Below are 144179 nucleotides of genomic sequence, written 5' to 3'. Positions count from 1 at the left end.
GGAATGAGAGAGAGTTGATTTTAGGGATGAGAAAGGGTTGATTTGGGGTTATTTTTCAAACTTCAGTCGCTGTGGGCGGCGAAAGAGGGCTCCGGTGAGCGGTGGCCGGGGGTTGTTGGCCTCCCCCAACGAGGAGAGGAAGATAGAAGGTAAAGGAAAATATATTTTCCCCTTTTAGAGAGAGAATGTAATTGAAGCAAATGGATGGTTTAGCCATTTTTGGCTTTGGGTTTGGGTATTTATACCTAACTGGAAATGTCATCGTTTTGGGGTTGTAGAGTAGCGCCTAAATTATTTCTTTTTCCAGTCACTCTTAGTTTGTAATAGTTCATTTTAGTCACTAAATGAAGTTGGTTTTTCTTCTACTTCGAGCACTTTACTTTACCCTCCCTTGCATTTTGGTCCCCTGGTCTAGTTATTTGGGTTTTCATTTCTGGCCCTATATTTTGTGCACTTTTTATCTTGATCCTAAGTGTTAGCTTCTTTAAACTATACTGCATTTTTTACATTTTGCCTATATTCTTCCTAAACTTTCATTTTAGTCCTGAATGGTGTTATGGTCTTATTGTAGTTTTGATGCTCATAAAGATTGACTTTATATTTGCTCTCATGATTTTCATTGATCTTTGTGTTTGCCTTTAAAATTAATACATTGTCAACTTGGTCACCAGTTTGTGGTGTTTGTTTAAGTTTCCATTATTTCTATATCATCTTCTATATTTATATTTATTACCTTTAGGTCCCCTTCATAGTTTGCTTAGTATATGCACGAGTGTTGTCATATGCACTTTATATATATATATTATTGTTTTGATAAAAGCATGTACAATATGACGCTTTGCACAAGTTTTTATAAAGTATTATTTCATATATGTATACATAAAGTATTATTTTTTGTGGGAAATTTATAAAAATGCACCTAGAGTAACAAAGAATACGTTTCAAGAATTATCCATGCAAATTAATCTCTTTTTAGGTGGTTTCTTTATTTCATTTTATTTACCTTTTTATATATATACAAAATATGTGATTTAAGACAACAAAACATGTTAATGACCTATTGTATGGAGAATCCATAAAAACGTGCCTTAACTTACAAGGAGTGTGTTTTTTAGGATTGCTCGTACAAAATAATTCTCTTTTTGAATTTTTTTCTAATAGGATCATAACTTAAATGTATATTCAAATTTGTAAATTTCAATATTTAGATGGCGTATAATCGCTTAGGTACCGATTTTGGGCGTTGTGGGGTGCTAATCCTTCCCCACACGTAATCGACTCCCGAACCCTTTTCAAAACGGGTTTCTAGTTAAACGCATATCACTTTTTATCTTTTAATTTTTTTTCTTAAAATTATTTTAAAAGATATTTTTAGGTATTCGACCTACCTAACCCAAAGGTCGATGGCGATTCTGAATTGTTTCTTTGTTTTATTTTAGAACCCAATATTTTCTAAAAATAAAGTTGGATCGTTTCCCGTCATAGCCCCAAAAAAGCTTAAGGACCATTCCGACAGCTTAGTGACTCAGCTGGGGACATTAGAGAGTCAGGTCGTAATCGATTATACATCATATTTTTAGTTGAAAATGAAAAATTTGAATGATATTTATGTTTTGATCCTTATATTTTGTTTGCATCGCATCATGTCACACATCCTTTTTACTATTATTTATTTGTTGTACTAATGTGTGATTTTCATTGTTTTAGATTTCTAACTTTTTTTTTAATTTTGTTTGTTTTTTGGATCAAGGCAAAGGATTGTGAGTTCCCCCTCAAACACGCTATAACCATTTGAATATTTAGAGCCTTATAACTGTTCTCTGTCCTATTAGGTAGGGGTGAACGCTACACTTACTTGAGAAAAAATATTTTTCTCCACATGGGCTTTAGCAAATAACCTTTGGGGTACATATGCCTTGTGTTTACGAGCAAAAAATTGAGTTTCCTTGCATGGACATGGGGAAATGCATCATCTTGAATTGAACTTGATCTGTTTAAGCCTATAATGGGTGAGGATCGAGGGTCTGGCAGGCTCAATGGGGAACTAGCAAAGGAAAATTTGAAGGCTCTTTTAGTAGTACTGAAACTCTGCCTGTTTTGTACCAAAATTCTGTCTGTGGTTCTTCAAAAGTCACAAAGGGGAAACTCACTCTAACTTTTCCTCAGATTTATTTATTTATTTATTTATTTTTCAAAAAGCTTGAGAACTAGAAGAGTACGCGGTTAGGTTTTATATTTCCATACGAAGCCTACGAATCAGTTATCATGCGGTTAAAAGTTTTTATGAATAACAAAACATGTGGGTAGAAAACATGTTTTGGTAGGATTCATCATACCATGTATGGGTAGTCAACCTGTGAGGGTAGGTTGTATTTGATGCTTATATTACTTACTATCTTGTTATTTATCTTATGTGTACTAACCCATTTTTGTTATGTGTTTATTTTATTTTCTTGCATTTTCATCTTCATGTCATCCAAAGTGTTAATTCGCAAGTGATAGTCAGACAAGAAATTCTTAGTCATGTAGTCAAAATCAGGTGATCCAAAGGTGTTCTAATGATCAATGAAGAAAAACATCCGATGAATGAAGAAATTTGAAGCTGATTAAAGACTTCCTTTGAAAGTGCAAAGGCCAATATGTTTCCTCAAGAGATAGATGCAGTCATACCAAGGACGAGAAGACCCTTCACGAAGACATGAAGACCACTTCGTGTTGGAAGTAAAAATGGAGATCTCAAGATTCAACTATAAATAATTCAATGATATCAGGTGTCATCAAATTTGAAAAAGTAAACTGACAACTTTGGGGTGCAATATTAGATTCCATGAAGAATACGACTCAAGGAAATAAAGAAATGAAGAATCCCAATTTTATCTTGACTACTTGGTGTAATGAAACCTTGTTGTCTAAATGAAGGTTGTTCTATAGTGGTCACTTATGGAATTAACACCTTTTGCATTTGAATTTTGCATTTGCATTTGCATTTGCATTTGCACTGCTTTAATTTAAGCATTTTTACATACATTAATCATGAAAACGTGAGAGTAACTTGTGAAAATAACTGTGATAGAAGTTTTGAAAACAAATTACAGTTACCCGGGGGCATGTCTATAGAAAGATCAAAAGTGGTGAATGAGATATCAACACGTGTTAGTAAAATCGAGAGAATCCATGAACAACTCATAAGGACTCAACAAGAAATGATTGATGAAGCAAAGAAGTTCAAATTTAAATCCAGAGAATAGATGTCCAAGTTGACGAGCATGATGGTTACAGTGATATATGGGGAGAAATCGTTAGTGGACTCTATTATGCAAGAAAAGATTGAAGACTTTGAGTGAAATCTGAATGTTGGTTGTACAACCAATGTGATGACAGCAGATGATCAAGAACCTGTTGAGGAGTATGGTAATCCAAGTTAATCCCAACAATCGGGTATGATTCCAGAAAATTTGATAGAGATCATGCTGGGAAAAGCAAAAATTGAGGTTGAAACTTTTAACACAAAAGTTGAGTCTCACTCAAAGAAGAGAGCCATAGAGGAAGTTTAAACGCCAGTAAAGAAGGCTAAAAAGAACAATAAGAAAAATAAGAGGATACCTATCGTTTCGATTCTAGGGTCATATTCAGACTTGTTGCCATTTCTCTTCAAAAGTGGCCTTCTAGAACCTATTCCTCAAAGGCCTAATACTTATTTGCGTCGAGATTGGCAAGGTGCCAAAATTCATGCATACATTATTATGGAGATTTTAACCACTATACAAAAAGTTGTGTGATTATGAGATTAAAGGTTCAAAAACTCATCTCGAAAGGGTTGTTATGCTTTGAAGATGGAAAACCTAAGCTCATCGAAAGCTCAGAACTTATCATTAAGGGGAAATCTTCAAGCCAATGTCTCCCACAAGACGTTAGTCAAAAGCTCAACTTTTAAAACGAATATTTCAACGATCATTCACTAGGTCTTCAAGATGATCACAATGGTGGGAAAGAGAAAGTGAAGTCAAAGGAGCTTCTACTCAATTTTCTTTTATTTTCGTACATCAAATTATATCCCAAGTTGCTTGAAGCTCAACTGATTACTACACGTCTGGCTAAGCCTTTGTTACCCCCTTATCCGAGTTGGTATAATGAGAGAGTTTTTTTTGAATATCACACCAGAGCCCGAGGACACTCCATCGAGAATTGTGGTAACTTTTCAAGATCTTTTGGCTCATGGAGTTATAGAGATGGATGTTATCAATCAGTCTGTTTCAGTCAAACAGTTGGGATTTAGTCCTTAGAATGGAGTTGATGAGGTCAAAACAAATTAAGTGCATTCAGAAAGAGGTGTGAAGAAAGAAAAGAGTAAAATCAAGGAAAGCAAGGTATGTGAGGCAGAGTTAAAGAATTTAACTCTCGAGACTTCTCTAATGCTGAAAAATGATAAGGAAATGGGATATGACAAGAGGGAAATTAAAATAAAAGTAATCTGAGACTGCCTGAAAAGATGTCTTAGAAAAATAAGACCCTCAGGGTTTTTTAAGTGTCCATTTTTGACTTGTTATCCCCTTTAATCAAGAGTCAGTACCTCACGCCAAGGCCCTTGAGAATGAGGACTAGCCCATCTACTTATGGCTATGACCCAAATAGTGCTTGCGATTTTCATCTGGGGGCATTGGGTCATCCCACTAACAAGTGCATACCATTGATGGAAGAGATAGAAAAGCTCGTCAACAATGAAGTCCTAACACGAGAAATGATCTAGATATAGGAAGCAAATGAGGATAAAATACTGTAATCCAATTAGACACCCAATATTCTAGGAGTAATGGGGCATTCTAGATGAATAAGTGGAGGTCGTTATTCACCACAGTTGTAAATTTGTAATCTCGAAATTCCCTAAATATTCTAGGAGTAATGGGGCATTCTAGATGAATCAAATTTGTAATCTTGAAATTCCCTAAATATTAATTGGATTAAGGGTTCTTTAAATAATTAGAGTTATAAATCTGTGACAAAGTGACAAGACTGAACCCGTATAAAACAAGAGCCCTTGATCTTACTCTAGAAGATACATGAGAATACTATACCCTTCTTTTGTAGGGGCCAAGATAGCCTTCTCCTCGCATGAAGAGGCAATCGAAAGGCTTGGCATTCAGGTATATATAGGAGCATACGAAATGGGGCATATTGTATACGAGGTTGCAAAGATGATTGGGTTCTACTTCTATTGATGACGTTTGATGATGATTCTAATCTATTTAGATGGAATAGTCAAGTAGATGAATTTGGTATAGGTCAGTTGTTTGGGAATTAAACTCTAAATATGAGATTTCTTGACCTTTAACAACACCTAAACAATAACATGTTCCCCTCGATGAGCTTAAGAAATTGAATCGACATACCCATGAATGTAATTATAATATGTATACAATAAAGCTTGAGTTGTTCCTCTAAAGCAGTTGGTTAAATGCCCTGACTTTATGAATAAATTCAGCTAGCCCGATAAAGGCAATTATAATACACACACACACACACACACACACACAATAAAGCTGAATTCAGCTAGCCAAACAATGGCAAATTAAATCAAATTAACTAAATATGGGGTTTCAGTAAATAGACTATGGGAGTCGAAGAACACCTTTTATAGTCGGCCTCACAAATATAAGACATTTATGTTACCATAATTGATCACTTCTTAAGTGTCCATGGCATCATGAAGAGAATCCCTCAAGCTATTCGATAACATTGTTTAGTGATGCAAGAGTGAGACCATCCAAGGATGAAATTGTGGCACACAAATAGGGATGAGTCATGAAAGTGATCATGTTGAGATAACAAGGTTCAGACCAAAAAGACACTGAGAATGAACCTTACAACTTGTAGTGTCAGGGGCAGACCATGAATTTGAGCAGAGCATACCATGTAGAGCAAATCAATCGAGCATCAATTAACTGTAAGGTCCTCGAAAAACAACTTTGATAGTAGGGGTGTGCAAATTCGGGTACCCGAAAATCGGGTACCCGGAACATCCGTGTCAATGATTTATCGGCCCGTGTCCCGACCCAGATGTTTCGGGTACCCGAATACCCGGATTTTTTTCTTCAAATTATTAAATAAAAAAACACAAAAAAATACACGCAAAGAATTTAAATCATCAAATCTCTATCTCATACCATTATAACATAAACTTGATGTATTTTTTTGATGGCTCAACGCACCTAAGAATATTATAAATAATGGTTAGAAAAAGAATGTGCTAGTTGGCTACAATTTTAATCAAGAATGTATTTTTCTTCTAGTAGCTTTACATCTTCTTCCAGCTGAAGCAACTCCTAAAAATTTTAATCAAGAACGTAGCAGTATCAATAGCAATGGATAATGAACAATGCCAAAGTATGTGAAAACTCCATTAGATGGCTATTTTAACATCCCCTAAAATAATGCTCACTATTTAACTTCAATTCTTTACTGAGAAACAACAAGAGGAAATGCCACAAGTTAATATCATATACCTTACATGTACCCAAAAAGAGAACCAGTGTACCAGAATAAACCAGTGTAACAGAAAAGCAATGTACAGAAACTGAAGAATAACATAATCAAATGCCTTAACCGGGTACCCGGTACCCAGAAAAATCAATTTTTGTGACCCAGACCCGACCCGACCCGACCAGACCAGGTATTTTTTTTATAAAATTACCCGATTTTTTTTATCCAGGTCGGCGGGTCGGGTCAACTGAGTCGGGTAATTTTGCACACCCCTATCTGATAGCGTAATTAAGTCAGGGACAGAAAGGGGCATCAAGGTCATAATTTTGACTGCAACATGAATTCAAGAAATGAATCATCTATTCTGAGAGTTTAATACAAACGAGAGGCAAAGAAGACAGAAAAACATAAGTTGATAAAATGGCTCTTCAAAAATGCAAGCTTGAAATTATAAGTTGCTACATTGATATTTGAGTAAACCCCAGAGTCAAATGCATTACATTGATACATTTAATCGCGTTCGCATTTCATATAAACACAAGAGTTTTTTTACAGATCTTCCAATGAAAAGAAAATATTCATGATGGCAAAATCCCAGCAAATGAAAACTATAATTCAAACCTCAAATACAGGGAATCATATTTAGAGAGACAGAACCTGAAAAACATAGGGGCCCAATCCTTAGAAGAAGCATTACTTTGAAGTGGGGAATGTTACCGGACCATTAAGTTGTTTTGAAAAATGAGAAAGTGATTTCTAAAGTTTCTCATTTAATATATTTTTTAAAAAAATGAAAATTTTGAAAAGTAAGAAAGTGATTTCTAAAGTTTCTTACCTAGTAAACTATTTCCAAAATTTGTAAGTCCTTTGGGCCATTAGTAAGTCTTTCGAGCATGATGATTAAATTCTCGGGTCATCTGTCAGTCTTTCGAGCAAGATGTTAAGTCATTCGGGCCATCTATAAGACCTTCGGGCAGGATGTTTTCACATGATTTTTGAAAAATGAGAAAACGATTTTCAAAGTTTCTCATTTAATGTTTTTCAGAAAATAAAATTTTTGAAAAGTAAGAAAGCGATTTCCAAAGTTTCTTACCTAGTAAACTATTTCCAAAATTAATAAGTCCTTCGGGCCATCAATAACTCTTTCGAGCATGATGATTAAATCCTTCAGGTCATCTTTCAGTCTTTTGAGCAAGTTGTTAAGTCCTTCGAGCCATCTATAAGACCTTCGGGCATAATGTTTTCACATGATTTTTGAAAAATGAGAAAGCGATTTTCAAAGTTTGTAATTTAATGTTTCAGGAAAATGAAATTTTTGAAAAGTAAGAAAGCGATTTCCAAAGTTTTGTACCTAGTAAACTATTTTCAAAATTAGTAAGTCCTTCAGGCTATCAATAAGTCTTTCGAGCATGATGATTAAATCCTTCGGGTCATCTGTCTATCTTTCGAGCAAGATTTTAAGTTCTTCGGGCCATCTATAAGACCTTGAGGCAGGATGTTTTCACGTGATTTTTGAAAAATAAGAAAAGCAATTTTCAAAGTTTTCCATTTAATGTTTTTAGAAAATGAAATTTTTGAAAAGTAAGAAAGCGATTTCCAAAGTTTATTACCTAGTAAACTATTTCCAAAATTGGTAAGTCCTTCGAGCGATCAGTAAGTCTTTCGAGCATGATGATCAAATCATTCGGGTCATCTGTCAGTCTTTCGAGCAATATGATAAGTCCTTCGGGCCATCTATAAGACCTTCGGGCATGATGTTTTCACATTATTTCCGAAAAATGAGAAAGCGATTTCCAAAGTTTCTCATTTAATATTTTCAGAAGATGAAATCTTTGAAAAGTAAGAAAACGATTTCCAAAGTTTCTTACCCAATAAACTATTTCCAAAATTAACAAGTCCTTCGAGCCATCAGTAAGTCTTTCGAGCATGATGATTAAATCCTTCGGGTCATCTGTCAGTATTTCAAGTAAGATGATAAGTCCTTCGGGCCATCTGTAAGACCTTCGGGCAGGATGTTTTCACATGATTTTCAAAAAAATGAGAAAGCGATTTTCAAAGTTTCTCATTTAATATTTTCAGAAGATGAAATCTTTGAAAAGTAAGAAAACGATTTCCAAAGTTTCTTACCCAATAAACTATTTCAAAAATTAGTATGTCCTTCAGGCCATCAGTAAGTCTTTCGAGCATGATGATTCAATCATTTGGTTACAGACCCAAAACCTGGCCCAAACTATTACAACCCAACAGGCAGCCTAACTAATCTAGGGTTTTGTCATTTTCTCCTAGTCGCCTGGTCTCTTAGGTGTTGGATCAAAGGGCATCCAATGGTCCATATCAAAGGATGATTAGAGTTTCACCTTAATCAATAGCCGTCTTCACGCGCCTAGGCCGCCGCCACGCGCCCAATCCCTTTCGTCCGTCAGCCACACCACCCAGTCAAGAGCCTTGCTCGTGACTTCTCACATTCTCGAGGTCTGCCATTGCAGCCAAATTTGTTTCCAATCATCACGAAAAGTTTGAAAAGAGGGCCTTGAGGTAAATATTTTTACCCCATTCGTACGTACGTAACCTACAGCTTGTCGTCCGACATGACTAACTCTCCTCGGTCAGAGCACGAAAGCCGAAATAAGAAAAAATGAAAAGAAAAAAAAATCAACAAGTTCCTTTCCTATAACATACAACTCAAGAGGAAACACAAAAAGGAGATCTACATATATTCTAATAACAACACAACCAAGGAGGGGGAGAAAATACAAAAAAAAGGATAAGAAAGGGGATTTCGGTTTTGAGAAAATGAGAGGTGGAAAGAGCCATTTTTGGATGAGATAAACATAAAGAAGAAAAGAAAGATCCTTACCCTCGTTCACCGAAGTCTCGATTGTAATCGAAAAGACCAAACATCGTCGGGAGGTTATGTTTTGTTGAATGTACATCCCTATATCTAAAATGATCCGTTGGTTTTTAAGTGAAAATGGGTTTAGATTCGGTTTTAGGAAGGTTAAAGGGTTGATTTGGGGTTATTTTTCAAACTTCAGTCACCATAGGCGATGAAAAGGGCTCTAGTGAGCGGTGGTGGGGGCTGTTGGCCTCCCCCGGCGAGGAGAGGAAGAGAGTGGGCATAGGAAAATCTGTTTTCCATTTTATAGAGAGAATATAATTGAAGCAAATGGATGGTTCATCCATTTTTGGCTTTGGGTTTAGGCATTTATACCCAACTGGAAACGGTGTCATTTTGGGGCTGTAGAGTAGCGCCTGGATTATTTCATTTTTCAGTCACTCTTAGTTTGTAATAGTTTATTTTATTCACTAAATAAAGTTGGCTGTTCTTCTACTTCGAGCACTTTACTTTACTCTCCCTTGCATTTTGGTCCCCTGGTCTAGTTATTTGGGTTTTCGTTTCTGGCCCTATATTTCGTGCACTTTTTATCTTGATCCTAAGTGTTAGCTTCTTTAAACTATGATGCATTTTCTAAATTTTGGTTATAATTTTCCTAAGCTTTCATTTTATTCCTGAATGGTGTTATGGTCTTATTGTGGTTTTGGTGCTCATAAAGATTGACATTTATGTTTGCTCTCATGATTTTCATTGATCTTTCTATTTTTCCTTTAAAATTAATACATTGTCAACTTGGTCACCAGTTTGTGGTGCTTGTTTAAGTTTCCATTATTTATATATCATCTTCTATATTTATATTTATTACCTTTAGGTATCCTTTATAGTTCGCATAGTATATGCACGAGTGTTGTCATTTGGGGGCCATGGATTGACAGTGATACTAAAGAAGAAAAGGAACAGTGAAATGTAAATCTATGTATGTAAATGTAATATAAACACAAAAAAGGGAAGACATGGAGGGTTTGCAACAGCTGATTTGATTTCGGGTCTCTCTCCTCTTAACTGTGGAGATGTTGGGGGTCAAATGTTTGAGCTTATTTTTAGGTTAAATCTTACTATTTTTATATGTCGGTTCTGATTAATTTCTTGCGCACCACTAATGCACTCTTAGTTGATTATGGGCCAATTTGAAGGATAACTATACGATGGTCTTTTATATTTTTCGTCCATCCGATTTTAGTCACCGGTTTAGAATGTTATCAGTTCATTTGATTTTAGTCCATCGACAGTTAATTCCCATCAATCCATCGACAGGATGCAATCACTTATCGAGTGATCCATTGTTGCGGAATATGACTATCAGATAGAGAAAAATCGCAACTGATAATTTGAGAAAATAAAAAAGAAGATAAAGATGACACAAATTTTACGTGGAAAGCCCCTAAATAATATAGGGTTAAAACCACGGGCAAAGGTAAAAGAATTTCACTATGAGAAAATAGGAATTACAACTTCTCTCGATCTAACAAGAAGAAAACAATAACAATTCTCTCTTGATAAAAAGAAGAAAACAACTCTCAAGAAAACTCTCTAAATTCTCTAGTATTGGGAGAAAGCTAGAATGATTTGAGATGGTTTTAAAGCTAAATGGGTTAGGGTATTTATAGTTGAAGCTTAAGGACTTAATCTTGTAAATACCCTAAAGTATATGGACTAAATTTGGTAATTTTCCCTTGCCAATATGCTGCCAACTTGGACCAATTTAGCCACCGGACGCTTTTACTTTTCAATAATCTCCCACTTGAAGATTTGATTGGAACAATCATATCTTCACACCATTCTTTCTACCTTGAACCTCTTTGTTGTATTCCAATGCATTTTGCCTGGATTCACCATGTACCAACTAACCACTCTCACTGCTTGTGTAATGTCTGGTCTTGTGCATATCATAGCGAACATTAAACTTCCCACTGCCGATGCATACGACACTCGAGACATCTCCATCCTCTCTTCTTCACTGCTAGGACTCATACTGGAGGATAATTTGAAGTTAAAAGGAAGAGAGATAGAAATTGGCTTACAATCTTGCATGTTGAATCGTGACAAGATCTTCTTCAAGTAATTCTTTTGTGAAAGTCAAATCTTCCTATTACTTCTGTCTCGGTGAATTTGCATCCCTAGATTCTTGTTTGCTGATCCCAAGTCCTTCATTTCAAATTCCCTAACCAGTTGTGCCTTCAATTCTTCAATATGATCTTTGTTGGGTCCTATAACCAATATGTCATCCATATACAACAACACTATAACAAAATCGTTATCACTAAACCTCTTATACCAACACATCGGCGTCTGCTTTAGACCGTAGAGAGATTTGTTCAACCTGCAAACCAAGTTATTCTTTTCTTTTTCTTCAAAATCTTCAGGCTGGAGCATGTAAATTTCTTCTTCAAGATTTCCATGAAGAAAAGCTGTTTTAACATCTAGCTGCTCTAGATATAAGTTCAATGTAGCACACATTGCCAATACTACTCGAACTGTTGTTAGTCGAACCAGAGGAGAAAAGATTTCATTAAAATCAATACCTTCTTTTTGAGCATATCCTTTGACCACCAGTCTTGTAAGTTATCTCTCCACTTGATCGTTATCATTTTGCTGAATTTTGAAGACCCATTTGTTACCAATTGACTTCATTCTTTGTGGTAGTGTCACAAGGTCCCATGTATTATTTTTATGAAGGAGTTCAATTTCTTCTTCCATCGCCATCATCCAGAGTAAAGCATCTGAGCTGTTTATTGCCTCTGGAATGTTGATGGCTCACCGTCCTCTGTTAAAAGGCAATATGCAATATTTTCTTCTATAACATAATCTGAGTGCCAATTGGGACGTTTTTCACACGATTTGATTGACGAGTTGTTAGAGCTTCAGAACTCTCTGGTTCTTGTTCATCATGTGCTGGTTCTGCTTCAGAAGAATCTCCGTGTTCAACCTTCTTTTCCACATGTATCTGTGTAGTCTCTGACTTTTTAGTGCTATCTTCTTCTTTTCTTTGTAGTTTATTTTCTACAAATATAACATCCCTACTGATGATCACTTTGCGGGCAGTGGGATCTCACAAACGATACCCCTTTACTCCATCAATACATTTTTGGTGAGATGATCCCATATCTTTTAGCTGTATTCTCCTCCTCAATGCTTGACAATACTTCATCTACTAATGCTATATGAAAGTTTGCTATAACATTTCTGTTTATCTCGTTCCATTTGCTGTCATCTGTGAAATCTTCCGGCCTTTCACTGATAGCTGCTAGACAACCGACTTTCCTCAGGATGACCTTCATCTTCAATTTCCACAATGAGAAATTTCTCCCATTGAACTTTTCAATATCAAAATTCGTTGTCATAGCTTCTATTACGAATAGCTCCCACTATTTCACTATCGTGAATTGTTTTCTGAAACCTTCAAAGAATGGGTAATACATTCTTACTTTCTTATATTGGAGGATCCACCTTTTGATGACAACCACATACAATAAGTAGATATTACACACTCTAATATGGCTTGGATACCAATTATTGTGAAATACGGCTATCGGATAGAGCAAAATCGCAACTGATAATTTGAGAAAATAAAAACGAAGATAAAGAAAACACAAATTTTACGTGAAAAACCCCTAAATAATATAGGGTAAAAACCACGGGCAAAGGTAGAAGAATTTCACTATAAGAAAATAAGAATTACAACTTCTCTCGATCTAACAAGGAGAAAACAATAACAATTCTCTCTTGATAAAAAGGAGAAAACAACTCTCAAGAAAACTCTCTAAATTCTCTAGTATTAGGAGAAAGCTAGAATAATTTGGGAGGATTTTAAAGCTAAATGGGTTAGAGTATTTATAGTTGAAGCTTAAGGACTTAATCTTGTAAATACCTTAAGGTACATGGACTAAATTTGATAATTTCCCTTGCCAATATGCTGCCAACTTGGACCAATTTAGCTGCCGGCTGGTTTTACTTTTCAACATCCATTTCCGGCATATTCAAACCCAAAAAGCAGTTTCCCTCTGAATCAGTTGAGACACCCATTAACTTCACCAGATTTGCATGATTTACTTTCTGCAAAATCTTTGGTTCCTTTGTAATACCCTCCTTTGTTTTCTTTATGGCCAACAGTTTCCAATTAATGGTGGCCCTATACACCGATCCTTCGATTCTTCTATGTTCACTAAGGTTCATAGTTGCTCTCATGATCACATCAACGTCATACATGATTGGCTTTCCTAGGTAATCTGAAACTCCTGGAAGCAGCTTATTTTGCATGATCTTTGGGCGTCTTCGTCCCCGACGAGCAAATTCTTCGGCTCTAGGGAAGGATTCATTTTCTCCACAACAGTGAAGTCTCAAAAACAGTGGTCGAAGCCGTGTAGTATGTGTCACCAAGCTTCATATCATATCTGATGTTAGCAAAATAATGGAAGTCTGAATGGACAAATAATCTAAGAGATCAAAATCACTCTTTTTTAATCAAAATTGAATAGATCAAGAAATAAGGATCATCCGCCTCGTTTACTCTTATTTTAAACTCATTACAAGAAATTTCGATTGTTTCAAAAAAATTATTTATCATTAAAAATGCTAAATTTGTCATAATATATTTATTTTAACTAATTTTATTGTTACCATGTTTGTTAGAACAACCTTGTCATGTAATATATATTGTCACAAAATGTGTTTGTTACCATTTTATAATATTTATTGTAACAATGAAATTTTGTTACTATAATTAACTTATCGCAATAAAATAATTATCACAATTAATTAACTATTTAGTCACGAGAATTATATTTTGTCATAATTAACTTATATTTTAACATTAAATATAAAAAGTTTTTGTGACGAAAATACATGCGTTAACAAAAATTATTTGTCACATTTTCTATTCCGTCACTAAATGTAACTTACAGAGACAAAATATTTGTTAAAATAAAATATTTATTTTATCATAAAAATTAAATTTGGTCACAATTAACTTAAATTATGACATCAAACAAAAAACGTTTTCGTGACAAAAAATATGTTACAATAAAATTTAATTTATCATTACTTTTATTTCGTCACTAAATATTTTTTATAAATTTTTTGTGTGACTAAATAATTTTGTTACAATTTGTTATTGTGAAAGAATATTACTTGGTCACAATTTTTTATATTGAGAAATTAATATTTTTAAAAATTATTATTTTGATTAAATAAATTTGTCACAATTTTTATTTTAAAAAAATATTGTGACGAAATATATTTGACATAACTTTTTATTACAACTAAATTTATCGTGTAATTGTAACTAAATAAATTTGTTACAATTTATTATAGTGATAGTGAAAGAATGTTATTTGCCATAATTTTTTGTTTGAAAAATTAATATTTATTATAAATTAATATTATGACTAAACAAATTTTCCAAAAAATAATATAATTGTAATTTTGAGAAAATATTATGACGAAATAAATTTAACATAACTTTTTATTTTGATTAAATTTAATATGTTATTGTGACTGAAATAACCATTTTTATCCATATATACATTAAAAAAGAAAAGAAATCCAATACAAATTTGGGGCATTTAATGCTCAACAATGACTCATGAGCAGTCCTAACCAGGGATTTAAATAGCGTTTTCGGTCGCGTTTTCGGTCACGTCACGTTTATCGCGGTTGCAGACATAACGGATGTCATCGCGATCATTTTGGGTGCCGTGGTTGTGAATTATTTTAAATTTCGTACAACTTATCATAAAACATAATAATTATAATTATAATTATAAGAAGTCATTTTTAATGATTTTTAGAATATTTTCTATGCTAAAATGACATATATATAATATAGTTTAACCATATAGAAGACTTTAAAACTCTGGTAATATGATAAGATAATTAATTCATGATAACATTGTGAACACATTATTATTTAAATTATTGAAATTAAGACTAAATTAAACAAAAATTAAAGTTTACATTCTAAACTATAGATTAAATTATAAATTTTAAAAAATGGAAGGATAGTAAATTAATATATTCCTTAAAAATATATTTTATAACTTACTTAATAAAAATGAGTCCAGAATGTTTTGTTTTAAAACTAATGTAGCCTAAAATATTTTAATCCTAAACTTTATTCCCCCCACGTTCTCTCATTTCTTCCTACTCTCTTCTCTCAACACTCAAGTATCAAAACCAGGTAAAAAAACTACAAAACCATAACATGTTCTAGCCTAAATCCAAAGCGTAAATGCTTTTCTCTTTTTCTTCAACAATCTTAAGCTCTGACGAAGATTCCTTTTTACGGTTACAGTGAATTTCACTCCAGCGAGACCCACAAAACAAGTTCGTTCTTCCTTTTTTACTTTTACTTTTACTTTTCCATTTTCTTTTTCCTTTTAAATCTCCACATGCATATATAAAAAACGTGAATTTGAAAAGAAAAAAAACTTGGTGACGATGAACACAAAAAAAATCACCTTTCCTTAAGTTTTTTTCAGTAACGGTTAGAATAACGGTGATTGCGTCATGTTATCGGTGCAATCGTCCGTTTCCCGTTAAATTGCAGGCGCAATCGATCGCGATTGGTGTGAATCTGTGACCCACCATAAAAACCATGAATAGCAGTTTCGGACGATACCGCAACTGCAATATCGAGGCCTTTATAGCGTTTTCGGAACGCTATTTGATACCCTGACCCTAACAACCAAGAAGCACACCAAAAAACTTCCTCTCCCTGCCACGCATGCAACAGTGGTCCTTATCTGCCTTAACAACAGGTGCATCCAATGCTGGTGCCCATGCCCTTTGCTACTGGTGACCATGCTCTCACCGTACCCGTCAGTAAGTTTCTCACAAACAAACTAGAAAAGAGCATAACAAAGAGAAGCAAGTTAGAGGAAGAAAAGAAAACATACAATTTATATCATAGTACTCTATACTTGAGTTGTATACAAATCAACGAATCAAAACTCAAACATGAAATATAATATATGCAGAATATAAACACCCAATCTTGGAAACGAAAAATCAAAACAGAGCATGCAACATGAATATATAATGCCAACTCCATACAAAATATGCAAGCATATGACAATCTGTATATAATACAGAAAAATTCTTTCAATAAAACAGCACAATCAGAGTCTGAAAAAGGAGATGTTCTCGTCTCATACAAAAATCAATGTTAAATTCAAGTTGTGGCAACTCTGAAATGCCGATTTACGTATTGAATCATACACCAAATAATAATAACATGGTGAAATCATACACTTTCAAGTATTCAACAAGATGTGGCTTCTAAAACCCAACGACATAAACAACAAATTATCCATAAAATTAATTACTGAAAAAATAAATTAAAAAAGAGCCAAAGGCAATGATTCTTCCTAAATTTGCATGAGAAAAAAAGGGGGAAAGTAGGGCACACCGGGAGATGAGGAAGCGGAAGATGAATTATCTTGATTATTGCTCTTAGCCATAGCTTTAACGGTGAAAGAACGATGAGCAGATGAAGGAAGACATATCCTTGAAACCCTGATTTGAGAGACTCCAAATTTCAAAATCTTGCAAGCATTATCATCTCATACAATAAGAACAACAAATAACCACACAACCAGCATAAACTAAGAATGCCCAAGTAACAAATAACAGTAAAACCAGAGAAAAAGACTCCCCATTACTATGCATCAGAAGGCAGAATCCGCCTCAAGGGATTAACCTCCACTTGGACAAAATTGAATAATACCCTTCTCTTTTGCATCTGTAATCATACTATATGCAAGCAATGCTAAGATTAAAAACTCTAGTTTTGCAAAAGCTAATGATGATCAAATGTTATGTGGAGGGCCGGTCCAATGAGTTTTAATGCCCTTGGCGAGATAATAATTTTATTCCCCTATACTTATACCGTATAATAGACAAAACATATGAAGGAATTATATGATAGGACAAGTTTTGTTCTTTCTCCACAAAAGCCAATCATTTTACTGTGAATTCAACTTGAACTCAAGTCTAGAGATTAAAAACAAAAGCACTCCCCTCGTTTGTCCGACACAATAATACTTTTAAGCAGACCTATCATTTTCTGTGGTTAACATAAAAAACATTTGGAAAGCCATCAAGTAAACACTTTAATGGTAATTTTCTTTATGCAGTGTCACATCAATTAGTTTTTATGCTAAGGATCTTTGCTGGTAAATATATTGCTTTAGGGAAAATAACAGATTCTGGTCACCAAATTTTGAAAACCTTTAACAAAGACCCCTATTAGAACAAGGGTAAAAGTTTTAGAAACTTTTTCATATGCAATTCTTTTAAAGACACATGTGCTTTAAACAGATTGTGGAAGTTGCTTGAAATTAAAGCTTATGTACCTGAAAGAGTTGAGACCATCTTTAAAGCCTTTTGCTTGGCTTTGTCATCATGCAAATCCAACTTCAACACAACCTTCTGCAATAAAACACAAGAGATCTTTTTCAGAATCATCCATACTTTTTTTATAATTAATTTGTAAGGAATCATAATCGAATTTAAGAACAACTCATCAACAACGATCCCCTTCAAAAACATAAAGCTACACATAAATACAAAATCACAAGTATGTACAAAATAATCAAAACCCAGAACAGGAAAATAGATAATTTAGTCATAAACAGAAAGAAGATCCCAGAATAGAAACCATACCTTCATTTGTGCTTAGAACCTTCTTTAGCTTTTTGAGGGAATTTCAGAGAACGAAAAACACAAAACATAGATGATTTGAAAGAAAGTGTAAAAATAGAAAAAGGAAGAAGGATAAAAAGGGAAGGAAATGTGAAGAGAATATAAGAGATTCAAGGGAAGACGTAATGGGATTTTGAAAAAGATTGAAAATTTAGACAAATTACAAAGGGAGAAAGAGAGAGAGAGAGAACTAATAAGTCTAATATGGAGGGAAGTTAAAACAAGTGGGCACTAAAAAGATTGAAAATTTGGACATATTACAAAGGGGGGAAACAAATGGATGCCACCACTGCACTTTCGTCATATGTTAATTACAAATTAAGGCATTTTATTTAATGTCCCCTCAAACATGATGTCCTGGGTTAAGGCCCATCTGACACATGTATTGAGCCGACCCTGATTATGTGACAGCTTTTTATAATACCTGTCTAATTATGTGACAGCTTTTTATAATACCTGTCCTTGACACTGGAGCAGGCTTCCATTGACTCCAACTTATTTGACAAAAATCAATTGATTGTTCATAAACTAGACTTAATATTCACAAAATAAATGCCGAGAAAATAAAACGCAACGAAAAAGGAGGAGAAAAGATCACTTATAGCTTATTTGATAGGAGAAAAACAAAGATGAAAGAACAAATCAGAAAATCAATCCACTCTGTTCCACAACTCCACAAAACTCAGTGATCGAAACGAATCTATCCACCAACCCAGTAAGAATCAAGTTTGTTCTAAGGCTTTGAGTCCTAGATGCGACACACAAAGCAGATAAAGGCTAGGGTTTTTGTGTTCTCCTAAAAGATTTAGTATAATTAAAATACGGGTCCTTTTAGTTTCACATATTTTTATATATGGTCTTTTTTTTTCATTTATTCCAATTTGGTCACTGAATGTTTCTTTATTATTTCTGATCATGGCTCACTGTTTTGTTTTAGTACAATTTAGTCATCATTTTATGCTATTATGTTTTATTTTTGATTAACTATTACCTTTTTTTTATTTTATTACATTTTAATCTCTTGGTTCTTTTTAATAGCATTTAATTTTTTAGCAATTAAATTTTTAATATATATTGTTCAATTTTTCAGCAATTTAATTTTCATTATTACTATTTTTTATAGATTTTAAATTTATAATAATGATTTTTAATAAATAAACAAGCATGAACTTTTTGATAATATATTTTGTTATTATATTTTATTTGAAAATACCATTTAATTATATATATATATATATATAATCACAAAAAATTGAATTTTTTTGAACATTTTGTTTTTTATAATAATAATTATATTTTCTCATTATAAATAAATATATAAATGCAAACATAATTTTTTTTATAAAAAACTTGAATCTTTTATTAATTAAAAAAAATGAAATTTTTGTTGTGATAATTTTTCTATAAAAATATCTATTACATAATTTTTGTTGTGATAAGTTTTCTATAAAACATAATTTTTGTTGTCGCAAAACTCGTCACTATATAATATTTTTGCACCAAAAAATATGGAGAAATATTTTGATAGTATAAATTTTCATAATAATTAAAATATATAACTACAAAAATAATTGATTACAAAAAACTTAAATTTTATTATTTGATTTTGATAATTTTTTCTATAACAATAATTATAAATTATAAAAATTGTCAATATAACTTTTGAAACAAAAAAGTGGAGAAAAATAGTTATGAAAATTAATATATGCTATCACTATAATTAAAATTTATAACTACAAATATAATTTGTTACAAAAACGTGAATATCATTATTTTTTGTGACATTTTTTTAATAATCATTAACACTTATAGTTACAAAATTTGTCACTATATGACTTTTTTGCCAAAAAAAATATGGAGAGAATTCTTTGTGACAATATATTTTGTCACTATAATTAAAACATATAACGACAAACATTATTTTTTTACTAAAAACTTGAATCTCATTATTTGTTGTAACAATTTTTTTGTAACAATAATTATAGTTTATAGTTACAAAACATGTCACTATATGATTTTTTTACCAAAAATTGGAGATATTCATTTGTGACTATACATTTTGTCACTATAATTAAAATATATAATTACAAACAAAATTTGTCACAATAAATCTAAATCTCATTATTTGTTGTGATAAATTTTTTTGTCATAATTACTAAAACTTTTAGTTACAAAAGTTGTTACTATATGCCTTCAATTTGGCGTCAAAAATTGGAGGGAAACATTTGTGACAAAATTAGTAATAAAATTTATTTTGTCACCATATGTTACACATGTTTGTTAATTGTGATAAATTATTATGAAGATTTTAGCTTTTGTCATAATTGTATATCTTTTTTAATCTAATGCGACGATTATTTATTTTGTCACCAAAAAACTACTAATAGTGACAAAATTAATTTTGAGAAAATTAAATTTATCACATTAGTAGAAATTTCTTGTAGTGACTAGGAATAGCGAATTACTGCTTTGGAGGTTTCCTTTTGAATTCGCATCTTTTTTCCATTTTTTTTTGGGTTGTCCTCTTAGTTTTAAGGTTTCGTCTTAACTAATCCGGACCGACCCGCATTGCGTACTTGATTTTGATAAATGAGTCTCCCAACAAGAATTTTCTGTATACACAATAACTTGAACTTAAGACCTTGCTTAAACGATATCAAGTTACTTACCACTTGAACCAAGTATGTTTAAAGGTAAAAAAAAAAAAGTTTAATTCGTAAATATATATGGAATAAGTAATAAGAGGGTGATTATATGACAGATTATAGGTAAGTGTTTCATTCTCATTAAGATTTTTAAAATTTTAAAAGATAAATTTTCTTATTTTGTTAGAATTAATAAATAATTTTATACAAATTATAAATTATAATAGCAAACCCGAGCCGTTGGACGACCATCACCTCCCTAAAAGACAAAGTCGGTGTGATGAAGCACCGTCGAATTCCCCCACGCGTCCCTTAGCCAGGCGTCAAACAGATATGGATCGTCATAAAATCCCTGCTAATAATCCGCTTGTTTCATATCGTGATATGGTCATTGGCCCTCAAGATGAGTTACCTTCGGAAGATTTGATCTCTCTGGATGATGATGTTATTGAATTGCTAGAAGATGATGTTGAGATTAGGGAATCGAATGGGATTCCATTCACCAAATTCTCAGAATGTCCATAACCTAGTGCTTAAAAGCATCGACATCAAACTGGTTATCAAAATTCTTGGCTGACGAATTGGATATAACACCCTGCACAACTGAAATCTATCCATTTGGAAACCTGCCCAACACATTAAATTGATCGACATAGAAAATGATTATTTTCTTATCAAGTTCGCCGCAAGAAGCAACTACTTTCACATGCTCTCGGATTGTCTATGGGTGATCTGTGGGCATTATCTTACCATTGAACCCTGGTCGGATGACTTCAACCCTGCCCAATCTCATCCTAGTCGAATCGTGGGATGGGTGAGACTTCTAGGCCTCCCGATTACATGGTACAAGATGAGCATGATCTAAGCGATTGGCGAGAGAATTAGCTCTATACTCAAGATTGATTACCAAACTGACAATGGCCGTAGAGATCGATTTGCTCGTATGGATATCAAATTAAATTTGAAGAAACCCTTGATCTCGAAGCTAAAAATCAATGGTCGTGTCCAACTTGTGGAGTATGAGTCCCTACCAATCGTTTGCTTCAACTGTGATATATATGGCCACACGAGCAAACTTTGTCCCAAAACAACAAGCATTGATGTTGTCTGAGAAAAAACCATATATTGGTCTAAGGAGACACCGTCACACCCTGTCCCACAAAAACCATATGGCCCGTTGATGATAGTAGAGAAAAAACAACGGTGACACAGCCAAAAAGAGACAGCAAGCTCGGCCCCTATTCCTAGTCACTTTTGTTTGTCAGTATAAATGCTACTGAAAGAAAAGTTTGTTGGTCTTATTTACTATCCTTAGCATCCACCTCCTCTGATCCTTGGGTGATTATTTGTGACTTCAATGCTACTTTGAATTTTGAATATCTAAATGGGTGTACCCTTTCCTCCTCACTCGAAACAACTTCAAGGGATATGGTTTATGATTATAGTTTGCAAGACCTCAGATATCACGATCCAGCTTTCACTTGGTTTTGAGGTAATTCTTTTGTCTGGTTTGATCGTCACCTGGGTAATTCAGATTGGTTTGAATCTTTTCCTGCATCAGCTATTGAGCATCTTACTCCTATGAAGTCTGATCACCGATCCATCTTATTATCTCTTATTTCTGCCCCTACTTCGAGACAACGTCCACCCTTCCGTTATCTTATCGTCGAACCTTGCGTAATGACTGAGTGTTTTGTCCTTGCCTATTACCGAGTCAATCACAAAGTTCTCTAATGTGGCCACCATATGGAATATAGACATTTTTGGGTGCATCGGCAAGAACCAAAAAATCCTCATGGCCAGGTTGCGCGGCATGCAAAGATGCATGGGAACAACCGCATCATTAACCTTCTCACATTAGAAATAAAGCTCCTTCAGGAACTTGAAATTGTCCTCGAACAAGAGGAATAGTTATGGATCCAAAAATTGAGAGTTGATTGGATAAAATTTGGTGACAGACACAAAATACTACCATTCTAAAGCCTCCACCAATCGTCGAAAAAAATAGGTTCACAACCTCATACTTGAAAGGAATACTGGTGCTCGGACGATTCTATTTTGCACGATGAAGCAATCAACTATTTCTCCAATCTTTGCCACTCCCGTCCTACACATGGTTAGTACCCCATAAGGGGTTATTTCCTGCGTGTTGATGATCTTTCACTCCTATTTCTATCAAGAACACTGGGATATTGTTAAGTCTTCCATTTGCAAGATGGTTGAGTTGGCCTTTCTTCATAATCATATTGAATTTCTGTTCTTCGCACCATATTGGTGCTTATTTTGAAGATCAAGACCCCTGAAACTTTTGTTCACTTTTGCCCTATCAGTTTATGTATTGTCCTCTACAAACTGATAACAAAGATTATTGTGTGGGGATTGAGCACTATCTTACCTTCCCTTATTGGTCCTCAATAAACTAGCTTTCTAAGAGGCAGAAGCAAAATCGAGAATGTCATTCTCAACCAAGAAGTTGTCCACTCAATGCCTTGAAAAAAAGGCAAGATAGGTTGGAATGGATTTGCAAAAAGCCTTTGATCGTTTGAGATGGGACTTTATTGAAGACTCTTTATCCGATGCATTTATTCCGCAAGGTCATATTAATATCATAATGTTGGGTATTTCTTCGTCCAAGATTCAAGCTCAATAGAATGGATGCTTAAGTCCATCTTTCAAGCCTGTGAAAGTCATAAGTGATTAATTTAATTAATATTTTACTTTTAAATTACTTATTAATTATTGGTTTTTGTGGCTTAATTATTCGTTTTGATTCATTTTCGGTGAATGACGTCAGATTCTGGAAATTGCGCAAAAAGACAGAATTCTACAGTTTTTTTTATTTTCGGAATCAAAGCTGGCTGGAATTCGGATTTAAATTAAACTCAAGTTTAGGATAATATTTGAAACATTATATTTTATCTTTGTATTTTAGTTTAAATAGGTTTTAGTATTTTAATTAAGTTTTAGGATATTATTTTTATATTTTATCTTTGTTTTAGGTATTTTAGTTTAAATAGGTTTTAGTATTTTAATTAGGATTTAGAATATTATTTTAAATATTATTTTTAGGTATTTTAGTTTAAATAGTTATAAGTGTTTTAATTAGGATTTAAGATGTTTTAGCTTGTTTTTAGGAATTTGAAGCCTATAAATATCCTCTCAGGGTAAGCCTAAAAACATATATCTTTCATCTGAGAATAAAATCTTCTTTTTTCTATCTAGTTTTCTCTCTATTTTTCGCATACTTTTCAATTATGCTAAGTATGACTTTGGTCATGCTTAGCTAATTTTCTTTCAAGCCGAAGACTAAAGCGAAGACTCAATTCCAAACGTGAGAATTGTAAGGTACTTAAATCGCTTCGGATTTTCTCTTGTTTTTGAGCTTACTTTTCAATTCAAAACGATTTCGACATTGGTCCGGATATTGTTATGGTTAACGTTTGAAGAAGGATTTGCTTATTGAAGCATATTCAACTTCCCGAGAACACACTTAGCAAAATGGTTTGCTAAAAGGAAACTGAGATCGGAATCAGTTATTGTTGAAACAACATAATCCGAGTCGGCAGCGAAAGAATTGTCCTTGTAAGCCGACGTGAATCTTAAAGTAAAAATCTGTTTTGATGATCCGAGGAATTTGAGGCAAAGCTGAAGTCTGAGGCTGCTTTCACAATAAGTTTCTCTTTATCTCAATTTCTTTAATTTGTTTATTTAATTATTTTCTTTTATTTAATTCTTATCTTTTGTTTTAAAAATAACTTTTAAAAATCTCCTTTTTATATTTATTACTATTACTATTTAATATTTTATTATTTTTCTTTTTTTATAATTATTTATTTTATTATACCTTTTCTAATTTACCTAGAATTCTATTTTTTCCTAAAATTAAGAAACAATTTTATTAAATCATAGAAACCATAGTCTCTGTGGATCGACCCTGCTTCTCTATACTACATTTTCCTTTCTATTTAAGAAGTCGAAATTATTTTGATAGCAAAACGACGGTTATCAAATTGGCGACGTTGCCCGGGACTAACGACAAGTATGATTTATTTTTCTAGATTTTGATTTATGACCAGAATGAACCCAGGTGAATTAGCAGATCTAGATCCGGAGACAAACTCTGAAGAATACGCATACAACGAAGATCAAATCCCAATGGCAAAAGAAGAACAAACGATCCGAGAGCTAGCCACAGCTCCTGTCACTCAGACACCATTATGCATTAATTTTCCTAGTGGTGGGACTCTGTTTCAATTAAAGACGGGACTTATTCATCTTCTTCCCACTTTCCATGACTTTCCCACTGAAGATCCGCACAAACAGTTGTTGGAATTCAACATGGTTTGCACTAGCATGAAACCAGAGGGAGTTACTGAGGATCAAATTAAATTGAGAGCTTTCCCTTTCTCTTTACCCAATTCGGCTAAAGATTGGTTATTTTATTTACCTCCAAATTCAGTTAATTCATGGGCTGACATGAATCGAATTTTTCTTAACAGGTTCTTTCCAGCGGCTAAAGCAAGCGAATTACGAAGGAACATTCTTTCCATTCAACAAAAGACCGAAGAAAGTCTTTATGTCTATTGGGAACGATTTAAAAAACTTTACGCATGTTGTCCGCAACACGGATTAAGTGAGCAAACGTTACTTCAATACTTTTATGAAGGCCTTTTACCAATGGAGATGAAAATGTTGGATGCCGCCAATGGAGGAGCATTAGTCAACATGACCCCAACAACAGCAAGGGAATTGATTTCAACCATGACAGCCAGCTCTCAACAGTTTTTAAGTGAACCCAACCGACGGGTTCACGAGATAAGTACATTTTCCCTTGAAAATAAGTTAGATAAATTAACTGAAGTAGTTAATTCACTTGTTACAGGAAAATCTAGAGCAACAAGAGCATGTGGGATATGCACAAAGCTAGACCATTCAACGGATTGTTGTCCACTAATACAAGAGGGAGGCAATGTAGAAATCAATGCAGTAGAGAACTTTCCAAGTCCTCCATACAACAATACTTATAATCCAGGATGGTGAGACCACCCAAACTTTAGCTATGCGGTAAATCAAAGACCAACTTATCAACCAAGACCTCCTCTTCAACAGCAAACGCAAAAACCATCATTGGAGGAACTCATAGGAAAGTTAGCAATTTCACAAGAAAATTTCATTGCATCCCAGGAAAAATTCCAAATCCGAACCGAAACACATCTTCAAGAGTTATATAACCAAGTAAGCCGACTAGCTCAAACTATGGGAAAATTGAAATCACAAGGAAGACTACCTTCTCAAATGGAGTTAAATTCGAGAAAGAATATTAGTGCCATCACACTCTGAAGTGGAAAAGTTATCTCACCCGAAGTTCCAGTAGCAAAAGTCGCACATCAAAAAGAACAAGAGAACACGCCACCTTCACAAATACAAGGTACGTCTAACACCCATCCCATCATGATTGATAAAGCGTGATAAAAGAGCTGAAGAAAAGGAGATCTTAGAGTTGTTCCAAAAAGTTCAAGTCAACATACCTCTTCTTAAAGTAATTCAACAAGTACCAAGGTATGCTTGATTTTTAAAAGAACTTTGCACTACAAAGAGGAAATTAATGGGGCACGAAAAGGTAAATTTGGGAGAGCATGTCTCTGTAATTTTTCAACGAAAGCTCCCACCAAAAATGAAGGATCAAGGTATGTTTGCTATACCTAACAAAATAGGTGATTTTAAAATTAAACGTGCAATGTGTGACTTAGGAGCTTCAATTAATGTTATGCCATTTTCTATATATAAAATGATTACTAACGAGTCTTTGAAGGAAACAGGAATAACCATACAGTTGGTTGATCGATCTGTGATCTATCCAGTATGAGTAATAGAAAATGTCTTAGTAAGGTTGATGTATTATTTTTTCCTGCAGATTTCTATGTCATTGACATGGAAGATGACAGGTCGGATACTTATTCCGAGGTACTTTTAGGCCGACCCTTCCTAAGCACCGCACATACAAAGATCGATGTTAGAAGTGGTTTACTGACAATGGAATTTGATGGTGAGATTGTTGAATTTGATGTTTACAAAGCAATGAAATGCCCTGATCATGTTGAAAAAGTTAATTTTGTTGATATTATAGATCCCTTAATTGACGAATATATTGAATCTAATTTTTCTTATGATCTTTTTAAGGAACCTGAACTTTTCCACGAAGTGGAAGAAAATAAGTTTGAAAATATTAATTCAATCAATTTTGACTTATCTTTATCTTCCTCTAAAACTAAAATTTTACCTTCTGTTTTGCAGGCACATGAGGTAAAATTGAAGCAATTACCAGAACATTTGAAATATGTCTTTTTAGGCGAAAATGAAACTTTGTATGTGATCATCTCAAGTAAATTATCCGAAATAGAAGAGGAAGCTTTGATAGCACTGTTGCGCTCTCACAAAGAAGCCATAGGATGGACCATTGCCGACATTAAAGGATTAAGTCCCTCGACTTGAATGCACAAGATCAAAGTAGAAGAATGATCAAAGCCATTACGAGAAGGACAACACCGATTAAATCTACCGATGATGGAAGTAGTAAAGAAAGAAATTTAAAAACTCCTTTATGCTGACGTAATCTATCTGATATCGATAGTAATTGGGTAAGTTCGATTTATGTGGTTCCCAAGAAAACGGGAGTCACAGTGGTCGAAAATCAAGAAGGGGAGTTAGTGCCCACAAGAGTTCAAAATGGATGGCGACTTTGAATTGATTACAGGAAGTTGAACTCTCTTACTCGAAAATATAATTTTCCTCTTCCTTTTATAGATCAAATGATTGAAAGATTAGCTGGGAAAACTCATTATTGTTACCTTGATGGTTTTCAGGTTTTTTCAAAATCCCAGTGGTGCCAGAGGATCAAGAAAATGACTTTTACTTGTCCCTTCTGGTACATTTGCATATAGACGAATGCCCTTTGGTCTTTATAATGCACCGATCACCTTCCAAAGATGCATGTTAAGTATATTTTCCGACTATGTGGAGAAGGGCATCGAAGTCTTTATGGACGACTTCACGGTTTATGGTAATTCTTTTAATGAATGTCTTGATAATTTAACTAATGTGCTTAAAATATGCTTAGAATATAACCTTGTTTTAAACTATGAAAAATGTCATTTTATGTTGATAAAGGGTTAATTTTAGGTCATATTGTTTCCTCAAAAGGGATTGCGGTTGATAAAGCTAAAACAGATGTTATACGCTCACTTCCTTACCCCACAACTGTGAGGGAAATTTGTTTTTTTCTTTGCCATGCAGGATTTTACCGCAGGTTTATTAAGGACTTTTCGAAGATAGCACAACCTTTATGCAATCTACTGCAAAGGATCAAGACTTTGACTTTAATTCAAAATGCAAGGAGTCTTTCGATTCATTAAAGGAAAAGCTTATTTCAGTTCCAATTGTTCAGCCGCCAGATTGGAATCATCCCTTTGAACTTATGTGTGATGCATCGGATACTAGCGTTGAGATGTTTTTGGCCAAAAAATAGGGAAAGAGCCACATGTCATAGCCTATGCGTCCCAAACTTTGGACTCGACTCAAAAAAATTATTCGACTACGAAAAAAAGAACTTTTTGCTATAATTTTTGCTTTAGAAAAATTTAGATCCTATTTGCTTGGCACTAAAATTATTGTTTTTTCTGATCATGCAGCTATAAGGTATTTGATGAGCAAAATGGAGGCAAAACTGAGGCTTATTTGATGGATCATGCTTTTACAAGAGTTTAACTTGGAAATTAAAGACAAAAAGGGATGTAAAAAATCTGGTAGCAGATCACTTGAGTCAAATTCCCCTTTCTACATTCGAACCACCACTTAGAGAAGAATTTCCTGAAGAAAAACTGATGGTGGTGCAAAGCATAACCCCATGGTTTGCGGACATGGTTAATTCTTTAGCCACATGTAAGTTACTATTAGATTTGCCGAGAGCTGAAATCAATCAAATTAAGTGGGAATCTCGATACTATATTTGGGATGATCTTATTTATGGAAGCACTACTCGGATCAGGTAATTCGACGATGTATTGCAGAAAGCGAGGTAAATTCAATTTTACAATTTTGTTATTCTTACTCTTGCGGTGGTCATTTTGGGCCAAAACGTACAGCCCATAAAATTTTGAATGTGGTTTCTATTGGCCTAACATCTTTCAGGACTCTTATATGTTTTGTAAAACTTGTGAAAGATGTCAACGTACAGGTAATTTAAGCCGTAGGAATGAAATGTCGCTTAATTCTATACAAGTTTGTGAAATTTTTTATGTTTAGGGGAATCGATTATATGGGCCTTTTACTTCGTCATTTGGAAATACTTATATTATTTTATCTTTAGATTATGTTTCTAAGTGGGTGGAAGCTAAGGCCACTCAAAATAATGAAGCTAAAACTACAGTTAATTTTTTGAAAAATATTTTTCCAGGTTTGGCACGCCACGGGCTATAATAAGCGACAGTGGAACACATTTCATAAACCGACTGATCGAGTCGCTAATGAAGAAATTTGGAGTAACCCAAAGAATTGCTATCGCTTACCATCTACAAACAAATGGACAGGCATAAGTATCAAATCAGGAAATTAAAACATTTCTTGAGAAAATTGTTAAACTGGACTGAAAAGATTGGAGTTTAAAATTAACCGATGCACTTTGGGCATATCGAACTACTTATAAAGGTCCCATTGGGATGCCATTTACCAGTTGAGTTAGAACATCGTGCTTGAGGAAATTACACATTCAAACAAAATTACATGAAAATTACACATTCAAGAACTTGAGGAAATCCGAAGAAATGGCTATGATAATGCTCGGATATTTAAAGAAAAAACAAAAGAATTTCACGATAGTATAATTTCTTTTAAAACTTCTTCTGTCATATTTAAATAAAAAACAAAAGAATTAAACTTTTTGCAGGAAAGCTCAAATCAAAATGGCTCGGACCATTTACAGTAACTCAAGTATTTCCTCACGGTGGTGTTGAAGTTGAAGATAACTCAAGAGTTCGATTTAAAGTTAACAGTCAAAGACTAAAGCTGTATTATGAAAATGCTCCGGTTAGTCTAATTGAAGAAATCAATTTAGAGGAACCCACACTTTGAAAAATCAGGTCGTCAAGCTAACGACGTTAAACAAAAGCGCTTGACGGGAGGCAACCAATTTCGTTTTATTTTAATCTTAATTTTGCTTTATTTTTAGCCTAATTTATTTCATTCTATTTATTTTATTTTATTTTATCAGATGCTTAATTTAATTTTATTTTTCTCTGAACAGATTCGAATTCCGATCGAATATTTCTTACCGAGCTCATCTCAAAATGACCGTGGCTGCGGTCGCCACTAGATTTGGGAGTATTACTTTTCCCTCTCTTTGTTTTTAAATTCGACATACGTTTTGGGACAAACAGATTAAGTGAGTGGGAAGGATAAGCATGTGTTAAATTTTTCCTTGACTAGTTTAATTGTTTAAAATTGAGTTATTCTGATGTTGATATGTTGGGATTGTTGGTTGCTAGTCTTGAATTTCGCTTTATACTCTTGCTTCCTTTTGGATTATGACCATGTTTTTGATCGAATTTAATTTGCATGATTGGTGATTGATATAACTGGTGAATATTTTGTTGAGCATTGACATTTCATGCTTTTGTCTTGTCGATAGAGATTAACTTGACTCAATGAATATAAACTTTTCTTGTGAGATTTGAGCCTAACGAGCATACATTTTCTTTCTTGCTCTTTGTTTGACTTGTGTGTGTCAAACTAATTAGGATATTCTAGAACTTGCAATCACAATGCATATCGAGACTACATGTTGAACGTAATGTTTTAGTGTGATAGGAGAACCTAGGATAAACCCACTCTTCCCAAAAAGCCTACCTGTTTATATATCCACTAGTGAACCACATTTGAGCCAATTTCCCTTTCTTTGTTTTACACCTCATAATTAAACCTGAAGCCTTTCTTTTTATTTTTCCTCTCTTTTCACACCCTTGTCGAGAATCGAGATCTTGTATCATTGTTGTTCCATGAAAAAATTCAATGTTTAAAAAAATGAAAAAAAAGTTGTTCACTGTTTCGAAAAATAAAAAAAGAAGAAAAAAAGACCATTTGTAAAAAAAAAACAAAAAAAGGGCAGGAAAAATTGATCGCTTCAATTGTTTTCATATTCTTTTTCTTTGTTTTGTTCTTCATTGCGCTTCATGTTAATTCGTGGATTGTTCTTAATTATTTTGATTTCTTGTTTCGGTATTTTAAACATTTCCTTTCGGCCTTTCCCTACCCTAACCTAAGCCCTGTTACACCTTGTTTAAAGACCCATTGATTATTGCATTATGTTCATTTTTTGTAGTGGAGACTTGATTAAATTCCAAGTTTATGGTAATATTTTGGTTAGTTTCAGTTTGAGCGATTTCATTTACCCCAAACACTTTGAGTGATATGCGTTAATCTTTGTGAGGTATTGAGTAATGTTTCATTGAAGTTGGCAATTAATTGAGATATATTGCTTAATTTAAATTTTCTTGGTTATACCTTTGCTTGATTGTTACTTGAATTCGGCAAATATCATGGACTTAGTTCGATTAGAAGTTTGAGGAATAAATTGAAATTGAAGATAACAACTTTTGATTTAGATGTATTAATTGATGAATGCTTGAGGAAAAGCATTGAATAAGTGAGGGGGAATTTGATAAGTGATTAATTTAGTTAATATTTTTCTTTTAAATTACTCCTTAATCATTAGTTTATGTGCATGACGTCAGATTCTGAAATTGCACAAAAAAGACATAATTATGCAGTTTTTTTTATTTTCGGAATCAAAGCTGGCTGGAATTTGATTTGAATTAAACTCAAGTTTAGGATAATATTTTAAACATTATATTTTATTTTTTATTTTAGTTTAAATAGGTTTTAGTATTTTAATTAAGTTTTAGGATATTATTTTTATATTTTATCTTTGTTTTAGGTATTTTAGTTTAAATAGGTTGTAGTATTTTATTTAGGATTTAGAATATTATTTTAAATATTATTTTTAGGTATTTTAGTTTAAATAGTTTTAAGTGTTTTAATTATGATTTAAGATGCTTTAGCTTATTTTTAGGAATTTGAAGGCTATAAATACCCTCTCAGGATAGGTCTAGAAACATATCTCTCTCATCTGAGAATAAAATCTTTTTTTTCTATCTAGCTTTCTCTCTATTTTTTGCATACTTTTCAATTATGCTAAGTATGACTTTGGTCATGCTTAGCTAATTTTCTTTCATGCCTCATTCGTGAGAATTGTAAGGTACTTAATCGCTTCGGATTTTCTCTCTGTTTTCTGAGCTTATTTTTCAAATCAAAACGATTTCGACATTGATCCGAATATTGTTATGGTTAACGTTTGAAGAAGTATTTGCTTATTGAAACATATTCAACTTCCCAAGAACACACTTAGCAAAAGAATTGTCATTGTAAGCCGACGTGAATCTTGAAGTAAAAATCTGTTTCGATGATCCAAGGAATTTGAGGAAAAGTTGAAGTATTAGGATGCTTTCACAATAAGTTTCTCTTTATCTCAATCTCTTTAATTTGTTTATTTAATTCTTATCTTTTATTTTAAAAACAACTTTTAAAAATCCCTTTTTTATATTATATTTATTACTATTTATTATTTTATTATTTTTCCTTTTTATAATTATTTATTTTATTATACCTTTTCTAATTTACATGGAATTCTATTTTTTCCTAAAATTAAGAAATAATTTTATTAAATCACAAAAATCATAGTCCATGTGGATCGATCCTGCTTAAGTGAATATCAATAATGTTGCTCTATCGAATCAACACTCGATACTTCTGGTTTGTACTCTGGTCATATGGTTAATAAGCAAAAAATGATTGTTTTCTTCTCTCTGAATACTGCTTCAACCATCCGGAATGCTATATGCACTAAGCTTGGCTACAAAGAAGTCTATAATTTAGGAAAATGCCTTGGTGTCTCAATTTGCCACCCTAGAGTCACTAAGGAACTATATCGTTTCATCTTTGATAGAATCTAGTAGAAACTCGATGGGTGGTCGGCTCATACACTATATCTTACAGGACACCTCACCCTTACGAAATCAGTCTTGTTGAGTATTCCAACCTTTGTCATGAAAGCTTGTAAACTTTTAGCTTCTTTATATAACAAAATTGAGGGGATGATTCATCGCTTCATATGGGGTTCCAATGCTACTTATTCTCGTATTTCGCTTGTCAAATGGGATACTTTACGCCGATCGATTCTTCATGGGGGCTTAGGCATACAGGAAATGTGTGTTCACAATTTTGCTTTGTTGTTTAAGATTTGTAATTCCCTCATCCAATTCCCATCAACTTCATAGATTGCCATCATTCACGAAAAATATAAAATACCATTTCTCTGCCCCGACTCAATTTCTCGAACTTGTTTCTCCCCCCTTTGGCGTTCGATTGATAATATTTGGCCTTTATTTAACCGAAACATCATGTGGTCTGTGCTAAATGATCATCAACTTTTGGCACGATCTTTGGGTTCCTAGTCTTGATGTTTTATCTACCTACGTTTATCCTTCAACTATTGTTTGATGGTGATTTGAAAGTCTATGATATAGCTCAACAAGATGGAACTTGGTGTTATGTTTGGCTTGAAATATTAGCAAAGTTGAAAGTTGGCAAAATTGAAAGTTGACAAAGTTGAAAGTTAGCAAAATTGAAAGTTGGCAAAATTGAAAGTTGGCAAAGTTGAAAGTTAGCAAAATTGAAAGTTGGCAAAGTTGAAAGTTAGCAAAATTGAAAGTTGGCAAAGTTGAAAGTTAGCAAAATTGAAAGTTGGCAAAGTTGACATCTTTGGTTGGTGGCTAACTTGTACACATTGGAAAATTCTTTGGTAGGTGGCTAACTTATTTTTCATCTTTGGTCCCTAAAATATTAGGTTATTTATAAGTTTAGTCCTTAACACTCAACTATAAATAAGCTTAAGTATTTCATTAGAAATCATCCAAAAAAACAAGTTCTCTCTTCCTCTTGTTTTCTTCATTCTCTCACTTTGGGAATTCTAAAGAATTTCATTTGTTGTAATATTTGTTGATAGTGAAGTTATCATCCGGTGTGGTGCCCAAAGAGTGAACGATTTATTGTCGAACCTCGTAAATTTGGTGTGTTCTCTCCTTTATTGTTTTTATTCGGTTTTTCCATTATGTTTCAATATTCAATAGTTTGACGGGTTTATCTGCTGTGCAACCTTTGGTGGTTTTGATCTTGACATTTTAGGTCAATTTTGAAATTACGTTCGTGTGGGAAATAACCCGATTTCCCCAACAATTGGTATCAGAGCTTCGGTTGAGGTTATCCTGGTGGTTCCATTGCTGAAAAGATACAATTCATGATATTGAATATTGTTCGCTAGAATTAAAATGCCAAAATACGGATCAGTTGAGACATCAAGCTATTCATCTAGACCGGTGAGGAGGATGATGTCAAATTCAAATTTCTTGGTGGAGTTGTTCGATGAATCCAGTCATTTTGCATGTGGCAAGGCGAGGTGTTAGACGCTTTATTCCAACAAGGTCTAGACATCGCCATTGAGGAAGAAAAACCCGTAGATATGGAGGAGAAAAAATGGAGAACAATCAATCATTTGGCGTGCATCACAATTCGATCTTGTCTTTCCAGGGAGTAGAAGTATGGGTACAAGAACGAGACTTCTGCAAGTAAGATGTGGAAAGCATTGGAGGAAAAATTCCTAAAGAAAAGCTCTCAAATCGTCTCCACATGAAGAAAAGATTGTTCAGATTTGATTATCAAAGAGACACCAGTATGAATGAATACATCATTATGTTCACTGAGCTAGTGGCAAACTTATTGGGCATGAATGAAACCTTCAAACATGAAGATTTGGCCTTGATGTTGTTGTCATCTCTTTCAGATGAATTTGAGTACCTTGAGACAACGCTACTTCATGGTAAGGATAATGTTACCCTTAAAGATGTAATTGTTGCTTTGTATAGTTATGAAATCAAGAAGAAAACCAAGAAGGAGAGAAAGTTCGAAGCAACGGAGACCATGGTAGCAAGAGGTCACTCAAAAAGTCAAAAGCCAAAGTGGAGAGGGAGATCAAAGTCGAAATCTAGACAGGTAAAAGATGAATGTGCCTTTTGTCATGAGAAAGGCCATTGAAAGAAAGATTATCCGAAGCTGAAGAAGAAAGGAAAAGCTGCTCCAGATGCATGTGTTGCAGAGCATGATGCAAATGACTCTGACATATCATTGGTTAATTATCAACAACATTCCATTCAGATGATGAATATTAGGTTCGGGTTACACCTATCATATGTCCCCTAATCGGGAGTGGTTCTCCGATATAGTAGAACTAAATGCATGAGTTGTTTATATGGGCAATGATAATGCCTGTAAAGCTATTGGGATAGGTTTAATTCGATTGAAGAATCAAGATGATCAACCAGAGTTTTGACTGATGTCCGATACGTGCCCAATTTGAAGAAAATCTCATCTCGTTGGGAGCCTTGGAATCCAAAGGCTCATTAGTCACTATGAGAGATGGTGTTTTAAAAGTCACATCTGGCACACTTGTGACAATGAAGGACATAGGAAAAATAATTTGTATTACTACCAAGGTAGTACAATTATTGAGATATACTGGAGAGAAATCCTTGCAAATTCTAGCAATGAAAGGATTTGAAAGGTGAAAAGGCTTGCAAATTGAACTTTTGCGAGCATTGTGTTCTGGGAAAGAAAAAAGAGTGAAGTTTGGCACCACTATACATAATACAAAGGTATTGTTGATTATATTCACTCAGATGTATGGGGTCCTTCAAAGACATCATCTTTGGGAGGAAACCATTATTTTGTAACTTTTGTAGATGTCTTTTCCAGAAGAGTTTGGGTGTATCCGATGAAGTCTAAAGATGAAGTGCTTCGAATTTTCCTTAAATGGAAAAATATGATCGAAAACCAGACTGATAGAAAGATTAAACGTATTAGGATGAAAAATGGAGGGGAATATAAAAGTGGCCCATTCTTTGACGTTTGCAATGAGTATGATATTGTTCGACACTTCACTGTTAGAAATACGCCACAACATAATGGGGTGGCAGAGCATATGAATTGAACACTATTGGAGAAAGTTCGATTTATGTTGTCTAATACTGGGTTAGGCAAGTCATTTTGGGTTGAGGCTGTGACATATGCTGGCCATCTCATCAATCGTCTGCCGTCATCAGCGATAGGAGAAAAAACACCATTGGAGGTATGGTCTGGAAAAACTTCTACTAATTATGATTCCTTACATGTATTTGGATCCACTGCTTATTATCATGTGAAGGAATCCAAACTTGATGGTAGAGCAAAAAAGAATCTATTTATGGGAATCACCCATGGAGTGAAGGGATTTCACCTTTGGTGTTTAGATACCAAGAAGATAATTTGTTACAGATATGTTACTTTGATGAATCTGCCCTAGTAAAGAAGGTAACAAATGAAGCTGTACATACAAGTAGTACTCCGCAATAGGTGGAGCATACTCCAAAACAGTGGAGTTTCAGCAGACGATGATCCCAGAAGTTAATGTAGCTGATTCTTCAACTCCAATAGAAGAATCAGAAGATGAAGAGGTTCAAACCCAAGAACCATTGGAGACACCAGAACCACTTGTAGTTACAAGGCCAAGGAGAGAAATTCGTAGACCTGCTCGATTTGTTGATATAGTGGCCTATGCTCTTCCAGTTGTTGATGATGATATCCCTATCACTTACCAAGAAGAAATACAAAGCTTGGAAAGTGATAAGTGGAAAAGTGTCATAGATGAAGAAATGCAATCTCTCTAAAAGAACAATACTTGGAAACTGACACAATTACCAAAAGGTAAAATAACAATTGGATGCAAGTGGGTATTTGCAAAGAAAGATGGATCTCATAGCAAGAAAGATGTTCACTACAAGGCAAGGTTGGTAGCTAAAGGCTACGCTCAAAAGGAGGGAATCGACTACAATGAAGTATTTTTCCCTGTTGTGAAACATTCCTCCATTAGAATATTGTTGGCCTTGGTAGCACAGTTGAATTTGGAGCTAACTCAACTTGATGTAAAGACGACTTTCTTGCACGGTGATTTAGAAGAGGAGATCTATATAACTCATCCAGAAGGATAAAAAGATGATGGTTGTGAGAAATGGGTTTGTAAGCTGAACAAATCGCTATATGGATTGAAGCAATCTTCGAGGCAGTGGTACAAGCGATTTGATAGCTTTATGAGGAGGCAAAAGTACACTAGAAGCAAATATGATCATTGTGTGTATTTTCAAAAGCTCAAAAATGGATCTTTCATTTATCTTCTCTTGTATGTTGATGATACATTGATCACTTCGAAGAGTCAAAAGGAGATAGACAAATTAAAGGCTCAGTTGAATCAAGAGTTTGAGATGAAAGATCTAAGTGAGGCCAAGAAGATTCTTGGTATGGAGATAAGCAGAGATAGACAAAGATGAAAGCTTTGTTTAACACAGAAGTAGTATTTGAGTAAGGTATTACAATGTTTTAGCATTAATGAAAATACCAAACATGTAAGTATACCACTGGCTTCTCATTTGAAACTTAGTTCTCAATTATCTCCTAAAACTAACGAAGAACGAGAGTATATGGAAAAAGTTCCATATGCTAATGCAGTTGGGAGCTTGATGTATGCAATGGTGTGTACGCATCCTGACATTTCACAAGCAGTTGGAGTTGTGAGCAGGTACATGCATGATCCTGGAGGACATTAGCATGCTGTGAAATGGCTCCAACAAATCGTGGATGTTGGTTTAGTTTTTGAACAGGATGAAGCCCTTGGTCAGTGTGTGGTTGGATATGTTGATTCCGACTATGCTGGTGATTTGGATAAGCGTCGATCAACTACTGGGTATTTTTTACTTTTATTAAAGCCCCAGTAAGTTGGAAGTCTACTTTGCAATCTATGGTGCTTTGTCTACTACAGAGGCAAAATACATGGTTGTTTCAAAAGCTGTGAAGGAAGTAATTTGGCTTAACGGGTTGATGGAAGACTTGAAAGTTGTTCAAAGTCACATTAATCTCTATTGTGACAGTCAGAGCACTATTCACTTAGCGAAAAATCAAGTCTACCATTCAAGGACTAAGCATATCGACGTGAGATATCACTTTGTGCGGGAGATCTTTGAAGAATGAAAGATTCTATTTCAAAAAATTGTGACATCAAAAAATCCTGCAGATATGATGACCAATGTGGTAACAGTAATCAAGTTCAATCACTGTTTGATCTTGATTAACATCCTAAAAGTTTGAGCACATTCGGGTGTATGGCGCTTGTGAACGCAATTAGAGGCACTACATTAAAAGAGCTTCATGAAATTTGTGGAGTTGAAGAAATTGAGTAGGCTTGGTAATTTCAAGCCAAGTTGAGATTTGTTATGTTTGGCTTGAAATATTAGCAAAGTTGAAAGTTGGCAAAGTTGACATCTTTGGTTGGTGGCTAACTTGTACACATTGGAAAATTCTTTGGTAGGTGGCCTACTTATTTTTCATCTTTGGTCCCTAAAATATTAGGTTATTTATAAGTTTAGTCCTTAAAACTCAACTATAAATAAGCCCAAGTATTTCATTAGAAATCATCCAAAAAAAACAAGTTCTCTATTCCTCTTGTTTTCTTCATTCTCTCACTTTAGGAACTCTAAAGAATTCCATTTGTTGTAATATTTGTTGATAGTGAAGTTATCATCCGGTGTGGTGCCCGAGGAGTAGACGATATTCTCGTCGAACCTCGTAAATTTGGTGCGTTCTCTCCATTATTGTTTTTTATTCGGTTTTTCCATTGTGTTTCAATATTCAATAGTTTGACGGGTTTATCCGCCGTGCAACCTTTGATGGTTTTGATCTTGACATTTTAGGTCAATCTTGAAACTACGTTCGTATGGGAAATAACCTGGTTTACCCAACACTTGGAATTGTCATCAATTACAAATCATGTTAGATCTCGTGGCTCTTTCTTACATTCAAAGCATCCAACCTCCTACCAGTTGTTTGGGTACGAATCAAATATATTGGCGAGAAAATCCGAAATATTATTTTTCCATTAGAAGTGCTTACACCTCTCTTGACAAAATGAATTGAAGCGATAAGGACAAATAATATAGCTTAATTTGGAAACAGAACATGCTTGAATACATCTGTGGTTTTCTTTTGTTAGTATTCGAGATGAACTTCTCACGAACCAAGTCCGTTATGCTAGACATATAGGCTCTGACTCATCTTGCTCCTTGTGTAATCATGCGATAGAGCCTCTTCTTCATCTCGTTCGAGACTGTCCCTCTACTAGACAACTCTAGAGCATTTTAGTTGTAAGGTATGGATTGATTTCTTCTTCTATTTTTATCTCCCTCTTGAGGCTTGGCTCCTTATTAACTTGAAAAATCACAATCTTTGTACCGAAATTAATGGAGAGTGAAATGTTTTGTTCTCTTCCATAATATGACAATTGTGGAAAAGCAGAAACATCAAAGTGTTCCAACAAATCCACATTGATGCTAAGACATCCTTTCATATTGGCATCTCTTGGAGTAAAATCTGTCTTGGATCTACTCTAAAGCTTAATATCCCTACTAATCCAACATTTCTCCAAGTGCAGTGGTCTTTACTGGACGACAAATGGTTATGCTCTAACACAGATGACGCTTTCTTGCATTTGAATGGTAATGCTTTGGCTGGAGGACTTATACACAACCCCAATGGAGATTGTTTGTTTACTTTTTGCAGGTTCATTGGCCACACTTCAGTGCTAGAAGCTGAACTTTGGGCATCCTTGCAGGCCTCTGAATCGAATGGCAAAATGGGTTGCAACGGATTGTTGTGGATACCGATATTAGCGAGGCTCTTTGATTACTCTCTCCCTCGTCCATGGAAAGTCCTTTCGCGTTGGTGAGATTTATGGAATAACTCTACAACAAAGCTTGGTTCATCGACTTCAAGAAGATCTACCATGAAGTAAATGCATCGACGATTTCATCGCAAAGATGGACGTTCCCCTAAAGGTTCTCTTATTACATTTGATTCATTTCTGGATCCATTACTGAATATCCTTCATAGAGAGACTTGTGGTATGTCTTACTTTCGTGTGAGAAGCTAATGTAATGGCTTTAGCCTTCTTTTCTATTAAAAAAATTAATAAAGAATTTTGAAATTTACAAGGATTTTAATATTTCAAATCTCTTATTTCAAACTCATTTAAAAGAATTCATTGAACGACCTCAATAGTAAATGGAAGTGTTGTTCTCAAGAGCTTGTTCTCAAGGTGTGTGTAGACTGATATATCAGCTATTATGACAACTATAACTAAGGGTTGAATAATGCCAAAAAAATGTCTAGATGCGTATTGCATAAATTCCAACAATCAATACAATACACTACAAATGAATAGTTGTGATATAATAAATTTTTGAAAATTATGTTGTACTGATTTAGTGTAATTGATAGCAGATGAATCAAACCAGACAGTTGTTGTAAAATCATTTTTTAAAATAATCATGCATCAATTATATTGTAATTAATATAAATCATGTTATAATTAACCGCCAATAATTAATCATGGTTATGTTGGTATGACCACCTGGTTATTGATGTTCTCTTCTCACATTTCCAACTTCTTCACTACCGGATTCATCACAAGCAGTCTGGCCAGCCCTTTCTAGCGTCCTTTGTTCACGCTAGCCCTCATGTCTCCAAACGTAAGCCATTGTGGGCTTATCTTCGGCAGCTTGCCTCTTCTATCTCAGAGCCTTGGATCGTTTCTGGAGATTTTAATGTCACCCTCACTCCTGAAGATCGAATGGGTTGTGCTCGTTCCAGTAAACCCGACAAAGATTTCTCCTCTGCTATCTTTGACTCTTGCTTACAAGATTTAGGGTTCTCTGGTCCAAAATTTACGTGGTATCATGGTAATAGCTCTGCACGTCTTGATCGTAGCCTTTGCAACCTCTATTGGCTTGAGGCCTTTCTAGATACGGTTGTGAATCATCTTCTTCGAATGAAATCTGATCACAGGCCCTTACTTGTTAGCCTCGGCCACCATGGCCGACATTCTTCAACACGTCAATTTCATTACTTCTCCTGACGGTCTTCTCACAGTGACTTCAACCGTTTTGTTCAGGATAATTGGATCTATAATGGTTCTATATCTGATACAATTCAACATTTCAGCACTGCTACCTCTGCTTGGAATTCTTCAGTTTTTGGTTCCATCGGCAAGAAAAAAGATGATAATGGCTAGACTATGAGGTACCCAAAAATCTCGACATTAAACGCACCCCTTTCCTGGTCAATCTTGAACAACATCTCCTTTCTGAACTAGAGCAGATCCTCGACCAAGAGGAACTCATTTGGTTACAGAAATCTCGTTCTGATTGGATTCAATCAGGAGATAGAAACACTAAATTTTTTCAAGCTCGACTCGTCCCAATAAACGCAGGAACAAAATCTCTTCTTTAAAAATATCCAATGGAGACTGGTGTGATGATGATGCCACTTTACGTAATGAAGCCAATTCCTTCTTTATGGATTTGTTCTCTTCTAGTGAAAGTCCTAATGGCACTTTTCCTTTATCGGGCAGTTTTCCTATTATCCACAGTGATGAAATGAGTTCTCTGGACCGTACCCCTTTATCTGAAGAAAACAAAGAAGCCTTATTTTCCATGGCTCCCTTAAAGGCCCCCGTAGTCGATGGTCTCCATGCACACTTCTTTCAAAAACACTGGAGCGTTGTGGGTCCTTCTCTGTGCAATTTAGTGCAAAAATTTTTGTGGGTGAAGAGACTCCTCCTACTATAAATTGAACCATCCTTGTTCTTATTCCTGAAGGCAATTCGCCTAGCACTTTTGCAGACTTTAATCCTATCGGCCTTTGCTCAGTCTTATAAAAACTGATTACCAAGATAATTGTTTGAAGAATCCAATCTATTATGCCACAGTTAATTGTTACGGAATACGGTATCGGATAGAGTAAAATTGCAACTGATAATTTGAGAAAATAAAAATGAAGATAAAGAAGACAAATTTTACGTGGAAAACCTAAATAATAAAGGGTAAAAACTACGGGCAACGGTAGAAGAATTTCACTATAAGAAAATAAGAAGTACAACTTCTCTCGATCTAACAAGGAGAAATCAATGACAATTCTCTCTTGATAAAAAGGAGAAAACAACTCTCGAGAAACCTCTCTAAATTCTCTAGTATTGGGAGAAAGCTAGAATGATTTGGGATAGTTTTGAAGCTAAATGAGTTAGGGTATTTATAGTTGAAGATTAAGGACTAATCTTATAAATACTCTAAAGTACAAGGACTAAATGTACAATTTTACCATCCATTTTTTCAACAATTTAGGTGAATTGTTTTTTCAATTCAACTTTCGGTGCCACTAATTTTGGTTGCACCATTATTCAACAATCTTCCACTTGAAGATTTGATTGGAACAATCATATCTTCACACCATTCTTTCTACCTTGTATCATCATGTTGCTTACGTCTCTAACAGGCCACAAGAGGATCGACACCAAGTAAATTTATCAGCATTGATCGCCTTCGTCATGAAATATGCTATGTTGTCTTTGGTATGAATCTTCTGCATATCTACCGTCCCTTATTCCACCTTTTCACGAATGAATTGATATTGAACTCGTATGTGTTTTGTTCTTGAATGAAATGTTGGATTCCTTGCTAGATGCAAGGCGCTTTGACTGTCACAAAATAGAAAGACATACTCTTGATTGTGCCCAAGCTCCTCCAATAGCATCTTCAACTAGATTGCTTCTTTACTGGCTTGTGTAGCTGCTACATATTCTGCCTCTGTTGTGGATGTAGCCACAACTGACTGCAATTTTGAAACACAACTTACAACTCCACCAGCAACTTTGAACACATATCCTGTAGTAGATTTGCTTTTATCCAAATCCCCTGCATAGTTAGAATCGACATACCCATTGATAAGTAAGTTTGATCCTCCGTAACATAATGTAACATTTGAGGCCCGTTTGATGTATCTCAGGATCCACTTTATGTATTCCAATGCTCTTTGCCTGGATTCGCCATGTACCGACTAACCACTCCCACTCCTTGTGCAATGTCTAGTCTTGTGCATATCATAGCGAACATTAAACTTCCCACTGCTGATGCATACAGTGCTAAACATCCACATCCTCTCTTCTTTACTGCTAGGACTCATACTGGAGGATAATTTGAAGTTAATAGGAAGAGTGGTAGAAATTGACTTACAATCTTGCATGTTGAATATTGATAAGATCTTCTTCAAGTAATTCTTTTGTGAAAGCCAAATTTTCCTATTACTTTTGTTTCGGTGAATTTGCATCCCTAGAATCTTTTTTGCTGATACCAAGTCATTCATTTCAAATTCCTTAGCCAGTTGTGCCTTCAATTCTTCAATATGATCTTTGTTGGGTCCTGCAACCAACATGTCATCCACATACAACAGCAATATAACAAAATCGTTATCACTAAACCTCTTGAAATAAGCAAAAGGGTATGTTAAGTCTGTTGTATCCAAGGCACATAATGAAGGAATCAAATCTCTTATACTAACACCTCGGTGCCTGCTTTAGACCGTACATAGATTTGTTCAACCTGCAAACCAAGTTATTCTTTTATTTTTCTTCAAAACCTTCAGGTTGGAGCATGTAAATCTTTCTTCAAGATTTCCATGAAGAAAAGTTGTTTTAACATCTAGCTGCTCTAGATGTAAATTCAATGTAACACACATTACCAAACTACTCGAACTGTTGTTAGTTAACCATAGGAGAAAAGATTTCATTGAAATCAATACCTTCTTTTTGAGCATATCCTTTGACCACCAGTCTTGCACGATACCTTTCAACTTGATCGTCACCATTTCGCTTGATTTTGAAGACCCATTTGTTACCAATTGGCTTCCTTTCATATGGTAGTGGTACAAGGTCCCATGTATTATTTTTATGAAGGGCTTCGATTTCTTCTTGCATTTCCATTATCCAAAGTGAAGCATCTGAGTTGTTTATTGCCTCCTAGAATGTTGATGGCTCTTCGTCCTCTATTAAAAGGCAGTATGCAATATTCCTTCTATAATATAATCTGAGTGCCAATTGGGACGTCTTCTCACATGATCTGATTGATGAGTTGTTGAGTTTCAGAACTCTCTGGTTCATGTTCATCATGTGCTGGTTCTGCTTCAGAAGAATCTCCTTGTTCAAACTCATTTTCCACATGTATTTGTGTAGTCCCTGACTTTTCAGTGCTATCATCTCTTCTTTTCTTTGTAGTTTATCTTCTACAAATATAGCATCCCTACTGATGATCACTTTGCGGGCAGTGGGATCCCACAAGCGATACCCCCTTACTCCATCAGCATCCTGGATTTTGGATCCAACTTTGAAATTTCTAGGGAGTTGTACATCACGTACACAATACTTCCAAATACATGGAGTTTTGAATAATCAGCTGGTTTACCAGTCCACATCTCCATTGGTGTCTTCAGCTTTATTGTAGTTGATGGAGTTCGATTCACCAAAGAACAGTGATATTGACTGCTTCTTCCCGAAACGATTTTTCTAGGCATGCAACTCTCAATATTGCTCTTGTTCTTTCTAACAAGGTTCTGTTCATCCGCTCTGCCACTCCATTTTTTTAGGAGTGTTCGCCACTGTGAACTGTCTTTTGATGCATTCTTTCCTAGAAAAGTAATCAAATTCTTCACTTGTGTATTCTCTTCCATTATATATTCTGAAATGCTTGATCTTATTTCCAAATCAAGTTCCACATGTGCTTTGAAGTTTTTAAAAGTTGAAAAAACATCAGACTTCTTCTTAATAGGGTACACCAACATCTCCTAGAGTAGTCATCAATAAATGAGACAAAGTATTTTGCACGGCCTAGGGATGTAACTGGTGCTGGCCATAAGTCAGAATGAACCAATTCTAGAACATTTTGCCTATAGAATTTGACGTGTTGAATTTCAATCAGTGTTGCTTACTTGTTATGCAATGCTCACACAAAGTAAGTGATACCTTTGTTAAGCCTGGAAGTAGATTTTGTTCCATAAGGACTTTCATTCCTTGTTCTGACATGTGTCCAAGTTTCTGATGCCATAGCATTGTAGAATCTGAACTATATGAGGCAACAGAGGCTTCTTCTTCTAGCAACGTCTCTCCCTTCAGCATGTACAAGTTTTTTGATATTTTTTCTCCTTTCATCACCACAAGCGCTCCACTGAACACCTTCATGATTCCTTTCAGTGTTTTAATCTTACTTGCATTATTATCCAACAATCCGTAGGATAATAAATTTTTCTTCAGGCCTTTCACATGCTGCACATCTCGAATAACTTTAATTGTTCCATTATACATCTTCAATTTAATGGTTCCCACGTCAACAATCTCAAGGCATGATCATTGCAATTATACACAAATTCTCCTGAGACAGGTTCATAATGATGGAACCATTATCTTCTTGAGGTCATGTGAAATGTTGCTCTCGAATCAATGAGACATATATCTACAAATCTCTTTATGCCTTCCACGGTGGTTGGCGCTTCACAACATAGAGCATGTCCATCATCTGAAGTGTTTACGGTATTGCCTTATTGATTGGATTTTTTACTTAGACTCCAACAATCCTTCTTTAAGTGACCCTTCTTTCTACAGTTGTAGCACTTTAAATTCTTTTAGCTTCTCGACTTTGATATACCATGTTTGTGACTGCTGCTTTGGCCATGTTCTGTTGATCTCCCTCTCATCGTTGTCAACGCTTCTGCTTGTTGCAAATTTACTTGTCTTTCTTCCTTTTTCTTGCGCCGATTTTCTTCTTATAGAAAAGCAGTTGTAACGTCATCGAAGACTAGACTAGTGACATTACTATTTGTCAAGTTGATGATGATTTGATCATACGAATCAGGTAGACTTGTGACATTACTGTTTGTCAAGTTGATGATGATTTGATCATACGAATCAGGTAGACTTTGAAGTAGAAGTTCAACACGTTCTTGTTCTCCTATTGTATATCTTAAGGATGTAAGCTGAGAAAATAAAGTGTTCAACATTTTAAGTGCTCTTTTACTGAAGTAGATTCTGGAATCCAGAGAGTGTACAATTTCCTCTTAAGGAAAATTTTATTGTGTAACGATGTGGCCTCGTACAGTTTGGTGAGATGATCTCATATCTCCTTAGTTGTCTTCTTTTCCTTGATGTTTGACAATACTTCATCTGCTAATGCTAGATGAAAGTTTGCCATAGCATTCCCATCCATTTCGCTCTATTTGTTGTCATCTGTGAAATCTATCGACATTTCACTAATAGCTGCTAGACAACCGTCTTTCCTCATGATGGCCTTCATTTTCAATTTCCACAATGAGAAATTTCTCCCATTGAATTTTTCAATATCAAATTTCGTTACCATAGCTTCTATTACGGATAGCTCCCACTATTTCACTATCGTGAATAGTTCTCTAGAACCTTCAAAGAATGGGTAATACCTTCTTACTTCAAAGAATGGTCTTTACTGAAATTTTATTAAAGATACTTTACATGAAACGAAGTTTCCTTCTAGTTTGATCAATAGAATGACACTCTTGGTCAAACTTTCTCCCCATCCTGTGGCATAAGACAAGGCAATCCTCTTTCGTCTTATTTATTAGTGCTTACTATGGAAAGGCTTGGTCACATGATCCACAAGACCATTTTTGATGGCATTTGGGCTCCACTTTTTCTTGCTAGAAATAGTCTATAGTAAAGAAACCCCCTTTTAAGCTAAATTAATTCAAGGCATTCTAACGAATTTCGACCACTTCTCCTGTCATAAGGTTAATCCTCGAAAGTCTAAATCTATTTTTCTCCAAATACGGATCCCTACTCAGTCACATCCATTTGCTTAATTCTTTGATTTCAAAAAGTTTTAGATCTCGGATATTACCTTGGAATTCTGGTTATCCACAAGAAAGTTACTTGTGATTCTTTCCAATACATCCTATCTATGCTAGATATGAGAAATCCAATAATTGTAAGGCCTCGATTCTTTCTTTTGCAATGACGCCTTACCTTGATTAAATCTGTACTTGAAGCCATCCTCACTTACGCCTCATAATCAACCCTCTTTCTCATTTGAATCTGTGAAGATTTGAGAAAATTTTGGAAATTTTTATGGGGTTCGTCTAGTGTTCCTCTGGTCAATTAGAACACTATTGCTCTGTCTCGCTCTTGTGGAGGTCTAGGTTTGAGATTAATGTGCGCCCATAATACTGTTTTACTTTAGAAAATTTAGGGTAAAAACCACGAGCAACGGTAGAAGAATTTCACTATGAGAAAATATGAATAACAACTTCTCTCGGTCTAACATGGAGAAAACAATGATAATTTTCTCTTGATAAATAAGAGAAAACAACTCTCAAGAAAACTCTCTAAATTCTCTAGTATTGGGAGAAAGCTAGAATGATTTGGGATGGTTTTGAAGTCAAATGGGTTAGGGTATTTATAGTTGAAGCTTAAAGACTAATCTTGTAAATACCTTAACGTAAAAGGACTAAATGTGCAATTTTCCCATGTCACTTTTCAACCATTATTGGTGTCAAATATGAACCATTATTGTTTCCAACTTTCAACCACCTAAAGTTTGGCCAATAATTTCAACAAGTTGGCCACTTGATGGCCACTTACTTTTCAACAATAACTCAGCTTGACTGAATTTTGTAATACCGTGGGGTTTGGTGAAACCTCCCAACCAATTTCCTTGATCGTCTCGAAGAAGTCCACCAATGGAGCCAATGGAGGATGAGGTAGAGACAGCTCCATCAGAGTTGAGGGCAATCCAACCAGGTGGGGGTTTATGCCAAGTAATCGGGGAGGCAGTAGAAAAATAGTCTACTACAGGAGTAATGAGATTGTCATACAAACTTGCCCAGTTAATGCTCAAATGAAGGAAATCGTTTCTTGATGTACTCATACCTGAGAAGTTGAAAACATTCCTCCTCTTCCATAATTTCCAAGTTATGGAGCGAACAACTTGTTCCAAGGAATACTCGATCCTTGAAAGAGGTAAAGCGTACAAAGATTTGCTAGCAACCAGTTTTGAAGAGAAAGGTCAAAAAATTGTATAACATTGCTTCTGTTAATGATCTAGGTCCACAAGAGTTTTGTGTCTGAGTAGTCTCGAAGAATATGGAGGATTGTTTCCTCAGATGCTTCACAAACTTGGTAAGAAGCGTCGTCTGAAAAGTGGAGGAGACATCGGGCAATATTAGTAAGGAGCTTGCTTCTTAGGGATAGCTATAAGAAACATCTAACATGTTTGGGGACTAAAATTTTCCAAGGAATAAACCAATCATTGCTTTTGTGAATTCCATTCATTATATATGAAGAACTGATAATCACTCTTTGTAGAGAAAGAGTTGTTTAACGTGAGTGACCGAAAACATTTATCAAGACCAGCTGTAGGAGAAGGTGGAAAGATAGAGTGAAAATGTAATAGGGCGGAATGAATGAGGAGTTGTTGTAAAATATTCCAATTCCAATCTCTTGAAGGGTAAACCACGTCACTAACCAGGAGATTTGTATTCAAGGTAGCGTCACTGGATTTCCTATCGGGTTTAGGGATCCAACAGTCTTGCCAAAAATATATGCTCTCACCATTGCAAATGGACCAGAAAACACAAGTTCGAAAAGGCTCTCAAATGTTTGACAGAGCAGTCCATAGATTAGAACAGTTTGTCGGAGAAGGGAGATCCAAAAATCGTCTTGATTATTGATAAGAGCAAAGCAAATTTTCCAGAGTAAAGCAGTATTATGGGCGCACATTGATCTCAAACCTAGATCTCTACAAGAGCGAGGCAGAGCAATGGTATTCCAATTGACCAGAGGAACACTAGACGGACCCATAAAAATTTCCAAATTTTTCTCAAATCTTCACAGATTCAAATGGGAAAGAGGGTTGATTATGAGGCGTAAGTGGGGATGGTAGCAAGTATAGATTTAATCAAGGTAAGACGTCATTGCAAAAGAAAGAATCGAGGCATTCCAATTATTGAGTTTCTCATATCTAGCTTAGATAGGATGTATTGGAAAGAATCACAAGTAACTTTCTTGTGGATAACTGGAATTCCAAGGTAATATCCGAGATCTAAAACTTTTTGAAATCAAAGAATTAAGCAATGTATGTGAGTGAGTGAGTGAGTGGGGATCCGTATTTGGAGAAAAATAGATTTTCAGACTTTCGAGGATTAACCTTATGACCGGAGAAGTGGCCGAAATTCATTAGAATGCCTTGAATTATTTGAGCTTGAAAGGGGTTTCTTTACTATAGAGAACCAAATCATCTGCGAAAAAAGGTGTGAGAGAGCTGGACTATTCTATCAAGAAAAAGTGGAGCCCAAATGACATCAAAAATGGTATTGTAGATCATGTGACCAAGCCTTTCCATAGTAAACACTAATAAATAAGACGAAAAGAGGATCGCCTTGTCTTATGCCACAGGATGGGGAGAAAGTTTGACCAAGAGTGCCACTCTATTGGATTTGGATGGATGAGTTTGAGATGCATCTCATTATAAGAGTGATCAAACTAGAAGGAAACTTCGCTTCATGTAAAGTATCTTCAATAAACTTTCAGTAAACACAATCAAAAACTTTTTGAAGGTCTATTTTAATTGCCATCCAACCTGACAATCCTTTCTTTTTCTGCATAGTGTGAATAACCTCTTGGTTAATGATTATGTTTTTGGTAATGGATCTTTCGGATATGAAACTAGTCTGGTTGGAAGCAATTAATGTTGAAAAATAATGCCACCAAAATTGGTGGCACCGAAAGTTGAATTGAAAAAACAATTCCACCTAAATTGTTGAAATATTATATGGTAAAATTGCACATTTAATCCTTGTACTTTAGGGTATTTATAAGATTAGTCCTTAAGATTTAACTATAAATACCCTAACTCATTTAGCTTTAAAACCATCCCAAATAATTCTAGCTTTCTCCCAATACTAGAGAATTTAGAGAGTTTTCTTGAGAGTTGTTTTCTCCTTTTTATCAATAGAGAATTTTCATTGTTTTCTACTTGATAGATCGAGAGAAGTTGTAATTCTTATTTTCTCATAGTGAAATTCTTCTACCGTTGCCCGTGGTTTTTACCCTATATTATTTAGGGGTTTTCCACATAAAATTTGTATCTTCTTTATCTTCATCTTTATTTTCTCAAATTATCAGTTGCAATTTTGCTCTATCCGATAGCCGTATTCCATAACAATTGGTATCAGAGCCATATTAGAGTATGTAATATCTACTTATTGTCTTTATGTTGCCACCAAAAGGTGGATCCTTCAACATAAGAAAGTAAGAAGATATTACTCGTTCTTTGAAAGTTCCAGAGAACTATTCACGATAGTGAAATAGTGGGAGCTATCCGTAATAGAAGCTATGACAACGAATTTGTTATTGAAAAGTTCAATAGAGAAATTTCTCATTGTGGAAATTGAAGATGAATGGTCATCCTGAGGAAAGAAGGTTGTCTAGTAGTTATCAGTGAAAGGCCTGTAGATTTCACAGATGACAACAAATGATCGAAATGGACGGGAATGCTATGATAACTTTAATATAGCATTAGCAGATGAAGTATTGTCAAGCATCTAGGAGAAGAAGACAACTAAGGAGATATGTGATCATCTCACCAAACTCTACGAGACCATATCGTTGCACAATAAAATTTTCCTTAAGAGGAAATTATACACTCTCCAGATGCCAGAATCTACTTCAGTGACGGAGCACTTAAACACCTGAACACTTTATTTTCTCAGCTTACATCCTTAAAATGTACAATATGAGAACAAGAATGTGTTAAACCTCTACTTCAAAGTTTACATGATTCGTATGATCAACTCATCATCAACTTGATAAACAATAATGTCACCAGTCTAGTCTTCGATGACGTTGCAGCTGCTGTTCTACAAGAATAAAATGGCGCAAGAACAAGCAAGACAAACAAGTAAATTTGCAACAAATAGAAGCGTTGACAACGATGAGAAGAGATCAACAGAATGTGGCCAAAGTAGCAGTCACAAACATGGTAATCAAAGTCGAAAAGCAAGAAGAATTTAAAGTTCTACAATTATGGAAGATGGACGGTAGATATGCAGAAGATCCATACCAAAGACAACATAGCAAATTTCATGATGAAGGCAATCAACGCTGATAAATTTTCTTGGTGTCGATCCTCTTGTGGTCTGTCAGAGACGTAAGCAACATGATGGTACAAGGTAGAAAGAATGGTGTGAAGATATGATTGTTTCAATCAAATCTTCAAGTGGAAGATTGTTAAAAAGTAAGTGGCCATCAAGTGGCCAACTTATTGAAATTAATGGCCAAACTTTAGGTGGTTGAAAGTTGGCAACAATAATAGTTCATATTTGGCACCAATAATGGTTGATAAGTGACATGGGAAAATTAAACATTTAGTCCTTATACTTTAGGGTATTTAAAAGATTAGTTCTTAAGCTTCAACTATAAATATCATAACCCATTTAGCTTCAAAATCATCCCAAATCATTCTAGCTTTCTCCCAATACTAGAGAATTTAGATAGTTTTCTTGAGAGTTGTTTTCTCTTTTTTATCAAGAGAGAATTATCATTGTTTTCTCCTTGTTAGATCGAGAGAAGTTGTAATTCCTATTTTCTCATAGTGAAATTCTTCTACGTTGCCCGTGGTTTTTACCCTATATTATTTAGGGGTTTTCACGTAAAATTTGTGTCTTCTTTATCTTCATCTTTATTTTATCAAATTATCAGTAGTGATTTTGCTCTATCCTATAGTCGTATTCCGTAACAATTGGTATCAGAGCCAGATTAGAGTATGTAATTTCTACTTATTGTCTTTGTGGTTGCCACCAAAAGGTGGATACTCCAACATAAGAAAGTAAGAAGGATTTACCCATTCATTGAAGGTTCAGAGAACTATTCACGATAGTGAAATAGTGGGAGCTATCTGTAATAAAAGCTATGTCAACGAAATTTGATATTGAAAAGTTCAATGGGAGAAATTTCTCATTGTGGAAATTGAAGATGAAGGCCATCCTGAGGAAAGATGGTTGCCTAACAGCTATCAGTGAAAGGCCGGTAGATTTCACAGATGACAACAAATGGATCAAAATAGATGGGAATATTATGGCAAACTTTTATCTAGCATTAGCAGATGAAGTATTGTCAAGCATCGAGGAGAAGAATATACTAAGGAGATATGGGATCATCTCACCAAACTGTACGAGACTATATCGTTGCACAATAAATTTTCGTTAAGAGGAACTTGTACACTCTCCGGATGCCAGAATCTACTTCAGTGACGGAGCACTTAAACACGCTGAATATTTTATTTTTGTAGAAATCAGAGTAATTCTCTATATTTTCATATTATTTTCAATAGGACAGATTACATCTTTATATACAAATTATCTCTCTAGAGTAAGAAACACTTAAGAAAAGAAAGATACTAATCCTAGGATGTGATCCCTTAAAATAAAGGATTGTATAAATATATGTACAGAATCCCTTAACTAAAGGAATGATATCAAATCATAAAAAATCATATCTTATAATTCCTACACTCCCCTCAAGCTGGAGAATATACATTGTATAATCCCAGTTTGAATAGGAATTTATTGAAAACAGGTTTTGGCAAAGCCTTAGTAAGAACATCTGCAACTTGTTCTTCTGAAGGAATGTATGAAAGTGTGACAGTCGTTTTGTTAACTTGATCAGCTATAAAATGCCTATCAATCTCAACATACTTTGTCCGATCATGTTGAACTGGGTTCTTGGCAATTTGAATAACAGATTGATTATCACACAAGACTTCAAAGTGATCCACTTGATTAGTGCCAAGTTCTTTCAGTAGTTTAAGTAGCCAAATTTCCTTCATATTCCCAATGCTAGTGCTTTGAATTCAGCTTCAACGGTACTTCTTGAAACGACAGATTGTTTCTTACTTCTCCAAGTTGTAAGGTTACCCCAAACAAATGTGCAGTAGCCACTAGTGGATCTTCTTTCAGTAAGGTCTCCGGCCCAACTAGAGTCTATAAAAATTTTAACAGTTATGTCTTTTGTCGTCTTAAACATTAAGTTGTGTCCTGGAGTTTTCTTCAAGTACTTGAGAATTTTATTTGATGCTGCCATATGCTCTTTAGTAGGATTAGTCATGTGTTGACTTATCACATTTACGGAAAAGGCTATATCTGGACTTGTCAAGGATAAATAAATTAGTTTCCCAACTAATCTTTAAAATTTCTCTCTGTCTACTAAGGACCCATATTCTTTGCTAAATTTCAAGTTTTCATCTGTTAGTGTATCACTCAGCTTACAACCAAGAAAACCAATTTATTTGAGTAAATCAAGTGCATATTTTTTTGGTTGATTACAAGTCCTTCTTTTGACCTTGCCACCTTAATTCCTGGGAAATACCTTAGCTTTCCCAAGTCCTTGGTTTCAAATTCCTCATTTAACAACTTCTTCAAATTACAAATCTCTTCTTCATCATCTCCGATAAGAATTATGTTGTCCACATACACAATAAGGATAACTTTCTTATTTGTAGAAGTTACCTTAATGAAAAGAGTATGATCGCCGAGAGATTGCTTGTAGCCATTTTTCATAATGACTTTGGTGAACCTCTCAAACCAAGCTTTGGGTGATTGTTTTAATCCGTATAGAGACTTATTGAGCTTGCACACCTTGTTACTTCCTTCAACAGACTTTAAGCCAGGTGCAACTTCATATAGACTTCTTCTTCTAGCTTTCCATTAAGAAAAGCTTTTTTAAATCAAGTTGGTGTAATTTCCAATTGCAATTTACAAACTTAGGAGTACTCAAACAGTATTCAGCTTCGCCACAGGTGCAAAATTTTATGTGAAATCTATCACATATGTTTGCGTAAAGCCTTTGGCCACTAGTCTAGCTTTGTATCATTGAATACTACCATTGGAGTAATACTTTATAGCAAAAATCCATTTACAGCCAACAACCTTATTTCCTTGAGGAAGGTCTGTAACAGTCCAAGTAGCATTTTTCTCTAGTGCACAAATTTCCTCTTCAACAGCCCTTCTCCATTTTGAATCTTTTAGAGCTTCAACTATGCTTGTGGGAACCTGTTCTTTATCCAAGTTTGTTGTAAATGCTTGAAAAGATGGCATCAATGAATTATAACCAACAAATTTTTCAATATGATGTTGGTGCACTGTCTAACCCCTTTTCTAATAGTAATAGGGAAGTCATCTAGAGTAGGGGAAGTGGGCTTATGATTTCTTCTTCTATTTCGGTAGCTGGACCCAAATCCAATTCTCGGCAAGCATCAGATTGCAAAACAACCTCAAGAATATGTTTTCTTTTCGTTGTATAGACACGAAGTTATTTGATTGGTGATGTTTGTGGAAGATTTTGAATGGGAGTAGGTGTGTTTTCAGGAAGAGTGTTTAAAGTAGGCGTGGTGAAGTAGTGATAGGTACTATAGATAAATCAATGGGAGTAGTTAAAGATGACAAATCTATAGGTAAAGACAAAATTGGTGGCAATTCTGAAGGTTGAGAATAAAGAGTAGGATGAGATACTTGATGTGGCTAAAAATCTTTCCATGTCTCCCCCTGAATTTTAGCCTGAGTGAAATAGGGATCCTGCTCATAAAATGTTATATCCATAGTGGTAAAAAATCGTTTAGAAGGAGGATGATAGTATTTATAACATTTCTTAAGTGAAGAATACCCAACCAGTACACACTTTAATGATTTAGGATCTAACTTGGACTTATTAGGAGCAATGTTTTGGACAAAAACAGTTCAACCAAATAATTTAAGTGGAAGAATGGAAGAGATAGGTTTAAAATGGGGAAAGTATTACAAAAATATAGATTGAGGTGTTTGAAATTGTAAAACCTTATAGGCATTCGATTGATTAAATATGTGACAGTTAATAAGGCTTCCCCCACAAATATTTTAGAACATTAGTGGTAAATAGAAGAGAACGAGTAACTTCAAGGAGATGTCTATTTTTTTCTTTCGGCAATACCGTTTTATTGTGGGGTGTCAACACAAGAACTAATTTGAACTATGCCTTTCCCCTAAACAACGCACCCAAAGACTTAGCCAAAAATTCACTACCATTATCAGATTTAAAGAGCTAAATTTTAGACCCAAATTGAGTGAGAACCATGTTATAAAATTGGGTAAAAACACCAGCAGTTTCAGATTTATCTTTTAGCAAATAAGTCCAAGTTATCCTACTGTGATCATCAATGAAAGTGATAAACCCTTACAATTATCAGTATTCTTCACCAGAGAAGGGCCCCAAATATCACTGTGGATCAAAGCAAAAGGGTGAGAAGGCTTATATGTAGAAGAAATAAGTTGATTTAGTATGTTTGGCAAGAGAGAAAACTTTACAAGAAAAAGAATTTGGCCTTTTATGAATGAATAGAGCAGGAAAAACTTTTGCAAGATAGTGGAAACTAGGATGGCCTAAACGATAGTTCCATAACATAACATTATCAACTTTTTCTAAAGATGTGAAAGATTTCGAGATTTCGGTTTTAGTAGAGGCATGAAGAATATAGAGACCATTATGCAAGTTGGCTTTACCAATCATTTTCTTCGAGTTCAGTGCCTTCAAAGTACAATCAATATCATTAAAAATTGTAGAATAATGAAAGTCGGTGGAAAGTTTACTAATGGAAACGAGATTGCAAGCCATATTTGGTACGAAAAAGGACATTTTTAAGTACAATCTGGTCATTAAGAATAACAGTGCTATGTCCTTTTATTTTGCACAATGAACTATCAACCGTTTTGATAGCTTTATCAAAGTTTGGAAAAAATTACAAAACAAATCCTTATTACCAGTCATATGATCCATATCACCAGAATTGAGGATCCAATTAGGGGTTAACTAGGAGGAGAAAAAATGTAGCATGAGGATTACCTTCTGGTTCTTTCATGACCAGATTACCTTCTGATTGAGCAGCAAAACCAGAAAAATTTTCTGGATTCGAAGTGATCTCCGGAGTAGGAGAAGAAATTGTGGACATCGTCTAGGTTGGAAAGAAACCGTAACCTAATCTGATACCATGTAGAAATCAGAGTAATTCTCTATTTTCATATTATTTTCAATAGGACAGATTACATCTTTATATACAAATTATCTCTCTAAAGTAGGAAACACTTAAAAAAGGAAAGATACTAATCCTAGGATGCGATACCTTAAAATAAGGGATTGTATAAATATATGTACAAAATCCCTTAACTAAAGGAATGATATCAAATCATAACAAATCATATCTCTATAATTCCTACAATTTTCTCAGCTTTCATCCTTAAGATGTACAATAGGATAACAATAACGTGCTAAACTTCTACTTCAAAGTCTACCTGATTCGTATGATCAACTCATCATCAACTTGACAAACAATAATCACAGTCTAGTCTTCGATGACGTTGCAGCTGCTATTCTACAAGAAGAAAATCGGTGCAAGAACAAGGAAGACAAACAAGTAAATCTGCAACAAGCAGAAGCATTGACAACGATGAGAGGGAGATCAACAGAATGACCAAAGCAACAGTCACAAACATGGTAGATCAAATTCGAGAAGCAAGAAGAATTTAAAGTTCTACAACTGTGGAAGAAGGGACGGTAGATATGCAGAAGATCCATACCAAAAACAACATAGCAGATTTCACGACGAAGGTGATCAACGCTGATAAATTTACTTGGTACCAATCCTCTTATGGCCTGTCAGAGACGTAAGCAACATGATGGTACAAGGTAGAAAGAATGGTGTGAAGATATGATTGTTTTAATCAAATCTTCAAGTGGAGATTATTGAAAAGTAAGTGACCATCAAGTGGCCAACTTGTTGAAATTAATGGCTAATCTTTAGGTGGTTGAAAGTTGGCAACAATAATGGTTCATAGTTGGCACCAATAATGGTTGAAAAGTGACATGGAAAAATTGTACATTTAGTCCTTATAATTTAGGGTATTTACAAGATTAGTCCTTAAGCTTCAACTATAAATACCTAACCCATTTAGCTTCAAAATCATCCCAAATCATTCTAGCTTTCACTCAATACTAGAGAATTTAGAGAGTTTTCTTGAGAGTTGTTTTCTCCTTTTTATCAAGAGAATTATCATTCTTTTTATCAAGAGAAAATTATCATTGTTTTCTCCCTGTTAGATCGAGAGAAATTGTAATTCATATTTTCTCATAGTGAAATTCTTCTACTGTTGCCCGTGGTTTTACCCCATATTAATTAGAGGGTTTTCATGTAAAATTGGTGTCTTTTTTATCTTCATCTTTATTTTCAAATTATCAGTTGCGATTTTGCTCTATCTGATAGCCGTATTCTGCAACAGTTATGGGGTTTATTTGAGGGATTAAATCTTGCATGGTCCCAGGGTTTCAAAAACGTTCAATGCCAACTTGACAGTAGCGACGTTTATTACATGGTCACATCTACAAATGCTCATTCTAGTCATTCCTCTCTGGTTAGAGCCACTGCCTCCCTCCATGATAGCGCCTGGCTCATAAACTTAATTCTCATTCCTCGTGAAGACAACTATGCTGCAGATTTGCTATAAAATATTCTTTACCAAGGACCAGACCATTACTTTGTTAGCTCTGCCCCGTTCATCAATGAAGGTTTAGCTCCAGACTCAAATAGCCCTAGCAGGGCTGTTTTCTAAGTTGTAAAGCTTTAGCTTCTTTTTCTATTAAAAAAATTGATCCATATTCACATCATTTCTATAAATACAAAGGTTTTTAAATTTAGAATTTTCTTACAAATTTTTACTAAAAAGATAATATGCATGCAATACTTGTCATCGAGTCAGCCTAACACTGACGACAGTACGTATGTTCAAGGGCCTTGTCATTCCACATTTTTTTTAAAATGTATTGTCATTCCACATTGAACTAAGAAGAAAAGGAATATGTCTATATATTTATTTATTTTTTTGAATAGTTGGGTGACTACAATGTAGTATATGTTTAGAATTTTTTTAATCAACCGACAACGTACATACCCTACAAATATAGTTGCTCGAACCTAGACAAAACAACATTTTCTTTTACCATTAAGGCGATTTTATGGGTTTAAATATTATATAATATATTATATATATATATATATATTATTTATTAAATAATTAAAAATAAAAAAAACACTAATCAAGTGGACACTAAAAAATAAAAAACTCTAATCAAGTGGTGACACACGTCATGGTTATGTGTTGACATGTGTTACCTCCTGATTGAATAGTTAATTTATTAAATTATATTTAAATAGGATTAAATGTGTAATTATATCAATTTTATTGATTGTCACATTAACACTTTCGTTAAATGTTAACGGTGAACGACAAGTGACTTGATGGATATCATTTAAATAATTAAACAGCTTGATTAATAAAACTAAAAAATTATAACTCAAATTAAAAATAAATAATAATTAAGTGATTATATATGTAATTTACCCTTTACTTTAACAGTTGAAAGAATATCTTCCTTTTCTCTAGTAGCATCTGCTTCTTTCAATCATGTTCTTGTGGTAGACAGAATGCGAAAGCAAAGGAAAGCGAAGTCATAATATCAAAGAAAAAAAATTCCCAAACACCCAGAAATTTTAATCTCCTACTGTATCTAATTCTGACTTGGGGCTCTCAAAGAAAAGTGATTTTGGAAGATCTAAGAGCTTTGGGAGCCAATACGTTCTATCTCATTATCTGGACTATTGAACTACTACTCTTTCTTCTACCTTCAATAATAGCTTTTTTCTTGTTATTTCGTTTTCTTTTCTTTTACTCTGCCGTAATATTGCTTCTTTCATTGTTTCTTTTATCTTAGGCTAAGAAGACTTGGAATTTATCTCAATTGATGTGCTATAAGCCTGTTCCTTTGAAATTTGACCGTATTTTTCCTTATTTGACCGTTTCTCTCTTCAAACCAAAGGGAAGTTTGAATCTTTTGTCTTTTTTCCCTCAGTAATTCGAGTCAAATTCTTAGATCCTTAATTGATTCTTTGGGGTGTATCATTATTTCTCTGCCTCAAACAATAGGGTCTCTTTTATGTTCTTTGTTCCCAATTGTATAAAACAGATCTCTTTCTTTCCGAACCTCCATGCTTGCAGAGAAGAAGAACAGCCCCAAGGGATAACATTTATCGGGAAATTAGGTGAAATTTGCGTAAGGTAATTAGAAGCGTTGTCGTTTTGTCATTGTTATGTCCGGGGCTGCGAGGCAGGGCGTGGAGCATGTAGGCTTGCCTAAAATGGAGGCAAAACCCAAACCCGGATGTTGCAACCCGGTCAAAAAACCCGGACCTGTCTCAATGGATCATGTTCTTTTAGCATTACAGGAGACTAAGGAAGAAAGGGATTTAAGAATTCGAAGTTTGTTCAATTTTTTTGATGCAGCCAATGTGGGGTTCTTGGATTATGCTCAGATTGAAAATGGTCTTCAGCTTTGCAGATTCCGGCTGAGTATAAATATGCTAACGATCTGTTGAGAGTTTGCGATGCAAACAGAGATGGGCGTGTGGATTATCAAGAGTTTAGAGGTATATGATGATAAGGAGCTTGAACTCTATGGATTTTCCAAGCTATTGATGTGGAACATAATGGCTGCATTTTGCCTGAGGAGCTTTGGGATGCCCTTGTTAAGGCTGGTATGCTATGTTCTCTTTTTTTTTTTTTTTAGTTTATAATGATAGAGGGATTTTTGTTTTCTTTAGCTTTTTATCTTACGTTGACATGTTTTGACTGGTTTGGTGAGGTGGTTGTATGATTGGGGTTGATTTTGAAATCATAGTATTCGCATTTCGCACAACGCATGGTTATTTGCTTATAAATGAAGCTGTGATCTTTTTAATTTCCCTTCAACTAGTAGCATTTGCAACCATTGGTTTTGTGCATTATGTAATTCTGTATGTGTTTGCCTGAGAATTTGTTACCTTTGTATAATTTTTTTTAATGAATTACCAATTGTCTAACTTTTTTGGAGACTAATTGCAGTGATTAAAACTAATATAGAAAAGTGTTATGAACAACGATGGGACTGTAAAGCATTTTGGTGGCAGATTGCTTTAATTTTGTGGTATTCTGGTGCTTAAATCCTTGTTTTCGGGTGGTGGTTTTCAAACTCATGTTTGAGTGAGACAGTCTTTCGGATTGGATAATACATTTACCCGGCATGACATAGTTCGTTTAATACTTCAGTAAATGGCTTGGATCGTACATTTACCTGGTGTGATGTGGTTCCTTTAGTACTTGATGTCATGTACTCTCAAAAGTTACCTAAAATGGAAGTTTAATTGAATGTCACACGCATGCTGTCAGATGTCATTGTGTTTAACAACTTTCCCATTTCACATTTGAGTGGCCAATGGAAGTAAGAAAGGTAAACCTTGACCTTGGAGATCATTGTAGAGTAACAAGAGCTGTATTTTAATTGGTAATATAGACTTTTGGCTATGTTATGTACATTTTCTAGTTCAAGTTTCTAAAGCGATTTGGATTAGGCTATACTCAAGTGTTAGCCAGCTGCCTCTGCTGTTTGTTGTGCAAAGTGTTACTTTCAAATTGTCTCAAGGGAAGATTATGAGGTGGAATAAAGCTTCACATGCCATATTAGTTTTCTGTTGAATGGTTATATTTAATCTATCTTATTTCAGTTCTTAAATTGATAATACCTAGGTTGTATGAGCTTTAAAGCACGTTTGCCACAATCTAAGGAAAGTTTGCTGGCTTGATATTTCAGACATGTTGGTCGGTCTATTCATGTGTCAGTTTGGCTTAATAGTGGAGATGTTGTCTTCGTTGTCTATATAATGTGCCATTTAGTTTTGTTGGATGTTTGAGACAGTATCTTTGTGGTTTATATGTAGGCATCTATGGTGTTCTTTTGTAAGGAGAAAACATGTCACAGACATCGTACATTTACCTGGTGTGATGTGGTTCCTTTAGTACTTGATGTCTGTACTCTCAAAAGTTACCTAAAATGGAAGTTTAATTGAATGTCACACGCTGCTGTCAATGTCTTGTGGTTTAACAACTTTCCATTTCACATTTGAGTGGCCAATGGAAGTAAAGAAAGGTAAACCTTGACCTTGGAGATCATTGTAGAGTAACAAGAGCTGTATTTTAATTGGTAATATAGACTTTTGGCTATGTTATGTACATTTTCTAGTTCAAGTTTCTAAAGCGATTTGGATTAGGCTATACTCAAGTGTAGCCAGCTGCCTCTGCTGTTTTTGTGCAAAGTGTTACTTTCAAATTGTCTCAAGGGAAAGATTATGAGGTGGAATAAAGCTTCACATGCCATATTAGTTTTCTGTTGAATGGTTATATTAATCTTCTTATTTCAGTTCTTAAATTGATAATAGATACCTAGGTGTGTATGAGCTTTAAAGCACGTTTGCCACAATCTAAGGAAAGTTTGCTGGCTTGATATTTCAGACATGTGGTCGGTCCTATTCATGTGTCAGTTTCTTTGGCTTAATAGTGGAGATGTGTCTTCGTTGTCTATAATGTGCCATTTAGTTTTGTTGGATGTTTGAGACAGTATCTTTGTGGTTTATATGTAGGCATCTATGGTGTTCTTTTGTAAGGAGAAAACATGTCACAGACTTGGACTTGTGTCTGTTATTATGAATATAATGCTCGTTTTCTGAATCATTATTTGGGATTTTCAGAGTTTGGGAAACTGTAGGTTTGCTTCTATGATAATCGACTATGGTGTGCTTCGTGGGCTTTATTGAAGTGCTTCCTTCTTGAGTTTTTCTGCATCCAATGAAATATGATTGTCTTGTGCATCATGATTCCTCAGATTTAATCCTTATAAATGTTTCATGTGGAAGGGCTAATTGTACACATGGTTGCAATTAATCAGATTTAATCCTTATAAATGTTTTCTTCTCATTAGCCCTGGCAGTTTGTATTTTGCAGGGATTCAAATTGATGATGAGGAGCTTGCTCGATTTGAGAAGATGTTGATAGGACAATAATGGAATTATAACATTGAAGAATGGAGAGACTTCCTTCTACTTTATCCTCATGAAGCTACTATTGAGAACATTTATCATCATTGGGAAAGGGTTTGCCTTGTAGATATCGGAGAACACGCTGTTATTCCTCAAGGCATCAGTAAACATGTCAAGAGAAGCAAATATTTTATTGCAGGAGGAATAGCAGGAACAGCTTCTCGCACTGCAACTGCTCCTCTCGATCGCTTGAAGGTGGTTTTGCAAGTGCAGACTACACGTGCTAGTATTCTGCCTGCTCTAAAGAAGATATGGAAGGAAGATGGTGTGTTAGGGTTTTTTCGAGGTAATGGATTAAATGTTGTGAAGGTAGCCCCTGAAAGTGCTATCAAGTTCTACACCTATGAAATGTTAAAGAATGTTTTAGGAGACAGTATGGGGGATAAGAATGGTGATATAGGAGCCAGTGGGAGACTTATTGCTGGTGGCGTAGCAGGTGCAGTGGCACAATCTGCTATCTACCCAATGGATCTTGTAAAAACTCGGTTACAGACTTGTGCTTCTGAAGGTGGAAGAGCTCCGAATCTGGGGAAATTAACCAAGGATATTTGGGTTCAGGAGGGACCTCGAGCATTTTATAAAGGTCTTGTGCCATCTCTTCTGGGGATTATCCCGTATGCTGGCATTGACCTTGCTGTCTATGAGACCTTGAAAGATCTCTCGAGGACATATATTCTCGAAGACAGTGGTAGGTTTCTGTCCACTGCTTGTTTCATTCCTGCTTTTGTTTTGGTTCCTTAGTTTTTCGTTAACAAGGGAGTTTCTTCTGGATTCCTTTCTTTTTTCTTTGTAGAACCTGGTCCTCTTGTGCAACTAGGCTGTGGGACAATTTCTGGAGCTTTAGGAGCAACCTGTGTTTATCCTTTGCAGGTTATTAGAACGAGGTATGATCATAACGTGTACAAGTCCCTTGTTTTTCGGCAATTTGGGTTCATCTGCATCATCATATATGGGTTTCGGTATTGGCATCCACAGTTTTGTTATATTTGCTTATTATTTTTTTTGGATAATTTATATTTGATTATATTTTCTTATTATTGCTCGGTTGTAATCTTTTTTTTTTCAGATTGCAAGCTCAACATACTACCTCTGAAGTTGCATATAAGGGAATGTCCGATGTATTTTGGAGAACCTTTCGGAATGAAGGCTATAGAGGTTTCTACAAAGGTCTCTGTCCTAATCTTCTCAAAGTTGTCCCAGCTGCAAGCATTACTTATATGGTTTATGAGGCTATGAAAAAGAGTCTAGACCTGGACTAAGAAAAGTTTCGAAACACAGAAGCAGAAGTAGAGATAATGACGAATATAGTAGATAATTAAACAAGTAAACATTGATTGTTTTGAGTTATATGATAGATGATAATTCCCCTTAAAAGAATGGGGTGCATGGTTTTGTCGCATACAATTTTTTTGCCAAGGCTTATCAAACAAATGTTGAGAATCGGATTTATATGGCATAATGATGTCTGACTTGCAAGCTTATAGGTATGGACATAGTACTATTCCTTGTTTCTTTGGTCTCTATTGTTGATAATGTCTTTGATCTCATAGATTGTTGATTCAGTAAGTTGTAGATTATAAAAAGATATGTATATGCTTTGTCAATGGTGAAAATGCCTGGTTGTCCTAGGAGAGTGCCTGGCTAATTTTCTGATGCTACATTTGAATTATCTTCATGTGCCTATGTCTTGTGCCCGTATTTAACACATAGTATTCGGATTCGGGTTCTCCTTTTTGTGCCTATGTCCTGTCCCCGTATCGAACACTTTCGGATTCAGCTTGGGTATTTGTTGAATGTGACATTGGAAAGTTGATTATATGTTTGCCTTCCATACACAGTTCTACATGAAAGTTATAGTCTTTTGGCAGTGAAAGAAGCTGGTTAAAGCAGCCAGACATGCCCAGTGTTAACCACACTGCCCATTTCATAGCCCCACAAAAAGTGGCTGAAAATGATAATTTTCAAGATATCACTATTATTGAACATTTTAATTTGGTAACCCATAATCAAAACTACATAGTGTGCTTTTTTTTATTAAAGTTTGTTATTAAAATAAAATTATTAATAAATATTTAATTTAATAAATTATTTTGAGCAAGTATATTTGGCCTTATGATCGAATTGTTTATTTTGTTCTCTCATATTCTTTTAGCTTATGGGTTTTAGGCTCACTGGGAGCATTTCCTTCTCTTCCCCTCTAAATTTAATAGATAATATTAAATAATTAACAAGATAGAGTTACTTTTACAATCATAATTATAATTATAGAAAGAGTTAGTTACATCATATGTCTCTAAATTATAACCTTCATTCTAAATTAGTCTTTAAATGTTTGAGCATTCTAATTTCATCCTCAAACTATGATCAAATTGATCCCTAAACTTTTGAATATTTCAATTCCGTCCCAAATTCCATCTAAATATGTAATTAGTTTCAATCATAGTTTAACATCTATTTTGTTTTTCTTCATACATAATATAATTTGGCCTAACGATTTTATTAACAAGGGATTTGATTATTATAGACATATAGTTTGGGATGAAATCGGAATGTTCAAGAAGTTTGGGGGAATGAAGTTCATAATTTAGGGATGAAATTTGAAATGTTCAAAAGTTTTAGGATTAATCCAGAAAGATTGTCATAGAGTCTTCACATTTAGGCACTAAGGGGAATCTATAAAGAACAGAAGGCCTCACACTCACTTTGAAAACGTCCTAACCTTCTTTAGAAGGATTGTAGATATCGAAAGAAAACTCCCCCTTGAAAACCTCTCAAAAATACTAGAGATTCTATTTCCTCGTATCTGTGGGGCCAAGAGTCGCTTGAAACACACAAACAAAGCTACCCGTAAGTGTTTAACACATCCTTCAAGAAATCGTGTATCGTCATATGAAACATGGCATCCAAAGCAAATAGAAGAAGATAAAACCATTTTTTATTCTCGCCAGAGACATCACTACAATCGCTCATGAAACATGACTCCAATGAGATATTAAACTCGAACTCAAAATTATCCAAAAGCAAACCACGACTCAAGAGAAGGTTCCTTTGGCCAATCTTGCACAAAACAATTCCACCATCGACCAGATATGATCGGTTTGCTTCCATCTTCTATATTTTTTTATTGCCCTCGCGACACTTTTCGTCATCGCAACAAAAAGCTCAAAAATCGAACAACAAATTATTACAAAGAATAAGGCCAGTTGGAGGTCAAGTACGGGGCTTCACATGGTGGTGCAACAGCTGAAGAACTCACCGCAAGTGCGAGTTAATAAGATTTAGAGGGAGAGTTTAACCGAGGTGGAGGAGTCGGAACGAGTTAGATGAGGCTGACAAGTTCGTGAAGCAATGGTTCTTTAGGAAAGTTGCGCATGTTCAGAAGAACGATGATGATTATGTCATTGATGATCCCACACGGACTGACCACTGAGCCAAGCTTTCAATTATAGATTGGTTTACATAATTTTGTATAAAATATATTGCAACTATTGTTGAAAATATAGAATTGAAAACATATTCATCATTATTTTGACTATTATCTTTAAATTTTAACCATTAACCTATAAAATAATCTTAAGTTAATATAAAATTAAAATTAAAATTTTTAAATAGAATGTATAAACAATTATCTTTAAATTTTAACCATTTAAATTAACCTATTCATCATTATTTTTTAAATATATTTTTGAAATTATAAACAATGTTAAACAATAATATTTAAAAGAAAAAATATATATTATACATTTTTCTTTAACTCGAAAATAAAAGTAAAAAAAACTTTTGATTTGAAAATTATTTTTTAGAGTCAAAATTATATTTCTAACATTTATTTGTCATCATATAACGTGCTTATTTTATAATTTATAAACTTATAACTGTTGGACAAAATGTGCACTTGAAAAATATTTTTCAACTTAATATAAAAGTTAAAATCATTGAATTATCATGAAAAGGAAAAAATATTAAATTTTGTCTAAAAGTGTAAAAATTTTATTTTAATTTTGAATTGATTTGAGATTAAAGTTTCTGAATAAGTCCTTAATCATATATTTTGCTTAGGTTTAAGTCCCAGAATAAGTAATTTTCTTGTTTTATTTTTTTTGGCAGTTAAACACACTACAAGTTATACAATATTATGTAAACAAAATCACAAATGATGACACATGTCGCCATTTGATTAGAGGATTAGATTTATTAAATTAAATTATGATTAAATTGACAAAATGTATAAATATTGATGACCAAATGCGTAAATATACCATTTTTATTAACTATCATGTCAGCAGTTCCGTTAATTGTTAACAGAAAGTGTCTTGATTGAAAATATTTAAATAGTTAGGTGGCTCGATTGACAAAAATTCAAAAATGATGGTTAAAATGAAAAGGGGATATAGTTGGGTGGTCACTGGTATAATTTACCGTTATTTTATTGATTATTTGTAATTAAATTCAGTTTTTGATTTACCATTATTTATTTAGGGTAATTTAGGATATTTTTATTTTTTCCTTTTCTTTTAATTGATGTATTATTTATCATTAATGAAAAAGATATTAGAGTTCTCTTTTAGGGTTTTTAAAGGCCTACAAATAGACACTCATCTTACATAAGAGGAGAAAAAGAAAATAGGAGTCACCCTTAGTTTTGTAATTTGAAAGATACAAGCAAATAAAAAGAATTTATGTTTGAAGAGAATTTTTCATTATACTTTTATTCTTGTTTTTCGATCGATTTCAGATTTTTTTCTTTTTAAAACTCTATCGGATGAGAAAAAAACAATGAAATTATGGAAGTAAATATTCTTGAATTTATTGCTATATCGTTGTTCATTCTAGTTCCTACCGCTTTTTTACTTATAATATACATAAAAACTATTAGTCAAAGTGATTAATTTTAATGAAACTTGACTTTTTATCAAGGATTTAAGAAAAAAAAGAATTCCAATTACACGTCTTAAATAAAATGAAAGGACTAGAATCAGCAATATCCTATAAAACTCGATAGTATGGTAAAAAAATTCATATTTTTTTATACCATACTATCTATATCTATTATTGGACTGTATAAAGATACAAGCTTAATATACTTAATATAGATGAATTTGTAATCACCATTTTTGTTTTTACCTTAGCGTTCCAGCAGCTTCCACTCCAAGCCGACAGCAACCCATGGTTACCTTTTTGTCCACGTTTCAGCAGTTTTCAGTAGGAACTGCCCCCTCCACGTCCATGTTCCAACATCTTCCACCAATGACAGTTGATTCTACGCTCCACACAGCAGCTGCCAACACCCCAGCTCCACCTGTGGCCTCCCTTACTCCACGTCTCGGTTTCAGCTCCCCACCAACAAGCAAGCAACAACAAAAATCATCATATGTATTTTTCAAATTTTTTTTATCTTACAAATGTAAAATTAGGGTTATAAAAACCCAAAAAAATATTTTAAGGAGGCCCGATGGATGTTTTTCAAGAAAAAATTGTAACTTTTCCCCATTAATCGAAATACAACAGCAAAAACAAGAAACATTTCCAAAGGTTCATTTTTTCAGTACCTGTTTTCCTCGTTATTTTCTTGTTTTTCCGAGTAGAAAAATAACGAGAGAGGAGTGAGTTTACCTTTCCTCGAGATCCTCGTCGGAATCTCGAGTCGGCGTGGTCCTTGGTTTTATGAGGAGCTCTTGGTCAAACAAAATAGAGAGGAGGAAGAAAGCCTCTTAGGGGTTGTTTGGTCTCGGTTTAATGACCTATTCGGCCATCTTTGCCATGACCAACGTCGTGACCAGCGGCGTTGGTGAGAAGCTTTGAAGCTCTCGGCCGCACGTTGGGTGTAGAGAGGATGGAGAGAGTTGAGAGAAATGGAAAAAATAGGGGTTTGTTTATTTTGTTTTCACGTTACTGGAAAGTAAAAAAGGGGAGTGGTTTACATTTATTTTATTTTTTGGAAAAATCACGTGTCATGTCCCTGGTTTTTTGAGTTTATTGCTTTATTCACTTAAAATAGGGAAAACCACCAAATAATCCCTCTAATTTAGGTGCATATTTATACTTTAGTCCCTGATTTCTGTATTTTTTTATTATTTTGAAATTAGATGCTATATTTTTATTTTTTTTATTTCGATCTCTATGTTTACTTTATTATTTAGTCATTCTAATTCTATAATTTAATCTTCTAAACTATTTTATTTGGGCCTTATATTATGATATCTTTTTTTAGTTCTTAACTGTTTCTCTTTATTTTCTGTTTAGTTTATTTTAGTCATATATATACACACATGTTTCATATTTTTTAAATGCCTTATTTTGCTATCTTGTATGTTAATCCTTATGTTGTTTATGATTTTATTTTATTAAAGCTCTAAAATATGTTTATTCATGCCTACTTTAGTTATATTCATTTTGGTTGAATCAAATTATTTTAATATTGAGTTCTTGGGAGAAATTATCATATTCTTATTATTTCAGCTGGAAAGAAAAATATTCGTCCTAAAGTATTTTAGGGATTATTTTCTCTTCGATTGGAAATATTGGAATATTTTCTATCTCTTCTTAGAATTTCCTGTTAAATTATGTAATTGAATTTGGAATAATAAGATCATAAATTAAATTTATATTCGAATTCTTAGATTTTCACTACTAGAAACAATTTATAATCGATAGGGTACTAATTTTGGACGTTGTGGGGGTGTTAATCTTTCCCCAAGCGTAATCGACCCCGGATCCCTTTTTATTATTAAAAAGAATGAATTTCCGGTTATATGTAGACTAGTTTATCTTTTAAATGATGTTTTCTTAAAAACTCTTTTAAAAGGTGATTTTTAGGTATTCGACCTACCTAACCCAAAAAGTTTGATGACGACTCCAAAACATTTCATTGAAAACCATTTATTCACTTGTTTTTCAAGAAACGTTGTGTTGGGCGAAAATCAGTTTACAGCTTGACAACTCTGCTGGGGACGTTGATGGTCAAGCCCTAAATCAATTATATATTATCTCTATAGTTAGAAATTGAGAATTTAATTTTATTTAATTTACAATTCTTTTGATTTCTTTCAAATTTTTATACTATATCCTTCTATATTAATGTTTGTATTTGATTACTTTTCAGATATTAAAATTTTGGATTCGCTTTAGTTTGATTTTTGTTTGGTGGTTTGTCAAAGGTTTGAGAATTTCTCATCACACACAACACGTGCATTGCATAAACATAAGCTCTATACTTGAGCTCTTTCCCTTTTAAGTGGGAGTGAAAGCGACGTCTTTACGAGAATTTATTCTCCGTGTCAGACCTAGCAAGTAGCTTTTGGGGTTCATATGCTCTATGTCTTCGTGAGGATTTATTCTCCGTGTCAGGCATAGGGAAATATGCCCTCTCGAATTGAACTCGGTCCGCTTAAGCCTATAATGGGCTAGGATCGAGGGTTTGGCTCACCCAAGGGGGCACTAATAGGACAATTCAAGTACTTTTACTTCTAGAACCAAACCTTATACAGAGAATGTAGCAAGCCTACCCCTCTAGAGCAATGCGGATACCTTAAGAGAACTAGAATGCATGTTGTTAGGACTATTAATTTTATTTATATGCTTTATGTTTCAATCTCAACTTTGAGTCGAATTTAATTATTTTTGCTAAGATTACATTTCTTTGACTAATTATTTCAACTGACTTGATTCTTCTTGTTTCTACTAATATTGATTTCCTTTTGTCTACTCTTATTGCATTTTTGCATGAACATGACATATTATTCAAAGGTATTGATCCCTAAATAATTGATTATTTGGAAGGTTATTGAAAAACAATACTACAACAACGCCTTTCTCTGGGATCGGTAGAAATTCGAAGATGCTCTACGTAGATCGAGTAGCTAGAGGGAGTCTATCTACTAAGGATACAATCCAGACATTTGCCTGATGAGGTAACAAGTTAGACTTGAGATGATTCGATGACAAAGCCAACTGTTGAAGATCACAAACCAGCTCGAAAGACTTCTAAAAGTAGGAGATGAGGTAGAAGCTTTGAACATGATGCAGTACCCAGATGCTCACAGGAGCTAGGCAACTTATAGATGGACCAGATCTTCACTTCCCCAGTGTACCGAGACATTGTCGGTTTTCAAGAATTGTTCTAGGAATAGTTATTTTAGGATCAATTCCTTGTTGCATTTGTTTCTCGCATTTTGCATTTGCATATGCATCTTTGTATTAGCATATACACATTGCACATTACATGGTGTATATTGCATCCCAACATGCATTAATCAAGGGTCCCGAGAGTAACTCGCGGAGAATCTTATGATAAGGGTTTTGAGGGGAGATGAAGTCAACCCATTCGTTCCTAGAAAATAATTGAAAGTTATGGACATGACACTATCACCGTCTAAAGATCAAGGAACCTCATTGAGAATTATGGGGCACTGAAGCGGAAGATCCAGAACCTGATGGATTCAAGAGCATAGAAAATCGAAGAGGGATAGGGGCATTGCACCTACCACTTGCACTGAGAGCATTATTTTTTGTTTGAAATCGTTTTTGTTCTATCTTTCATATATGCTTAATATCTTAATGATTGAACTTATGCTACCTTCTATGGTTGAATAATTGAACGAGTTTTAATCTTTAGTTTATTTGAATATCAAATGAATTACGGGTTATCTTAATTCTTCAAGTATTATAAATTTTTGACATATGACAAGATTAGACCTTTCTTATCCTGTCTAAAAGCCCATAAATAAAATCTCTTGATTCTTTACCCAAAATAATTCATGGCCATTACCAAATAACCAAATTTTGACATTCCTTCTCTTTGAGACTTTGAAACATTGCTTTTATCTTTTTAAAGACAAAAATCATATCCTTACCTTTCTTTGAGCCAACAAAGTCACACCATCATCTTCTTAGATGCAAAGCTAACATTTTTACCAATAAAACTTGAAGACATTGAGTACAAGATGTTTACTTGAACGTAAACCTTCTTTCGAGAAGACAACGTGGGACATCTCGCATCAATTTTCTGAAGTTGTGCTTGTACAATTAAGGCATGTTGGAAGCAAGAAGCAAGAAAAAATTAATTCAAAATAATTCTATCATGCATTAATTATATTGTTTTCATGTGAATAAAATTAACCCTGAAAATCTATCCCCCTGGGGATATCTCTTCTGCAATGACTTCTGTGTATGAAATGATGAATAGTTTTTTTCTTTATCCATTCACAAAAGGAGAAAATGTATCCCTTGTGTCCCCATTTAAGCCTAAATGATACTTTTCTTCTAATTCAACCCTAACCAATGATCACCCTCCACACCGGGGGGCAATGTGAAGGAAATTTGTTTGCATGAGCAAAGATCATCAATCCACATGAGATATCGAAAGGTGAACCAAATGCAAAGTGCAAAGATCAAATCAAGGTGAGGATAAAAGTAAAGAAAAAAAGAGCAAAGAAAAAAAATCAAAGAAAAAAGAAAAATCAAAGAAAAATAGCAAAAAGGAAAGAAAAACAAAGAAAAAAATGACAAGAAGCACATGCAAAGAGTCCCTCGACTCAAATGACGCATCGAGTTTTAAACCATGAGATTGATCGAGCACAGTCATTTCAGAATCAATTCACTATAAGGTCATAGAGCATCTAGAAAAAATAAAGGAGCATACGAGTAAATTCAAATCGAGCAAGGCAAGATTAAAGGCATCAAAATGAATTGATCCTTGGTTCAATAACCCTTAAACTTTTGTTTGGGCATTTTATCCCTTTCTTTCATAACCGTGAACCATGGCCTACATTACGTGCTTTAAAAGTCCCTTCTAATCATACATAGATTTCTAAACATAAAAGACTATCTTCATATCTCATCCCTCCCATCATGATTAATCTTTTATTTACAAAAAGGTTTTCCAAAATCTTTAATGCATGATAGAGAAAAATAAAAAATGGGGGTTCAAGACGTGAATTATTAATAATGTCTTGAAACTAAAGGAGGACTCGAGTTGAAAACCTAAAAAGGCGGCTCGAATATAAAGATGGCGTGGTTGTTGCATAGGAGGCGCTATTAAATCCCTTAATAAGGCATCACACAACCCGAGTGTGATCATGAGAGTTGGAAGCCGAAGAATACTTCCAATAGACGATCATTGAAGCTACTCCATCAGATATGTGAACATCAAAGAAATAATAACATCATACCTTAGACCAAAGACAATAACCTAAGACTTTTATCTTTTCCTTACTTAACCATTTCTCAAAGATAGCGTTGATCTTGACACTTGTCAAATAACTATAATTTATTGAAGGATTAAAAGTGTAATTAATTATTTGATATCCAATTAACTCTTGTTTTATGATTTGTGTCAATTGTGAAACCTAGAAAGGGGCATTATTTTCTCAAAATCTTTGATTAAACATTTTCAAAAAAAAAATTCTAATTGATATTTTCATAATTTTGAAAATGAAATAAGAAGAAAAACGTTTTTCAAACAAGACAATCTCTCTGGAGTGGATCTTGGTAGTTGATATATTACTTTCAGACACAAAGCTCATGCTTAGAATCAGTGCTGAAGCAAGAAACAATAAATGATGAGACATCTTTAGAGATTTAACTTTGAATGTTGGGGCATCTTTGGGGATTAAACATCATGATATGAAAAAATCAGATCTTCTGAAGACATTTCCTCAACATGCAGGAGTGGACATTCTATAATCCTTTGATATCGCCTCTCTAAAAAACAGACGTCGTCTCGCTTGAGACAGTTTTACTCGAAAAATATATTTCGTTTTACTCAAGATTGTTTTTCTTAAAGCCAATTTTGTCTCATTGGAGGCAGTTTCCCTTGAAACAAGAAATTTTCTCACTCGAGATAGTCTTTCTTAAAACAAACTTTGTCTCGCTTGAGAAAATTTCACTCGAAACAAAAATTTATCTCACTCAAGATAGCTTTTATTGGAACAAACTTTGTCTCACTTGAGACAGTTTCCCTTGAAACAAGAAATTTTATCCCACTCGAAATAGTTTTTCTTAAAACCAACTTCGTCTCACTTGAGACAGTTTTCCATTGAAACAAAATGTATCTTACTTGAGATGTTTTTCTTAAAATCAACTTTTTCTCGATGGAGACTGTTGAAAACATTTTGATATTTCGATATAACAAAGTGTTTAGTAATTTTAAGATTTTATATTTGATTTGAAATATTATATTCGATTCAATTATTCGAATATTTCAAATATTACTCCAAAGTTTTCAAATATCAATTTTACTCCTTACTAAATGAACATTTGAGTTTTATACTTAAAATATATTTGAAACAATTTTTAGAAAGTATTTCAAACCACAATCGAGTCAAAATTAAGATTTCATAAGGGTAGTATTGATATTGCCTATACAGTATCGATACCCCCTAAAGATCGAATGCTAAAGTGGTACCGATACACCTACACGGTATCGATACCCCTATACATAGTATTATCGATACCATAGCCAATGGTATCAATACATAGTATTACCGAGAAATAACAAAATGCAAAATGGGTACCGATACCATGATCGGTACCAATAAAACTTTACATAGTAGTATCGATACCTCCTGGACGGTATCGATACTACACTACAAAGTAGTACCGATAACCCTTGGCCAATATTGATACCATTGGAATGCAACGGTTGAAATATTTGAATTTATAACAGGTAGTACCGATACCCCTATGAAGGAGTATCGATACCCATACGCTCCCAACAGCTTTTTGAAGTGGATTTCACACTACAACGGCTCTATTGACTCCACCAAGATTTCCAACATTCAAAATTAATCTAAGGTGTATTTAAACAAGTTTTGAAGCCATTGGTGATTAAGAATTACAAAAGAATTGAGATAGAAACAAGAGAGGAAGCATCAAACCTCAAGTTTGAGCAATTTAAGCCAAAATCCTTTCAATATTCATTTTGCTTTCAATAACACACTTTGTGCTCAATTGTATTTATCTTTGAGTGCTCTTTCTTTGTTATAGAATTGTGCAAACATTCTACCTTGTGAGGTTTTTCTGTAAGTTTGCAAAATTTGTAAGTTTCTCTTTGAGAGAGAGTGTTCTCAAGAATTTTGGGTATAATTCTTGAGGGAGTTGTAAGGTTACTCTTTTTCCTCAAAAGAAAGACAAATTAGTGAATTTTTAGAAAATCCTTAGTGTGGATAGCTAATGTAGTGGACGTAAACTTTGGTTGAGAAAGTCGAACCACTATAAATCGCTGTGCAAATATTTTCAATTTTTTTGTCAAAGCTTCCATCAAAATTTTAATTGCCAATTCACCCCCTCTTGGTCGATTCATCCAATTGATTAACCCAACAATTGATTAACCCTCTTGGTCGATTCATCCAATTCGATTCATCAAAATTTTTTGTCAAAGCTCATTGGTTATTTCCTCACCCATGAAATGATGATTCAAGACGAGGTAGATCATGAGAAGAATGACGGCACAAAGAAGGAGACAGAGAAAAAGAAGAATGTTGGTGTTGCTCTCAAATCCACCAAAGATGAGAGTGACTCTGACGATAATGAAGATGAAGAAATGGCCTTGCTTTCCAGAAGACTCAGAAAATTAATGAAGCCAAATAGAGGAAGAAAATTTCAAAAAAATGAAGGCTTTAAAAACGAGTCCAAGGAGAAGGACCCAATCATTTGTTATGAGTGCAAAAAGCATGGTCATGTTAAATACGATTGCCCACAATTGAAGAAGAAAGGTCTTTCAAAGAAGAAGTATAAAGCACACGTAGCTACTTGGAGCGATGACGAATCATCCGATGAAGAGGAACAATAAGTAGTAAACTTGTGCTTAATGGCCTTCGGGGAGGATTCTCAGGTAACCTCTAACTCATCTAATTTAGAAGATTATTCATTTGATGAGTTATTAGAAGAATATAATGGGTTGACTTCAGATTATGAGAAATTATTTTCAAAATACAAGAAAGATATTTCAAAATTGAAAAACAAAAAAATATCTCATATCCAAGAACAACATTAAAGTTGAAAGTAAGATTAAAGATTTGCAAGTCAAAATCGATGATTTTGAAAAGAAAAATTCTGATTTGCAAAACTTACTTTCGAAAGTTTATGATGATCATCAAAAGGAAATTGATGATCTTAAATCTTCTTTCAATAAAGTTGGGTCAAAACATTTTGAAAAAAGATAAATGTCAAAATATAACTATATTAGAAAGAATTTTAAATCTTACAATCATAAAGGTCCCTAAAGAACCTCTAATGGTTAAATCATTAGGAGTATGTGTTTCTAAAGGAATTAATGCTTCTAAAGATAAGGGTATCCTAAATAAATGGGTACCCAATGGGATTAGGATTTTAGGGACTAATGAATATGAACCCAAAAGAATTTGGGTACCTTGATGGTGGATGCTCGAGACACATGACTAGATACAAGAGTCGGTTTACTAAGCTTAACGACAAAAATGGAGGAGTGGTAACCTTTGGTGACAACTCAAAAGGTTACATTAAAGGTATAGGTAATACCTCTTCCATACAAATAGAAATATATATGTGAATGGGTTAAAGCATAATCTACTAAGAATTAGTCAATTGTGTGATAAAGGATACAATATAACCCCCTCAGACCGATGCGGGTAACCCGATCCAATCTGGAGTGTCACATTAGGGCCACCGGAGCGACCCACTGTAAAAATAGCGTAAAATTTAAAACTTTTCTTAAAACACGTAACGTATAAAATCATTTATTAGTATTCAGAAATAAAACAGATTTTCAGACTCGTATATAAAACAAAATACAATTACATGCCCCCTAATCACATGTATCATACTCTGAAAACAACACCGAAAGAACTCCCTTACTGTTTTTGATAGCTGCACTGGTATAATTCTTTTAACCTGCAATGTTGAGTAATAGAGTGAGCTTCGGAAAGCTCAGTAATACAGAACTACCAAGTGATGCTAAAGGACATGCAGATAAATGTGAAGCCATAATTTCCTTATTGAATCAAACGTATACCAGTTTGCAAGATAATCGGGGATTCCATTAGTAGTTCATCGAGTAAAAACCATGAAGATCACAGTTCATAGGAAGCATTCATAGTATCACGTTTTATGAGATCGAATAGGATGTCTAGTGTGTTACAACAGTACGATAAAATCATAGTAAGTACAATAAACAAGTAATAGTTCAGTAAATCATCATAAAATCATAATGAAGTTTCACTTTTGAAACTCGTAGTTTAAATCCTTTTCATGTACACCATCCGCAGTTCCTCAGAACTACGTCTGTAGGGCTTACCTTAAGCACACAGCAAAAAGGAAGCCACCTAAGGATAGGCTTTGGGCATGTATCCTTAGGCTCGTAAGTCCATAGGGCTTACCCTAAGCACACGGCAAAAGAGAGCCAACCTAATAGAGCATCTTGGGGCCCGTGAGCCTACCCAAGAGTCACATTAGGTCCGTAATCATCGTTATCATATATCAATGAAAACCAATAATCATATATCAGTCATAGTCCATAAACCATCACCGTAAGTCGGTGTATCATAAAACAATAACCATAGATTTTAGTGTACCTCATTTCAAAATAGATAAAATAATTATGTAGTACATAGGGAACACACTAGAGGATCCAAGTATTTTTCAGAGGCATTTTGTAACTATCGGTAAGGATAACATGAAGCTCGTGTAATTTGATCGAATTTTAAGAACAAGGTCCTATTGGAGAGAATCGATTATTAACCGATCCAATCAGACATTTAAAGTTTATACTTTAGAATTCCACTATGATTCATATGCATCAGGAAAGCGTTCCAGAATGCCCAGAGTGATTTGAGCTAATAAAGGAGAAACGAAGCTTCAAGACATTTACAATCCATGTTAATCGATCAGTTTATCAAACAATTCGAACTGAACAAGCTCCTTGAACTAATGCATGTGGACCCGTCAATTTACTGCCTTTTCAGAGTATTTACTCTTTAATACCAAATATTCTTGTCCATAAATCATCTTCGTAATCATCGCTGAATAGATCTTCCAATAGTCTTTATTTCATTTCCATATTTCAACGATATCAGGAAATACATACGTACTTGATTCATGTTTTATGTCCCATAAGGATAATTCATCATGTAAGTTCAACAGTGTTCACAAACTCATCAAATCACCTATTTAATCCTCAGTCATTGAGGTTACTCATTTCGTTTATCAGTCAAGTCTATCCCGATTACTTCAGAGCTTTCCAGATAATCCAGACGTTTCTGAATTTCATATATATATTGTACTTTCGTTTAATTTAATTTGGTCTTCGTGGTTGATTTGTATAACAAATATCCATTTCTTATTATCGAATGCGACCTAGAGTTGAGTTGAGCTGAGTACTTTCAAAATTATCATCGAACCACACTTGAGAAGACGAACACGCATTCAAGTAACATCTATACATTTCAGGTACTGACATATACACTAGCATTGATTGCTCGGCTTAATATGTGATCCATAACTTTTAAGAGCAGTACCATATCCATGTTTATTTGGTTTCCTTAATTAATCCAACACTTCTACTAATTTTATGTCATAAGGGTATTTTGGTCATTCTGGTGCCCAGTTTCATTCCATTCTTTTCAGAGCTCGAGGATATCCAATCATTCTTGAGCTTGGTAATATTCTTGAGTCTTTTTCATTACAGGGGTATTCAGGTCATTTTACAGATCCGGTGTATTTCAATTCTTTCCTTCAATTCTGTCTTATTATTTAATTCCAACTTATAATTTATTCCAGACCTTTCAAATAATTCTGATAAAAGAGCACCCTCGATAATTTATTCTTAACTCGAAGATTTTCAGATCGATTGTCTTCTCAGAAGTTACCAACAGGTTATCAGAAATTTTCTATACAAAGACAGGATCTTAACAATTAAATCTGTAATTCATTGAGTTAAGTACAAATCCTCAAAGAACTTTCTCATTCAGGGTCAACTCGAGCTATTTTTACCTTTCAAGGGCATTTTCGTAATTTCTTAACCAGATGATTTCGGTATTAACTCTTAACGAGCATACTTATAATTTAAAGATCCTATGGTTAGTTGTTTCCTCGAACATTCTCTGATCTTGAAATGATTCCTTAACAGACTTCTAGTATCTTGCATAATCCTTATTGGGGTTAAAAACCGGTTATCCATAATTTCCAAGTAAAACTAACATTTCTTATGCACATCAATAAATTTATCAGATCAATATGTCTTTTCGTATTTACTAATCCACTTCCAGGGACAATTCTTGTCATTTTCCAACATAAGGGTAATTTCGTAATTTTACCTAATCGAAATATTATCATAATTTCCCATATAAGTACCTTTAACATTTAACCTTTGATGATATAAAATATAAGTTACAAATCCAGGGTTGATTTCTTTATCACTTATCACAAACTTGTAATTTAATTTTAACAATTCCTCAATCTCTTATATTAGTCATTCGATCCGTATTCAATTATAGAATTTCTACCACATTCATATCGAGTGAATAAGTTATTCAACTCCACAAAAGCGACCAACATTATCTTATTCATGCATTTACCAATATCAACATGTTCCATAAAACATAAAGAGGTAGTAAAATATTACCTCAATTTTTGTGCAATATTGATTGATAATTAAATTCTATTCGAACGCCCTCAATCTTGAAATCATCTTCTAATATTTCCTCGGATCCATATCAACAGAAATTACATCAAAAACTGAGCTTAATTTCGAAAAACGGATTGAATCAGGTGATAAATCAACCAAAACTAGCTTACCGGGTTTGAATTTATCGAAACGGACTTCGGATTCAGGACGTCGAAAGCATATAATATAACTTTTCAAAAAATTTGGAATTTTTTGTCAAAATCAAAGTCAACGGGTTTGACTGACAATTTCAAGGCCTTCGGGTTCGAATTTTGAAAAACGAACTGCAGAATCGGATTTGGAACGTCGAAAAATGTCAGGATAGGTATACTCGGTCAAAGTCAAAGGTCGTTTAATGCCCGGTCAAAGCCAATCAAAGTTCTGGTCAACTGTGGTCAACGATCAACAGTCGACCATTTTACACAAATATCACCCTAACAGAAATTAATTACCAAATTAGCCACATTATGCAAATATTTACCAATACAACACCCGGATTTTACACAAATAGCACCCAAACATAAATTAATTACTAAATTATCACCCAGACGATGCCCACTCTCGGGGGGTGACGCGTGTGGTGCGTGAACAGTGCTACGGTGTCGGAAAATTCCTGGAAAAATTCCTAAAAATTAATTTAAGTGATTTTGAGGCACTTACAAAGCTCGGTTCACAATTTTGAACGGCGGAGAGCTCGATTTCGAAACATCAAAAACTTTAACGGTCTCACCCCTCCATGCGCCGGCGACGATGGAGAAACGGAGAACACCAGTGGACTCGAAACGATGCAAGGAACACGATGGTGTGGGAGGTGTCGTAAACAGATGACCGGATCGTCGTGAATCGACGAAAAATCAACTGAAATCGAGTAATTACCGACGATACTTCCGACTGAAATTAACTACGAATGGCGACGATTCACGATGAAAGGTTTGAGGGGTTTTGTTACTCGGTCGACAACGAACACAATGGTGGTTTCGGTTCGTCGATCGGAGTTCGGACGACGAGTAGATCGGAGTTGAAATTAGGGTTGTTGGAGAGCGAAAACTGAGAAAATTCTGCTGAACCTCCGCACGGGGAGAGTTTATGTTTCTCTCCAAAATAAAAATGGTTAAATCATGGGTTTAGCCACTGAATTTCCTGTACTTCTTAAAATGGTCTGTCAACTTTGAAATATTACAATTTAATCCATCGTTTCTTTCAAAATACCAATTAAATTCACCACTTTATAATTTCTTAAATTTAGCCCCTAAATTAGAGTGTTACATACAATGTCTTATTTGAATCTAACAGTTGTAAAATTATAGACATTGTATCTAATATGATTATGCTTATTGGTCATAGAATAGGAAACATTTATATAGTGCATTTAGATTCAATAAATATGACTAATTTATGCATAGTTTCCAAGGATGAACATGATAGTTGGTTATGGCATAAGAGACTAGGACATACAAGAATGAGTGTTTTACAAAGACTAAATCAAGGCAATTTAGCAAGAGGGTTGCCAAAACTGAAATTTAATCTTGATAAAATCTGTGATGCATGCAAAAAAGGAAAACATAAGAAAGTTTCCTTTAAATTCATTAATATTGTATCCACTAGTAGAGTTTTACAATTGATCCATATAGATCTTTTTATGCCAATTAGAACAACTAGCTTGGGTGGAAAACAATATGCCTTTGTCTTGGTAGATGACTACTCTAGATTTACTTGGGTTCTATTTTTAAGTACTAAAGATGAAGCACTAGAAAATTTTATCACTTTTTCAAAAGTAATCCAAAATGAAAAAGGCTACTCCATTCAAGTGTTAGGAGTGATCATGGTACTGAATTTGAAAATCTTGGATTTACTGATTTTTATAATTCAAATGGGATTAGCCATAATTTTTCAGCACCTAGAACCCCTCAATAAAATAGATTCGTTGAGAGGAAAAATCAAACTTTAGAGGAAATAGCTAGTATCATGCTTTGTGAAAACAATTTGCCAAAATATTTTTGGGCGAAAGCCACAAATACCGCTTGTTATGTTATTAACCGAGTAACGATTAGGCCTATTTTAAAGAAAACTCCATATGAAATTTTCAAAAATAAAAAGCCTAACATTAGTTATTTTCATCCTTTTGGATGTAAATGTTTTGTTTAAACAACGGTAAAGACAACCTTGGCAAATTTGATGCTAAAAGTGATGAAGGAATTTTTCTGGGTTATTCCTTAAATTCTAAAGCTTATTGTGTATTTAATAAAATAACTTTAGTGGTAAAAGAGTATATTCATGTTGTTTTCGATGGTAATCCCCTTCCGAGGAAGGATTCATGTGTTGATGATGACATAGGTACAATAAATGCAAATGATGTGGGAGAACCATCATCAAAGAAAGAAGTGAAGGATTAGAAAACTCAAGATGCCTTCAAGAATCTAAACATTGAAGAAAGGGAAATCACATTCCCAAGAGAGTACAACTATGTCAAGGATGGTGAGATTTTAGGTGATCCATCCAAAGGGGTAACTACTCGATCTTCTCTTAGGGACATTTATAATTATGTTGCATTTATCTCATGCATAAAGCCTAAAAATGTTAAAGAAGCATTAACTGATGAAAATTGGATTATAGTTATGCAAAAAGAGTTAAATCAATTTGAGAGAAGTAAAGTATGGACATTAATTGAAATGCCTAGTAATAAATTTACTATAGGTACTAAATGGGTGTTTAGGAATAAGCTAGATGAAAGTGGTAATATAGTGAGGAACAAGGCTAGACTTGTTACTCAAGGGTACACTCAAGAAGAAGGAATTGATTTTGATGAAACATATGCTCTCATAGCTAGGATGAAAGCAATTAGAATGTTGTTAGCATTTGCATGTTTTAATGAATTTAAATTATATCAAATGGATGTTAAAAGTGCATTTTTAAATGGTTTTATAAAAGAAGAAATGTATGTGGAACAACATCCTGGTTTTGAAGATTCAAAATTTCCTAATCATGTTTTTAAATTGACAAAAGCATTATATGGTTTAAAACAAGCTCCTAGAGCTTGGTATGAAAGATTGTCAAACTTTTTAATTAAAAAAGGTTTTTCAAAAGGGCAGGTTGACACTACATTATTTTTGAAACGAAAAGGTAAATATTTATTGGTAGTTCAAATTTATGTTGATGATATAATATTTGGTTCTACTAATGATGCTCTTTGCCAAGAATTTTCAAAGCTAATGCAAGGTGAGTTTGAGATGAGCATGATGAGGGAGCTTTCATTTTTCTTGGGGGCTCCAAATCAAGCAAAGAAAAGATGACATCTTCGTCAATCAAGCAAAGTACGTTCAAGATATGATCAAAAAGTTTGGATTGGAGAATGTGAAACCCCAAGCCACTCCTATGAGTTCATCTACAAAGCTTGACAAAGATGAAGGAGGTAAATGTGTCGATGTTAAATTGTATAGGTCAATGATTGGTTCTTTGCTTTATCTAACCGCGAGTAGACCATACATTATGTTTAGTGTTTGCTTATGTGCTAGATTTCAATCATGCCCTAAGGAATCACATCTATAAGCCATTAAGAGAATCTTTAAATACCTTAAGGACACTCCTAGTATAGGACTTTGGTATCCTAGAGACTCTAGCTTTAGCTTGCATGCCTTCTCGAATACGGATTATGGAGGATGCAAAATAGATAGGAAAAGTACCTCCAGTACTTGTCAATTCCTAGGAAATATGCTAATTTCTTGGTTTTCAAAGAAACAAAATAGTGTTGCAATATCTACCACTGAAGCGGAATACATTTCAGCCGTTATTTGTTGTGCACAAGTTTTATGGATGAAACAATAACTTTTAGACTATAGAATTGAAGTAGGTACCATTCCTATCAAGTGTGACAATACTAGTGCTATTTGTCTCACTAAAAATCCCATCCAACACTCTATAACTAAGCACATTGAAATTAGACATCATTTCATTAGAGATCATGTCACAAAGGGAGATGTAGTTTTAGAATTTGTAGATACTTTGCAGCTATTAGTTGATATTTTTACAAAACCTTTAGATAAAGAAAGATTTTGGACACTTAGGAGAGAATTAGGTCTGACAAACCTACCTTAATTCTGTGTTTAAAATAATCTTAGCACTTTTAATTATTAAAGAAAAATGCATATAAAAATAACATTTTTGAACGCCTTCTATGCTAATAGTTAGTGGAGTTTATGATATTTAGTTAAAATTAATAATATGTTCAAATTAGGCTTAAGTGTGATTTGTTTGATTGAACATAATTAATTTTCATATAATATGAGTTGCCAATACCACTAGGGTTGATTAATTTTGCATGCAATGTGTTTAAATGTATATTTTTGACCATTTTGTGCATTTGGTATCGATATTGGTCACCCAGTACCGATAATCCTCTTGCTAGGTGCAAGGTATCTATACTACTAGCATAGTATCGATACTTCTTCAATATGTATCGATACTGTTCTTCATAGTACCGATACTTCTTCAACGGGTATCAATACCCTTGTATCGATACTACGTAAAAATGCCTTGAAGTATCGATACCCCTCGAGGGGTACCGATACCCCCTGTTCTTTTTAGGCTTTTAAATCCCTAAAATAACTTTATTTGCCAAAACCCCTAATATCAACACTCTCACGTCAATCCTCTCTAAAATATCCATAAATCTCCACATTGCTCTATTTCAACAGTTTCAAGTCGAAAATCTTTCATTCTTCAACTTATAATCCTGCTACACTTATCAAAATCGTGCAAACAACATCACATCCCACTCAATCTCAATTTTTTCAAGATAATTTATCTGAACCACTGTTTTATTGATTTTTGAACATATGACTAGTTCTAGTTCAAATTAGTGATTAGACATTTCATAAATTATAGTTTTAAACTATAATCTACACGTAATTTGATCAAAAACACATTTTTAAATTTTTCAGAAAATTTCGAGATAAAAAATGTTTTTTTAATTAGTGTTTTTGATTTAATTATATTGTTTTCATGAAAACTATACATACTGTTATTTTTCAAACTTATTTTTTTAAATAGTTTTCAAAATTTTCCCATTAGACAATAGTGCTAGAGAACCTTGATTATTAAGGACTCATATTGATTTTTGGGATTAATTGTGTTGCATACATATGTTGCTTAATTGCAAGTACACCATCCAATTCTGATTTCTTGAACCATGTCTCAATCTCATAAACGCCCTAGGTCTAGTCGTTCCTCCCAACCATAAAACCAACCTCCAATCCACCTCCAAATCCCAATCCTAATGAACCCGATATGACCATTCCAAATTCTTGTTTCAACGAACCTAACCGTAGGGGTCTCTATACTCGGTACGTTGACCATTTTGAGTTATATCATATTAGGGGAGAGCGTATACCGTCTATTCAAGCCATGATTGACATGAACTTCAAATATCTCCTTACCCTTATATCATGGAAATTTGATAAACTATTGAAAATTAAACCTATTTTTATCAAAAACTCATTCGTATTTTCTATTACAATGCTGTGTGTGTACAAAATGAGTCTCGAACCGAAACCGTAAGTGTTCGCTCCTATCTCTTGGGGTAATACATCAATATAGACTCAGACTTTATATCCACAACCTTTGGATTAGATAATGAAGGGTTAGATAATGAGAGAGAGAAAGTGCCTTCACAATATGAAGTCAATTCGAGCGTAAGCATTCTTGACTATCAAGAGTGTTTCCTACACTTCATGATCTCTTGGTGATTTAGACCATCCGGAGGTAAATATTCTAGATTTAGAGCTCTTGACCTATGGTGGATGCATTGCATCCAACATAAAAGGAAAATAAATCTCCCTCAAATTATCTTTGGGGAACTCGTAGAAACCATAAACAACATTCCTTCAAAAAAGAGTCAAAATTTTAGTTTATGGTTCATCACAACCGACCTTAAGGTAGACCTAGACATAGGCATCCCATTGACCACCGAAATTAACCTCAAATCCTTAAAGAAATCGGGATGGACTATAGATGACAATAAAAATTGGATTCGCTCAACAAAGAAAACCCCTAGTGCTAGCTCTTCACGAGCTGCTTCGTCTCCGGCTGCTGCTCAAGAGCTTGAAGACCTCTTACAGGATGTCGACGATCCCGTAAACCAGACCGAGGACGAGCCAACCAGGCAAGAGAGTCTGATTCCTTCTTACTTTCGATATTTTATTGAGACATTTGAATTGAGGTTTGCAACCTTAGAGTTCCAATTCACAGCTCAACACTTAGAGCAATAAAGGGAAACTTAAGCTCTCTTTGACGAACTCAATGCAAGGGTCGATGCGCTTACACGAGATGTGGCTTCTGTACGAGCACATTTTTTCTCCTCCCTATCCACCGATGGATGACTGACATTGCCTTGCTAGTTTTCTTATTTTGAACTTTGAACTTATACATTGTTAAACATTTTTTATGATTTGGATGTTTGAATATTTGGTTGTTTGTGTTTTGGGTGTTTAATTTTGAATAATTAGACTTTTGAACTTAATTGAATGATTATTTTAATTAGTTTATGCATCATTTATATTTTAGATCAATTAGGACCAATCCCTATTGCATATTATTTATGAATATTGATTATGTGTACTAATGGCTAATATTTCTACTGTCTTTGATCTTAGCAGTAATATACATATATATACATAAATTTGGCAAACTTGTTTTAAAATGAATCATAGAGTCTTTTTTATTTAACAAAAAGCGGGAGAATATAGTAAGGGGGAGTGGGGGAGTAATCTTTCAAAAATGAATTTTCAAAAGAAAATCTTAAAATTTCAAAAATGTTTTGTTATATCAAAAGGGGTGGAGATTGTTGAAAACATTTTGATATTTCGATATAACAAAGTGTTAAGTAATTTTAAGATTTTATATTTGATTTGAAATATTATATTCGATTCAATTATTCGAATATTTCAAATATTACTCCAAAGTTTTCAAATATCAATTTTACTCCTTACTAAATGAAATTTTGAGTTTTAAACTTAAAATATATTTGAAACAATTTTTACAAAGTATTTCGAACCACAATCGAGTCAAAATTAAGATTTCATAAGGGTCGTACCGATGTTTCCTATACAGTATCGATACCCCCAAAACATCGAAAGCCAAAGTGGTACTGATACCCCTACACGGTATCGATAACATTGGAATGCAACGATCGAAATATTTGAATTTATAACAGGTAGTACCGATACCCCTATTAAGGAGTATCGATACCCATACGCTCCCAGTAACTTTTTGAAGTGGATTTCACACTACAACGGCTCTATTGACTTCACCAAGATTTCCAACTTTCAGAATTCATCTAAGGTGTATTTAAACAAGTTCTGAAGCCATTGGTGATTAAGAATTACACAAGAATTGAGATAGAAACAAGAGAGAAAGCATCAAACCTCAAGTTTGAGCAATTCAATCTAAAATCCTTTCAATATTCATTTTGCTTTTAACACACTTTGTGTCAATTGTAATTATCTTTGAGTGTTCTTTCTTTGTTCTAGAATTGTGCAAACATTCTACCTTGTGAGGTTTTTCTGTAAGTTTGCAAAATTTGTAAGTTTCTCTTTGTGAGAGAGTGTTCTCAAGAATTTGGGGTATAATTCTTGAGGGAGTTGTAAGGTTACTCTTTGTCCACAAAAGAAAGACAAATTAGTGAATTTTTGGAAAACCCTTAGTGTGGATAACTAAGGTAGTGGACGTAGACTTTGGTTGAGAAAGTCGAACCACAAAAAATCGCTGTGCAAATATTTTCAATTTTCTATCAAAGCTTCCACCAAAATTTTAATTGCCAATTCACCCCCTCTTGGCCGATTCATCCGATCGATTAACTCAACAGAGACAGTTTTCCTTTGAAAAAAAATTTATCTCACTCAAGAATCTTCTCTTAAAACAAGTTTCTTATTCATTTACATCCAGATGTTGAATATTTGACCGGAATTCCAAAGTTAGCAGAGGTTCATAATGAGAAGAACTTGTTCAACCTTAGCTCGATTCATCGCATATGGAGTTGAATCAACGACCCCTCACTCGAGGGATCAACATTTCCAGTGGAGAGTTCATAATGAGAAGAACTCATCCGAAGAGGAAGAAGAAGTTCATAATGAGAAGAACTTATTCAATCTTTTTCTCGACTCTATCGCAGAATGAGATAGATCAACATTAATATTTCCAATCGAGAGTTCATAATGAAAAGAACTCATCCGATGAGCGAGAAGAATTTCATAATGAGAAGAACTTGTTCAACCTTTTGCTTGACTCTATCACAGAATGAGATATATCAGCATCAACATTTTCAATGGAGAGTTCATAATGGAAAGAACTCATCCAAAGAGGGAGAAGAAGTTCAGAATAAGAAGAACTTGTTCAACCTTTTGCTTGACTCTATCACAGAAGGAGACATATCAACATCAACATTGTCATTCTTAATCAAATCCATCACAGAATGAGGTGGATCGTCATTCCCAGTGGAAGAGTTCATAATGAGAAGAATTCGTCCAAATTGAGCAAAAGGTTCATAATGAGAAGAACTTATAGCTCAAAAGATTGAATAGTTTAAACAAAAAATAGTGATTTATATCTTTGCTCCATTCATGTTCCACAGCAACGAGCAAAGAGGGGCAGCTATAATCACTATTTTTGTTTTTACCTTAGCATTTCAGCAGTTTCCACTCCACGCCGACAGCAACCCATGGTTGCCTTTTTATCCACGTTTCAGCAGTTTCCAGTAGGAATAGCTGCCCCCTCCACGTCCACATTCCAGTATCTTCCACCAACGACAGTTGGTTCTACACTCCACACAGTAGCTGCCAACACCCCAGCTCTACCCGTGGCCTCCCTTGATCCACGTCCGATTTCATCTCCCCACTAACAAGCAAGCAAGAACAAAAAAATCATCATATGTATTTTTCAATTTTTCTTTTAAGTTACACATATAAAACCAGGGTTATAAAAACCCAAAGAAAGATTGTTAGGAGACCCGGTGGATGTTTTTTCAAGAACAAATTGTAACTTTTCCCAATTATTCAACATATAACAGCAAAAACAAGAAACATTTCCAAAGGTTTATTTTTTTCAATACCCGTTTTTCTCTTTATTTTCTTGTTTTTCTGAGTAGAAATATAGGGAGAGAGGAGTGAGTTTACCTTTCCTCGAGCTCCTCGTCAAAATCTCGAGCCGGCGTGGTCCTTGGTTTTGTGAGGAGCTCTTGGTCGAACAAAAGGGAGAGGAGGAAGAAAGCCTCTTAGGGAGTTGTTTGGTCTCGGTTTAATGGCATGTTTGGCCATCTTTGCCATGACTACCGTTGAAGCTCTCGGCCGCAGGTTGGGTATAAAGAGGATAGAGAGAGTTGAGAGAAATAAAAAAGAGGGGTTTGTTTATTTTGTTTTAACGTTATTGGAAAGTAAAAAAGGGGAGTGGTTTTCATTTTAATTTTTTTGGGAAAATCACGTGTCATGTCCCTGGTTTTTTGGAGTTTATTGCTTTATTCACTTAAAATAGGGAAAACCACCAAATAATCCCTCTAATTTAGGTGCATATTTATACTTTAGTCCCTGATTTCTGTATTTTTTTATTATTTTGAAATTAGATGCTATATTTTTATTTTTTTATTTCGATCTCTATGTTTTACTTTATTATATTTTAGTCATTCTAATTCTATAATTTAATCTTCTAAACTATTTTATTTTGGGCCTTATATTATGATATCTTTTATTTTAGTTCTTTAACTGTTTCGCTTTATTTTCTGTTTAGTTTATTTTAGTCATATATATACACACACACATGTTTCATATTTTTATTAAATGCCTTATTTTGCTATCTTGTATGTTAATCCTTATGTTGTTTATGATTTTATTTTATTAAAGCTCTAAAATATGTTTATTCATGCCTACTTTAGTTATATTCATTTTGGTTGAATCAAATTATTTTAATATTGAGTTATTGGGAGGAATTATCATATTCTTATTATTTCAGTTGGAAAGATAAATATTCGTCCTAAAGTATTTTAGGGATTATTTTCTCTTCGATTGGAAACATTATAATATTTATATCTCTTCTTAGAATTTCTTTTAAATTGTGTAATTTAATTTGGAATAATAAGATCGTAAATTAAATTTATATTCGAATTCTTAGATTTCACTACTAGAAACAATTTATAAACAATGGGGTACCAATTTTGGGCATTGTGGGGTGCTAATCCTTCCCCAAGCGTAATCGAACCCGAATCCCTTTTTATTACTAAAAAGAATGAATTTCTGGTTATACTTAGACTAGTTTATCTTTTAAATGATGTTTTCTTAAAAACTCTTTTAAAATGTGATTTTTATGTATTCGACCTACCTAACCCAAAAAGGTTGATAACGACTCCAAAACATTTCATTGAAAACCATTTATTTACATGCTTTCCGCCAAGAAACGTCGTACTGGGCGAAAATTGGTTACGACAGAATCCACAATATGTATCTTCATACATGTCGATATCAATTAAATATATGTATTGTACATAGTATCTCAATTTTATTTCTTTGCTTGATCTATTTTATTTGTGTTGATTTCAATCAATCTGAAATAATTGAAAGGCAAGTCTTACGATTTTCTAATTCTTTCATTTCATGGATTTGATTCTTTTGATGGATACCGAGATTCCTATTGAAAATAATCAAAAATGAAGGAAAAATGGAATGGAAATGGAATAGGCATACATTATTTTTCTTTTTAAAACTCTATCGAATGAGAAGAAACCGATGAATATGGATAAAAAGGCTTTCAAATAAATCATTATATATTATTTTGAATGTTGAATTTAGTTAAATGACCCGATGACCTGATTTGTATCCTTACGAGATCCACATATTTTTACACGGGTAGGAGATAATTCAAGTTCTCATTTTTGTTTCTTTTAACTTTAGTTTCTTTTTTTAAATTTGATTTTCTTAATTATGAGCGTTTCCTTTTTTTTACGTTTTCCCCTTATTTTTCTTTTTGCTTTGGTTCTCACATTTGATTTCAAGATTTTATTTTACAAATTTTTATTTCTCTTATTCCTTGTTTAGCTTATTCCCTAATTTGTGTTTTTATTTTTGGATTAAAATTTTATTTTAATTTAAATTCTCTTTGTTGTACTAAATTAATTATTTTTCTTTTATTTTTATTCTTTTCTTTTTATTCAATATCTTTTTTCTATTATTTTTAATGTTTTTTACTCACTGAATTTATTTCTTAACATATTTATTTTGTATGTATAAATTCCTTTTAATTTCAACATTTAATTTTTAGATTATTTGATTTAGTTAAGTTCTTGACTTTAGACAAAACCTTTAGTTTTTTTTATTTAAGCCCTCACCTAGATTAATAGGGGATAATTTAAAATAGTTCTCATGTGCTCTGAGTTTTATTTTAATTATTCAAGTATAATAAAATTTTCTAAAATCTAATTTAAGGTTTATATTAGGGCATTAACTTTATATTTAGTACAATTAGGTCCTTAACAAAACAAATAGAATCAAGGTTGTGCAACAGAGGGAGAGATACTAGCTTAAACAAATACTCATCCTCATAACACTAGAAGAAAAACAAAACAAATGGAATCAAGATTGGCTAAGTTAGAGGAGGAACTCTTTAAACTACAACAAGAGATGACTCAAAAACATAAGACTACTTTGGACTCAATCGCGCAAGGCCAAACTAATATTGTTAATGAGATAGTGAGAAAACTATCCGAGCTGAGTGTTACAAACTTCCCAGGGACAAAAATTCTAAGTGTGACGTGGTACAATCTACTCCAAAGCTAGTAATTACGTCCGGAAAGTTACCCTGAGGTTCCTCGGCCATTAAGTTGCAAGTGGCTACAATTAATCCCCAAAACAATCCTGAAGATTATATTGTACTAGACCTGAATGAGTTAGAGAATGCAAGAAATGGAGTACCTAAGAATTTGAAAGATTGGTGCAAAGACTTTTTCAAAGGGTTAGGGGGTCAAAGCTTTTAGGAAGAGATGGATGCCAAGAGTGTTGAGCCTAGTGCTCGATTTGGTTCTACCCCGAAATTCAAAATGCCAGATTTTGATCAGTACGAGGGCAAAGCTTGTCCTACCACATTTCTTACCATGTTCTGTTGTAGGATGATTGGTTTTGTGGGAGATGATAAGCTTCTGATTCACTACTTCCATGCAAGTTTAACTGGAGCAGTTGTAAGATGGTACAATCAGTTGACACGTGCTAAGATAGGGTCATAGAAGGACTTGACTACGATATTCAAAGAGAAATATCCGACGGACTACTTCCCGAGGATACAAGAAGAAGGCAATGTAGAAATGGATGGCGAGACAACCCAAATTTCAGCTATGCATCGAATCAAAGGCCAACTTATCAACCAAGACATCCTCCTCAACATCAAACACAAAAGCCATCATTGAAGGAAATCATAGAAAATTTAACAATTTCACAAGAAAAGCTGGTTACATCCGAAGAAAAGCTAGTTGCATCTCAGGAATAATTTCAAAACCGAACCGAAACACATTTTCAAGAGTTGGATAAACAAATGAGACGGCTGGCTCAAACTGTAGGGAAATTGGAATCACAAAGAAGACTACCTTCTCAAACGGAGTTAAATCCAAGAGACAATGTTAGTGTCATCACTCTCCGAAGTGGAACAATCATCTCACCCGAAGTTCCATAAGAAAAAGCCGCACATTTTGAAGAACAATAAGAAACTCTGCCTCTATAAATACAAGGTACATCTGACGCACATCCTCTTTCTTCTCATGAAATCGTACCACCCTTCCCATCAATATTATTAAAACGTGATAAAAGAGCTAAAGAAAGGAGAGATCTTAGAGGTGTTCCAAAAAGTTCAAGTTAACATGTCTCTTCTTGAAGTAATTCGGCAAGTACCGAGGTATGCTCGATTTAAAGGAGCTTTGCACTACAAAGAGGAAATTAATGGGACACGGAAAGGTAAATTTGGGAGAACATGTTTCCACAATTTTTTAATGAAAGCTCCCACCAAAGATGAAGGATCAAGGTAAGTTTGTCATACCTTGTAAAATAGGTAATTTTAAAATTAAACGTGTAATGTGTGATTTAGGAGCTTCAATTAACATTATGTCATTTTCTATTTATAAAATGATTACCAACGAGCCTTTGAAAGAGACAGGAGTAACCATACAGTTGGTTGATCGGTCCGAGATCTATCTAGTGGGAATGATGGAAAACGTCTTATTGAAGGTCGATGTATTATTTTTTCCTACAGATTTCTACGTTATTGACATGGAACATGATAGGTCGGATACTTATTCAAAAATACTTTTAGGCCGACCGCACATACAAAGATCAATGTTAGAAGTGGTATACTGACAATGGAAATTGATGGTGAGATCGTTGAATTTGATGTTTACAAAGCAACAAAATACCCGGATCGAGTTGAAAGAATTAATTCTATTGGTATTTTAGATCATTTAGTTTATGAATATATTGAATCTAGTTTTTCTTATAATCTTTCTAGGGATCTTGAACTTTGTCACAAAAAGGAAAAAAAGGAGTTTGAAAATATTTATTCAATCAATTATGATTTATTTTTACCTTCCTCTAAAACTAAATTTTTAACTTCTGTTTTAGGCATCTTGATTAAATTTGTACTTGCTGCCATCCCCACTTACGCCACGCAATCAACCCTCTTTTCCATTTGAATCTGTGAAGATATTGAGAAACGAATTCGGAAATTTTTATGGGGTTCGTCTAGTGTTCCTCTGGTCAACTGGAACACCATTGCTCAGCCTCGCTCTTGTGGAGGTCTAGGTTTGAGATCAATGCGCGCCCATAATACTGCTTTACTCTGGAAAATTTGCTTCGCTCTTATCAATAATCAAGACGATTTTTGGATCTCCCTTCTCCGACGCAAATACAAAATGATTGAACGCTGTTCCCTCACTATGAAACGGACAAACTGTTCTAATCTATGGACTTCTGTGTCAAACATTTGGGAGCCTTTTCGAACTTGTGTTTTCTGGTCCATTGGCAGCGTCCATTTTTGGCAAGACTGTTGGATCCCTAAACTTGGCGCCCTATCCGATTGGAAATCCAGTGACGCTACCTTGAATACAAATCTCCTGGTTAGTTACATGGTTCACCCTTCAGGAGAGTGGAATTGGAATCTCTTACAACACCTCCTCCTTCATTCCGCCCTATTACATTTTCACTCGATCCTTCCACCTTCACCTACGGCTGGTCTTGATAAATGTTGCTGGTCACTAACGTCAAATAACTCTTTCTCTACAGAGAGTGATTATCAGTTCTTCACACATAATGAATGGAATTCACAAAGCAATGATTGGCTCATTCCTTGAAAATTTCAGTCCCCGAACGTGTTAGATTTTCTTATGTCTATCCCTAAGAAGCAAGCTCCTTACTACTGCCCGATGTCTCCGCCACCTTTCAGACGACGCTTCTTGCCAAGTTTGTGGAGCATCTGAGGAAACAATCCTCCATATTCTTCGAGACTGCCCGGACACAAAACTCTTGTGGACCTCGATCATTAACAGAAGCAATGGTAGACAATTTTTCGACCTTTCTCTTCAAAACTGGTTGCTAGCAAATCTTTGTACGCTTTACCTCTTTCAAGGAACGAGTATTCCCTGGAACAAGCAGTTCGCTCCATAACTTGGAAATTATGGAAGAGTAGGAATTCTTTCATCTTCTTATGTACGAGTACATCAAGAAACGATCTCCTTCATTTGAGCATTCACTGGGCAAGTTTGTATGACAATCCCATTACTCCTGCAGTAGACTCTTTTTCTGCTGCCTCCCCGATTACTTGGCATAAACCCCCACCTGGTTGGATTGCCCTCAACTCCGATGGAGCTGTCTCCACCTCATCCTCCCTTGGCTCCGCTGGTGGACTTCTTCGAGACGATCAAGGAAATTGGTTGGGAGGTTTCTCCAAACCCCTTGGTATTACAACAGTCAGTCAAGCTGACTTATGGGGTTTATTTGAGGGATTAAATCTTGCATGGTCCAGGGTTTCAAAAAAGTTCAGTGCCAACTTGACAGCAGCGACGTTTATTACATGGTCACATCTACAAACGCTCATTCTAGTCATTCCTCTCTGGTTAGAGCCACTGCCTCCCTCCATGATCGCGCCTGGCTCATAGACTTTATTCTCATTCCCCGTGAAGACAACTCTGCTGCAGATTTTGCTTGCAAAATATTCTCTTTGCCAAGGACCAGACCATTACTTTGTTAGCTCTGCCCCGTCCATCAATGAAGTTTTAGCTCGTGACTCAAATAGCCCTAGCAGGGCTGTTTTCTAAGTTGTAAAGCTTTAGCTTCTTTTTCTATTAAAAAATTGCTCCATATTCACACCATTTCTATAAATACAAAAGTTTTTAAATTTGGAAATTTCTTACAAATTTTTACTAAAAAGATAATATGCATGCAATACGTGTCATCGAGTCTGCCTAACAACGACGGTTGTACGTATGTTCAAGGGCCTTCTCATTCCACAATGATCTAGGAAGAAAAGGAATAGGTCTATATATATATATAAATTGAATAGTTTTGGTAACTAAAAAATAGTATATGTTTAGATATTTCTTAATCAATCACAACGTATATATCTAATAAATATAGTTGCTTAAATGTAGGTAAAACAACATTATTTTTTACTATTGAGTCATTTTATGGGTTTAAATATATATATATTTAATTAAATAAATTGAAATTAATAAAAAAAACTCTAATCAAGTGGTAACACATGTCACAATTATGTGTGTTGACATGTGTTACCTCCTGATTAAATAGTTAATTTTTTAATTACATTTAAATTAAGATCAAATTGATAAAATATATAAAAATTGATGATCAAATATGTAATTATATTAATTTTATGTATTGACGCATTAACACTTTCGTTAAATGTTAACGGCAAACGACAAGTGACTTGTTGGATATCATTTAAACAATTAAACAACTTGATTAATAAAACTAAAACATTATTAGTCAAATTAAAAAGAAATAATACTTAAGTGATCATATATGTAATTTACCCTTTACTTTAACAGTTGAAATAATATCTTCCTTTTCTCTGGTAGCAGCATCTGCTTCTTTCAATCATGTTCTTGTGGTAGACAGAATGCGAAATCAAAGGAAAGCGAAGTCATAACATCAAAGAAAAAAATTCCCAAACACCAAATTTTAATCTCCTACTGTATCTGATTCTGACTTGGGGCTCTCAAAGAAAAGTGATTTTGGAAGATCTAAGAGCTTTGGGAGCCAATACGTGCTATCTCATTGTCTGGACGATTGAACTACTACTCTTTCTTCTACCTCCAATAATGTTTTTCTTGTTATTTCGTTTTCTTTTCTTTTACTCTGCCGTAATATTGCTTTTTTCATTGTTTCTTTTATCTTAGGCTAAGAAGACTTGGAATTTATATCAATTGATGTGCTATAAAGCCTGTTCCTTTGAAATTTTGACCCTATTTTTCCTTATTTTGACCGTTTCTCTCTTCAAACCAAAGGTAAGTTTGAATCTTTTGTCTTTTTTCTCTCAGTAATTCGAGTCAAATTCTTGGATCCTTTCCTTAATTGATTCTTTGGGGGTGTATCATTATTTCTCTGCCTCAAACAATAGGGTCTCTTTTATGTTCTTTGTTCCCAATTGTATAAAACAGAACTCTTTCTTTCCAAATCCTCCATGCTTGCAGAGAAGAAGAACAGCCCCAAGGGATAACATTTACGGAGAAATTAGGTGAAATTTGCCTAAGGAAATTAGAAGCGTTGTCGTTTTGCCATTGTTATGTCCGGGGCTGCGAGGCATGGCGTGGAGCATGTAGGCTTGCCTAAAATGGAGGCAAAACCCAAACCCGGATGTTGCAACCCGGTCAAAAAACCCGGACCTGTCTCAATGGATCATGTTCTTTTAGCGTTACAGGGGACTAAGGAATAAAGGGATTTAAGAATTCGAAGTTTGTTCAATTTTTTTGATTCAGCCAATGTGGGGTTCTTGGATTATGCTCAGATTGAAAATGGTCTTTCAGCTTTGCAGATTCCGGCTGAGTATAAATATGCTAACGTTCTGTTGAGAGTTTGCGATGCAAAAAGAGACGGGCGTGTGGATTATCAAGAGTTTAAGAGGTATATGGATGATAAGGAGCTTGAACTCTATAGGATTTTTCAAGCTCTTGATGTGGAACATAATGGCTGCATTTTTCCTGAGGAGCTTTGGGATGCCCTTGTTAAGGCTGGTATGCTATGTTCTCTTTTTTTTCTAGTTTATAATGATAGAGGGATTTTGTTTTCTTTAGCTTTTTTATCTTACGTTGACATGTTTTGACTGGTTTGGTGAGGTGGTTGTATTGATTGGGGTTGATTTTGAAGTCATAGTATTCGCATTTCGCACAACTCATGGTTATTTGCTTATAAATGATGAAGCTGTGATCTTTTTAATTTCCCTTCAACTAGTAGCATTTGCAACCATTGGTTTTGTGCATTATGTAATTCTGTATGTGTTTGCCTGAGAATTTGTTACCTTTGTATAATTTTTTTTTAATGATTTACCAATTGTCTAACTTTTTTGAAGACTAATTGCAGTGATTAAAACTATTATAGAAAAGTGTTATGAACAACGATGGGCGACTGTAAAGCATTTTGGTGGCAGATTGCTTTAATTTTGTGGTATTCTGGTGCTTAAATCCTTGTTTTCGGGTGGTGGTTTTCAAACTCATGTTTGAGTGAGACAGTCTTTGGGCCAAAGAGATATTGGTTTATCTTAGTTAAAATATGAGAAATAATTAATGCTAATTGGATTGGATAATACATTTACCCGGCATGACATCGTTCGTTTAATACTTCAGAAAATGGCTTGGATCGTACATTTACCTGGTGTGATGTGGTTCCTTTAGTACTTGATGTCATGTACTCTTTAAAGTTACCTAAAATGGAAGTTTAATTGAATGTCACACGCATGCTTGTCAGATGTCATTGTGTTTTAACAACTTTCCCATTTCACATTTGAGTGGCCAATGGAAGTAAAGAAAGGTAAACCTTGACCTTGGAGATCATTGTAGAGTAACAAGAGCTGTATTTTAATTGGTAATATAGACTTTTGGCTATGTTATGTACATTTTCTAGTTCAAGTTTCTAAAGCGATTTGGATTAGGCTATACTCAAGTGTTAGCCAGCTGCCTCTGCTGTTTGTTGTGCAAAGTGTTGCTTTCCAATTGTCTCAAGGGAAGATTATGAGGTGGAATAAAGCTTCACATGTCATATTAGTTTTCTGTTGAATGGTTATATTTAATCTATCTTATTTCAGTTCTTAAATTGATAATTAGACACCTAGGTTTTGTATGAGCTTTAAAGCATGTTTGCCACAATCTAAGGAAAGTTTGCTGGCTTGATATTTGAGACATGTCTGGTCGGTCTATTCATGTGTCAGTTTCTTTGGCTTAATAGTGGAGATGTTGTCTTCGTTGTCTATATAATGTGCCATTTAGTTTTGTTGGATGTTTGAGACAGTATCTTTGTGGTTTATATGTAGGCATCTATTGGTGTTCTTTTGTAAGGAGAAAACATGTCACAGACTTGGACTTGTGTATGTTATTGATGAATATAATGCTCGTTTTCTGAATCATTATTTGGGATTTTCAGAGTTTGGGAAACTGTAGGCTTGCTTCTATGATAATCGACCTATGGTGTGCTTCGTGGGCTTTATTGAAGTGCTTCCTTCTTGAGTTTTTCTGCATCCAATGAAAATATATGATTGTTCTTGTGCATCATGATTCCTCAGATTTAATCCTTATAAATGTTTCATGTGGAAGGGCTAATTGTACACATGGTTGCAATTAATCAGTTGTTTTCTTCTCATTAGCCCTGGCAGTTTGTATTTTGCAGGGATTCAAATTGATGATGAGGAGCTTGCTCGATTTGTAGAAGATGTCGATAAGGACAATAATGGAATTATAACATTTGAAGAATGGAGAGACTTCCTTCTACTTTATCCTCATGAAGCTACTATTGAGAACATTTATCATCATCGGGAAAGGTTTGCCTTGTAGATATCGGAGAACACGCTGTTATTCCTCAAGGCATCAGTAAACATGTCAAGAGAAGGAAATATTTTATTGCTGGAGGAATAGCAGGAGCAGCTTCTCGCACTGCAACTGCTCCTCTCGATCGCTTAAAGGTGGTTTTGCAAGTGCAGACTACACGTGCTAGTATTCTGCCAGCTGTAAAGAAGATATGGAAGGAAGATGGTGTGTTAGGGTTTTTTCGAGGTAATGGATTAAATGTTGTGAAGGTAGCCCCTGAAAGTGCTATCAAGTTCTACGCATATGAAATGTTAAAGAATGTTTTAGGAGACATTATGGGGGATAAGAATGGTGATATAGGAGCCAGTGGGAGACTTATTGCTGGTGGCGTAGCAGGTGCAGTGGCACAATCTGCTATCTACCCAATGGATCTTGTAAAAACTCGGTTACAGACTTGTGCTTCTGAAGGTGGAAGAGCTCCGAATCTGGGGAAATTAACCAAGGATATTTGGGTTCAGGAGGGACCTCGAGCATTTTATAAAGGTCTTGTGCCATCTCTTCTGGGGATTATCCCGTATGCTGGCATTGACCTTGTTGTCTATGAGACCTTGAAAGATCTCTCGAGGACATATATTCTCGAAGACAGTGGTAGGTTTCTGTCCGCTGCTTGTTTCATGTTTGCTTTTGTTTTGGTTCCTTAGTTTTTCGTTAACTAGACTTTCTTATGGATTCCTTTCTTTTTTCTTTGTAGAACCTGGTCCTCTTGTGCAACTAGGCTGTGGGACAATTTCTGGAGCTTTAGGAGCAACCTGTGTTTACCCTTTGCAGGTTAGGTATGATCATAACTTGTACAAGTCCCTTGTTTTTCGGCAATTTGGGTTCATCTTCATCATCATATATGGATTTCGGTATTGGTATATACATTTTTGTTATATTTGCTTATTATTGCTCGGTTGTAATCCTTTTTTTCTTCAGACTGCAAGCTCAACATACTACATCTGAAGTTGCGTATAAGGGAATGTCCGATGTATTTTGGAGAACCTTTCGGAATGAAGGCTATAGAGGTTTCTACAAAGGTCTCTGTCCTAATCTTCTCAAAGTTGTCCCAGCAGCAAGCATAACTTATATGGTTTTGAGGCTATGAAAAATAGTCTAGACCTGGAGTAAGAAAAGTTTCGAAACACAGAAGCAGTATATAATGACGAATATAGTAAGATAATAAGATAATTAAACAAGATAATAAGACTTGCAAGCTTATAGGTATGGACATGGTACTATTCCTTGTTTCTTTGGTCTCTATTCCATGTTGATTCATCGTTGTTTTTTATAGGAATGAAATTTATAATTTAGGGATGAAATTGAAATGCTCAAAAGTTTTAAGATTAATCTAGAAAGATAGTCATAGTTTAATGAAAAAATAACCTCAGTGATTAAAAATGTCTTATAATATACGATTTTAATCAATTTTTTTTGGATTTGCCAAAATGACCAACTAAATCGCAATGCGATCGATAATTCGCAACGCGATTTTCGGTATCGCAAATCAGTTTTCAGATTCGCAACGCGATTCTTACTATCGCATTGCGATTTACGTACGCAACGAGATTCTGACTATTGCAATACTGAATTTCAAATTCACAACTCGATTTTTGAATTCGCAACAGGTTTTAATTTCGCAACACAAATGTTTTGGGTATATAACTACGCAGCAGCAGCAACTCATAACCTAAATCCTTAAATCGCAACTCATTCCATCTCTATCTATCACTCTCTCTGGCGATATCTGTTCCTATATCCAACGACATCTTTCCCCATCCGGCAACAGGTTTTAGTTTCGCAGCTCGTTTGTTTAGTAAATTAATTTACAATAATGAAATCATCTAATGCTGATCATGTTTGGATAGATTTGTGTTTTGGAGGGTCATGGGAGAATGTTCATGGTGTTTTACAATATATGCCTTTACCCATGAATCTTCAATTAAAACTGTCATTAAAAAAGTTAACTTATGAAACTCTAATGTTACGTGTTGTAAATAAATTGAATTTAGAGCCCCTAAGTAGATTTAGGTTATCTTATCAGAGAAATGGTAAAGTTTATTTGTTAACCGACAATGAAGATGTTGAACGATTCATTGCTTACATTAGTGTTTCAAGTGATGATGTTACATTGTATGTTGTTAAACCTAGAAGTAGTGAAGTTGGGTCAGTAGCGGGTAGTAATCAACTAAGTTTTTCAACCCCAGTTTATGGTACTCAAAATTTAATGGTTCTACCACAATTTCATCACCAAGCAAATATTGTTTCACCACATTTCCAATACCAAACACAATCTCAAAACCCACAACCTTTCCCTAATTCAAATCACAATCAACTTTCAGCACCAAATTCTGGTTTTCGTATTGACCAGTTAGACGATGATGAGCCAACAAAAAAAATTGTGAGTACTAGTCAGTATTCGAAATTTGATCTTGGTCAATACCCGGACTTTGATCTTGGTCAATACTCGAATTTTGATGATTTTTCAGAAGAAGAAACAGACCCTGCGTGTAATGATTTTGATATTGGTCAATACCCGAATTTTGATGATGAAACAGCCGTTGCCGAGGAAGATGTTGTTGATGATAATGAGAAGGAAGTTACGACTGTAAATGAACATGTTGAACATCCATTATGTAATTCATATAACACTGAAGAAGAAATCCCCAAAGAAAAGTCCCCGAAGAAAATGCCACGGGAGTATAACTGGAATATGCCAGAATTACTTCAGATACCGGAAGAAAAGTTTGTAAAGATAGCAGTTGATTGTTACATAAAAATTATTCGTATCAAGAAAGATGATTGTTTTGATACAAAAGAAGACTTGAAGATAGCTTTGTATACGAAATGTGTGGAAGATGGCTATCAACTAAAAGTTAACAAATCAAGCAAAGATCGTTTCGAAACAAGGTGTATGATTGACAAAAACTGTATGTGGCGTATGATTGCAAAGAGGATAAAAGATTGCGAAATGTTTCAAGTTAGGACTTTTATTGATAAACATACATGTTCAAGAACCCAAGTTTTTCCTCACCACAGACAGGCAAACAAAAAGGTGTTGGGTGTTTTTATGGCTGAGTTAATGTTTTTGAATGGTAGGGTATATCGGGAACATGAAATTATGACTGACATGAATGCTCGGTTCAAGATTAGTATCTCATATTCTCAAGCTTGGAGAGCCAAATGTTATGCCTTCGAATTGTTGAGGGGGTCGCCAGAAGCATCGTTTGCCCAACTGCCGGCTTATTGTCACAATTTAAAACTAAAAAATCATGGGTCGGTAACTCATATCAAAAAAGATAAAGATGGACGTTTTGAGTTGTTGTTTATCGCCATTGGTGCTGCGGTTAGTAAATCAATATAATTTTGTTGACTCATTTTTGTTAGTTACTTGCATTTCACATTTAAATGATTATATTTCTTGTGTATATGATTTTGTAGATTCGTTCATTTATTAATTGCATGCGCCCAGTTATTATAGTTGACGGAGAACATTTAAAAGGTCGATACCTTGGAGTAAACTTATTAACAGTAGTCATGGATGCTAACAATGGGATACTGCTAATAACTTACGGGGTTGGCAAATCTGAAACCTCTGATTCATGGACATGGTTTATGGGGCATCTTAGGGATTGCATAGGTCCTATTAGCAATCTGACAATCATATCCGATAGGGCAAACTCAATTGACAACGTTGTTAGAAGGTGTTTCCCAGATGCTTTTCATGGACTTTGTGGTGTTCATTTGTATAGAAATCTAAAATCAAGGTCTGCTGGTATAAAAAATCACAAATGGACATACTGGAAGGCTGTAAAAGCTTATCGGGAAGTGGATTTTAATAAGCATATAAACTGTTTAAGACGTGTTTTGCCTCAGTGTGCTCAAACACTAGAATATGTCGGGTTTGAAAGATGATCAAGAGTACATCAACTTGGAGCAAGATATGGTTTCATGACGTCTAATAGTGCAGAATCAATCAACGTTCTAAGTCGTCATTCCCGGAAATTATTCATTACTATGTCAATGGAATTTTTTCGAGCCTCTATTCAACAGTGGTACTACAAGAAAAGAAACCATGCATGTATTATTTCTTTAAATTCGTAACTTATCATATATTTTACTAAGTATTATTTATTTAAATTTACAGGAACATTGGAACATCGTGTTACACCATGGACAGAAAAAAAGATAACGAAACGTGTTGTGAAGTCAACGTCATGGAGAGTTGAACCATGTTCAAACACTTTGTTTGAAGTATTGGATAATAACTTAAATGGGCTTGTCGATCTAAATGCAAAGACGTGTAGTTGTATGAAATGGCAAACATCTGGTTATCCGTGTGGTCATGTTATAAAAGTTTCTCTTCATCTAAACCAAGATGATTCAAGCGCATACGCTATGGATTGCTACACTGCAGAAGTATATCGACAGACTTATGGCGAGATTGTCTACCCTATTCCACATCCTTCTGAGTGGGACATACTAGATGACTTACAAACAGTTTTGCCACCAGCCATGGACAGAAGGCTACCTGGCCGACCAAAAAGTCACAATCGTATACTGTCTAAGGGTGAAGAGAAGAAGAGATCGACATGTAGTTGGTACAAAGAAAGTGGTCATACAAGGTTGACATGTGGATCATCAGTGCCATCACAATCATCTTTTCCTATACCAAAATATGGATCCTCATCAAAATCCAAAGCTCATATGGTGTCAAGCAAAAGGCAATCAAAATCGCAATCAAAATCACAATCATCTTTAAAATCTCAATCACAACCGGCTTCACCTTTTGGGACTGTTAAGTTAGGTGATTTTTAAATGCAAACGTTGTATTATGTGGATTTTATGTGTGAACTTTTAACATTTTCAGTTAGGCATGTATTAGTAACTTGAGTTTGAAAATTGCTATGATCTGTTCAGTTGTTATCACTTATTAGGCATTCATTTGACTATCGCAACACGGAAATGACGTTCGCAATCATCTTAATGTCTATCGCAACGCGGAAATGACTATTGCAATGCGAAATGAAAATCGCAACGAGAGAATCGCAATGCGAAATGAAAATCACAACGAGAGAATCGTAATGCGAAATGAAAATCGCAACGAGGGAATCGCAAAGCGAAATGAAAATCGTAACGCGAATTTAGTTTCGCGTTGCGATTTTAGTTTCGCGTTGCGATTTTGTCGTTGCGATTTTCATTTCGCATTGCGATTCTCTCGTTGCGATTTTCATTTCGCATTGCGATAGTCATTTTTGCCTTCAACATAATGCAGATTGAAATCAACAAAATCAACCATTACATTTCAATCAATTAAACAAGCACAAATAAGAATTATGTTCACATCAATTAAACAAATCAACTTTTACAAATCATCTTTTACAAATCAATTAAACAATAAAAAAAAGTAATAATTCTTATTTCCTCATCTACTATTGAATCAACTTTTGTAGCCATACATCATTTTCACGCAGCTCACTTCTGAGATTAACCTGCAGAAACCAAACATTTGCTCAAACAACATTTTCTACACATCTAAAACCTACAAACAGCAAATTATTGAATTCTAGGTACTTAACCAAACATTTTCAAACCAAAAGCCTATAAACTTACCAATTTTTATGGACATTTTTATAACGCGGATGCAGGTAGGCAGCGTCTCGTATATATCGATCTAGCAATATAATGCCGAAACCACAAGCCTACTGTAGCTCTATCTCTATCGGTGGGAGGTAGATACTTTATACTTCCTGTGATCAAACGCTCTAACGCCAAGCATACGAGAGGACCATAATCCCCTCTGGGTCCATTCGTTTGTTGTGGTGCGGTTTCGTCTCTGCTAACTGTAATATTGAGCTTCTTTGGCTTCTTGTTTCCAGAACGAGTCCAATAATTTATCGCATCCAAGAATTTAGCCAAATGAGAGCTCCATCCCTTAATAATATCTCTTAAATCAGCCAATGATATGTAATTTATCATGCTGTCATATACTATTGCCTTAAGGGATGGGAGCTGAAGCTCGACGAGAAGCCAATGTTTACGTTCCAAAACATGGGATAAACACCTGTAATCATAAGTAATAATTCATTCATTTGCGCACTTATTTATGAATACCTTTAAACTCAATCTAAAATAAATACTAACCTTATCGACCTCCCACCATGCAGGATAAAGTTTAGCTTTTCCATTGCCCAACGCAAATAATTCATCTCGTTGATTCTTCGAGTGAACGGCGTTAAAAGACGTCGGCATAATTGTATATCGTGTATTTCTTTTATTTTCCTTAAGTTTCCTAATTATTAGAAGACGTGACACCCACGCATCGATATGTAGTTTTACAAAAAAAAGACATATATTAGTAACTTACATAAATTTAAAAAAAATAATCAAATTGAAATATAAGAAAAATATAAGACTTACCCCTCCATCGAAATAGCCATTGTCTTCGACCCCTAATAATACGCCCCACCAAGACCGATCAAGCAACAAATAGATATCATCGTTGAGCTTGCATATGTCAGTGAAACACCCCTGGCTCCGCTCATGCAGATAAAAATCAATTGCGGTCTTAGCCCAAAGGGTGTTATCCAGAATTATGTCTGGTAGTTGTCTCCTCTCCACTTTAGATACCGGAATGGTACTGGCCGGTAACTCATACGAGAGCCAACTATCATCTATCATGTCCGGCACGTCAGAGGGTTTCTCAAGAATCTTACATATGACGCCATGTGAATCGGGCTCTTGAATGGTGGGAGGGACCTCTTCAACGATGACAGTGGCCTCTTGAACGGTGGGAGGGGACTCTCGAGGAATGATAGGGGCCTCTTCAACGATAAAGAGTGGACTCTTGAGGGATGACAGGCGAGTCGGGCTTCTTCTTGCGGTGTCTTCGTACTATTGGGGTGTACGGAGACTTAATAGCACGTGCACGCCGTCTGATGCGTGAACTCTGTCGTGCAAGAAAAACCCGACGTAAAGCATCCACCTTATCGGGCCGCTAAATAATTATATACAAAAATCAGTAAATAAACAGACATGATATTTAAACAGTGAAAACAAAGACAAATATGTTTCAAACTTGCATTGAATTCACCCAAGTCATTATTCTATCATAGTTCACAAAATGCATCAGATAACAAAGACAAATATGTTTCAAACTTGCAACACTGTCAACTTAGTATTTGTCTTTGTCTATTGGTTGAAGTAATGCAATTCATTCAAGTTTCAATTTGCAGAAGAAGAATAGTTTCTGGAACTTAAAATCGCAACGTGAAAAATGACTATCGCAACGCGAAATGAAAATCACAACGAGAGAATGAAAATCGCAACGCGAAACGAAAATCGCAACGAGAGAATCGCAACGCGAAATGAAAATCACAACGAGAGAATCGCAATGCGGAATGAAAATCGCAACACGATTATAGTTTCGCGTTGCGATTTTCATTCTCTCGTTGCGATTTTTATTTCAACCAAAAGACAAAACAGTGTTGCTAAAATATAGTTTCAAGAATAAACTATTTCTTCTTCTTCTGTAAATTGAAACTTGAATGGATTGCATTACTTCAACCAAAAGACAAAACAAAGACAAATACTAACTTCAGAGTATTAAAGAATACACAGTTTAGCAGAATTGGCAGCAAACAAATAAATTTGCTTTCAACCAAAGGACAAAACAAAGACAAATACTAACTTCACACTGTTAAAGAATACACAGTTTAGCAGAATTGACAGCAACCGAACAAATTTACTTTCAACCAAAAGACAAAACAAAGACAAATACTAACTTCACAGTGTTAAAGAATACACAGTTTAGCAGAATTGGCAGCAACCAAACAAATATACTTTCAACCAAAAGACAAAACAAAGAGAAATACTAACTTCACAATGTTAAAGAATACACAGTTTAGCAGAATTGGCAGCAACCGAATAAATTTACTTCAACCAAAAGACAACAAAAGACAAATACTAACTTCACAGTGTTAATAAACAGTTTAGCAGTATTGGCAGCAACTGAATAAATTTACTAAACAATCTAAGTGAAATGGTTAATCTAAGTGAAATTACGAGTAAATTTATCATCAAGTTAAATATGGAAAATCTTAAACTTACCCCGTTGCGTAGAGTATTAACCTCATTCTGCAACGATACTACCATCTCACGTAGAGCGGCAACCTCACCATGTAAAGTAGACACCTCCACACGCCATGCACCATCGTTATCGCGTAGAGTACCGATCTCCTCATGCAAGGCATTGACCTCATCACGTAACTCCCTTGACTCATCCCGTGGAGGTGGAGGTGGAGAATAGGGAGATAGAAGTCGTGGCATCTTTGCCGGTCACCTATCATGAGGTAATGGTGGAGAAGAGGCTCGATGATGTGACGGGATAGGTGATGGCTCTCGTTGTAGAGGTGTATAGTCGGGTCGATCAGGTGATGGCTCTGGGTGAGGTGATAGCTCTCGAAGTGGAGGAAGTGGAGGCTGCTCATCATTCGTGCCATCAAGAAAATGATGACTAGCTTGCCACCAATCAGTGGCAAGCTCAGCCTCCGTGGGTGTCAGTCTCATTAATGGAGTGTTGGCCTCCTAAAAATATAAAAACTCAAACAAAGTTAAACGTCTACTATTAATAACTTGTTTATATATGATAGTATTTGTGTTAACTTATATTATTTATTGTCGCATATGGTATTAAGTCTTCCCAATCCAACAGACGTTTCCTCTTCTAAGAAATAGCCCTAGGAATATCATTTGAAGTTTTTAATGCATATGTCCGCATACTGGAGAAAGCCTCGAATATCCAAATCTACAAACAATATAATAACAAACATTAGTAATTGTTAAATAATTAATTATAATTTTGAAAACATTATATAGAAATTCTTACCTTAAAGGCCCAAACAAAGCCTGACAAAGTGTATTTCGACCCATCGCCACGCAAACTTTTGCGGTCATCAAAGACAGATGACAACTTAGTCCAGGTAGCTTTCCATATATACGAACCACACAGAAACAGATTCCATGCATTTAAGTCCTCTACCAATAATATTAGCTCCTGAGGAACAGGTTGTCTGGCCTCTCTGCCTAAAAAGCCAGCATACAAAAGTACTAGAAGGCATACTCGGACAACATCAACGTCATTCATCCGAGTAAAACCATCTTTCTTATTAAACAATTTCTTCAGGTCGTCGACGTGTAAGTTCGGCTTCTTTATTGACTCATCAGGAAAAACCATGGATAACCATGATGGGCGGGTGATATGACGAGTGTACCAGCCTACATCATCGTGTCCGAATCGTATACCAGTGATTAAGCAGAACTCCTTCCGCCCAAAACAAGTATACGCCGGTGGAAAATGAAACCATCTCTTCCTCACCACGTTGTATACTGTCGGGTAGATCGCTAGTAATGGTCTGAAGCCACAAATGGGTTAAATTAGCATCTCCACCCGGATGTTGTACTCTCAGCCATGGCCCGAAGCAGGTTTCCTCAAACCTTCTCGTTGTCAATGAAGCCGAAAAAAATTTCTACAAAAACAATAAACATACCAAGTTAGATATACCAAAAACTACACTGTGAAGATATACCAAAAACAATAAACATAAATAGTAGTTTATTCTTGAAACTAAAATTTACAACACTGTTTTGTCTTTTGGTTGAAATGAAAATCGCAACGAGAGAATGAAAATCGCAACGCAGAAATGACTATCGCAACGAGAGAATCGCAATGCGATTATATCGTTGCGATTTTCATTTCTCGTTGCGATTTTCATTTCTCTCGTTGCGATAGTCATTTTCGTGTTGCGATTTTCATTTTCATGTTGCGATTTTAAGTTTAGAAACTATTCTTCTTCTGCATTACTTCAACCAAAAGACAAAACAAAGACAAATACTAACTTCACAGGGTTAAAGACTAAACAATTTAGTAGTATTGGCAGCAATCGAATGAATTTAATAAGAAATCTAAGTGAAATGGTTAATCTATTATTGAAATTACCAGTAAACTTATCATCAATTTCAATATGAAAAACCTAAAATAATGCAAAAATTTCAAAATAAAAATAATTAAAAAAACTAACCATCGAAGATTGATTTTCCATTTCTGAATGATTGTGAGGGATTTCTGACCGTGAATGGTTGTGAGGGATTTCGCCGTAGAGAGTGAGAGATGGAGATGAGACTGAGTTGTGATTTTAGGTTTTAGATTATGAGTTGCGATTACGGGATATACTGTGGACGGTTCAGTTTCTGATATATTAATATATTCGTGTTTGGAATTTGAAAAAAAAATACGCGTTAATACGAATGGCGCTATGTAAATCGCAATGCGAATTAGGAAAATCGCAACGCGAATTAGGAAAATCGCAACACGAATTTGGGAAATCGCAATGCGATAGTCAGAATCGCGTTGCGAATCTGGAAACTGATTTGCGATACCGGAGATCGCGTTGCGAATTATCGATCGCATTGCGATTTAGTTGGTCATTTTGGCAAATCCAAAAAAAGTTGGTTAAAATCGTATATTATAAGGCATTTTTTGTCACTGAGATTATTTTCTCTAGTTTAATCTAAATCAAATTTAAATCAAATTTAATTAATTAAACATTAGCGAGTTTTAACTAAATCAAATTTAAATAATTCTCGTCTCTTTACTGTGCCAAGAACAGATAAAATAAGAAAATTGTAGTTGAAACACGTGTCGCTTGATGAAGCCTCTGTGAGAAAGGTGTACACTTGCAAATCAAGACAAGTGTCACTTAAGTTGTGTTCTCTGTTACGTGGCTCCAGAACTCTGTTCCTATCTTCTTATATAAATCCCCACCAGATTCCTAACTTCTACTGTACCAACCAACTTATCTGTTGACAAAGAGATTCTTTATCAGTTTCTACAACACGGTCCATCAACAAAATCATGGCTTTTAGATCAACTGTGAGTCATCCTTCTTTTATGTTTATCATACTCCATTGGATTTATTGTTTAAAATTGTATTGTGTGATGATGATGATGATGATGATGATGATTGATCCCAGGTTTGTTTGAAGCAGTTAGCTAATCATTTGCGAGGAAGAGCGACGTATGCGACCTCAACGCCACCGAGACTGAAATCCTACGCACCGACAGCTGATCATTTCGGGCACTCTCAAGACGTGAAGCCGCCGAAGAGAAAGGGCGATTACGTGGCGATATACGTTGCGGTTGGCATGATAGCGTTGGCAACCACACTGGGGGTTCACACGGTGGTGCAACAGCTAAAGAACTCGCCGCAGGTGCGAGTTAACAAGAAGAGGAGGGAGAGTTTACCCGAGGTGGAGGAGCCGGAGCGAGTGCTGGATGAGGCTGACAAGTTCGTGAAGCAGTCGTTTTTCAGGAAAGTTGCGCATGTTCAGAAGAACGATGATGATTATGCCATTGATGATCCCACACGGGCTGATATGTTCGCCGATAAACCTAAGTATCGGGTTGAATCTCTGAAATCAGTTGGTGTTGATCCTAAGCTTCGTGTATAAGATGGTTAATTTTATGTTGCAAGGTTCCTTTTTCTCCCTATAGCTCATGACCTGTGCAAGTATAGAGTAAACATAATATGGAATGGACGGTGTGTTAGTCTTGTTTGCTGCTTCACTTGGCTTAGATGCTCATGTCCTTTTCAAGTTCGTTTCAAGTCTCAATTGATCAAGCCACATAGTTTTGAACCTATACAGTCATATATAACTTAGATATATACATAAAATTTAAATTTAACTATATAATTTTAAAAATAAGTATGTATATTTAATATAATATTTAAACCTAAAAGGAGCGCAGAGGTTTTTGTCCTAGTGAAAGGAGCGTGAAGGTACTCTTTTCTCAATGAAAAGGAAGTCATCTCCAACAATTTTATGAAGATAAAGATATCTGAGTCACAGAATTTTTCTAGAGCATGATAATGTCTCCGTTATATCTGCAGTGGGCTTATTGCATGTTGAATTCTCATCTAAATTGGTCAAGGGCTTTGAGATATCCTTGTTACAGGAGTCAAATTACAAAGTAAAAGTAAGACAAAGAAAAAGGTTAAGACTTTTAGGTATCGTAATAAAGATATGGAAAGTGATATGTTATGTTGATTTTGGTTGTCTTTTGAAAGAAAAAGATAGTGCCTTCAAAGCAGAGGAAAGTTCATGATTTTTTTTTCTAGAATAAAGGATGAATATAAGAAATAAGAATTATTTTCACTATTTAAAGAGATAAAGACATAAGGAATATATGTGAACGGTTTAAAGAACTAAGTGTGATAAAGGATCTTAAAGAGGTGTACCTGATAAGCTTGACATGTCGTAAACAAATTTCAGTTCTTAATAGAAAAGAGAAAACGTTTCAATTAATTTTGTAACTGAATTACTTTTGACATCGAATAAAAAGGATTCAATCTAAGTAATTGGTGACATCGAATAAAAAATGATTCAATCTAAGTAATTGGGGAGCAAGTAACAAAGATTACGCATTCCATTACGGTTAGAACTGATTTTTTATGGAGATAGTCAGACTACATGGAATACTAGTATTAATGTTATATGAGGGGTTTCAGGTTAACCTCAAGGTTTTGGAATTTTTTAGCAAGGCCTACGGAATTTGATCAAATTTTTTGTGCTATTGTCCATCCGCAGGTAGTTGGTTAGTCTAACAAGGTTATTCAACTTTTGAAAGTTATGTTAAGACATGTGTGAACAAGTTTAAAGGATCATGAGAAATGATATTCTAAGTTGAGCAAGCATAAGTGTGGATTCTTTAAGGTTGTATTTTATTGCCATGTAGACTCTGTTAAGTGGATAAGGATTGTATAGTAAAGAAGTTCGATATATAGTCAAATAAATTCAAAGAATGATAAGAAGATAGTCAATAATTATATTTTTCTTTTACTAAATTATTGAGGATGAATGATATTATATCTATTAGGATTTCAAAAGTCAAATGTATGTGAAGGAGTGTAAAAACAGGAAATGGACTAATTATCTGGAGATTGATGAAGTGTTTATTAGTTGCATCATGGCAGGTTAATATGATTATGGGTATGACAAAGTTATAAGATAATTTTACTTTGAGAAGTGTTGACTATATAATGGTCTTTAAAAGAAAGATAAATTTTAGTGTTCGTCAAATATAGAATAAGTAGAAAAAAGGATAAATTGAAGATTTAAAGTCTGGGGATGGTTGCATGCCATGAAAAAGAGTTCTTCTGGGGATGGTTGCATGCCATGAAAAAGAGTTCACATCAAGTTAATTTTAAATAAATATCATGTCCGCAAGTTAGGAAATTTTCAAGATAGCTTTATATGAAGTTTTTCGTATAAGAATATATGGGACATCATTAAGTTGGTTGGAATTGAAAGATTGAGACTTAGTGCGGCCAAATTTGATTAAGTAAGTTAAGATAAGTGAAGATTATCAAGGAATTTGAAAGAAATTTTTCAAGGAAATGACAAAAGTTCAATGTCTTCCATGTTTCGATATTAAGAAATATTGAATAGGTCTTTCTCACATCATAGCACGGGAAGAAATGAAAGTTTAATATGTCCTGATTCATAAAGAATAACCAATACGGATTTTAGTAAGTGAAGTAAATAACTAAGATATGCAATGAATCTGTCACATAAAGTTCTTTAGGAAGTCACAAGTGAAGGAAATAGCATAGAAGCGTGAAATGGACTTAAGGAAACAAGTTTCTTATCTCTTTTTATAGTGAAAAATCGAGGACGGATTTTTTTAAGTGGGGGAGAATTGTAACACCCCAAATATTGGGTTAGTGACTAAAGTGTAAGGATTAAAAAGTTAGTCGTTTAATTTTAATAATTAGAAAAGTTTAAGGACTAATTTGGAAAATTTGCATATAGGATTTATTATTCAAGATTGATGGTTGGAAGGGAAAAGTGGTCTTTTATCATGAAAGGAATTAAAAATTCATTTATAAGGTTATTTAAGCATGTGGGAAATGAGGAAAAAAGAAAGGAAAATCCTGGATATTCTTCTATTCTCTTCTTCTCTTCTTCTCTTCCACCATATGCTTCCATGAGTAAGGTAAGCTGATTTAAGTTGTTTTATTCCTTCATTTTTGATTTGGTTTTGGTTCCTTTGGTATTATAGAAACTTAATAAAGCTTAAAGATAAATTGAAACTAAGAGATTGATAAATTAATGGTGATTTAGTAAAATGGGTTTTTGAGGGAATTGTTAGGAAATGATGAATATTTGAATTCTAATGGAATATTTGACTTGTCAAGGGTTTAATTAAGGGATTAAAAGTATCAAAAAGGATTAAGAACATGTTTGAAGAAGTGATATGATTTTCAGTCTCAAAAGTTATATGGATAAATTTGGATATCTAAAGCAGATTATTGTATATAAGTTAATTGGGGTGAGTGTAAGTAAGTTTAAAGGCACGAATGGGGTATAAAGTAGGAGATTTAAGTGAAGATGAGTAATTTTTTGAAGTGAAACAGAAGAATTTTGGGTAAGGGTATAGGTACTGGAAGAACAGTACCATTAATATAAGGTTAAATTTAAAGAATTTTGTATGAACCAAAGAACAATATCGATACTAATTGAATTAGTATCAGTAATGAGGTGGAGATATCGATACCAAGAGGATGGTATCAATACTGTATTTGAAAGGTGATTTCCATAATGATAAAATGTTATCGGTACTGAAGTGGATATAGGTACCATAGAAGAGAAGTATCAGTATTGTAGGCAGAGTATCGATACTAGTTAGTCTGAAATGTTAAATTAAGTGTTTTATTTCGTTTAAGTAAAGATTAATTGGGCAGATGTATTTGAGTTCTGATATTCTTGGGTCATATTAATGTGTAGAGTTTATCAGAATCAAGTGTTGAAAGAATGGACGTGCATAGTTAGTAAGCTAAAGGAAAAGAGGTATTGCTTAGGGCTTAATTGAGGCAAAGATGAGTGCTATTTATTTAAATAAATTATTATTGGAGGAAGGCTTGTGATGATTCAACCTAAAAATGTTTTTAACCAAAATGAAATGACATGAGTTTATGTGAAGATTTTCTATATAAGTATGATTCATATAAGTAAATGAATAAGTGGAATAATGATATGTAATATGAAATAATTATGTGAATCATTATGAAAATATGTTATGTGATTAAAGGAAAATATTGAAGAACTATGAGAAATAAAATACTTTGAATAAATGTTTGGATGTGAATAAATAAGAATAGTGATAATGCTATGTGAAGTGTATGTGAAAATGTGATATATATATATATATATGAAACTATTCTATGTGAAAGTAAACTATGAGAATGTACTCTATGCCAATAATATACACTTTAATTAGTGAAACTCAAAATAATTATAAGTTAAAGCCCAAGGTATATGTATGAAAATTAGAGGTATGGTTGGCATGCCAAGAGTCAAGGGTTCTATGTGATCCTTCGGTACAAAATTATGTGGCACTTTAGTGCAAACCTATGTGGTCCTTTGGGACAATTATGTGGCACTTCGGTGCAAATTATGTGAGCTGCGGTGACAGCATTAGTGCACAACCTCAATGTACTCACATACCTTGAGTTCTTAGTATTATGCGTTGGGCCAATTAAACAAATGAATATTAAATGAAAAGTCTATATTATTAATTACATGAAAGGTATAATCAGGAATCAAATGAGTATAAATTCATCAGTGATTAATAAGAGATGTTGTACGTTATAAGACTTGTGGTATTTTGTAATTTAACATTTCTTTTGTAAATTAACAATAAATGTTTTATTGTTTTATATTACTCGTAATGCCTCACTAAGTCAATGACCTAGCGTGTGAGTGTTTTCACACGTAGGTTCAAAGCCATGTGAGGAGTTAGCAAGGGGCATGAAAATATATCCTCAAAAATTATCAAATCAGAGAAATGTGAAATGTATGTGATTATATAGAAATGTTGTTGGCATGTACTATAATTTTAAAGTATAGATGCTCTGATATGTATTTTAGCTATGCTTTATTAAGTTTTTTTCCTTGTAAGGATTTAATCGTATTATTAAATGTTTTCAAAAGTTTGAAAAGTTAATGTGACACATCGGATTCGTATCTGGGTCGGATACGGGTCAGGGGGTGTTACAATAACATAATGAGGAAGTATCGGTACTAGGACTATGGTACCGATACTGTTCAGATTGAAATTTTGAATTCAATGTTTTGTTTTGCTTAAGTTATTAAGGATTGATTATTTGTGATATTGAACTACATGATTATATGAAAATGTGATATAAGCTATGTGATATGATCTATGTGATTATTTGTCTATGTGATATAAGCTATTTGAAATGGTATAAATTGTAAAGCCCAAAAGTATTATTAAGCAAATAATGTCAAGATCATGTTGGAGGTTCTCCACTATTCTGAAGTAGAGAAGTTAGATGGAGTGGTCTTGTTACTACGAGGTGAAGCTCGGGTATGGTGGACTAATGTCTCTATGAGAATGTCAAGTGACCAAGTGACATGGTCTTTATTCTTAGAAGAGTTCAAGAACTCGTATATCGGGGATAAGTTTATTAAGCAAATGAAGCAAGAATTTATCAGTCTGAAGTAATGGAATCACACTGTGTATGAGTACGAGTGCGAGTTCAATAAGTTGAGTAGATTTTCTACTGAGCCGGTTTCGACTAAAAATTATTACTGCGATTTGTTTGTTGAGGGCTTGCACCCCAGAGTAAAAGAGTTGTTAATAGTTTTGAATCTGTCCTCATTTCAAGAAGTGGTTAATCGTGTTAAATCTCTAGAGAGAGCTTATAATGAGAGGTATGGAGAACAAAAATCTCAGATGACTAAGAGAGATGATGATTCATCAAGCTCAGCACCATTAAAGAGAGGCATAGATTCTGATTTTCAATCTAATACGAGATCTGAGTCAGCTGTATCCTCTACCAGAGGATCAAATCCAATGAAGAGCATGACATGCACCTTAGAGTAGTTCTAAAAAATTTACGAGATAAGAAGCTTTATGCCAAACTGTCTAAGTGTGAGTTTTGGTTAGCTGAGGATACATTCCTTGGGCATGTGGTATCTGCAGATGGAATTCGTGTAGATCCTCATAAAATAAAAGACATATTAGACTGGGAAATTCCAAAGAATGTGTCAGAAGTTCGGAGTTTCCTAGGTCTTGCAGGTTATTAACGAAGGTTCGTTAAGAACTTTTCGATGATAGCTTTGTCGTTGACCAAGTTGCTGAGGAAAAATGTATCATTTTCCTGGACTCCTAAGTGTCAAGAGAGTTTTGAAGCGTTAAAGAGAATTTTGACAGAAGCTCTAGTATTGATCCAACCCAAATCTAGCAAGAACTATGTGGTTTACAATGACGCATCCCATAATGGCTTGGGATGTGTATTGATGCAAGAAGGTAAAGTAGTGGCATATGCATCGAGGCAATTGAAACTACACTAGAAAAACTATCTGACGCATGATTTGGAGTTGGTTGCAGTAGTGTTCACTTTTAAGATATGGTGTCACTACTTATATGGTGAACGTTGCTACCTCTACACGGATCATAAGAGTTTAAAGTATTTGATGAGTCAGAAAGAGTTAAATTTGAGACAACGAGGATGGATTGAGCTTCTTAAAGATTATGATATGGTAATTGATTTTTATCCCGGGAAAGTAAATGTGGTAGCTGATGCTTTGAGTCGGAAAACGATCTCAGCTTTACGAGCTTTAGATGCGAGGTTGTCATTAAATGGAGATGGTGCATTACTTGCTGAGTTAAAGCTTAAGACAATTTTGTTGGATCGAATTAAAGACTTACAAAGTAAAGATGATAAGTGTTTGAGAAGAGTGGAGCAAGTGGAAAATGAAAGGAATAAGGATTTTGAAGTTAAGCTAGATGGCCATCTTTATTATCGTGGAAGGCTTGTTATTCCGGATAATGTGGAATTGAAGAATGACTTGTTGACAGAAGCTCATTATAATCCGTTGACTATGCACCTAGGTGAAAATAAGATATATATGGATCTTAAAAGTCGCTAATGGTGGTCAAGAATAAAAAGAAGTATCACTGAATTTGTGTCCAAGTGTTTGACGTATCAGCAAGTAAAAGTTGAACATCAGGTTCCTTCTGATTGTTGCAATCAATCTCTATTCCTCAGTGGAAATGTGAGAATATTACGATGGATTTTGTAACGGTGTTACCTTTGAATCCGAACAAAAGAGATTCAATTTGGATGATCTTTGATCGATTGACTAAGTAAGCGCATTTTATTCCTGTTCGAACTGATTTCTCTATGGACAAGTATGTTGAATTGTATATTAGAAAGATTGTTAAACTTTATGGTGTACCTTATTCGATAGTTTCTGATCGAGATCCACAATTTACTTCAAGATTTTGGAAAGCTTTGCATAGAGTTTTAGGGACTTGATTAACTTTAATACAGCCTTTTATCCTCAGACAGATGGACAGTCTGAGCAGACAATTTAAATCCTAGAAGATATGTTGCGGGCATGTGTTATCGAGTTCAAATGATCTTGGGAAAAATATTTGTCACTCGCAGAATTTGTTTACAACAATAGTTATCAATCAAGCATTAAGATGGCTCCCTATGAGACTTTATACGGGAGGAAGTGTCATACACCATTGAATTGGTACGAGCTTAAGGATTGGGAAGTTCTTGATCCTGAATTGATCAAATAGGTATAGGAGAAAGTTCAAGTGATTCAGCATAATCTCAAAGGGGCAGTCGATAGACAGAAGTCATATGTCGATATAAAGAGAAAAAAGATTCAGTTAGAAGTTGGAGATAAAGTATTTTTTAAAGTATCTCCATGGAAAAAAGTGCTACGTTTTGGCCGGAAAGGAAAACTTAGCCCCATATTTATTGGGCCATGTGAGATTATTAAGAGAGTGGGACCAATGGCATATCAGTTAGTTTTGCCACCGGAATTGGAGAAGATTCATAATGTTTTCCATGTTTCCATGCTTCGAAGATATCGATCTGATACTTCTCATATCGTTGTGCCAGAAGATATAGAAGTTCAACCTTACTTGACCTATGAGGAAGAACAGGTGCAGATTTGGCATATGAAGTTAAACAGTTAAGGAATAAGAATATTTCATTGGTCAAAGTTTTGTGGAGGAATCATAAAGTAAAGGAAGCAACATGGGAACGTGAGGATGATATGCGTAGACAATATCCCCATATCTTTATACAGTGAAAATTCAGTGACGAATTTTCTTAAGGGGGAGATTTGTAACATCCCAAACACCGGGCTAGTGACCAAAGTGTAAGATTTTAAAACTTCGTGATCAATTTAGATGAATTAAAAAGTTCAGGGACTTAATTAGAAGTTATTTTTGTAGGTTGTTTAGCAAAGATTGAGAGGTGAAAGGGTATAATGGTCATTAGACAAGGAAATAAGTTAAAAATTCATTGTTGGGTGTTATATATCCACGTGGAAAGGGAAAGAAAAGGTAAAGGAAATCTAGATTTTTCTTCATCTTTCTTCCTCCTCTCCACCGTGAGTTCCTAACTAAGGTGAGTTTGTCTTAATTTGATTATTCCTTTCATTTTTAAGTTGGTTTTTAGTCTTTAGTGGTTATATAAGATTAAGAAAAGCTTAAGATTGATCAAAACTATGAGATGTGTGAATTAAAGGCAATAAGTAAAAAGGGTTTTTAAGAGAATTTATGAGAAAGGATTAGTAAATGAATTTTGAAGTCATATATGACTTTTCATGAGTTAGAATAAGAAGATTAAAGTGTTGGAAAAAGGATTTGGGATGTGTGCATTAAATGGTATGATTTTTAGTTTTAAATGTTCTAATGGGGTTTTGGATGTTTAGGTGTAGTAAAGTGATGCAATTTGGTTTTGGTAATTATAGTTGAGTTTAAAAGTATGGAAGGAGTTAAAGAGTGAGATTTAAGTAAGTTTTGGTAAATTTTTGGGTTGTAATGATTAAGTTCTGGGCAAGAGGTATCGGTACTGTTCATCCAGTACCGATACTCCAAAGCAAAAATAGGTAAGATATGGGTTTGGGTATCGATACTAGAACAATAATATCGATACCATAAGGTGAAATTGTATGCATCAATAGTATAGTATCGATATCGAAGAAGTAGCATCGATACCAAGGGTATCGATACCAATGTATAAGTATCGGTACCATTTTTAGAGACGAATTCCAGAATGTAGAAATGGTATCGATACTGAAGTATAATATCGATACCATAATGAGGAAGTATCAGTACTAGGACTAGGGTATCGATACTATTCAAATTGAAATTTTGAATTAAGTGTTTTGTTTAGCTTAAGTTATTAAGGATGGATTAATAGTAATATGAATTCTGATATTCATATCGATCGTATATTTGTGTAGATATCGAGCGAAGACGAGCTCTGGACTAATCAACAATATAAGATCGATCAAGAGAGAGATAAAGATTGTGCTTTGACTAAGTGAGTGCATACTACTATATATATATATTGTCTTATGGAAAGAAGACTTGCGATGAATATATTTCCTATAATTGATTTAAAACAATGTTTGAAAATTCATGAAATAATATGATGATATGTCATGAATATAAGCATAGTTTTGATTTTTTTTACTACGTGAACATGCATTGTTTATATTTCATTATATTTGACATGATCTATGTGATTATATGAAAATGTGATACAATTTATGTGATATTGAACTACGTGATTATATGAAAATGTGATATAAGCTATGTGATATAATCTATGTGATTATTTGTCTATGTGATATAAGCTATGTGAAATGGTATAAATTGTAAAGCCCAAAAGTATGTGATATGAGAGCTAAAGTTGTAATTGACATGCCAAGAGTCGAGGGTTCTACGCAGTCCTTCGAGACATTTCTACGCGGTCCTTCAGGACATATCTATGTGGTCCTTCGGGACATTTTTACGTGGCACTTCAGTGCATATTCTACGCGGCACTTCGGTGCGTGCAATTTATACGAGCTGTGGTGACAGTATTAGTGCACAACCTCAATGCACTCACATACCTTAAGTTCTCAATGATGTACCAATGGCTATTAAAGGAAATAATCTAAATGAATAGTGCATGATATATATATATATATGCATGTATGCTTTTGTTTTATAATGTGCTCTATGGTTTCTTTATATGATTTTATGAAAAGCTTACAATATGATTAAGTGTTTTAATGTTTTATTATACACTTTATATGCCTCACTAAGTCAACGACTTAGCGTGTGAGTGTTTCATACGTAGGTACAAAGAATCATGAAGAACAAGGCTAGGATCAATCAAGATAACATATATCTACCAGAAGATCATATCAGAAGTGATTTATACAGTATGTTATTTTGTTATACTAAATGTGTTAGCGTGTAATTAAAGGTTTGAACTGCATATGCTCTGATCATTTTTTTAAAACATACAATATTATATTTATGCAAATTATTGAGTTTCTATTTTCAAATTAAGTTGAATTCTATTTATTTACTTTTGATCAAGGGTTCCACCATTTTTATACAAATAAAAGTTTAAAATTTTCAACTATCTTTTAATAGTAAATATTTTAGAAAGTCAATGTGACAACTCGGACTCGTATCCAGGTCGGATACGGGTTGGGGTGCTACAGAGTCAATCCGAAGGTAATATGGTGTTGAAGACGACACTACTCATCCATGTTGAAGAGTTCTGGCCGCTTTCATTTGATGATATTCCTTCTTATTGAGGAGATCTGGTCGGTTGACTACATTATTCCTTCGTGTTGAGGACGTCTAGCCGTATTTGGAGATAATTTGGAGACAACACGGTTCCTTTGCGTTAAGGAAATTTGATTGTCTAGGATGACACTGATCCTTCCGTTAAGGAGATCTGTTTGGTGGACGATAGTGTTCCTTCGTGTTAAGGACGTCTAGCCGTGTTGAGGACGTCTAGCCCTATTTTGACCGTTTGATTCGACATGGTTCCTTTTTGGTGAGGAAAACTAGTTGTTCTTGAAATATTGTGAATCTGAAGACAATGTTGTTCCTTCTTGCTGAGGAACTCTAATTGTCTAAAAATAGTTTTACTTTGAAAAAGAAGTTTCTCCTTCATGCTGAGGAAAGCTAATTGTTACTTGGTGTCAAATATAATGATGACATTACTCCATCTCGTTGAGGAGATCTACTCATGGTTACCCATGATTAACTTGAAAATGAAATCTTCTTCTTCAACATGGGTTTATGGAATGAAATTATTTGCTATCTCTTAGAATTCCTGTCAAATATTCAATATTTTAGTGAAAATAAATGAGTGGAAAGAAATTTGCTTCCAGAGAAGCTATCTCAGGTGAGATAAAATTTTGTTTCGAGTGAAGCAATTTCAAAATTTACGTTTCAAGGGAAAATTATCTCAAGCGAGATGAAGAAAAACAATCTCAAATGCTAGTGTCTTAAGGAATAATGTCTCAAGTAAGACGAAATTTGATTTTAAGAAAAACATTCTCAAGTGTTCATGTCTTGAGGAAAACTGTCTAAAGTGAGACAAAATTTGTATTGAGAAAAATGATCTCAAGTGAGATCGACTTTGTTTCAAGTGAAACAACTCCAAAATTTGGGCTTCAAGGGAAACAGTCTCAAGCGAGACTAAACTTTGTTTCGAGAGAAACAATCTCAAAGGTGACAAATAGTCTGCTCCTGCATGTTGAGGAGATCTAGTTGCTTTAATACTTCATTCTCTCGGGAAATCTGAAAACGACACCATTCATTCACGTTGAGGATATCTGGTTGTATTTTGATGGCTCAATTTGACATGGTTCCTTCTCAATGAGGACGACTAGTCATTTTGAGTCTTGAGACGGCATTGTTCCTTCTTGCTGAGGAAGTCTAGTTATCTGGAGATAATTTGTCTTTGAAAGCGATATTGCTCCTTCGTGCTGAGGAGAGTTAATCGTTGCTCGATGGCAAATCCAATGATGACATTTCTCCTTCTTGTTGAGGAGATATAGTCACCTTTGGAAGATCTTATCCTTCACTTTAGGACGTTAAATTTGTGAATGACGTTGTTCCTTCGTGTTGAGGACGTCTAGTCATCATCAAACTTTTCTTTCCTGAAAAATGATGCATTTATGAATGACTATCTTGAATGTTTTTATGGATGTCAAGATGAAGTTTATTTCATGTATTTGATTTTATCTTTATTTTGATAAAATGACCATTTGAATTTATCCTCATGAGAGGAGAAAAAGATCTTGAAGTATGAGAATTAGATGATGTCCTCATGAGAGGAGAAAAATGGCCTTTGAGAAAAACAGTCTTAAGAAAGAAATATTGATGCTCTTAGATGAGCAATCTTGAGAAAGACAAAATTAGTTTCTCAAAAAAGATTATAAATGCATCCTCACGAGAAGGGAAAAAATTTATTGCATGTGATGATCAATGTATGATGTAAATGTGCAAATTAAAGGTGATTATGAAGTTTCATTAAGGGTAAATTGGTATTTTTCCCAATTTAATGAATTTAAAATTCATTAAAGTTAAATTAAAGGTAGATATGCATGATATCATGCTAAGTTGTTCATCAGCTCCTCCTTTTGCCATGAGTTCGTTTGGAAGTAAGGAAAAATATTTGCTTTCCATTTTTGAGCAATTTTCTTTGGATTTTGAGTTATGCCGTGAAATAGAAAATTATTCTACGCAAAAAAACGCTATCATTTGGTACCAATGATAGGAAGTTGATTGTATAGATGTTGTAAGGTTGATAGGAAGTTGATTTCATGCTTGAATCGAATCAAAATCAAGCAAAATCATGAAAACATAGTTTTAAAGGATAAAGTATTCAGCCATGATGTATTTGAGTGAGAAAAATTATGGAAAAATTATATAAGGTCTGGAAATGATGTAGGAAGTATTCTATAAGCCTTAGAAAATTTGGGGACCATTCTATAATTTTTGAAAAGTTAGGGGACCAATTTGGAAATTTTGGAAAAGTTGTGAATGATTGTATAATTTTTTAATAGTTGATGTACTATGTTGGAAATTACTATTTTGGAATTGAAATGAGCGTTTAGAAGTGAAATATGACCATCTTGGAAGCTTGAAAAGATTGGAGATTTAATTGCAACATTTACATAGTTGGGGTGCTTAAATGTAATTGTACCTTTGTAAAAGTAATTGGTTGGTAATAATTTCAGTACTAGAATTTTTGGTATTAAAATTTAAGTGATAAAATGGTGAATGACCATTTTGTGTAAATTGGAAAAGTTGGTGCCAATGTTAAAAGGAATTATTAAGTGTTAAGTATTTTGATAGAAATTGAGTTTCAAGTATATTATGGATTTTGTTTTGGAGATGTGTTTATGTTAGTACAATACTAACATATCCATTGTTATGAAATTGTGATTTGTACAAATCGTGATTGATTTATGACTAAGACAAGTCAAGTATAAAAGGGTTGTTGTGGATTATAGTGAGGAACATCTTTTGGATATATAAAGTGTCAAGGTGAGTGCAAATTTAGTTTATAATTATGTTATAGAACAAACATTGGCTTGCGATGAGCCAGTGACGGAGTTACTATGGTAAAAAGTGACTCCTAAAATGTTATTTGATTTGTAATGCATGCATAACATTATACATAGATGTTTTATACATCATTGGGTAGGATTTTCGATAAGTCTATTTCCCATATTTGAATGCATGATTTCATAAATACAAGCATATGATTGATATGATTCTTATGTATTCATGAGTACATGAAAATTGGAATATGTGTCACATGTTATTCTATGTGATCATGATTGGTGTGAATACATTAATATGTGACAAGATATGTGAAAATGAACTAAATGATTACGTGAGAAATGATATAAGCTATATGATACGATCTACATGATTACATGCACATATGATATATGTTATATGATATGAACCTATGTGATATGGGTTATATAACAAGGATCTATGAGATCATACAAGATTGTTATACAAGCTACATGGTAATAAGTTATGAGATTATATGTCTATATGGTAAAGCCCATAGTATGTGATATGAGAGCTTAGGGTATAGTTGGCATGCTAAGAGTCGAGGGTTCTATGTGGTCCTTCGGGACATATACGAGGTCCTTTGGGACAATTTTACATGCCCCTGGTAGGACTTTATACGAGCTGTGGTGATAGCATTTGTGCACAACCTCAATGCACTCACATATCTTTAGTTCTCACAAGTGTACATGGGCTAGTACATGAGCTATTAAAGAGATAACATAAATATATTGCATGTGATGTATATGCTTTGTTATATGAAATATATTATAAGATTTATATGTGATACTGTGTTATTGCTTGGTGACATGTATTATATGGTATGTTACAAATGTTAAGTACAAGATAACATGTTACAAAGGTTAAGTACAAGATTACATGTTTTAAATGGGTTAATAATAAAGATAGAGATCATGATAATGATGTTGATGTTGATAATGATGGCATATGTGCATGTATTCATTTTGTTATATGAATTTTTTTATGGTTTCTATTATATGCTTTATATGCCTCACTAAGTCAAAGATTTAGTGTGTGATTGTTTCACACGTAGGATCAAAGAAGTTGGAAAAGCAAGGATAGACATCTGAGACAGCATAGTTTTATTCGAGATCATATCAGAAGAAATTTTATAGTAGGTTCTCTTTCTTATAATAAATAGTGTTGGCATGTAACTGAAGGTTTAAACTGTTTTTGTTCTAATAAGTTTTATAAACCGTTTTGAATAACTTTATGTAAATTATTTAGTTTTATTTAGTGAAAGTTTAAAATTATTCACTATTTTGCACAAGTAAATGTTTTGAAATGTTAATGTGACATTTAGGATTCGTATCCGGGTCGGATACGGGTTGGGGTGTTACATTAGTACCACCAAACTATTTATAAAGATGTAGAGTAGCTCCATCTAAATTTAAAAGTTATCTGTCAAAGTCTAATAAAATTGATATACATATAACTAAAAGGCATATATTAAATAACGGATCCCTTGGTAAAACTTTTAGTGTAGAGATTCTTTAGACTACTAGTCCAATTTGAAGGTTTTACGAATGATAACAAAATTTAAAACTCATTCAACTATCAGAGTGTACGCAACAATCATTTACGATGCCGATCTGTCACCATAAGACAATATCATATTATCCAATTCGATCCGAACTAAACTTCGACCCGTTTTTAACTCGATAATTGAGTCTAAATGAATGAATAATTTATTTATTTATTATTATTATCTATTTTTAGCATTGATAAATAGTAAAATGATGTACTTTTTTTTTTTATATTATACTACTAGTTAACCATCACTTCTATTAATGGTTTAATTGTTTAATATAATCTTTCCTTAGTTAAAAAATCATCTCTATATCTGGTGAAACAACTTCTAGCACTGAATTTGAAAGGTGAATTATATATTCACATAAAATTCTTGATTTTAAAGATTTGTTGATTCGATTGATTAAAACTAAAACTTCAAGCTCTGAATTTAGGACGTGACAACATATATTCACATAAAATTCTTGAATTATAAGTAATAAAGAGAAGAACGGAAAGTTACGACGACAAAAAGTAACAATGGTTGACCCGAATTGAAATCGATCCAAATTGACTGAAAATATAATGGTTGACCCGAACCAAAATCAACTAATTTGATATTGACACGATTCAAAGTCAACTAATTTGATATTAATCAGACCCAAAAATCAATCGATTTGATTTTGACTCGACCTAAACTAAATTTTTTATATTCGAACTAAACTCAAATCAGATCCGATCTGACCTAAACCGAATCTAAATTGAAATAATAGAGACACAAAATGACTCGATCCAAAATGACCCAACTCAAAATCGATCCAAAAAACTCAATTACCACCTTTACAATTTATCACAATTTGTGATTATTTTAAACAAGAGAATCGCTTTCTAAATCTCAATCATGGTATGTTTCCCTCACATTCTTCACCAATTTTCTATTGATGCTTTTGGTGAAAAACAAAAAAAAACCTTTGATATATAATAAAATGGAAAACTACTCAAATAATCACTAAACTATAAAGTCGATGCTATTTTGACCATCAAACTATTTTTTTTAAATTAATCCACTCAATTATTAAAATGCTATCAATCAAGCTACCAACTGTTAAAAATAACATAAATATTGACATGATAGTTATTTTCTATATAATTACATATTTAATCCTAATTAATTATATATTTTATCGAATTTATCCTAATTTTAGTTTAATTAAATAAATTTAGTCCTCCAATCATATGTTGACACAATAATAATAAAATGAAAAATCAAACTTGGGTGCTTTGGGAAACTAAGCGCACGTCCAACCACTGAACTAAGACATATGGGAGACTTGAACCTAATTGACTACATCTATTATATATCTTAAATTACATCTTATCGTTGAAAGTTAAATAGAACAGAAGTGTGCACTAAAATTAAGACCAAATTGATAGGATATGTAGGTAATAAAGATTAAATTTATAAGGGTAAAGTATATAAATGGTATCCTGACTATAGGGTGCAGTTTTATTGAGTCTTCTGACTATTAAAAATTACAACATGGTCCTCCAACTATAAGGTGTTGCTTTCTTGAGTCCCACGACTATCAAAAGTTACAAAATAGTCACCCAACTATTCATATGTTCCAAACTTGTCCTTTTCCATTAAAAAATTGATGGCAATCTGAGCTTGATGTTAACTTGCTGATAGAGACATGATAAAATCTAATCTTATAATCTCAAACGACTATCATATCTCAACAGCATGTTAACGTCCAACTTAGACTACCGTTAATTTTTTAACGGAAAATGACAAGTTTGAAACATAATGATCGGGGGATGATTTTGTAACTTTTAATAGTTGAGGAACTCAACAAATCAACACCCTATAGTCGGAGGACCATTTTGTAACTTTTAATAGTTGGGAGACTAAAAAAAACAACGCTCTATAATAAGGGGACTATTTTTGTTCTTCACCCAATATATATTTATATAATTCTTTAACTGCTACGTCAACAATTCCATTAATTGTTAATAACTGGTGGCTAGATTGATAACATTTTGATACTTGAGTGGCCTAATTGATTTTCTTGTTTGGTGGTCAAAATAAAATCAACTGTATAGCTTAGTGATTATTTTAATAATTTACCCATAATAAAAATATGTTACAAGTGGGCAAGGAAAGTGGACCACAGGTCCACAGTACTTCATACAACTAAAACGAAAGTGGGATCAAGCTTGTACACAAGTATCCCAAAGTTGGATTAAAAATTCTCCTTATGGAAATCAAACTTGGTGGAGGTCTTGTGAGAGAAATCTGACGCTAGCTGGCGTAGCTCCTTCGTCAGCGCCGGTGCCCCACAATAAAACACACCTGCCATATTAAAATTATATCATTTTATATCCGTCTGGTGTTCATGTTACATTTGTGTTTAAAAACTGTTAATTCGGTGTAGTACTACGTACCAACTCGAGCATTGTTGTGATTAACAGCAATGTGTTTGTAGACGGTGCGCCAATTCGGCTTGGCAAAATGCGATTTCACACGGGTACCGGAGACGACATCGACTCCATTTTTAGCATGGTTGAGAGACTGAAGCATGGTATGGAGAGCACTTGATGAGCATCAGATGATGAGAGCCTTGATGACCCATGTATGTATGCCCTCTTCGTCTTGAAGTTCTCTCTTCTTTTCGAATTTGGTGGAGAACTCGTATTGGTATGCATGGCAATCACTTGTTCTTCTTCATCAGTCATGGATTTGATGTTGTTTACAATGTCTTTGACAATGCTTATCATGGGGGTTGCTCCAATCCCCAAACCCACTAACAAAACCACTTCATATTTCTTGTATTCTTGTGCTGGGGCGCCATAGGGGCCATCAATTAGGACTAGTGGGAAACTGTTCCATTCATCAATCAAACAACATTGGAGAATCTATTGTTAATACATTATTTGTCAGGTGAACTGAAAAAAAAGAGAATTTTTTTAGAGGATCCGGAGTTGAGAAGTTACGTCTATAGGATGATGTGCATTGATTCTGAACGAAGATTATCTTACAATTATGTCAGATTATTAAAAAAAATTATGTACAAAGGAATCAGCAACTAAACATGAAAATGACATTTTTTCCACCTTTCTTTCTATTGTTTGGTTAGACTTGACAAATTTGAATCGTACCTGATTACCCGAATCAATTTACCTGATCCAAGACTTATATATATCCGAACAGGATGACCCAAAATTGATCCAAAACCCAAAATAAGCCTAATTGAACAAAAAGCCGACCTGAATTTTAGTTGGACCGAAAGTAACTCGAACCGAAATTAACCCAAACCGAAAAAAGAGAACCGAAAGCAACCCGAATTTAGATTACCATAGCTGATTCGAACCAAATTTCAACCCAATTTTAACCTGATAATTGAGTCTACGTGAATGAATCATTTGTTTATTTATTTATTATTATCTATTTTTAGTATTGATAAATAATAAAATGATATATGTTTTATTTTCGTTTTATATTATACTACTAGTTAATGTTTTATTCTCATCTTATATTATATGCTAGTTAACCATCACTTCTAGAAATAGTTTAATGGTTCAATATAATTTTTCCTCAGTTAAAATATTGAAAATAAAACATATATTCCTATAAAATTCTTGATTTTAAAGATTTATTGATTCGATTGATTAAAACTAAAATGTCTAACTCTGGATTTAGGATGTGATAATATATATTCACATAAAATTCTTGAATTATAAGTAATAAAGAGTAACACCAAAAGTTATGACAACAAAGAGCAACAACGGTTTACCTGAAAATTTAAAGGTTGACCCAAATCTAAAGGTTAACCCAAATTGAAATTGATCCGAATTGGCCCAAAAATCTAATGATCGACTCGAACTGAAATCGATTGATTCATTATTGACCGACCCGAAATGAATTTTCATATTCCTGAATTACACTAGAACCAAATTAGATCTAATCCGAATCGAATCTAAACCGAAACAGCCTAAACCCGAAATGATCTGATCCGAAACCGATCCAAATGACCCGATTTTCACCTCTAACTTTGCTTCATCCACTTTCCATCGAGGGAAGTTTGTGAACATTATTGTTCTAATTCTAGGCCTCTATCTAATGTAAATAATTTAGTTCATGAGTCACAACATTTGAAATTATTGTTTGTAAATATCTAACCAACCCATGTTTTATTGCCTGGCAGCCATAAAATAGTATTCCGGAGATAAATTGCTGCATATTTTCAACATCTTGATGTCGTTTTTTCTGTCTTCTTGCTTTTATATATATATGGAGTGGTAGGCTACATAGGTAAGGACAGTACATGGTACCATATTTCAAGGAGAGATGAAAAAGAAAGAAAAATGACATTTCTACAGCAGGCAATGGGCACCAACCATGTACACCACTCCATATATATATATATATATATATATATATATATATATATATATATAATACGAAATCAGAGAAGATAAGGGTTGATGCTGTAAAATATCTAGCATTATGCAATGGTGGACCAGCTGCTTTCTGATGGGGACGGTGAATTATGTGCCTAACTTTCATCAATTTAACTCGACTTTTTTGTACTATCCGACAAGAGGTTGTCATCTTAATTTTAGCATGAACTCATTGAGCAGCTCGGAGATAAAAGATAATATTATTGTTCTATCTAGAGTATTCAGATTCGAGCCTATAAGATGTATGTGTATTGTTAATAGAATAAGAAAAATCTAAACGGTTATCAGTTTTCTATAATATTAATGATGACTTACTTTGGGTTATTATTTCCCTTCAAGCGCTCGGCTCTTAGAAGACCACTTTTCCCATTAGTAGGTTGTTGACACACCTGGAAGAGCAAATTAAATGTAAATCTCCGCAGCCTGAGTTACCTAATCTAATGGTATGACGAGTTACCTCGGAAAAAACAGTCCTGAGTTGCCGAGTCCAATCACCAAGTGTCCTAATATGAACACTGAGATAGTCATCTCCTGGTGCAGAAGTAATAGAAAATGGATGCCTGTTTCCATGTGAAAAAGAAAAATCGTTACTCGGGTTCGAGTCGATACAATTACAGGTTTTTGAAGGCTAAGCAGGGTTTTACCATTCAAATGGAGACACTGCAGAGCAATTAACAAACATGTACTGTCCACTCTTGTATCTAAATCCATGGGGCCTTGACATGTGAAGTGCTAATACATTTCCAGGATAAACGGCAACCTATGAAATTTTCAAGGATCAAATTGTAAAGGTGATACCGGAGTTCAAACTCGAAACTTAAGAGTAAATGCATAACCAACTGCATAATTTAAACACATTGGATTATATATAATGATGGCAAATTGCTTACCTTCTGTATTTTAACAGCTTTGATGCTTGATCTAAGTGATCTCGTCAATCTTTCACATAAATAAAGGAAAACAGGAATTGCCAAGTACATCCAAGTCTGTCATTTCCTAAGAAAAGTAAGTTTCCCATGTATACCGAATGTCTGGAATCGGAAACGATTATATTCGTCGCTTACCGTTTTCTTGTACCATTTCTTGGTCAAGAAGAGCTTGATTCCATGGACAATGAGCAGAGTGTAAACAATGAAAATAGATGGTGAGAATACCAGAAGGCATTGAAGCCAGTGAGCTTGTTTAGAGGCTTTGGTAGTCTCATCTTCCCCCGTCGAAACCAATGCATAGCTAACGTGAAAGAAATGGCCATTAAAACCACCATTACAATCCCAGTTACCCCTTCAATATGCTTCACAAAATGCCAGTAGCTCTTGGCTTGTTCTCCAAAATATTTTTCCATCGGTTCGTACTCATCCGGTGTGGCATAAAGCAGTCTGGGGAAATCACATGCCAAATGAGAAATCCCATGTATGCCAACCCCAATTGAAATCCCAGCTGCAATCACCTGTAATGAAAAAACATTCAAATGTACCCCATTTCGCATTCATTCGATCCTTAACTAGTTCGTTTTTACCTTATGAAAGTTGAGGTTGTCATCGAAGGGAACAGCAGCTCCTAACTTTGTCTTATTCCTTAACCAGGTTATGGTATTACGACAGACTGGTAGCAATATCAGAGCCATGTTCAATTTAAGTGTCTCGGCAGCACCTTTGGCGAAGCAAACACAATGCCCCATTACTTTAAACACGTCTTCTCTCCGTCGATACTCGATATATTTGAATGTAAATAGGCCACACATGGCCCCAATCCAGAGAGCCATCACCCACACCCTCTGCCAGTTATCAAGCAAGAAATACATGGTGGCCCGGTACAAACTGCTCACCGGATTCTGGTCATATGTAGTCTTAAGCTTCTGGCTTAGCATTTGGCTAAGGTTCTGGCTTTCTCCTCTTACAGATTGCTGTGGTCCTTGTAACAGAAGCATTTCCAGATTGTTTATCTGCTTGAAGAATGAAATGGAGTAAGAGGAACATAACCAGCAACAAAAATGAAAGAAGTGCTTGAACTTACCATGATGTATCCTAGGTTGTCTGGGTCTAATTCTTCCATGATCAAGGCTGCATATTCCTCGGCTTGTTTCTGGATGTTCGAGAGCTTGTTTGCAGAGGCACTGAGGCTGATGATCTGTAAAAGTAAATCAACAGTGAGAAGTAAATAATATGGTCACCTTTCTTGGTTTACTTCAATTAAGATCCCATACTTCTTTAACTTCATCTTCAGTGATTCTTCCATCAGCATCTTTATCCACCCTGCAATTCAAGGTGTATGGTTCATCTGTTGATAAACATTTAATCCAAGAAAAAAAGGGTTAAGAAAAAGAAATGCACAATTAGTAAATTTTACATGTCGAAGAAAGTTTGAAGCCTTGCATCGAAGCTTTGATTCGAGATCTGATCCCAAAACTCTTTGAGGTGAGCCTTATCAATCGAATCACATTGAAGGTTTCGTTTTCGAGCAAGAGCATCAAACAACTGCCCTGCAAATTCCTTGGACTCCATTCCTGCAGTTATATTTGAGTCACAAAAATCGTCACAGGACTGAAACTAATCTGCATCTATTTACTCCAAAACCCCTACCTATGCATTCACCAAACCATGAACGAGGCAAAACTCCACTGTTAGAAGCAGAAATATCATCAAACCGCTTCTCCACAGCAGCCCATCCATGTCCTCCATCAGTCTTGCTTATGAACTTAAGCCCCTTTAGAGCATGAGCTGTTGCAGACCTAGTCCTATCAAACCGAGCAGGCTTCTTGGAGAAGGATGTTAAGCGCATCAGTTCATGCCCCACTTGCCTAACCTTCGCTGAAGCATTCCTCACCATCGATGAACCAACTGTAGATTTCTTCTCAAGACCTTTGGCCAGCAAAGTTAGCTCGGGGTTGTCTTGCAAATCACCTCCATTTGCTGCCTTTAGACTGTGCACCGCCACGGAATCATCACCAATATCCAGGGTAATCTCAACATAGCCATCATCTTTGGAAGAACTTGAGCCAGGGACGTTGAACCGGGCACTTTTTCTTCCCACCCTTTTGTTCAAAGACCCACTGAGTGGAACGCTATGGTGCACTTTATCGGTCCCTAAAACCTCTGGATCGGAATGATGATGGTGGTGATGGTACTGGTTTCCATCATCTGAACTCATTTTCTGATTGTGAATTGATTTCGAAGCTAGCTCTGTGAACAAAAGATTCAATGCAAACAGACTGAAAAGTAGAAGAAAACAAAGACAAAAGATAACTCTTTTTTCTTAGCAATTAGCTGCGACATAAGCCATCCAAATGTGTTGGTGCTGTGAAAATTCTTTAAAGAGGGTTTTCTTCTGCTTTGTTGTTGCCATGGTTGTTTCACTCAAGTTAAAGTGAATTTCCGTAAGTGCTGTTAGTTAAAGCACCATGATTGAAGTAATGGACCTTGCCACTATCAGAACCACTAAGATGGAGTGTACCCGAAGCAGTGGTCCTATTAAATTGTTTGAGCCAACTATGGTAGACAGGTTGTTTGAATAGTTTCCAAGGAGTTGTTTGAGCTCGACTCGTCCATCTGCTTTGCAAGCGAGTTTGGGTGATGCCGGAAGTGTCCATCATGTACATTGGCTTGATTCATGGCGGTATGCAAAAATTGAAGCTGGTTCCGCAATAAGAAACAAAAACAATCAACTTCATGTATGTAGGTTTGTATTGTTGAAGGAAATCATACAGATAGAGATGTCAACAGAAAGCATACTTGTAACACCCTATATTCGACGATGTCGGATGATCCGAGTATTATGAGTGTATATTAAATTCCAAAGCGAACCAGACGAAACGGATTTCAATCATCCATACTAAGCAGATACGATTTGAACTTAAGCAAACATCGTACAATTTATAGCAGCGGAAATAAACAATCAATCATACTTCATTCAACATTTAACAACATGCATCATAATTTTCCCGTATTCCTCAATGTTAAAATAGTCCTTTTACATACCTTTATAATTTCATTGAATTATTCGTAATTAATCATACCAATTTTTATTATTAATATTTAATTACTTACATGTCAGATTTTAAATTAATCAGACATCATTTAAGAATCTAATTCAACATGCTTATATAGGGACTAAAATGTAAATAATTCAAAAACTTGATTTCAAACAGTAAACATCAAATTGACTATTCCATTATGTTAGAATTAGTGCCTTAGGCATATTGTATGGATATGATATTTTGATCATTGGTTTTATTATTATTATTTGCGTGTAATTTTATTATTAATATCTTTGAATAATATTGTCAATTATTCTAAATATCTCTAATAGATTATTATTGTAGGAACAATAGTAAAATAAAATTGGTATGAAATTTGATAGATATTCATGAGATGAATATGTGAATGAATATTAAAATCAATTTCACATGTATTTGTTGATAACAAATATTGGATTGACTTATTTTGAGATTAATACATGGATTATGTTATATACTAATTTCAAACAGTTATGTCATTAAATTCTTAGACCTGAAGTTACTACAGTTTTCAACATGATGATTGTTATGTTTTGACATAATCAAACATTGTCTTTAATCAGACAATTATAAAGGTTATGTTTAAACATGACATAAATCATGTAGTGAGATGTGAATGATTAAGATGGAATTTATCCCCCTTATTAATCTTTAGTTAATTATATGTCAAATTTTAGATTAATCGAACATCATTTAAGGATTTAATTGAACATGTTTATCTAAGGACTAAAATGTAAACAATTCAAAATTTAAACTTCATATCATATTTAAATAAAAGATTAAGGCTATTTCAAAAAAAATATTACAATAACACAGGTCTAGCATCAAAAGTAGATAGACACATACACCACAACAATTTCAACAAGCAAATAGTCAATTTCAATATTATAATCTAATCAAATAGTTATGAAAAATACACAGATAAAATTATTATTTAAAAATTATTATTACTCGGATCATAACTTACAGACACCTTTATTTTAATCATAACGAAATTCATAAATTAAATAACTTAATAATATATTCAAAACTTAATTAAAGCCAGCGGTTCATTATTTTATCAATATACATTAAATTTTGAATTGCGTACATTAATTTCTTGGAAACTACCAATCATTAATTAATGACATCTAAAATAATTTGATATCAAATGTCACATTAATCGTCAAAGTATGAATAAATAAAACTCGATTCGACACAAAATATCAAAAAAGAAAATCAATTTTGAGTTATTCGAGACAACTGAATTATTGATTCGGTTTTCGAGTTCAAGTCGAGTTGAAATTTAGAAATTTCGAATTTCTCGAAAAACCAAAATTTGACTGACTAGTTTGATAGTTTTGTGATTTAGTCGCTAATTTCCTTATTTCTTCAATTCCTCATTCATTTTAAGTTCATTTTTACCAAATTTAAACCGCATTCTCTTAAACCATCATAGAATACATATGTACTTTCAATTCCTCTTTTTGATAACATTTTTATTTTTTTTAATTTAGTCCCTCAACTTTTCGTGATTTCTTTATTTCTTCAATTCATCCTTCATTTTAAGTTCAATTTTTATCAAATTTGAACAACATTGTCCTGTATCACAAAAGAATATCTATGTAACTTTTAATTCTTATTTTTTTTACTAAAACTATACTCTTTTTTATTTAGTCCTTAACTTTGCATTTTACTCAATGTGGTCTTTTGATTGCAATTGTTTACAAATTCTTTCTTTACACTCTTTTATACTCTCATCAATACTTTACTCTCAAAATATCTTCTTTAAAATATAATATTATAAATATATTTTATAATTTTAGATTGTATTTGATATATTAAATAACATTATATTGTTTAAAGAATATGAAGAAATATATATATATATATATATATATCTTATATGGTTAGAGAAAATAAAAAAACTAGAATCAATCCTTACCGTAATACTATAAATAATTATTATAAAATTTGTATAGAAACTCGAATAACTTGACTCAAGTTTCTTAAACTCGACTTGACTTGAAAAAGTTTTGAAGTAAAGTTCGAGTCACAAAATATGATTCGTCAACTTAAATAACTCGAATTTTTTTGACTTGACTCGATCGAATGCTCACCCCTACAGCAAAGTGACTTAAAATAAAATATACCAAAAATCATGTCTCCATTCTTTCCTTTTAAATTATTTATCACTCATACCTAATCAAAAGTTTCACAACATAGATCATACATCAAAGCGGACAAACATGGTTGAAGATACAATTCAAACATACCAATAAACCAATATACACCTAAACAAGCATTAATCAAACTTTTAGCTAAATAGAGTTTCAAAAAAAAAACTCCAAAATTGCAATGTTATCGATTTTAAGGATCATTTTATAAAACACTATTTAAGTTACAATAATTAGTTAAGAAAATTAAATATCAATTTTATTAATGAAATTAAGTCTATTATAAGTCTGCTATGGAAATCTCAGCTTTTTTTAGTTGAAATTTGTTTCCAATTTTATTTGCAAGATTTGGGGACTAGTATGTAAAATATCACTTATTTAAGTACCATAAACTAAAAGACAACTTTAGAAGCTTTATTGGTTTAAATGAAAAGCTTAATAAATGGGTATGTCGTTTTGGTAAATATATCGATTTATGTGATTTTAAACTTGATAGATGTATCCTTTTTTTCCGATGGGTATGTCGTTTTGGTAAATAGATCGATCCTTTTGGGGGAAAAGTCATTTTCATTCTGGTAGCCAAGAGATCGATTATTTCTTTCAAATAGAACGATTCTTTTTCTAATAAATTGTAACATTCAGAACAAATCATATGATGTATTCAGTTATGTTTTTGTTTTTCATGTGACAAAACACTAATGCTTTCATACTCATGTAACGCAATTCAAATGTTAATCACCATCAATAATTTATTGGAACATTTGTTGATCTTGAAACATAATAAGTTTACTTACACGTCAAATAAATGATTCTCCTTTCAGTTCTCATTTTCATGGGTCAAGTTCAATACCAACATAGAGAAATATAAGTTAACAGACTACATCAGTCCAATTCACTCTATTAATGGAGCTAAAACATCATGACTCTCTTTTCTCTCCATCTATCACGTAGAGCTATAATATCTCATTAAAGTTTAAAAACAATAAGCATAGTTAATCTTGAGGCATGCCCCGCCTATTTGGATGTCACGCCCCAATTTCAGAGTTAAAAGTTTTGGATAATAATTTCACTAATTTAAGTGAAACTTCAACTCTAGAGGACTTAATTGGTTTAAATGAAAAGTTTAAGAACCCAATTGAATAAGAATTTCAATCATTGAGGATTAAATTGAACAAAATTGAAATCTGGTGCTAATTTGTAAAAGTCGCGACTAAATTGAATATAAAATAAACCCTAGTATATGTTTTGAAAATCCTACAAAGTGCGATGACATGCCTTGTAATTATCTATTAGCTAGGCTATAAATGTTAAAATTTTAGCCTAATTTCCCTTTTTCCCAATTTATGTCGTTTTCCTCTTTTGTTCTCTCTTATGTCATGCGATTCCTGATCGACGTGAGAGATGATCTTCGATCATCGTGCTCTGTCGTTGTTTTATCTCTGAGCAAGAGTTTTTAATGACAGAAGTCTCGTGTCATCATACTCTTTCTAGATCCAACCTTGGATTCTAGGATCTGAGGCCATTTCTATGATTTTCTTTAAAAACCCGAGAGCCATCGCTCGCCGAAGCTGTAAACCTTTTAGATCTGGTAAGCTAGTGTTCAATTTTCTTTTTTCTTTTATTTTCCTCTTTTTTTTCTTCTTATTCCAATTTTCCATTTACTTTCTTGGTTATCGTGTGTCACGCACGTCCCTTTCAAGTTCTAATGTCATTATCGACTAGGGGTGTGAAAATCTGGATACCGGATATTCGAGTAATTGATTTCTCGACTCATGTCTTGATTCAGATTTTGCAGGTACCCGGATATTCGATTTTTTTTTAAATTATTAATTAAAAAATACATAAATTTAAATGTTTGAAACTTCGAATTACATAATCCAACATTTAAACATAATTACAAAAATGTCATGTTAGCATCATTGTTCATTTTTAAATATAGGTGACTAAAACAGAATCAAAATGTAACGTTAGACATAATTTTGAGAAAAAAAAATCAAGTGACCAAAACATAAATTAGATGATATGTAATTGACCAAATAGGTAGTTTACCCTAAATAAAAATATATATGAATTATATTAGATAATATATAAGCGAACAAATAGGTAGTTTACCCTAAATAATAATCAAGTGACCAAAATATAAATAAAATAATATATAAGTGACCAAATAGGTAGTTTACCCTAAATAATAATTAAGTGACCAAAACATAAATTAGATAATACATAAGTGACCAAATAGGTAGTTTACCTAAAAAAACCCTAACCAGATACTCGGAAACCGGGTACCCGGAAAAAAAAATTAATTTTGTGACCCAGGCCTAACCCGGCCGGGTAATTTTTTAAAAAAATTACAGTTTTTTTAAGTTCGGGTTGGCAGATCAGCAGGTCGGGTCAACGAGTCGGATATTTTTACACACCCCTACCAATAACCCTCTAGCAACTCTAAATTGTCTTAAGAATACGATAAAATCCTAATCAAGGAAGGTCATAAATTAGACCAACATCATGTTGGCCCAACGAACTGATCAGTCCATTTTATTGTAGCTCGCTTTGGTAACTTGCCTGATAGGCTTGTCTACATCAGCCTACTCCAACGCCTATTCTTATTCGTTAGAGTAAGCTCAACTCAACTGATTTTATAAACTGACTCGAACCTGAATCGTCCGACCTGAAGACCTGACCCGGTTTGACTTGTACCCAACTCGTTGACTAACACATTGATCGAACTTATTTGATCAACCCGTTGACCATTCGATCGAACCTATTTGATCGACCTGTTGACCCATTTGACCAAACTAGTTTTATTTACTTGAATCCCTTGATCATTGACTTGTTGACTACTAATCATTGACCCCATTGACCATTAACGGTTTATGATTTAAACTTTTTGACATGAATTTTACACTTCTTGATTTTGATTTCACGACTAGTTTCACCAAATTCTTATCTTAAAGCTGCATCTCACATTATTTTAAATTGTATTTGTGATAGGAATATTCTAGAGCTAAATGACTTATATGATGATTTTATGTTACGAACGTAATCAAGTATCTTCGTTTCGCTCTCCGACAGATCATTAGGACTCTCATTTAACTCAACTTGATTTCGTACATTTGACTTGAATTACGTGCAAGAATTGTTAATTAAAGGGTAAACTACACCAATGGTCACTGATGTTTGAGTAAGTTTTTGTTTTTATCACTAATGTTTCAAAAGTTACAAATAGGTCACTAATGTTATCGTTTGTGACAAAATGGTCACTGGCCGTTAACAACCGTTAAGAGGCGTGACGAAAAATACAGCTCGACCGTTATTTTGAGGTGGATCGTTGACCGCCATTTTGATCGGCTCTTCTTCTTCTTCAACCCATTCCCCATCTTTCTCTTCACTTTTCTTCTTTTTTCTCTTCATTTTTCTTCACTTTCTTTCTCTTCACTTTTCTTCTTTCGCATCGAATCAAAAAGCTGAAAATTGAAACGACTTTAATTTTAGTATTAAATGAACAATGGAGCTATGTTCATAATTTAAGGTGCTTGTTAAATTTTGGGATTAGTGCTAATATGTTTACTGCTATTCCTGCTATTTCCTCTATCAGACAGTTGAAATCTATTGGGTGGGGCAAGCAAATGCGTGCTTATGTGATGACAAACGATTTAGGCTATCAAGTGTTTGTTCATAATTCTTTTATTGATATGTATTATGAATGAGATTGTTTAACCTATGCTCGAAAGGTTTTTGAAAATTTAGCTGAGAAAACCGTGTGTTCATGGAGCTCAATGATCAAAGGACAGGTAAACCATGACCATAATCATGATGCTCTTTCTCTTTTATCCAGGATGAAAACAGATGGAGTTAAAGCCGATTTCATTATAATTATCAACTTCTTGCCTGCATGTGTGAATATAGGGGCCCTAGAACAAGTTAAAGCCTTTCATGGATGCTCATTGAAGCTCGGTCTGAATTTGTTGTCATCGGTTAATTCTGCAATTCTTATCGGTTATGCGAAATGTGGATACATAGTTTTGGCCAGAAAGCTTTTTGATGAAGAGGGAATTGATGTCAATGATATCATAACATGGAATTCGATAATCGGTGCTAATGCTAAGCATGGAGACTGGTCACAATGTTTCAAGTTGTATAACCAGATGAAACGGTTGAATCTGAAACTGGATCAAGTTACTTTTCTTAGCCTACTGACTGTTTGTGTCAATTCAGGGCTTGTTAAAGAAGGTCGAGTATTTTTTAAGGAGATTAGGGAAATCTATAGTTGCCAACCCAACCAAGAACACTATGCCTGCATGGTGGATTTACGAGGGCGCGCCGGACGTATTGATGTAGCGAGAGAACTTATCAACGAAATGCCATTCAAACCTGATACTCGAGTGTGGGGGCCCTTGTTGAGTGCATGTAAACTGCACTCAGAAACAAAGTTAGCAGAATCTGCAGCTAGAAACTATTAACAATAGAACCTAAAAATGCTAGAAATTATGTTTTACTATCGAACATGTATGCAGCTGCAGGGAAGTGGGGCAAATTTGCTAAAATGAGGAGACTTCATAAAGAGAAATGACTAAAGAAAGTCCCCGGTTGTAGTTGGATACAACTAAATGGACATGTACACGAGTTTTTTGTTGCTGATAAATCTCATCCAAAAGCAAATGAGATATATGCTTTATTTGGAATTCTGGAGTTTTCAATCAAGGAGGCCAGAGAATACAACTGCAGGGAAAGTATCCCAAATGCTCATTTCATTCATTGGTGAATCCACAATAGATTTTAGCTAGTTCTGATCACATGATTAACCTTTAACATGTTGAACGAAAATTTTGGTATTAAATGAACAATGAAGAAAAGTGAAGAGAAAGAAAGTGAAAAGAAAAAAAGAAGAAGAAAAGTGAAGAAAAAGATGGGGAATGGGTTGAAGAAGAAGAAGAGCGGGTCAAAATGGCGGTCAACAATCCACCTCATCAGATAATGGTCAAGCTGTATTTTTCGTCACGCCTCTTAACGGTTGTTAACGACCAGTGACCATTTTGTCACAAACGATAACGTTAGTGACCTATTTGTAACTTTTGAAACATTAGTGGTGAAAACAAAAACTTACCCAAATATCAGTGACCATTGGCGTAGTTTACCCTTAATTAAATTAGTGGTTACTTTCATTTAAGAATCATGTTTTAATACTTATGTAAAGTTATGTTATTGTAGGTCCCCACACCCATGACCTAATACTGTCGATCATGAAAAACATATGTTTATCTCGTAATGTTAGCTACTAGAAATGTTTTCCTCAACTAGTTCTACACTTTATGTTTTAATGTTAAATTATGTATGATTGATTTTTCATGGATCATCTTGAATGCATGATGATATATGTTTGTAATATTTATGTTGTATTATATCTAATTACGAGTATGTTTTATGTTTCTATTGTACGTTATGGATGCATGCTCGTATCTTAGGGTGCGATTGGTTCACAGAATGTAAGATTACCAGTGGGAATGTAAGATTATCAGGGAATAGGATTACTGGGAATATTGTATTTTGTGTTTGGTTGATTTAGCAGGAATGTAAGATTACCGTGTTTGGTTAAAGGAATAAAAGATTATTGGAATGTATATTTGACCAAATTGTCCTAATTATATATTTATTTTTTTAACAAGTTGGAAAATATTTATATATTTTCTTTAAAATTTTAAATTCATAAAATTATATATATATATATATATATATATATATATTTACAAAATTGAAAATATAAAAAGGTTTAATGAAAGGGTAAAATTTTATTTTAACCCCTGAACTTCATATAAAATTTTAATTATAGACTATTTTGTAAATCTAATATAGTTTAAGGATAAATTTACAATTTAACCTTAGTAGAATTTTTATTTTCAATGACAGAAGAATGATATTTTTGAAAAAGAAATTAAGGGCATTTTAGTCCAAAATGTCGGTAATCCAACACTACCTAATAAAAGAGAGGTAATGACATTCCCGACAATATACCCAAAAAATCTACTATTGGTAATAAAACATTATCGGGAATGAGATTCCCGGCCAACCAAACATAGGAATGTGGATTTCATTCCCATGGGAATCTCATATTCCTGGATCCAAACACCCCCTTAAATTAGATTATGATTACGCAAGACTCAAGTTTTATTTATGTACTTGGGGTTTGGGATGATATGATAGAAGGTTCTATTTTGGGGGTTGTCTCAGGAAAGGCGGGTTAATATACGGCTAATATACGACGTTATCGGATACATTAAAATATATTTAACAAATTCGGTTTAGAGCTACCGGAAATGTTGAGTAATAATAATGTAGTAGGTGTAAATCATGAAGAAATATTAACAAATTTAGTAACTGGAAAACTTAGTTTGTCGATTTATGTCGATCCAAATAAAAAATGTATCGATCCATATCAATATAATAAGTAAAAATATGACAAAACCGGTAAAGCGCTACCGGATATATTGAAAGTATCGATTAGATTGAAATAAGTATCGACACTTTGGGAATTTAAAAGAGAAGCAGTAATAACGCCTATAAAGTGTCGATACTTTATAAAAATGTATCGATCCATAACAATATAACAGGTAAAAATATGACAAAACCGGTCTCGAAAATACAAAACCGGTAAAGAGATACCGGATATATTGAAAGTGTCGACACTTTAATATAAGTATCGACACTTTGGGAATTTAAAAGAGAAGCAGTAATAGCGCCTATAAAGTGTCGATACTTTATAAAAATGTATCGATCCATAACGATATAACAGGTAAAAATATGACAAAACAGATCTCGAAATGACAAAACCGGTAAAGCGCTAACGGATATATTGAAAGTGTCGATACTTTAATGTAAGTATCGACACTTTGGGAATTTAAAAGAGAAACAATAATAGCGCCTATAAACTGTCGATACTTTATAACAATGTATCGATTCATAACGATATAACATGTAAAAATATGACAAAACCGGTCTCGAAATGACAAAACCGGTAAAGCACTATTGTATATATTAAAAGTGTCGATACTTTAATAAGTACGCGTAATAAATTATCGATATTTTCAAAGAAAAAGGTAATTATCCTATCGAAAGTATCGACACCTGACATAAAAGTATCGACACTTGGGTAGTTATATCGATTAAATAAAAATAACATATCATGTGAAAATATAAAGGGCATAGCTAAATCTCCTCTGAAAAATAGATAAAATGAATGAGTTTTTGAAATCGAAGCGTAATTGTTGTTGCATTTCATAAGGCATTTCTAAAGCGAAGTTTGTTTGTTTGTTTGTTACTGCAGTCGTATCGAAAAGTACGTTGTCAAACCCTAGTTTTTTATTATTACAGTAACCGAAAATAGGGTTTTTATGTGTTGTTTGGGGTTTTGGAGTAAAGAAGCATTGGGATCGATTACAGGTAGAAAGTGATATTCTAGGTAAAATATAAATATCGATACTTTTTTTTAAATATTATAGGTAGAAAATGATATTATAGGTTATATAAATGTGCTGATACTTGGAGTATTGAGTGTTCTTATTCGTTTGAAGGAAATAGGGATTAGGGTTTTGGGTTTGGTTTGGGGATTTTGAATCGAAGCCAAGAAGGATCTAGGATCGATTATATAATATTATAGGTAGAAAATAAATATGGATACTTGTTTATAATATTATAAGTAGAAAATGATATTGTAGGTTGTATAAATGTGTCGATACTTGTTGTAGTGGCCATTCAAATTCTTTTGAAGGAAACCGTTTTACTACAAAAGTAGTTATCGATATTTGTATATTGAATAAAGTGTATGTAACTAGTATTTGATTTGATTTGTCTAAACTGATATATGAAGGAAAAATGAAGTCAAAGGATCTTAGAATTGTTGGTGGTGAAGATGACTTTGAAATTGAGGCCGAGATTCGAAAACAACCAAAGGGTGGATATATGTACTTCTAGTAATTATCAATGTCTTTTTGTTATTATTGTTGAAATGATAATTGGATTAAAGTATTTAAGAACTTTAAATTGATTAAAAATTTTAAATGTTAACAGTATGACCGAATGCCAAAGGATGAAGAAAGCTGGCAAACAAATCGGTTCGGTATGTAAATTGAAATTGACATTGAGTATTATTAACGTTAATGTATTGATTAAGAAACGTTTATGCTTAATATTAGGTGATAAATGATGTGTTGGAGAAATGGAATTCGATGAGTGATGCTGAGAAGGAACCTTATCTCGCACAGTCAAATATGGATAGTGAAGAATACAAAGAATAGAGGAAAGCACATGAAGAGAAGGTATTCATTAAACTTGTAAATACGTTGATACAAAATATATAAGAACAATAACATTATATATTGTTAAAAATGTAGGAAATGTCGACAATGTGCAGCATTAAAAGGGTGAATTCATTTATTAAACATCTTAAGGAGAATGATCAGTTGAATGTGCTGGAAGAAATGGGGTTTGGATTATTGGTAGGAGTAAAGGATCGACCTATTCGGAGGCAATTGTATCGATCCTTGATGGAGCAATTTGATGTCAAACAATTTATTGCTAAATATGGTGATTATTAATTTCCTCTGGGGATCCCATGTGCTGCAGTCGTCTTGGGGGTAGGAAATGAAGGCAAAAGTGTTGTAGAAGTCTCTAAGAGTAAGAAGTGGAAAACACTTGCCTCCAAATATAGTTTGAGGTAGAAGGTGACATATGTTGAACTTAAAGAGGAAATCAAGAGTGGATCTTACGGGGGGATGACCTGAAGGCTCGAGTTCTATTGTACCTTGTCGGGATCTTTCTTTGTCCAACGGGTGATACGTCAATGAACAAGGACTATATGAAACTCATTTGCGATGGGGTAAATTCAATTGGGCTGAATATATCCATTCGAGATTGATTGAATCAATAATCACCTTTAAAATGGAAGTCAAAGATACCTCAAAGCGTGCATAGCAATCTTAAAGGTAAATGAGTTGAAGAACGTTTTTGTTTTTTATATAAAATGATAGTATAGTTATTATATAAAATGATAAATTTTATTATAAATGCAGGTTGCACTATTCGATTTTTGGTCAGGCTATGATAGTGTGTCGGCTTATGAAAGAACCGGAGTGGCACACATCCGTGCATGGGGGAAGGAAGAGGTGGTTAGAGTGGTGGCGAAGTTGAAGTTGGATAGACCGAGGAAGCAAGAAAGGATAATTAATGTAATTAAATAATATTAAGAATATAATCAATGTCTTAATAATGTAATTTAATTTTGAAGGTTATTGGCAAGGAGGTAGAGGAGGCAGAGGAGAAGGAATAAGATATGGTTGTAGGGGGATGATGGTCAGGGGATGACGGTGAGGGAAAACAGAGTAAATTAAACATTTTGATGTCTGAATTGGATGATATAAAAAATTCCTTTTTGATAATCTGCAAAGACAATCAAGAGTCGAAGAGACACTTGAGAGGCATAAGGGGGAAGTGGAAGGAAAAATAGATGGAGTGGTGAAAGAATTTGAGGTGTTGAGGGGTGAAGTGGTTAAAGAAGTTGAAGTGTTGAGAAGTGAACCTAAGATGGTGACGGGTGAAAAAATTGATGGAGTGGTCAAGGAGGTTGTTGAATTGAGGAGTGAACTTAAGGGGTGAAGGGGTGGTTGAGAAAAACTTGGATGAAGGGGAAAAATGAAGGGTAAAATAAAAGAGATGAAGAGCTATGTAGAGCAAAAATACGATGAACTGAAAAAATATGAAGAAAGAAAAGATGGAGGAAATTAGGATGAATGATGTCGATGTGATCTATACACCTAAGAGTGTTATAGATGTAGATTTGGATTCGGAATGTCCTGCACCCCAGAAGAAGAAGCAGAAGGTAAGTTGAATAAAAGAAAACATAATTTGATTTTTATCATGTTGTTGTGACAAAAATTTGTATGCAAAATTGTAAGTTCAAAAAGC

General features: G+C 34.2%; 2 protein-coding genes, 1 long non-coding RNA gene and 4 pseudogenes across 3 annotated transcripts; 5 read left to right on the top strand and 2 right to left on the bottom strand.

The window, feature by feature from the left end:
* Window positions 1-58399: 58399 nt before the first annotated feature.
* On the top strand, window positions 58400-63327 carry LOC120115779 (annotated as a pseudogene).
* On the bottom strand, window positions 61279-97162 carry LOC120115782. Its single transcript, XR_005515507.1, has 3 exons — window positions 97072-97162; window positions 82574-82580; window positions 61279-61329 (listed from the first exon to the last, which is right to left on the bottom strand). It is a non-coding gene; the product is annotated as an uncharacterized LOC120115782 (long non-coding RNA).
* Window positions 94624-98881, top strand: LOC120115780 (annotated as a pseudogene).
* A 9537-nt stretch (window positions 98882-108418) lies between these two features.
* On the top strand, window positions 108419-109179 carry LOC120115781. Its single transcript, XM_039136391.1, has 2 exons — window positions 108419-108494; window positions 108596-109179. The coding sequence occupies exons 1-2, from the start codon at window positions 108477-108479 to the stop codon at window positions 109070-109072; spliced, it is 495 nt and encodes a 164-aa protein (XP_038992322.1). The 5' UTR covers window positions 108419-108476; the 3' UTR covers window positions 109073-109179.
* Window positions 109180-115123: 5944 nt separating this feature from the next.
* Window positions 115124-115579, top strand: LOC120115755. The gene has a single exon (XM_039136366.1). The coding sequence runs from the start codon at window positions 115124-115126 to the stop codon at window positions 115577-115579; it is 456 nt and encodes a 151-aa protein (XP_038992297.1).
* Window positions 115580-125682: 10103 nt separating this feature from the next.
* On the bottom strand, window positions 125683-131475 carry LOC120115778 (annotated as a pseudogene).
* LOC120115754 lies at window positions 131467-139009 on the top strand (annotated as a pseudogene).
* The last annotated feature ends 5170 nt before the right edge of the window (window positions 139010-144179 follow it).

The sequence above is a fragment of the Hibiscus syriacus genome, unplaced genomic scaffold, assembly GCF_006381635.1.
Source record: "Hibiscus syriacus cultivar Baekdansim isolate YM2019G1 unplaced genomic scaffold, ASM638163v2 tig00110271_pilon, whole genome shotgun sequence".
In the NCBI taxonomy this organism is placed as follows: domain Eukaryota; kingdom Viridiplantae; phylum Streptophyta; class Magnoliopsida; order Malvales; family Malvaceae; genus Hibiscus; species Hibiscus syriacus.
The sequence above is the reverse complement of the archived record's forward strand: the minus strand, read 5'-3'. Positions and strand labels throughout refer to the sequence as shown.

Excerpts from the sequence above, each read along its gene's own strand:
- LOC120115755 (XM_039136366.1), top strand. The coding sequence starts at position 115,124 with ATGAGTCAGAAAGAGTTAAATTTGAGACAACGAGGATGGATTGAGCTT.